The sequence below is a fragment of the Phalangium opilio genome, unplaced genomic scaffold, assembly GCF_054372755.1.
Source record: "Phalangium opilio isolate 3A_F unplaced genomic scaffold, DU_Popi_V2 ptg000087l_1, whole genome shotgun sequence".
NCBI lineage: Eukaryota > Metazoa > Arthropoda > Arachnida > Opiliones > Phalangiidae > Phalangium > Phalangium opilio.
Window position 1 is genome coordinate 2528467 of NW_028324192.1, and position 121896 is coordinate 2650362.

At 45.3% G+C, this 121896-nt stretch overlaps 6 non-coding genes and 45 pseudogenes across 6 annotated transcripts; all 51 read right to left on the bottom strand.

The window, feature by feature from the left end:
* Nucleotides 1–1463: 1463 nt before the first annotated feature.
* TRNAN-AUU (transfer RNA asparagine (anticodon AUU)) lies at nt 1464–1536 on the bottom strand. The gene has a single exon. It is a non-coding gene; the product is annotated as a tRNA-Asn (tRNA).
* An 11232-nt stretch (nt 1537–12768) lies between these two features.
* TRNAN-AUU (transfer RNA asparagine (anticodon AUU)) lies at nt 12769–12841 on the bottom strand. Its single transcript has one exon. It is a non-coding gene; the product is annotated as a tRNA-Asn (tRNA).
* A 62521-nt stretch (nt 12842–75362) lies between these two features.
* LOC149650045 (5S ribosomal RNA) lies at nt 75363–75481 on the bottom strand (annotated as a pseudogene).
* Nucleotides 75482–75603: 122 nt separating this feature from the next.
* Nucleotides 75604–75706, bottom strand: LOC149650046 (5S ribosomal RNA; annotated as a pseudogene).
* A 137-nt stretch (nt 75707–75843) lies between these two features.
* Nucleotides 75844–75962, bottom strand: LOC149650047 (5S ribosomal RNA; annotated as a pseudogene).
* Nucleotides 75963–76323: 361 nt separating this feature from the next.
* On the bottom strand, nt 76324–76442 carry LOC149650048 (5S ribosomal RNA; annotated as a pseudogene).
* Nucleotides 76443–76580: 138 nt separating this feature from the next.
* Nucleotides 76581–76699, bottom strand: LOC149650049 (5S ribosomal RNA; annotated as a pseudogene).
* A 138-nt stretch (nt 76700–76837) lies between these two features.
* LOC149650050 (5S ribosomal RNA) lies at nt 76838–76956 on the bottom strand (annotated as a pseudogene).
* Nucleotides 76957–77317: 361 nt separating this feature from the next.
* LOC149650051 (5S ribosomal RNA) lies at nt 77318–77436 on the bottom strand (annotated as a pseudogene).
* A 360-nt stretch (nt 77437–77796) lies between these two features.
* LOC149650052 (5S ribosomal RNA) lies at nt 77797–77915 on the bottom strand (annotated as a pseudogene).
* A 137-nt stretch (nt 77916–78052) lies between these two features.
* Nucleotides 78053–78171, bottom strand: LOC149650053 (5S ribosomal RNA; annotated as a pseudogene).
* A 362-nt stretch (nt 78172–78533) lies between these two features.
* Nucleotides 78534–78652, bottom strand: LOC149650054 (5S ribosomal RNA; annotated as a pseudogene).
* Nucleotides 78653–78789: 137 nt separating this feature from the next.
* On the bottom strand, nt 78790–78913 carry LOC149650055 (5S ribosomal RNA; annotated as a pseudogene).
* Nucleotides 78914–79275: 362 nt separating this feature from the next.
* On the bottom strand, nt 79276–79394 carry LOC149650056 (5S ribosomal RNA; annotated as a pseudogene).
* A 362-nt stretch (nt 79395–79756) lies between these two features.
* LOC149650057 (5S ribosomal RNA) lies at nt 79757–79875 on the bottom strand (annotated as a pseudogene).
* Nucleotides 79876–80012: 137 nt separating this feature from the next.
* On the bottom strand, nt 80013–80136 carry LOC149650058 (5S ribosomal RNA; annotated as a pseudogene).
* A 600-nt stretch (nt 80137–80736) lies between these two features.
* LOC149650059 (5S ribosomal RNA) lies at nt 80737–80855 on the bottom strand (annotated as a pseudogene).
* A 360-nt stretch (nt 80856–81215) lies between these two features.
* On the bottom strand, nt 81216–81334 carry LOC149650060 (5S ribosomal RNA; annotated as a pseudogene).
* A 137-nt stretch (nt 81335–81471) lies between these two features.
* Nucleotides 81472–81590, bottom strand: LOC149650061 (5S ribosomal RNA; annotated as a pseudogene).
* A 362-nt stretch (nt 81591–81952) lies between these two features.
* On the bottom strand, nt 81953–82071 carry LOC149650062 (5S ribosomal RNA; annotated as a pseudogene).
* Nucleotides 82072–82208: 137 nt separating this feature from the next.
* On the bottom strand, nt 82209–82332 carry LOC149650063 (5S ribosomal RNA; annotated as a pseudogene).
* Nucleotides 82333–82694: 362 nt separating this feature from the next.
* Nucleotides 82695–82813, bottom strand: LOC149650064 (5S ribosomal RNA; annotated as a pseudogene).
* Nucleotides 82814–83400: 587 nt separating this feature from the next.
* On the bottom strand, nt 83401–83519 carry LOC149650065 (5S ribosomal RNA; annotated as a pseudogene).
* Nucleotides 83520–83881: 362 nt separating this feature from the next.
* Nucleotides 83882–84000, bottom strand: LOC149650066 (5S ribosomal RNA; annotated as a pseudogene).
* A 137-nt stretch (nt 84001–84137) lies between these two features.
* On the bottom strand, nt 84138–84261 carry LOC149650067 (5S ribosomal RNA; annotated as a pseudogene).
* Nucleotides 84262–84623: 362 nt separating this feature from the next.
* On the bottom strand, nt 84624–84741 carry LOC149650068 (5S ribosomal RNA; annotated as a pseudogene).
* A 362-nt stretch (nt 84742–85103) lies between these two features.
* On the bottom strand, nt 85104–85227 carry LOC149650069 (5S ribosomal RNA; annotated as a pseudogene).
* Nucleotides 85228–85589: 362 nt separating this feature from the next.
* Nucleotides 85590–85708, bottom strand: LOC149650070 (5S ribosomal RNA; annotated as a pseudogene).
* A 362-nt stretch (nt 85709–86070) lies between these two features.
* Nucleotides 86071–86194, bottom strand: LOC149650071 (5S ribosomal RNA; annotated as a pseudogene).
* Nucleotides 86195–86556: 362 nt separating this feature from the next.
* On the bottom strand, nt 86557–86675 carry LOC149650072 (5S ribosomal RNA; annotated as a pseudogene).
* A 361-nt stretch (nt 86676–87036) lies between these two features.
* On the bottom strand, nt 87037–87155 carry LOC149650073 (5S ribosomal RNA; annotated as a pseudogene).
* A 137-nt stretch (nt 87156–87292) lies between these two features.
* Nucleotides 87293–87416, bottom strand: LOC149650074 (5S ribosomal RNA; annotated as a pseudogene).
* Nucleotides 87417–87778: 362 nt separating this feature from the next.
* LOC149650075 (5S ribosomal RNA) lies at nt 87779–87897 on the bottom strand (annotated as a pseudogene).
* A 361-nt stretch (nt 87898–88258) lies between these two features.
* Nucleotides 88259–88377, bottom strand: LOC149650076 (5S ribosomal RNA; annotated as a pseudogene).
* A 137-nt stretch (nt 88378–88514) lies between these two features.
* On the bottom strand, nt 88515–88633 carry LOC149650077 (5S ribosomal RNA; annotated as a pseudogene).
* A 362-nt stretch (nt 88634–88995) lies between these two features.
* On the bottom strand, nt 88996–89114 carry LOC149650078 (5S ribosomal RNA; annotated as a pseudogene).
* Nucleotides 89115–89476: 362 nt separating this feature from the next.
* On the bottom strand, nt 89477–89600 carry LOC149650079 (5S ribosomal RNA; annotated as a pseudogene).
* A 361-nt stretch (nt 89601–89961) lies between these two features.
* Nucleotides 89962–90085, bottom strand: LOC149650080 (5S ribosomal RNA; annotated as a pseudogene).
* Nucleotides 90086–90447: 362 nt separating this feature from the next.
* On the bottom strand, nt 90448–90566 carry LOC149650081 (5S ribosomal RNA; annotated as a pseudogene).
* A 362-nt stretch (nt 90567–90928) lies between these two features.
* LOC149650082 (5S ribosomal RNA) lies at nt 90929–91052 on the bottom strand (annotated as a pseudogene).
* A 362-nt stretch (nt 91053–91414) lies between these two features.
* LOC149650083 (5S ribosomal RNA) lies at nt 91415–91533 on the bottom strand (annotated as a pseudogene).
* Nucleotides 91534–91895: 362 nt separating this feature from the next.
* On the bottom strand, nt 91896–92014 carry LOC149650084 (5S ribosomal RNA; annotated as a pseudogene).
* A 137-nt stretch (nt 92015–92151) lies between these two features.
* On the bottom strand, nt 92152–92270 carry LOC149650085 (5S ribosomal RNA; annotated as a pseudogene).
* A 362-nt stretch (nt 92271–92632) lies between these two features.
* LOC149650086 (5S ribosomal RNA) lies at nt 92633–92751 on the bottom strand (annotated as a pseudogene).
* A 137-nt stretch (nt 92752–92888) lies between these two features.
* LOC149650087 (5S ribosomal RNA) lies at nt 92889–93012 on the bottom strand (annotated as a pseudogene).
* Nucleotides 93013–93374: 362 nt separating this feature from the next.
* Nucleotides 93375–93493, bottom strand: LOC149650088 (5S ribosomal RNA; annotated as a pseudogene).
* A 122-nt stretch (nt 93494–93615) lies between these two features.
* LOC149650089 (5S ribosomal RNA) lies at nt 93616–93718 on the bottom strand (annotated as a pseudogene).
* Nucleotides 93719–104346: 10628 nt separating this feature from the next.
* TRNAI-GAU (transfer RNA isoleucine (anticodon GAU)) lies at nt 104347–104419 on the bottom strand. Its single transcript has one exon. It is a non-coding gene; the product is annotated as a tRNA-Ile (tRNA).
* Nucleotides 104420–108608: 4189 nt separating this feature from the next.
* Nucleotides 108609–108681, bottom strand: TRNAT-GGU (transfer RNA threonine (anticodon GGU)). The gene has a single exon. It is a non-coding gene; the product is annotated as a tRNA-Thr (tRNA).
* A 1103-nt stretch (nt 108682–109784) lies between these two features.
* On the bottom strand, nt 109785–109857 carry TRNAI-GAU (transfer RNA isoleucine (anticodon GAU)). Its single transcript has one exon. It is a non-coding gene; the product is annotated as a tRNA-Ile (tRNA).
* A 4189-nt stretch (nt 109858–114046) lies between these two features.
* Nucleotides 114047–114119, bottom strand: TRNAT-GGU (transfer RNA threonine (anticodon GGU)). Its single transcript has one exon. It is a non-coding gene; the product is annotated as a tRNA-Thr (tRNA).
* Between the last annotated feature and the right edge of the window lie 7777 nt (nt 114120–121896).

Genomic DNA, 121896 nt, shown 5'->3' on the forward strand with positions numbered 1-121896 from the left:
GGTGCGCTTGAACCACCAGCCTTTCGATTAACAGTTGAACGCGCTAATAATTGCGCCACGGAAGCCCAAAAATTAAATGTTCGTCAGGTATTGTGGAAAAACTCTGACATTTTACGTTACATCTGAGACATCACAACACCGCTCCCGGATGGGCTCGAACCACCAACCTTTCGGTTAACAGCTGAACGCGCTGACCATTGCGCCACGGAAGCCCAAAAATTAAATGGTCGTCAGGTATTGTGGAAAAATTTTGGCTTTCAACGTTACATTTGAGATCCCAAAACACCGCTCCCGGGTGGGCTCGAACCACCAACCTATTTGTTAACAGCCGAATTCGCTAACCATTGAGCCACGGAAGCTCAGAATTTAAATGGTCGTCAGGTGTTGTGGAAAAAACCTTGACTTTTACGTCACATCTGAGACGTCACAACACCGCTCACGGATGGGCTCGAACCACACACCTATTGGTTAAAAGCCGAACGCGCTAACCTTTGAGCCACGGAAGCTCAGAAATTAAATGGTTGTCAGGTATTGTAGATAAGTTAAGACTTTTTACGTTACATCTGAGACCCTACAACACCTCTCCCGGGTGGGCTCGAACCTTCAACCTTTCGATTAACAGCTGAACGCGCTAATCATTGCGCCACGGAAGCCCAAAAATTAAATGTTCGTCAGGTATTGTGGAAAAACTCTGACATTTTACGTTACATCTGAGACCTCACAACACCGCTACCGGATGGGCTCGAACCACCAACCTATTGGTTAACAGCCGAACGCGCTAACCATTGCGCCACGGAAGCCCAAAATTTAAATGGTCGTCAGGTGTTGTGGAAAAAACCTTGACTTTTTACGTCACATCTGAGACGTCACAACACCGCTCCCGGATGGGCTCGAACCACACACCTATTGGTTAACAGCCGAACGCGCTAACCTTTGAGCCACGGAAGCTCAGAAATTAAATGGTTGTCAGGTATTGTAGATAAGTTATGACTTTTCACGTTACATCTGAGACCCTACAACACCTCTTCCGGTTGGGCTCGAACCACCAACCTTTCGGTTAACAGCCGAACGCACTAACAATTGCGCCAAGAAGGCCCAAAAATTTAATGGTCGTCAGGTATTGTGGCAAAACTTTGGCTTTCTACGTTACATATGAGATCCCACACCACCGCTCCCGGGTGGGCTCGAACCACCAACCTATTGGTTAACAGCCGAACGCGCTAACCATTGAGCCACGGAAGCTCAGAAATTAAATGGTTGTCAGGTATTGTGGATAAGTTATGACTTATTACGTTACATCTGAGACCCTACAACACCTCTCCCGGTTGGGCTCGAACCACCAACCTTTCGGTTAACAGCCGAACGCGCTAACCATTGCGCCAAGGAAGCCCGAAAAATAAATGTTCGTCAGGTATTGTGGAAAAACTCTGACATTTTACGTAACATCTGAGACGTCACAACACCGCTCCCGGATGGGCTCGAACCACCAACCTTTCGGTTAATAGCCGAACGCGCTAACCATTGCGCCACGGACGCCCAAAAAAAAAATGGTCGTCAGGTATTGTGGAAAAACTTTGGCTTTTTACGTTACATTAGAGATCCCACAACACCGCTCCCGGGTGGGCTCGAACCACCAATCTTTCGGTTAACAGCTGAACGCGCTAACCATTGCGCAACGGAGGCCAAATATTAAATGGTCGTCAGGTATTGAGGTAAAACTTTGACTTTTTACTTCACATCTGAGACCTCACAACACCGCTCCCGGATGGGCTCGAACCACCAACCTATTGGTTAACAGCCGAACGCGCTAACCATTGAGCCACGGAAGCTCAGAAATTAAATGGTTGTCACGTATTGTGGAAAAGTTTTGACTTTTTACGCTATATCTGAGACCCCACAACACCTCTCCCGGGTGGGCTCGAACCTTCAAAATTTCGATTAACAGCTGAACGCGCTAATCATTGCGCCACGGAAGCCCAAAAATTAAATGTTCGTCAGGTATTGTGGCAAAAGTTTGGCTTTCTACGTTACATTTGAGATCCCACACCACCGCTCCCGGGTGGGCTCGAACCACCAACCTATTGGTTAACAGCCGAACGCGCTAACCATTGAGCCACGGAAGCTCAGAAATTAAATGGTTGTCACGTATTGTGGATAAGTTTTGACTTTTTACGCTACATCTGAGACCCCACAACACCTCTTCCGGGTGCGCTTGAACCACCAGCCTTTCGATTAACAGTTGAACGCGCTAATAATTGCGCCACGGAAGCCCAAAAATTAAATGTTCGTCAGGTATTGTGGAAAAACTCTGACATTTTACGTTACATCTGAGACGTCACAACACCGCTCCCGGATGGGCTCGAACCACCAACCATTCGGTTAACAGCTGAACGCGCTGACCATTGCGCCACGGAAGCCCAAAAATTAAATGGTCGTCAGGTATTGTGGAAAAATTTTGGCTTTCAACGTTACATTTGAGATCCCAAAACACCGCTCCCGGGTGGGTTCGAACCACCAACCTATTTGTTAACAGCCGAATTCGCTAACCATTGAGCCACGGAAGCTCAGAATTTCAATGTTTGTCAGGTGTTGTGGAAAAAACCTTGACTTTTACGTCACATCTGAGACGTCACAACACCGCTCCCGGATGGGCTCGAACCACACACCTATTGGTTAACAGCCGAACGCGCTAACCATTGAGCCACGGAAGCTCAGAAATTAAATGGTTGTCACGTATTGTGGAAAAGTTTTGACTTTTTACGCTACATCTGAGACCCCACAACACCTCTCCCGGGTGGGCTCGAACCTTCAAAATTTCGATTAACAGCTGAACGCGCTAATCATTGAGCCACGGAAGCCCAAAAATTAAATGTTCGTCAGGTATTGTGGCAAAAGTTTGGCTTTCTACGTTACATTTGAGATCCCACACCACCGCTCCCGGGTGGGCTCGAACCACCAACCTATTGGTTAACAGCCGAACGCGCTAACCATTGAGCCACGGAAGCTCAGAAATTAAATGGTTGTCACGTATTGTGGATAAGTTTTGACTTTTTACGCTACATCTGAGACCCCACAACACCTCTTCCGGGTGCGCTTGAACCACCAGCCTTTCGATTAACAGTTGAACGCGCTAATAATTGCGCCACGGAAGCCCAAAAATTAAATGTTCGTCAGGTATTGTGGAAAAACTCTGACATTTTACGTTACATCTGAGACGTCACAACACCGCTCCCGGATGGGCTCGAACCACCAACCTTTCGGTTAACAGCTGAACGCGCTGACCATTGCGCCACGGAAGCCCAAAAATTAAATGGTCGTCAGGTATTGTGGAAAAATTTTGGCTTTCAACGTCACATTTGAGATCCCAAAACACCGCTCCCGGGTGGGTTCGAACCACCAACCTATTTGTTAACAGCCGAATTCGCTAACCATTGAGCCACGGAAGCTCAGAATTTCAATGTTTGTCAGGTGTTGTGGAAAAAACCTTGACTTTTACGTCACATCTGAGACGTCACAACACCGCTCCCGGATGGGCTCGAACCACACACCTATTGGTTAACAGCCGAACGCGCTAACCTTTGAGCCACGGAAGCTCAGAAATTAAATGGTTGTCAGGTATTGTAGATAAGTTAAGACTTTTTACGTTACATCTGAGACCCTACAACACCTCTCCCGGGTGGGCTCGAACCTTCAACCTTTCGATTAACAGCTGAACGCGCTAATCATTGCGCCACGGAAGCCCAAAAATTAAATGTTCGTCAGGTATTGTGGAAAAACTCTGACATTTTACGTTACATCTGAGACCTCACAACACCGCTACCGGATGGGCTCGAACCACCAACCTATTGGTTAACGGCCGAACGCGCTAACCATTGCGCCACGGAAGCCCAAAATTTAAATGGTCGTCAGGTGTTGTGGAAAAAACCTTGACTTTTTACGTCACATCTGAGACGTCACAACACCGCTCCCAGATGGGCTCGAACCACACACCTATTGGTTAACAGCCGAACGCGCTAACCTTTGAGCCACGGAAGCTCAGAAATTAAATGGTTGTCAGGTATTGTAGATAAGTTATGACTTTTTACGTTACATCTGAGACCCTACAACACCTCTTCCGATTGGGCTCGAACCACCAACCTTTCGGTTAACAGCCGAACGCACTAACAATTGCGCCAAGAAGGCCCAAAAATTTAATGGTCGTCAGGTATTGTGGCAAAACTTTGGCTTTCTACGTTACATATGAGATCCCACACCACCGCTCCCGGGTGGGCTCGAACCACCAACCTATTGGTTAACAGCCGAACGCGCTAACCATTGAGCCACGGAAGCCCAAAAATTAAATGCTCGTCAGGTATTGTGTAAAAACCTTGACTTTTTGCGTCATATCTGAGACCTGACAACACCGCTCCCGGGTGGGCTCGAACCACCAACCTTTCGATTAACAGCTGAACGCGCTAACCATTGCGCCAAGGAAGCCCAAAAATTCAATGTTCGTCAGGTATTGTGGAAAAACTCTGACATTTTATGTTACATCTGAGACGTCACAACACCGCTCCCGGGAGGGCTCAAACCACCAGTCTTTTGAACAGCAGCTGAACGCGCTAACCATTGCGCAACGGAAGCCCAAAAATTAAATGGTCGTCCGGTATTGTGGAAAAACTTTGACTTTTTACGTAACATCTGAGACCTCATAGCACCGCTCCCGGGTGTGCTCGAACCACCAACCTTTCTGTTAACAGCCGAACGCGCTAACGATTGCGCCACGGAAGCCCAAAAATTAAATTGTCGTCCGGTATTGTGGAAAAACCTTGACTTTTTACGTCACATCTAAGACGTCACAACACCGCTCCCGGATGGGCTCGAACCACCAACCTATTGGTTAACAGGCGAACGCGCTAACCATTGAGCCACGGAAGCTCAGAATTTAAATGGTTGTCACGTATTGCGGAAAAGTTTTGACTTTTTACGCTACATCTGAGACCCCACAACACCTCTCTCGGGTGGGCTCGAACCTTCAACCTTTCGATTAACAGCTGAACGCGCTAATCATTGCGCCACGGAAGCCCAAAAATTAAATGGTCGTCAGGTGCTGTGGAAAAAACCTTGACTTTTTACGTCACATCTGAGACGTCACAACACCGCTCCCGGATGGGCTCGAACCACACACCTATTCGTTAACAGCCGAACGCGCTAACCTTTGAGCAGAAGCCCAAAAATTTAATGGTCGTCAGGTATTGTGGCAAAACTTTGGCTTTCTACGTTACATTTGAGATCCCACACCACCGGTCCCGGGTGGGCTCAAACCACCAACCTATTGGTTAACAGCCGAACGCGCTAACCATTGAGCCACGGAAGCTCAGAAATTAAATGGTTGTCACGTATTGTGGGTAGGTTTTGACTTTTTACACTACATCTGAGACCCCACAACACCTCTTCCGGGTGGGCTTGAACCGCCAGCCTTTCGATTAACAGCTGAACGCGCTGACCATTGCGCCACGGAAGCCCAAAAAATAAATGGTCGTCAGGTATTGTGGAAAAATTTTGGCTTTCAACGTTACATTTGAGATCCCAAAATACCGCTCCCGGGTGGGCTCGAACCACCAACCTGTTGGTTAACAGCCGAATTCGCTAACCATTGAGCCACGGAAGCTCAGAATTTAAGTGGTTGTCACATATTGTGGAAAAGTTTTAACATTTTACGTTACATTTGAGACGTCACAACACCGCTCCCGGATGGGCTCGAACCACCAACCTTTCGGTTAACAGCTGAACGCGCTAATCATTGCGCCACGGAAGCCCAAAAATTAAATGTTCGTCAGGTATTGTGGAAAAACTCTGACATTTTACGTTACATCTGAGACCTCACAACACCGCTCCCGGATGGGCTCGAACCACCAACCTATTGGTTAACAGCCGAACGCGCTAACCATTGCGCCACGGAAGACCAAAAATTAAATGGTCGTCAGGTGTTGTGGAAAAAACCTTGACTTTTTACGTCACATCTGAGACGTCACAAAACCGCTCCCGGATGGGCTCGAACCACACACCTATTGGTAAACAGCCGAACGCGCTAACCTTTGAGCCACGGAAGCTCAGAAATTAAATGGTTGTCAGGTATTGTGGATAAGTTATGACTTTTTACGTTACATGTGTGACCCTACAACACCTCTTCCGGTTGGGCTCGAACCACCAACCTTTCGGTTAACAGCCGAACGCGCTAACCATTGCGCCAAGGAAGCCCAAAAATTTAATGGTCGTCAGGTATTGTGGCAAAACTTTGGCTTTCTACGTTACATTTGAGATCCCACACCACCGCTCCCGGGTGGGCTCGAACCACCAACCAATTGGTTAACAGCCGAACGCGCTAACCATTGAGCCACGGAAGCTCAGAAATTAAATGGTTGTCACGTATTGTGGATAAGTTTTGACTTTTTACGCTACATCTGAGACCCCACAACACCTCTTCCGGGTGGGCCTGAACCACCAGCCTTTCGATTAACAGTTGAACGCGCTAATAATTGCGCCAGGGAAGCCCAAAAATTAAATGTTCGTCAGGTATTGTGGAAAAACCTTGACTTTTTACGTCACATCTGAGACCTCACAACACCGCTCCCGGATGGGCTCGAACCACCAACCTATTGGTTAACAGCCGAACGCGCTAACCATTGAGCCACGGAAGCTCAGAAATTAAATGGTTGTCACGTATTGTGGATAAGTTTTGACTTTTTACGCTACATCTGAGACCCCACAACACCTCTTCCGGGTGGGCCTGAACCACCAGCCTTTCGATTAACAGTTGAACGCGCTAATAATTGCGCCAGGGAAGCCCAAAAATTAAATGTTCGTCAGGTATTGTGGAAAAACTCTGACATTTTACGTTACATCTGAGACCTCACAACACCGCTCCCGGATGGGCTCTAACCACCAACCTATTGGTTAACAGCCGAACGCGCTAACCATTGAGCCACGGAAGCTCAGAAATTAAATGGTTGTCACGTATTGTGGATAAGTTTTGACTTTTTACGCTACATCTGAGACCCCACAACACCTCTTCCGGGAGGGCCTGAACCACCAGCCTTTCGATTAACAGTTGAACGCGCTAATAATTGCGCCAGGGAAGCCCAAAAATTAAATGTTCGTCAGGTATTGTGGAAAAACTTTGACTTTTTACGCTACGTCTGAGACCCCACAACACCTCTCCTGGTTGGGCTCGAACCACCAACCTTTCGATTAACAGCTGAACGCGCTAACCATTGCGCCACGGAAGCCCAAAAATTCAATGTTCGTCAGGTATTGTGGAAAAACCTTGACTTTTTACGTCACATCTGAGACCTCACAACACCGCTCCCGGATGGGCTCGAACCACACACCTATTGGTAAACAGCCGAACGCGCTAACCTTTGAGCCACGGAAGCTCAGAAATTAAATGGTTGTCAGGTATTGTGGATAAGTTATGACTTTTTACGTTACATGTGTGACCCTACAACACCTCTTCCGGTTGGGCTCGAACCACCAACCTTTCGGTTAACAGCCGAACGCGCTAACCATTGCGCCAAGGAAGCCCAAAAATTTAATGGTCGTCAGGTATTGTGGCAAAACTTTGGCTTTCTACGTTACATTTGAGATCCCACACCACCGCTCCCGGGTGGGCTCGAACCACCAACCAATTGGTTAACAGCCGAACGCGCTAACCATTGAGCCACGGAAGCTCAGAAATTAAATGGTTGTCACGTATTGTGGATAAGTTTTGACTTTTTACGCTACATCTGAGACCCCACAACACCTCTTCCGGGTGGGCCTGAACCACCAGCCTTTCGATTAACAGTTGAACGCGCTAATAATTGCGCCAGGGAAGCCCAAAAATTAAATGTTCGTCAGGTATTGTGGAAAAACCTTGACTTTTTACGTCACATCTGAGACCTCACAACACCGCTCCCGGATGGGCTCGAACCACCAACCTATTGGTTAACAGCCGAACGCGCTAACCATTGAGCCACGGAAGCTCAGAAATTAAATGGTTGTCACGTATTGTGGATAAGTTTTGACTTTTTACGCTACATCTGAGACCCCACAACACCCTTCCGGGTGGGCCTGAACCACCAGCCTTTCGATTAACAGTTGAACGCGCTAATAATTGCGCCAGGGAAGCCCAAAAATTAAATGTTCGTCAGGTATTGTGGAAAAACTCTGACATTTTACGTTACATCTGAGACCTCACAACACCGCTCCCGGATGGGCTCTAACCACCAACCTATTGGTTAACAGCCGAACGCGCTAACCATTCAGCCACGGAAGCTCAGAAATTAAATGGTTGTCACGTATTGTGGAAAAGTTTTGACTTTTTACGCTACGTCTGAGACCCCACAACACCTCTCCTGGTTGGGCTCGAACCACCAACCTTTCGATTAACAGCTGAACGCGCTAACCATTGCGCCACGGAAGCCCAAAAATTCAATGTTCGTCAGGTATTGTGGAAAAACCTTGACTTTTTACGTCACATCTGAGACCTCACAACACCGCTCCCGGATGGGCTCTAACCACCAACCTATTGGTTAACAGCCGAACGCGCTAACCATTGAGCCACGAAGCTCAGAAATTAAATGGTCGTCACGTATTGTGGAAAAACTTTGGCTTTCTACGTTACATTTGAGATCCCACAACACCGCTCCCGGGTGGGCTCGAACCACCAACCTATTGGTTAACAGCCGAACGCGTTAACCATTGCGCCACGGAAGCCCAAACATTAAATGGTCGTCAGGTATTGTGGAAAAACTTTGGCTTTCTACGTTACGTTTGAGATCCCACAACGCCGCTCCCGGGTGGGCTCGAACCACTAAATTATTTGTTAACTGCTGAACGCGCTAACCATTGCGCCACGGAAGCTCAGAAATTAAATGGTTGTCACGTATTGTGGAAAAGTTTTGACTTTTTACGCTACATCTGAGACCCCACAACACCTCTCCCGGGTGGGCTCGAACCTTCAACCTTTCGATTAACAGCTGAACGTGCTAATCATTGCGCCACGGAAGCCCAAAAATTAAATGGTCGTCAGGTATTGTGGAAAAACTTTGGCTTTCCACGTTACGTTTGAGATCCCACAACACCGCACCCGGGTGGGCTCGAACCACCAACCTATTGGTTAACAGCCGAACGCCCTAAGCATTGCGCCACGGAAGCCCAAAAATTAAATGATCGTCAGGTATTGTGGAAAAACTTACGTTACATTTGAGATCCCACAACGCCGCTCCCGGGTGGGCTCGAACCACTAACCTATTAGTTAACAGCCGAACGCGCTAACCATTGAGCCACGGAAGCTCAGAAATTAAATGGTTGTCACGTATTGTGGAAAAGTTTTGACTTTTTACGCTACATCTGAGACCCCACAACACCTCTCCCGGGTGGGCTCGAACCACCAACCTTTCGATTAACAGCTGAACGCGCTAACCATTGCGCCACGGAAGCCCAAATATTAAATGCTCGTCAGGTATTGTGGAAAAACTCTGACATTTTACGTTACATCTGAGACGTCACAACACCGCTCCCGGGAGGGCTCGAACCACCAACCTTTCGGTTAACAGCCGAACGCGCTAACCATTCGCCACGGACGCCCAAAAATTAAATGTTCGTCAGGTATTGTGGAAAAACTCTGACATTTTACGTTATATCTGAGACGACACAACACCGCTCCTGGGAGGGCTCGAACCACCAATCTTTCGGTTAACAGCTGAATGCGCTGACCATTGCGCCACTGAAGCCCTAAAATTAAATTTTCGTCAGGTATTGAGGTAAAACTTTGACTTTTTACTTCACATCCGAGACCTCACAACACCGCTCCCGGATGGGCTCGAACCACCAACCTTTCGATTAACAGCCGAACGCGCTAACCATTGAGCCACGGAAGCTCAGAAAATAAATGGTTGTCACGTATTGTAGAAAAGTTTTGCCTTTTTACGCTACATATGAGACCCAACAACACCTCTCCCGGGTGGGCTCGAACCACCAACCTTTCGATTAACAGCTGACCGCGCTAACCATTGCGCCACGCAAGCCCAACAATTAAATGTTCGTCAGGTATTGCGGAAAAACTCTGACATTTTACGTTACATCTGAGACGTCACAACACTTCTCCCGGATAGGCTCGAACCACCAACCAATTGGTTAACAGCCGAACGCGCTAACCATTGAGCCACAGAAGCTCAGAAATTAAATGGTTGTTAGGTTTTGTGGATAAGTTATGACTTTTTACGTTACATCTGAGACCCTACAACACTTATCCCAGGTGGGCTCGAACCACCAACCTTTCGATTAACAGCTGGACGCGCTAATTATTGCGCCAGGCAAGCCCGAAAAATAAATGTTCGTCAGGTATTGTGGAAAAACTCTGACATTTTACGTAACATCTGAGACGTCACAACACCGCTCCCGGATGGGCTCGAACCACCACCCTTTCGGTTAACAGCCGAACGCGCTAACCATTGCGCAACGGACGCCCAAAAAAAAATGGTCGTCAGGTATTGTGGAAAAACTTTGGCTTTTTACGTTACATTAGAGATCCCACAACACCGCTCCCGGGTGGGCTCGAACCACCAACCTTTCGGTTAACAGCCGAACGCGCTAACCATTGCGCTACGGAGGCCAAATATTAAATGGTCGTCAGGTATTGAGGTAAAACTTTGACTTTTTACTTCACATCTGAGACCTCACAACACCGCTCCCGGATGGGCTCGAACCACCAACCTATTGGTTAACAGCCGAACGCGCTAACCATTGAGCCACGGAAGCTCAGAAATTAAATGGTTGTCACGTATTGTGGAAAAGTTTTGACTTTTTACGCTACATCTGAGACCCCACAACACCTCTCCCGGGTGGGCTCGAACCTTCAAAATTTCGATTAACAGCTGAACGCGCTAATCATTGCGCCACGGAAGCCCAAAAATTAAATGTTCGTCAGGTATTGTGGAAAAACTCTGACATTTTACGTTACATCTGAGACCCTACAACACCTCTTCCGGTTGGGCTCGAACCACCAACCTTTCGGTTAACAGCCGAACGCGCTAACCATTGCGCCAAGGAAGCCCAAAAATTTAATGGTCGTCAGGTATTGTGGCAAAACTTTGGCTTTCTACGTTACATTTGAGATCCCACACCACCGCTCCCGGGTGGGCTCGAACCACCAACCTATTGGTTAACAGCCGAACGCGCTAACCATTGAGCCACGGAAGCTCAGAAATTAAATGGTTGTCACGTATTGTGGATAAGTTTTGACTTTTTACGCTTCATCTGAGACCCCACAACACCTCTTCCGGGTGCGCTTGAACCACCAGCCTTTCGATTAACAGTTGAACGCGCTAATAATTGCGCCACGGAAGCCCAAAAATTAAATGTTCGTCAGGTATTGTGGAAAAACTCTGACATTTTACGTTACATCTGAGACATCACAACACCGCTCCCGGATGGGCTCGAACCACCAACCTTTCGGTTAACAGCTGAACGCGCTGACCATTGCGCCACGGAAGCCCAAAAATTAAATGGTCGTCAGGTATTGTGGAAAAATTTTGGCTTTCAACGTTACATTTGAGATCCCAAAACACCGCTCCCGGGTGGGCTCGAACCACCAACCTATTTGTTAACAGCCGAATTCGCTAACCATTGAGCCACGGAAGCTCAGAATTTAAATGGTCGTCAGGTGTTGTGGAAAAAACCTTGACTTTTACGTCACATCTGAGACGTCACAACACCGCTCACGGATGGGCTCGAACCACACACCTATTGGTTAAAAGCCGAACGCGCTAACCTTTGAGCCACGGAAGCTCAGAAATTAAATGGTTGTCAGGTATTGTAGATAAGTTAAGACTTTTTACGTTACATCTGAGACCCTACAACACCTCTCCCGGGTGGGCTCGAACCTTCAACCTTTCGATTAACAGCTGAACGCGCTAATCATTGCGCCACGGAAGCCCAAAAATTAAATGTTCGTCAGGTATTGTGGAAAAACTCTGACATTTTACGTTACATCTGAGACCTCACAACACCGCTACCGGATGGGCTCGAACCACCAACCTATTGGTTAACAGCCGAACGCGCTAACCATTGCGCCACGGAAGCCCAAAATTTAAATGGTCGTCAGGTGTTGTGGAAAAAACCTTGACTTTTTACGTCACATCTGAGACGTCACAACACCGCTCCCGGATGGGCTCGAACCACACACCTATTGGTTAACAGCCGAACGCGCTAACCTTTGAGCCACGGAAGCTCAGAAATTAAATGGTTGTCAGGTATTGTAGATAAGTTATGACTTTTCACGTTACATCTGAGACCCTACAACACCTCTTCCGGTTGGGCTCGAACCACCAACCTTTCGGTTAACAGCCGAACGCACTAACAATTGCGCCAAGAAGGCCCAAAAATTTAATGGTCGTCAGGTATTGTGGCAAAACTTTGGCTTTCTACGTTACATATGAGATCCCACACCACCGCTCCCGGGTGGGCTCGAACCACCAACCTATTGGTTAACAGCCGAACGCGCTAACCATTGAGCCACGGAAGCTCAGAAATTAAATGGTTGTCAGGTATTGTGGATAAGTTATGACTTATTACGTTACATCTGAGACCCTACAACACCTCTCCCGGTTGGGCTCGAACCACCAACCTTTCGGTTAACAGCCGAACGCGCTAACCATTGCGCCAAGGAAGCCCGAAAAATAAATGTTCGTCAGGTATTGTGGAAAAACTCTGACATTTTACGTAACATCTGAGACGTCACAACACCGCTCCCGGATGGGCTCGAACCACCAACCTTTCGGTTAATAGCCGAACGCGCTAACCATTGCGCCACGGACGCCCAAAAAAAAAATGGTCGTCAGGTATTGTGGAAAAACTTTGGCTTTTTACGTTACATTAGAGATCCCACAACACCGCTCCCGGGTGGGCTCGAACCACCAATCTTTCGGTTAACAGCTGAACGCGCTAACCATTGCGCAACGGAGGCCAAATATTAAATGGTCGTCAGGTATTGAGGTAAAACTTTGACTTTTTACTTCACATCTGAGACCTCACAACACCGCTCCCGGATGGGCTCGAACCACCAACCTATTGGTTAACAGCCGAACGCGCTAACCATTGAGCCACGGAAGCTCAGAAATTAAATGGTTGTCACGTATTGTGGAAAAGTTTTGACTTTTTACGCTATATCTGAGACCCCACAACACCTCTCCCGGGTGGGCTCGAACCTTCAAAATTTCGATTAACAGCTGAACGCGCTAATCATTGCGCCACGGAAGCCCAAAAATTAAATGTTCGTCAGGTATTGTGGCAAAAGTTTGGCTTTCTACGTTACATTTGAGATCCCACACCACCGCTCCCGGGTGGGCTCGAACCACCAACCTATTGGTTAACAGCCGAACGCGCTAACCATTGAGCCACGGAAGCTCAGAAATTAAATGGTTGTCACGTATTGTGGATAAGTTTTGACTTTTTACGCTACATCTGAGACCCCACAACACCTCTTCCGGGTGCGCTTGAACCACCAGCCTTTCGATTAACAGTTGAACGCGCTAATAATTGCGCCACGGAAGCCCAAAAATTAAATGTTCGTCAGGTATTGTGGAAAAACTCTGACATTTTACGTTACATCTGAGACGTCACAACACCGCTCCCGGATGGGCTCGAACCACCAACCATTCGGTTAACAGCTGAACGCGCTGACCATTGCGCCACGGAAGCCCAAAAATTAAATGGTCGTCAGGTATTGTGGAAAAATTTTGGCTTTCAACGTTACATTTGAGATCCCAAAACACCGCTCCCGGGTGGGTTCGAACCACCAACCTATTTGTTAACAGCCGAATTCGCTAACCATTGAGCCACGGAAGCTCAGAATTTCAATGTTTGTCAGGTGTTGTGGAAAAAACCTTGACTTTTACGTCACATCTGAGACGTCACAACACCGCTCCCGGATGGGCTCGAACCACACACCTATTGGTTAACAGCCGAACGCGCTAACCATTGAGCCACGGAAGCTCAGAAATTAAATGGTTGTCACGTATTGTGGAAAAGTTTTGACTTTTTACGCTACATCTGAGACCCCACAACACCTCTCCCGGGTGGGCTCGAACCTTCAAAATTTCGATTAACAGCTGAACGCGCTAATCATTGAGCCACGGAAGCCCAAAAATTAAATGTTCGTCAGGTATTGTGGCAAAAGTTTGGCTTTCTACGTTACATTTGAGATCCCACACCACCGCTCCCGGGTGGGCTCGAACCACCAACCTATTGGTTAACAGCCGAACGCGCTAACCATTGAGCCACGGAAGCTCAGAAATTAAATGGTTGTCACGTATTGTGGATAAGTTTTGACTTTTTACGCTACATCTGAGACCCCACAACACCTCTTCCGGGTGCGCTTGAACCACCAGCCTTTCGATTAACAGTTGAACGCGCTAATAATTGCGCCACGGAAGCCCAAAAATTAAATGTTCGTCAGGTATTGTGGAAAAACTCTGACATTTTACGTTACATCTGAGACGTCACAACACCGCTCCCGGATGGGCTCGAACCACCAACCTTTCGGTTAACAGCTGAACGCGCTGACCATTGCGCCACGGAAGCCCAAAAATTAAATGGTCGTCAGGTATTGTGGAAAAATTTTGGCTTTCAACGTCACATTTGAGATCCCAAAACACCGCTCCCGGGTGGGTTCGAACCACCAACCTATTTGTTAACAGCCGAATTCGCTAACCATTGAGCCACGGAAGCTCAGAATTTCAATGTTTGTCAGGTGTTGTGGAAAAAACCTTGACTTTTACGTCACATCTGAGACGTCACAACACCGCTCCCGGATGGGCTCGAACCACACACCTATTGGTTAACAGCCGAACGCGCTAACCTTTGAGCCACGGAAGCTCAGAAATTAAATGGTTGTCAGGTATTGTAGATAAGTTAAGACTTTTTACGTTACATCTGAGACCCTACAACACCTCTCCCGGGTGGGCTCGAACCTTCAACCTTTCGATTAACAGCTGAACGCGCTAATCATTGCGCCACGGAAGCCCAAAAATTAAATGTTCGTCAGGTATTGTGGAAAAACTCTGACATTTTACGTTACATCTGAGACCTCACAACACCGCTACCGGATGGGCTCGAACCACCAACCTATTGGTTAACGGCCGAACGCGCTAACCATTGCGCCACGGAAGCCCAAAATTTAAATGGTCGTCAGGTGTTGTGGAAAAAACCTTGACTTTTTACGTCACATCTGAGACGTCACAACACCGCTCCCAGATGGGCTCGAACCACACACCTATTGGTTAACAGCCGAACGCGCTAACCTTTGAGCCACGGAAGCTCAGAAATTAAATGGTTGTCAGGTATTGTAGATAAGTTATGACTTTTTACGTTACATCTGAGACCCTACAACACCTCTTCCGATTGGGCTCGAACCACCAACCTTTCGGTTAACAGCCGAACGCACTAACAATTGCGCCAAGAAGGCCCAAAAATTTAATGGTCGTCAGGTATTGTGGCAAAACTTTGGCTTTCTACGTTACATATGAGATCCCACACCACCGCTCCCGGGTGGGCTCGAACCACCAACCTATTGGTTAACAGCCGAACGCGCTAACCATTGAGCCACGGAAGCCCAAAAATTAAATGCTCGTCAGGTATTGTGTAAAAACCTTGACTTTTTGCGTCATATCTGAGACCTGACAACACCGCTCCCGGGTGGGCTCGAACCACCAACCTTTCGATTAACAGCTGAACGCGCTAACCATTGCGCCAAGGAAGCCCAAAAATTCAATGTTCGTCAGGTATTGTGGAAAAACTCTGACATTTTATGTTACATCTGAGACGTCACAACACCGCTCCCGGGAGGGCTCAAACCACCAGTCTTTTGAACAGCAGCTGAACGCGCTAACCATTGCGCAACGGAAGCCCAAAAATTAAATGGTCGTCCGGTATTGTGGAAAAACTTTGACTTTTTACGTAACATCTGAGACCTCATAGCACCGCTCCCGGGTGTGCTCGAACCACCAACCTTTCTGTTAACAGCCGAACGCGCTAACGATTGCGCCACGGAAGCCCAAAAATTAAATGGTCGTCCGGTATTGTGGAAAAACCTTGACTTTTTACGTCACATCTAAGACGTCACAACACCGCTCCCGGATGGGCTCGAACCACCAACCTATTGGTTAACAGGCGAACGCGCTAACCATTGAGCCACGGAAGCTCAGAATTTAAATGGTTGTCACGTATTGCGGAAAAGTTTTGACTTTTTACGCTACATCTGAGACCCCACAACACCTCTCTCGGGTGGGCTCGAACCTTCAACCTTTCGATTAACAGCTGAACGCGCTAATCATTGCGCCACGGAAGCCCAAAAATTAAATGGTCGTCAGGTGCTGTGGAAAAAACCTTGACTTTTTACGTCACATCTGAGACGTCACAACACCGCTCCCGGATGGGCTCGAACCACACACCTATTCGTTAACAGCCGAACGCGCTAACCTTTGAGCAGAAGCCCAAAAATTTAATGGTCGTCAGGTATTGTGGCAAAACTTTGGCTTTCTACGTTACATTTGAGATCCCACACCACCGGTCCCGGGTGGGCTCAAACCACCAACCTATTGGTTAACAGCCGAACGCGCTAACCATTGAGCCACGGAAGCTCAGAAATTAAATGGTTGTCACGTATTGTGGGTAGGTTTTGACTTTTTACACTACATCTGAGACCCCACAACACCTCTTCCGGGTGGGCTTGAACCGCCAGCCTTTCGATTAACAGCTGAACGCGCTGACCATTGCGCCACGGAAGCCCAAAAAATAAATGGTCGTCAGGTATTGTGGAAAAATTTTGGCTTTCAACGTTACATTTGAGATCCCAAAATACCGCTCCCGGGTGGGCTCGAACCACCAACCTGTTGGTTAACAGCCGAATTCGCTAACCATTGAGCCACGGAAGCTCAGAATTTAAGTGGTTGTCACATATTGTGGAAAAGTTTTAACATTTTACGTTACATTTGAGACGTCACAACACCGCTCCCGGATGGGCTCGAACCACCAACCTTTCGGTTAACAGCTGAACGCGCTAATCATTGCGCCACGGAAGCCCAAAAATTAAATGTTCGTCAGGTATTGTGGAAAAACTCTGACATTTTACGTTACATCTGAGACCTCACAACACCGCTCCCGGATGGGCTCGAACCACCAACCTATTGGTTAACAGCCGAACGCGCTAACCATTGCGCCACGGAAGACCAAAAATTAAATGGTCGTCAGGTGTTGTGGAAAAAACCTTGACTTTTTACGTCACATCTGAGACGTCACAAAACCGCTCCCGGATGGGCTCGAACCACACACCTATTGGTAAACAGCCGAACGCGCTAACCTTTGAGCCACGGAAGCTCAGAAATTAAATGGTTGTCAGGTATTGTGGATAAGTTATGACTTTTTACGTTACATGTGTGACCCTACAACACCTCTTCCGGTTGGGCTCGAACCACCAACCTTTCGGTTAACAGCCGAACGCGCTAACCATTGCGCCAAGGAAGCCCAAAAATTTAATGGTCGTCAGGTATTGTGGCAAAACTTTGGCTTTCTACGTTACATTTGAGATCCCACACCACCGCTCCCGGGTGGGCTCGAACCACCAACCAATTGGTTAACAGCCGAACGCGCTAACCATTGAGCCACGGAAGCTCAGAAATTAAATGGTTGTCACGTATTGTGGATAAGTTTTGACTTTTTACGCTACATCTGAGACCCCACAACACCTCTTCCGGGTGGGCCTGAACCACCAGCCTTTCGATTAACAGTTGAACGCGCTAATAATTGCGCCAGGGAAGCCCAAAAATTAAATGTTCGTCAGGTATTGTGGAAAAACCTTGACTTTTTACGTCACATCTGAGACCTCACAACACCGCTCCCGGATGGGCTCGAACCACCAACCTATTGGTTAACAGCCGAACGCGCTAACCATTGAGCCACGGAAGCTCAGAAATTAAATGGTTGTCACGTATTGTGGATAAGTTTTGACTTTTTACGCTACATCTGAGACCCCACAACACCTCTTCCGGGTGGGCCTGAACCACCAGCCTTTCGATTAACAGTTGAACGCGCTAATAATTGCGCCAGGGAAGCCCAAAAATTAAATGTTCGTCAGGTATTGTGGAAAAACTCTGACATTTTACGTTACATCTGAGACCTCACAACACCGCTCCCGGATGGGCTCTAACCACCAACCTATTGGTTAACAGCCGAACGCGCTAACCATTGAGCCACGGAAGCTCAGAAATTAAATGGTTGTCACGTATTGTGGATAAGTTTTGACTTTTTACGCTACATCTGAGACCCCACAACACCTCTTCCGGGAGGGCCTGAACCACCAGCCTTTCGATTAACAGTTGAACGCGCTAATAATTGCGCCAGGGAAGCCCAAAAATTAAATGTTCGTCAGGTATTGTGGAAAAACTTTGACTTTTTACGCTACGTCTGAGACCCCACAACACCTCTCCTGGTTGGGCTCGAACCACCAACCTTTCGATTAACAGCTGAACGCGCTAACCATTGCGCCACGGAAGCCCAAAAATTCAATGTTCGTCAGGTATTGTGGAAAAACCTTGACTTTTTACGTCACATCTGAGACCTCACAACACCGCTCCCGGATGGGCTCGAACCACACACCTATTGGTAAACAGCCGAACGCGCTAACCTTTGAGCCACGGAAGCTCAGAAATTAAATGGTTGTCAGGTATTGTGGATAAGTTATGACTTTTTACGTTACATGTGTGACCCTACAACACCTCTTCCGGTTGGGCTCGAACCACCAACCTTTCGGTTAACAGCCGAACGCGCTAACCATTGCGCCAAGGAAGCCCAAAAATTTAATGGTCGTCAGGTATTGTGGCAAAACTTTGGCTTTCTACGTTACATTTGAGATCCCACACCACCGCTCCCGGGTGGGCTCGAACCACCAACCAATTGGTTAACAGCCGAACGCGCTAACCATTGAGCCACGGAAGCTCAGAAATTAAATGGTTGTCACGTATTGTGGATAAGTTTTGACTTTTTACGCTACATCTGAGACCCCACAACACCTCTTCCGGGTGGGCCTGAACCACCAGCCTTTCGATTAACAGTTGAACGCGCTAATAATTGCGCCAGGGAAGCCCAAAAATTAAATGTTCGTCAGGTATTGTGGAAAAACCTTGACTTTTTACGTCACATCTGAGACCTCACAACACCGCTCCCGGATGGGCTCGAACCACCAACCTATTGGTTAACAGCCGAACGCGCTAACCATTGAGCCACGGAAGCTCAGAAATTAAATGGTTGTCACGTATTGTGGATAAGTTTTGACTTTTTACGCTACATCTGAGACCCCACAACACCCTTCCGGGTGGGCCTGAACCACCAGCCTTTCGATTAACAGTTGAACGCGCTAATAATTGCGCCAGGGAAGCCCAAAAATTAAATGTTCGTCAGGTATTGTGGAAAAACTCTGACATTTTACGTTACATCTGAGACCTCACAACACCGCTCCCGGATGGGCTCTAACCACCAACCTATTGGTTAACAGCCGAACGCGCTAACCATTCAGCCACGGAAGCTCAGAAATTAAATGGTTGTCACGTATTGTGGAAAAGTTTTGACTTTTTACGCTACGTCTGAGACCCCACAACACCTCTCCTGGTTGGGCTCGAACCACCAACCTTTCGATTAACAGCTGAACGCGCTAACCATTGCGCCACGGAAGCCCAAAAATTCAATGTTCGTCAGGTATTGTGGAAAAACCTTGACTTTTTACGTCACATCTGAGACCTCACAACACCGCTCCCGGATGGGCTCTAACCACCAACCTATTGGTTAACAGCCGAACGCGCTAACCATTGAGCCACGAAGCTCAGAAATTAAATGGTCGTCACGTATTGTGGAAAAACTTTGGCTTTCTACGTTACATTTGAGATCCCACAACACCGCTCCCGGGTGGGCTCGAACCACCAACCTATTGGTTAACAGCCGAACGCGTTAACCATTGCGCCACGGAAGCCCAAACATTAAATGGTCGTCAGGTATTGTGGAAAAACTTTGGCTTTCTACGTTACGTTTGAGATCCCACAACGCCGCTCCCGGGTGGGCTCGAACCACTAAATTATTTGTTAACTGCTGAACGCGCTAACCATTGCGCCACGGAAGCTCAGAAATTAAATGGTTGTCACGTATTGTGGAAAAGTTTTGACTTTTTACGCTACATCTGAGACCCCACAACACCTCTCCCGGGTGGGCTCGAACCTTCAACCTTTCGATTAACAGCTGAACGTGCTAATCATTGCGCCACGGAAGCCCAAAAATTAAATGGTCGTCAGGTATTGTGGAAAAACTTTGGCTTTCCACGTTACGTTTGAGATCCCACAACACCGCACCCGGGTGGGCTCGAACCACCAACCTATTGGTTAACAGCCGAACGCCCTAAGCATTGCGCCACGGAAGCCCAAAAATTAAATGATCGTCAGGTATTGTGGAAAAACTTACGTTACATTTGAGATCCCACAACGCCGCTCCCGGGTGGGCTCGAACCACTAACCTATTAGTTAACAGCCGAACGCGCTAACCATTGAGCCACGGAAGCTCAGAAATTAAATGGTTGTCACGTATTGTGGAAAAGTTTTGACTTTTTACGCTACATCTGAGACCCCACAACACCTCTCCCGGGTGGGCTCGAACCACCAACCTTTCGATTAACAGCTGAACGCGCTAACCATTGCGCCACGGAAGCCCAAAATTTCAATGTTCGTCAGCTATTGTGGAAAAACTCTGACATTTTATGTTACATCTGAGACGTCACAACACCGCTCCCGGGAGGGCTCAAACCACCAGTCTTTTGAATAGCAGCTGAACGCGCTAACCATTGCGCCACGGAAGCCCAAAAATTAAATGGTCGTCCGGTATTGTGGAAAAACTTTGACTTTTTACGTAACATCTGAGACCTCATAGCACCGCTCCCGGGTGTGCTCGAACCACCAACCTTTCTGTTAACAGCCGAACGCGCTAACGATTGCGCCACGGAAGCCCAAAATTTAAATGGTCGTCCGGTATTGTGGAAAAACCTTGACTTTTTACGTCACATCTGAGACGTCACAACACCGCTCCCGGATGGGCTCGAACCACCAACCTATTGGTTAACAGCCGAACGCGCTAACCATTGAGCCACGGAAGCTCAGAAATTAAATGGTTGTCACGTATTGTGGAAAAGTTTTGACTTTTTACGCTACATCTGAGACCCCACAACACCTCTCCCGGGTGGGCTCGAACCTTCAACCTTTCGATTAACAGCTGAACGCGCTAGTCATTGCGGCACGGAAGCCCAAAAATTAAATGTTCGTCAGGTATTGTGGAAAAACTCTGACATTTTACGTTACATCTGAGACCTCACTACACCGCTCCCGGATGGGCTCGAACCACCAACCTATTGGTTAAAAGCCGAACGCGCTAACCATTGCGCCACGGAAGCCCAAAAATTAAATGGTCGTCAGGTGTTGTGGAAAAAACCTTGGCTTTTTACGTCACACCTGAGACGTCACAACACCTATTCCGGTTGGGCTCGAACCACCAACCTTTCGGTTAACAGCCGAACACGCTAACCATTGCGCCAAGGAAGCCCAAAAATTAAATGCTCGTCAGGTATTGTGGAAAAACCTTGACTTTTTACGTCACATCTGAGACCTCACAACACCGCTCCCGGATGGGCTCGAACCACCAACCCATTGGTTAACAGCCGAAAGCGCTAACCATTGAGCCACGGAAGCTCAGAAATTAAATGGTTGTCACGTATTGTGGAAAAGTTTTGACTTTTTACGCTACATCTGAGACCCCACAACACCTCTCCCGGGTGGGCTCGAACCTTCAACCTTTCGATTAACAGCTGAACGCGCTAATCATTGCGCCACGGAAGCCCAAAAATTAAATGGTCGTCAGGTATTGTGGAAAAACTTTGGCTTTCTACGTTACATTTGAGATCACACAACACCGCTCCCGGATGGGCTCGAACCACAAACCTATTGGTTAACAGACGAACGCGCTAATCATTGAGCCACGGAAGCCCAGAAATTAAATGGTTGTCACGTATTGTGGAAAGGTTTTGACTTTTTACGCTACATCTGAGACCCCACAACACCTCTCCCGGGTGGGCTCGTACCACCAACCTCTCGATTAACAGCTGAACGCGCTAACCATTGCGCCACGGAAGCCCAAAAATTCAATGTTCGACAGGTATTGTGGAAAAACTCTGACATTTTATGTTACATTTGAGACGTCACAACACCGCTCCCGGGAGAGCTCAAACCACCAGTCTTTTGAATAGCAGCTGAACGCGCTAACCATTGCGCCACGGAAGCCCAAAAGTTAAATGCTCGTCAGGTATTATGTAAAAACCTTGACTTTTTACGTCACATCTGAGACCTCACAACACCGCTTCCGGATGGGGTCGAACCACCAACCTATTGGTTAACAGCTGAACGCGCTAATCATTGCGCCACGGAAGCCCAAAAATTAAATGGTCGTCAGGTATTGTGGAAAAACTTTGGCTTTCTACGTTACATTTGAGATCACACAACACCGCTCCCGGATGGGCTCGAACCACCAACCTATTGGTTAACAGCCGAACGCGCTAACCATTGAGCCACGGAAGCCCAAAAATTAAATGGTCGTCAGGTATTGTGGAAAAACTTTGGCTTTCTACGTCACATCTGAGACCTCACAACACCGCTCCCGGATGAGCTCGAACCACCAACCTATTGGTTAACAGCCGAACGCGCTAACCATTGAGCCACGGAAGCTCAGAAATTAAATGATTGTCACGTATTGTGGATAAGTTTTGACTTTTTACGCTACATATGAGACCCCACAACACCGCTTCCGGATGGGGTCGAACCACCAACCTATTGGTTAACAGCTGAACGCGCTAATCATTGCGCCACGGAAGCCCAAAAATTAAATGGTCGTCAGGTATTTTGGAAAAACCTTGACTTTTAACGTCACATCTGAGACGTCACAATACCGCCCCCGGATGGGCTCGAACCACCAACCTATTGGTTAACAGCCGAACGCGCTAACCATTGAGCCACGGAAGCCCAAAGTTAAATGCTCGTCAGGTATTGTGTAAAAACCTTGACTTTTTACGTCACATCTGAGACCTCACAACACCGCTCCCGGATGGGCTCGAACCACCAACCTATTGGTTAACAGCCGAACGCGCTAACCATTGAGCCACGGAAGCTCAGAAATTAAATGGTCGTCACGTATTGTGGAAAAACTTTGGCTTTCTACGTTACATTTGAGATCCCACAACACCGCTCCCGGGTGGGCTCGAACCACCAACCTATTGGTTAACAGCCGAACGCGTTAACCATTGCGCCACGGAAGCCCAAAAATTAAATGGTCGTCAGGTATTGTGGAAAAACTTTGGCTTTCTACGTTACGTTTGAGATCCCACAACGCCGCTCCCGGGTGGGCTCGAACCACTAACCTATTTGTTAACTGCTGAACGCGCTAACCATTGCGCCACGGAAGCTAAAAATTAAATGCTCGTCAGGTATTGTGTAAAAACCTTGACTTTTTACGTCACTTCTGAGACCTCACAACACCGCTCCCGGATGGGCTCGAACCACCAACCTATTGGTTAACAGCCGAACGCGCTAACCATTGCGCCACGGAAGCCCAAAAATTAAATGTTCGTCAGGTATTGTGGAAAAACTCTGACATTTTACGTTACATCTGAGACCTCACAACACCGCTCCCGGATGGGCTCGAACCACCAACCTATTGGTTAACAGCCGAACGCGCTAACCATTGAGCCACGGAAGCTCAGAGATTAAATGGTTGTCAGGTGTTGTGGATAAGTTATGACTTATTACGTTACATCTGAGACCCTACAACACCTCTCTCGGTTGGTCTCGAACCACCAACCTTTCGGTTAACAGCCGAACGCGCTAACCATTGCGCCAAGGAAGCCCAAAAAATAAATGGTCGTCAGGTATTGTGGAAAAACTTTGTCTTTCTACGTTACATTTGAGATCCCACAACACCGCTCCCGGGTGGGCTCGAACCACCACCCTATTGGTTAAAAGCTGAACGCACTAACCATTCAGCCACGGAAGCTCAGAAATTAAATGGTTGTCACGTATTGTGGAAAAACTTTGGCTTTCTACGTTACATTTGAGATCCCACAACACCGCTCCCGGGTGGGCTCGAACCACCAACCTATTTGTTAACAGCCGAACGCGTTAACCATTGCGCCACGGAAGCCCAAAAATTAAATGGTCGTCAGGTATTGTGGAAAAACTTTGGCTTTCTACGTTACGTTTGAGATCCCACAACGCCGCTCCCGGGTGGGCTCGAACCACTAACCTCTCGATTAACAGCTGAAAGCGCTAACCATTGCGCCACGGAAGCCCAAAAATTCAATGGTCGACCGGTATTGTGGAAAAACCTGGACTTTTTGCGTAACATCTGAGACCTCATAGCACCGCTCCCGGGTGTGCTCGAACCACCAACCTTTCTGTTAACAGCCGAACGCGCTAACGATTGCGCCACGGAAGCCCCAAAATTAAATGGTCGTCCGGTATTGTGGAAAAACCTGGACTTTTTACGTCACATCTGAGACGTCACAACACCGCTCCCGGATGGGCTCGAACCACCAACCTATTGGTTAACAGCCGAACGCGCTAATCATTGAGCCACGGAAGCTCAGAAATTAAATGGTTTTCACGTATTGCGGAAAATTTTTGACTTTTTACGCTACATCTGAGACCCCACAACACCTCTCTCGGGTGGGCACGAACCTTCAACCTTTCGATTAACAGCTGAACGCGCTAATCATTGCGCCACGGAAGCCCAAAAATTAAATGGTCGTCAGGTATTGTGGAAAAACATTGGCTTTCTACGTTACGTTTGAGATCCCACAACACCGCGCCCGGGTGGGCACGAACCACCAACCTAATGGTTAACAGCCGAACGCCCTAACCATTGCGCCACGGAAGCCCAAAAATTAAATGATCGTCAGGTATTGTGGAAAAACTTTGGCTTTCTACGTTACATTTGAGATCCCACAACGCCGCTCCCGGGTGGGCTCGAACCACTAACCTATTGGTTAACAGCCGAACGCGCTAACAATTGAGCCACGGAGGCTCAGAAATTAAATGGTTGTCACGTATTGTGGAAACGTTTTGACTTTTAACGCTACATCTGAGACCCCACAACACCTCTCCCGGGTGGGCTCGAACCACCAACCTTTCGGTTAACAGCCGAACGCGCTAACCATTGCGCCATGGAAGCCCAAAAATTAAATGTTCGTCAGGTATTGTGGAAAAACCTTGACTTTTTACGTCACATCTGAGACCTCACAACACCGCTCCCGGATGGGCTCGAACCACCAACCTATTGGTTAACAGCCGAACGCGCTAACCATTGAGCCACGGAAGCTCAGAAATTAAATGGTCGTCACGTATTGTGGAAAAACTTTGGCTTTCTACGTTACATTTGAGATCCCACAACACCTCTCCCGGGTGGGCTCGAACCACCAACCTTTCGGTTAACAGCCGAACGCGCTAACCATTGCGCCATGGAAGCCCAAAAATTAAATGTTCGTCAGGTATTGTGGAAAAACCTTGACTTTTTACGTCACATCTGAGACCTCACAACACCGCTCCCGGATGGGCTCGAACCACCAACCTATTGGTTAACAGCCGAACGCGCTAACCATTGAGCCACGGAAGCTCAGAAATTAAATGGTCGTCACGTATTGTGGAAAAACTTTGGCTTTCTACGTTACATTTGAGATCCCACAACACCGCTCCCGGGTGGGCACGAACCACCAACCTAATGGTTAACAGCCGAACGCCCTAACCATTGCGCCACGGAAGCCCAAAAATTAAATGATCGTCAGGTATTGTGGAAAAACTTTGGCTTTCTACGTTACATTTGAGATCCCACAACGCCGCTCCCGGGTGGGCTCGAACCACTAACCTATTGGTTAACAGCCGAACGCGCTAACAATTGAGCCACGGAGGCTCAGAAATTAAATGGTTGTCACGTATTGTGGAAACGTTTTGACTTTTAACGCTACATCTGAGACCCCACAACACCTCTCCCGGGTGGGCTCGAACCACCAACCTTTCGGTTAACAGCCGAACGCGCTAACCATTGCGCCATGGAAGCCCAAAAATTAAATGTTCGTCAGGTATTGTGGAAAAACCTTGACTTTTTACGTCACATCTGAGACCTCACAACACCGCTCCCGGATGGGCTCGAACCACCAACCTATTGGTTAACAGCCGAACGCGCTAACCATTGAGCCACGGAAGCTCAGAAATTAAATGGTCGTCACGTATTGTGGAAAAACTTTGGCTTTCTACGTTACATTTGAGATCCCACAACACCGCTCCCGGGTGGGCTCGAACCACCAACCTATTGGTTAACAGCCGAACGCGCCACGGAAGCCCAAAAATTAAATGCTCGTCAGGTATTGTGGAAAAACCTTGACTTTTTACGTCACATCTGAGACCTCACAACACCGCTCCCGGATGGGCTCGAACCACCAACCTATTGGTTAACAGCCGAAAGCGCTAACCATTGAGCCACGGAAGCTCAGAAATTAAATGGTTGTCACGTATTGTGGAAAAGTTTTGACTTTTTACGCTACATCTGAGACCCCACAACACCTCTCCCGGGTGGGCTCGAACCTTCAACCTTTCGATTAACAGCTGAACGCGCTAATCATTGCGCCACGGAAGCCCAAAAATTAAATGGTCGTCAGGTATTGTGGAAAAACTTTGGCTTTCTACGTTACATTTGAGATCACACAACACCGCTCCCGGATGGGCTCGAACCACAAACCTATTGGTTAACAGACGAACGCGCTAATCATTGAGCCACGGAAGCCCAGAAATTAAATGGTTGTCACGTATTGTGGAAAGGTTTTGACTTTTTACGCTACATCTGAGACCCCACAACACCTCTCCCGGGTGGGCTCGTACCACCAACCTCTCGATTAACAGCTGAACGCGCTAACCATTGCGCCACGGAAGCCCAAAAATTCAATGTTCGACAGGTATTGTGGAAAAACTCTGACATTTTATGTTACATTTGAGACGTCACAACACCGCTCCCGGGAGAGCTCAAACCACCAGTCTTTTGAATAGCAGCTGAACGCGCTAACCATTGCGCCACGGAAGCCCAAAAGTTAAATGCTCGTCAGGTATTATGTAAAAACCTTGACTTTTTACGTCACATCTGAGACCTCACAACACCGCTTCCGGATGGGGTCGAACCACCAACCTATTGGTTAACAGCTGAACGCGCTAATCATTGCGCCACGGAAGCCCAAAAATTAAATGGTCGTCAGGTATTGTGGAAAAACTTTGGCTTTCTACGTTACATTTGAGATCACACAACACCGCTCCCGGATGGGCTCGAACCACCAACCTATTGGTTAACAGCCGAACGCGCTAACCATTGAGCCACGGAAGCCCAAAAATTAAATGGTCGTCAGGTATTGTGGAAAAACTTTGGCTTTCTACGTCACATCTGAGACCTCACAACACCGCTCCCGGATGAGCTCGAACCACCAACCTATTGGTTAACAGCCGAACGCGCTAACCATTGAGCCACGGAAGCTCAGAAATTAAATGATTGTCACGTATTGTGGATAAGTTTTGACTTTTTACGCTACATATGAGACCCCACAACACCTCTCCCGGGTGGGCTCGAACCTTCAACCTTTCGATTAACAGCTGAACGCGCTAATCATTGCGCCACGGAAGCCCAAAAATTAAATGTTCGTCAGGTATTGTGAAAAACTCTGACATTTTACGTTACATCTGAGACCTCACAACACCGCATCCCGGATGGGCTCGAACCACAAACCTATTGGTTAACAGCCGAACGCGCTAATCATTGAGCCACGGAAGCCCAGAAATTAAATGGTTGTCACGTATTGTGGAAAGGTTTTGACTTTTTACGCTACATCTGAGACCCCACAACACCTCTCCCGGGTGGGCTCGTACCACCAACCTCTCGATTAACAGCTGAACGCGCTAACCATTGCGCCACGGAAGCCCAAAAATTCAATGTTCGACAGGTATTGTGGAAAAGTTCTGACATTTTATGTTACATTTGAGACGTCACAACACCGCTCCCGGGAGAGCTCAAACCACCAGTCTTTTGAATAGCAGCTGAACGCGCTAACCATTGCGCCACGGAAGCCCAAAAGTTAAATGCTCGTCAGGTATTATGTAAAAACCTTGACTTTTTACGTCACATCTGAGACCTCACAACACCGCTTCCGGATGGGGTCGAACCACCAACCTATTGGTTAACAGCCGAACGCGCTAACCATTGCGCCACGGAAGCCCAAAAATTAAATGGTCGTCATTTATTGTGCAAAAACTTTGGCTTTCTCCGTTACATTTCAGATCCCACAACACCGCTCCCGGGTGGGCTCGAACCACCAACCTATTGGTTAACAGCCGAACGCGCTAACCATTGAGCCACGGAAGCTCAGAAATTAAATGGTTGTCAGGTATTGTGGAAAACCTTGACTTTTTACGTCACATCTGAGACCTCACAACACCGCTCCCGGATGGGCTCGAACCACCAACCTATTGGTTAACAGCCGAACGTGCTAACCATTGCGCCACGGAAGCCCAAAAATTAAATGGTCGTCAGGTATTGTGGAAAAATTTTGGCTTTCTACGTTACATTTGAGATCACACAACACCGCTCCCGGGTGGGCTCGAACCACCAGCCTATTGGTTAACAGCCGAACGCGCTAACCATTGCGCCAAGGAAGCCCAAAATTTAAATGCTCGTCAGTTATTGTGTAAAAACCTTGACTTTTTACCTTACATCTGAGACCTCACAACACCGCTCCCGGATGGGCTCGAACCACCAACCTATTGGTTAACAGCCGAACACGCTAACCATTGCGCCACGGAAGCCCAAAATTTAAATGGTCGTCAGGTGTTGTGGAAAAAACCTTGACTTTTTACATCACATCTGAGACGTCACAACACCGCTCCCGGATGGGCTCGAACCACACACCTATTAGTTAACAGCCGAACGCGCTAACCTTTGAGCCACGGAAGCTCACAAATTAAATGGTTGTCAGGTATTGTAGATAAGTTATGACTTTTTACGTTACATCTGAGACCCTACAACACCTCTTCCGGTTGGGCACGAACCACCAACCTTTCGGTTAACAGCCGAACGCACTAACAATTGCGCCAAGGAAGCCCAAAAATTTAATGGTCGTCAGGTATTGTGGCAAAACTTTGGCTTTCTACGTTACATTTGAGATCCCACACCACCGCTCCCGGGTGGGCTCGAAAGAACCAACCTATTGGTTAACAGCCGAACGCGCTAACCATTGAGCCACGGAATCTCAGAAATTAAATGTTTGTCACGTGTTGTGGATAAGTTTTGACTTTTTACGCTACATCTGAGACCCCACAACACCTCTTCCGGGTGGGCTTGAACCACCAGCCTTTCGATTAACAGTTGAACGCGCTAATAATTGCGCCAAGGAAGCCCAAAAATTAAATGTTCGTCAGGTATTGTGGAAAAACTCTGACATTTTACGTTACATCTGAGACGCCACAACACCGCTCCCGGATGGGCACGAACCACCAACCTTTAGGTTAAGAGCCGAACGCGCTAACCATTGAGCCACGGAAGCCCAAAAATTAAATGCTCGTCAGGTATTGTGTAAAAACCTTGACTTTTTGCGTCACATCTGAGACCTCACAACACCGCTCCCGGATGGGCTCGAACAACCAACCTATTGGTTAACAGCCGAACGCGCTAACCATTGCGCCACGGAAGCCCCAAAGTTAAATGCTCGTCAGGTATTGTGTAAAAACCTTGACTTTTTACGTCACATCTGAGACCTCACAACACCGCTCTCGGATGGGCTCGAACAACCAACCTATTGGTTAACAGCCGAACGCGCTAACCATTGCGCCACGGAAGCCCAAAAATTAAATGTTCGTCAGGTATTGTGGAAAAACTCTGACATTTTACGTTACATCTGAGACCTCACAACACCGCTCCCGGATGGGCTCGAACCACCAACCTATTGGTTAACAGCCGAACGCGCTAACCATTGAGCCAAGGAAGCTCGGAAATTAAATGGTTGTCAGGTATTGTGGATAAGTTATGACTTATTACGTTACATCTGAGACCCTACAACACCTCTCACGGTTGGGCTCGAACCACCAACCTTTCGGTTAACAGCCGAACGCGCTAACCATTGCGCCAAGGAAGCCCAAAAAATAAATGGTCGTCAGGTATTGTGGAAAAACTTTGTCTTTCTACGTTACATTTGAGATCCCACAACACCGCTCCCGGGTGGGCTCGAACCACCACCCTATTGGTTATAAGCTGAACGCGCTAACCATTCAGCCACGGAAGCTCAGAAATTAAATGGTTGTCACGTATTGTGGAAAAGTTTTGACTTTTTACGCTACATCTGAGACCCCACAACACCTCTCCCGGTTGGGCTCGAACCACCAACCTTTCGGTTAACAGCCGAACGCGCTAACCATTGCGCCATGGAAGCCCAGAAATTAAATGTTCGTCAGGTATTGTGGAAAAACCTTGACTTTTTACGTCACTTCTGAGACCTCACAACATTGCTCCCGGATGGGCTCGAACCACCAACCTATTGGTTAACAGCCGAACGCGCTAACCATTGCGCCACGGAAGCCCCAAAGTTAAATGCTCGTCAGGTATTGTGTAAAAACCTTGACTTTTTACGTCACATCTGAGACCTCACAACACCGCTCTCGGATGGGCTCGAGCAACCAACCTATTGGTTAACAGCCGAACGCGCTAATCATTCCGCCACGGAAGCCCAAAAATTAAATGTTCGTCAGGTATTGTGAAAAACTCTGACATTTTACGTTACATCTGAGACCGCACAACACCGCAACCCGGATGGGCTCGAACCACAAACCTATTGGTTAACAGCCGAACGCGATAACCATTGAGCCAAGGAAGCTCGGAAATTAAATGGTTGTCAGGTATTGTGGATAAGTTATGACTTATTACGTTACATCTGATACCCTACAACACCTCTCCCGGTTGGGATCGAACCACCAACCTTTCGGTTAACAGCCGAACGCGCTAACCATTGCCCCAAGGAAGCCCAAAAATTAAATGTTCGTCAGGTATTGTGGAAAAACCTTGAATTTTTACGTTACATTTGAGATCCCACAACACCGCTCCCGGTTGGGCTCGAACCACCAACCTATTGGTTAACAGCCGAACGCGCTAATCATTGAGCCACGGAAGCCCAGAAATTAAATGGTTGTCACGTATTGTGGAAAAGTTTTGACTTTTTACGCTACATCTGAGACCCCACAACACCTCTCCCGGGTGGGCTCGTACCACCAACCTTTCGATTAACAGGTGAACGCGCTAACCATTGCGCCACGGAAGCCCAAAAATTCAATGTTCGACAGGTATTGTGGAAAAACTCTGACATTTTATGTTACATTTGAGACGTCACAACACCGCTCCCGGGAGAGCTCAAACCACCAGTCTTTTGAATAGCAGCCGAACGCGCTAACCATTGAGCCACGGAAGCCCAAAGTTAAATGCTCGTCAGGTATTGTGTAAAAACCTTGACTTTTTACGTCACATCTGAGACCTCACAACACCGCTCCCGGATGGGCTCGAACCACCAACCTATTGGTTAACAGCCAAACGCGCTAACCATTGAGCCACGGAAGCTCAGAAATTAAATGGTTGTCACGTATTGTGGAAATGTTTTGACTTTTTACGCTACATCTGAGACCCCACAACACCTCTCCCGGGTGGGCTCGAACCTTCAACCTTTCGATTAACAGCTGAACGCGCTAATCATTGCGCCACGGAAGCCCAAAAATTAAATGTTCGTCAGGTATTGTGGAAAAACTCTGACATTTTACGTTACATCTGAGACGTCACAACACCGCTCCCGGATGGGCTCGAACCACACACCTATTGGTTAACAGCCGAACGCGCTAACCTTTGAGCCACGGAAGCTCAGAAATTAAATGGTTGTCACGTATTGTGGATAAGTTTTGACTTTTTACGCTACATCTGAGACCCCACAACACCTCTTCCGGGTGCGCTTGAACCACCAGCCTTTCGATTAACAGTTGAACGCGCTAATAATTGCGCCAAGGAAGCCCAAAAATTAAATGTTCGTCAGGTATTGTGGAAAAACTCTGACATTTTACGTTACATCTGAGACGTCACAACACCGCTCCCGGATGGGCTCGAACATTAACCTTTCGGTTAACAGCTGAACGCGCTGACCATTGCGCCACGGAAGCCCAAAAATTAAATGGTCGTCAGGTATTGTGGAAAAATTTTGGCTTTCAACGTTACATTTGAGATCCCAAAACACCGCTCCCGGGTGGGCTCGAACCACCAACCTATTTGTTAACAGCCGAATTCGCTAACCATTGAGCCACGGAAGCTCAGAATTTAAATGGTCGTCAGGTGTTGTGGAAAAACTTTGGCTTTCTACGTTACATTTGAGACCTCACAACACCGCTCCCGGATGGGCTCGAACCACCAACCTATTGGTTAACAGCCGAACGCGCTAACCATTGCGCCACGGAAGCCCAAATGTTAAATACTCGTCAGGTATTGTGTAAAAACCTTGACATCTTACGTCACATCTGAGACCTCACAACACCGCTCCCGGATGGGCTCGAACCACCAACCTATTGGTTAACAGCCGAACGCGCTAACCATTGCGCCACGGAAGCCCTAAAGTTAAATGCTCGTCAGGTATTGTGTAAAAACCTTGACTTTTTACGTCACATCTGAGACCTCACAACACCGCTCCCGGATGGGCTCGAACCACCAACCTATTGGTTAACAGCCGAACGCGCTAAACATTGCGCCACGGAAGCCCAAAAGTTAAATGCTCGTCAGGTATTGTGTAAAAACCTTGACTTTTTACGTCACATCTGAGACCTCACAACACCGCTCCCGGATGGGCTCGAACCACCAACCTATTGGTTAACAGCCGAACGCGCTAACCATTGCGCCACGGAAGCCCAAAAGTTAAATGCTCGTCAGGTATTGTGTAAAAACCTTGATTTTTTACGTCAAATCTGAGACCTCACAACACCGCTCCCGGATGGGGTCGAACCACCAAACTATTGGTTAACAGCCGAACGCGCTAACCATTGCGCCACGGAAGCCCAAAAATTAAATGGTCGTCATTTATTGTGCAAAAACTTTGGCTTTCTACGTTACATTTGAGATCACACAACACCGCTCCCGGATGGGCTCGAACCACCAACCTATTGGTTAACAGCCGAACGCGCTAACCATTGCGCCACGGAAGCCCAAATGTTAAATACTCGTCAGGTATTGTGTAAAAACCTTGACATCTTACGTCACATCTGAGACCTCACAACACCGCTCCCGGATGGGCTCGAACCACCAACCTATTGGTTAACAGCCGAACGCGCTAACCATTGCGCCACGGAAGCCCTAAAGTTAAATGCTCGTCAGGTATTGTGTAAAAACCTTGACTTTTTACGTCACATCTGAGACCTCACAACACCGCTCCCGGATGGGCTCGAACCACCAACCTATTGGTTAACAGCCGAACGCGCTAAACATTGCGCCACGGAAGCCCAAAAGTTAAATGCTCGTCAGGTATTGTGTAAAAACCTTGACTTTTTACGTCACATCTGAGACCTCACAACACCGCTCCCGGATGGGCTCGAACCACCAACCTATTGGTTAACAGCCGAACGCGCTAACCATTGCGCCACGGAAGCCCAAAAGTTAAATGCTCGTCAGGTATTGTGTAAAAACCTTGATTTTTTACGTCAAATCTGAGACCTCACAACACCGCTCCCGGATGGGGTCGAACCACCAAACTATTGGTTAACAGCCGAACGCGCTAACCATTGCGCCACGGAAGCCCAAAAATTAAATGGTCGTCATTTATTGTGCAAAAACTTTGGCTTTCTACGTTACATTTGAGATCACACAACACCGCTCCCGGATGGGCTCGAACCACCAACCTATTGGTTAACAGCCGAACGCGCTAATCATTGAGCCACGGAAGCCCAGAAATTAAATGGTTGTCACGTATTGTGGAAAAGTTTTGACTTTTTACGCTACATCTGAGACCCCACAACACCTCTCCCGGGTGGGCTCGTACCACCAACCTCTCGATTTACAGCTGAACGCGCTAACCATTGCGCCACGGAAGCCCAAAAATTCAATGTTCGACAGGTATTGTGGAAAAACTCTGACATTTTATGTTACATTTGAGACGTCACAACACCGCTCCCGGGAGAGCTCAAACCACCAGTCTTTTGAATAGCAGCTGAACGCGCTAACCATTGCGCCACGGAAGCCCAAAAATTAAATGGTCGTCAGGTATTGTGGAAAAACTTTGGCTTTCTACGTTACATTTGAGATCACACAACACCGCTCCCGGGTGGGCTCGAACAACCAACCTATTGGTTAACAGCCGAACGCGCTAAACATTGCGCCACGGAAGCCCAAAAATTAAATGTTCGTCAGGTATTGTGGAAAAACTCTGACATTTTACGTTACATCTGAGACCTCACAACACCGCTCCCGGATGGGCTCGAACCACCAACCTATTGGTTAACAGCCGAACGCGCTAACCATTGAGCCAAGGAAGCTCGGAAATTAAATGGTTGTCAGGTATTGTGGATAAGTTATGACTTATTACGTTACATCTGAGACCCTACAACACCTCTCACGGTTGGGCTCGAACCACCAACCTTTCGGTTAACAGCCGAACGCGCTAACCATTGCGCCAAGGAAGCCCAAAAAATAAATGGTCGTCAGGTATTGTGGAAAAACTTTGTCTTTCTACGTTACATTTGAGATCCCACAACACCGCTCCCGGGTGGGCTCGAACCACCACCCTATTGGTTATAAGCTGAACGCGCTAACCATTCAGCCACGGAAGCTCAGAAATTAAATGGTTGTCACGTATTGTGGAAAAGTTTTGACTTTTTACGCTACATCTGAGACCCCACAACACCTCTCCCGGTTGGGCTCGAACCACCAACCTTTCGGTTAACAGCCGAACGCGCTAACCATTGCGCCATGGAAGCCCAGAAATTAAATGTTCGTCAGGTATTGTGGAAAAACCTTGACTTTTTACGTCACTTCTGAGACCTCACAACATTGCTCCCGGATGGGCTCGAACCACCAACCTATTGGTTAACAGCCGAACGCGCTAACCATTGCGCCACGGAAGCCCCAAAGTTAAATGCTCGTCAGGTATTGTGTAAAAACCTTGACTTTTTACGTCACATCTGAGACCTCACAACACCGCTCTCGGATGGGCTCGAGCAACCAATCTATTGGTTAACAGCCGAACGCGCTAATCATTCCGCCACGGAAGCCCAAAAATTAAATGTTCGTCAGGTATTGTGAAAAACTCTGACATTTTACGTTACATCTGAGACCTCACAACACCGCATCCCGGATGGGCTCGAACCACAAACCTATTGGTTAACAGCCGAACGCGATAACCATTGAGCCAAGGAAGCTCGGAAATTAAATGGTTGTCAGGTATTGTGGATAAGTTATGACTTATTACGTTACATCTGATACCCTACAACACCTCTCCCGGTTGGGATCGAACCACCAACCTTTCGGTTAACAGCCGAACGCGCTAACCATTGCCCCAAGGAAGCCCAAAAATTAAATGTTCGTCAGGTATTGTGGAAAAACCTTGAATTTTTACGTTACATTTGAGATCCCACAACACCGCTCCCGGTTGGGCTCGAACCACCAACCTATTGGTTAACAGCCGAACGCGCTAATCATTGAGCCACGGAAGCCCAGAAATTAAATGGTTGTCACGTATTGTGGAAAAGTTTTGACTTTTTACGCTACATCTGAGACCCCACAACACCTCTCCCGGGTGGGCTCGTACCACCAACCTTTCGATTAACAGGTGAACGCGCTAACCATTGCGCCACGGAAGCCCAAAAATTCAATGTTCGACAGGTATTGTGGAAAAACTCTGACATTTTATGTTACATTTGAGACGTCACAACACCACTCCCGGGAGAGCTCAAACCACCAGTCTTTTGAATAGCAGCCGAACGCGCTAACCATTGAGCCACGGAAGCCCAAAGTTAAATGCTCGTCAGGTATTGTGTAAAAACCTTGACTTTTTACGTCACATCTGAGACCTCACAACACCGCTCCCGGATGGGCTCGAACCACCAACCTATTGGTTAACAGCCAAACGCGCTAACCATTGAGCCACGGAAGCTCAGAAATTAAATGGTTGTCACGTATTGTGGAAATGTTTTGACTTTTTACGCTACATCTGAGACCCCACAACACCTCTCCCGGGTGGGCTCGAACCTTCAACCTTTCGATTAACAGCTGAACGCGCTAATCATTGCGCCACGGAAGCCCAAAAATTAAATGTTCGTCAGGTATTGTGGAAAAACTCTGACATTTTACGTTACATCTGAGACGTCACAACACCGCTCCCGGATGGGCTCGAACCACACACCTATTGGTTAACAGCCGAACGCGCTAACCTTTGAGCCACGGAAGCTCAGAAATTAAATGGTTGTCACGTATTGTGGATAAGTTTTGACTTTTTACGCTACATCTGAGACCCCACAACACCTCTTCCGGGTGCGCTTGAACCACCAGCCTTTCGATTAACAGTTGAACGCGCTAATAATTGCGCCAAGGAAGCCCAAAAATTAAATGTTCGTCAGGTATTGTGGAAAAACTCTGACATTTTACGTTACATCTGAGACGTCACAACACCGCTCCCGGATGGGCTCGAACATTAACCTTTCGGTTAACAGCTGAACGCGCTGACCATTGCGCCACGGAAGCCCAAAAATTAAATGGTCGTCAGGTATTGTGGAAAAATTTTGGCTTTCAACGTTACATTTGAGATCCCAAAACACCGCTCCCGGGTGGGCTCGAACCACCAACCTATTTGTTAACAGCCGAATTCGCTAACCATTGAGCCACGGAAGCTCAGAATTTAAATGGTCGTCAGGTGTTGTGGAAAAAACCTTGACTTTTTGCTTCACATCTGATACGTCACAACACCGCTCCCGGATGGGCTCGAACCACACACCTATTGGTTAACAGCCGAACGCGCTAACCTTTGAGCCACGGAAGCTCAGAAATTAAATGGTTGTCAGGTGTTGTGGAAAAACTTTGGCTTTCTACGTTACATTTGAGACCTCACAACACCGCTCCCGGATGGGCTCGAACCACCAACCTATTGGTTAACAGCCGAACGCGCTAACCATTGCGCCACGGAAGCCCAAATGTTAAATACTCGTCAGGTATTGTGTAAAAACCTTGACATCTTACGTCACATCTGAGACCTCACAACACCGCTCCCGGATGGGCTCGAACCACCAACCTATTGGTTAACAGCCGAACGCGCTAACCATTGCGCCACGGAAGCCCTAAAGTTAAATGCTCGTCAGGTATTGTGTAAAAACCTTGACTTTTTACGTCACATCTGAGACCTCACAACACCGCTCCCGGATGGGCTCGAACCACCAACCTATTGGTTAACAGCCGAACGCGCTAAACATTGCGCCACGGAAGCCCAAAAGTTAAATGCTCGTCAGGTATTGTGTAAAAACCTTGACTTTTTACGTCACATCTGAGACCTCACAACACCGCTCCCGGATGGGCTCGAACCACCAACCTATTGGTTAACAGCCGAACGCGCTAACCATTGCGCCACGGAAGCCCAAAAGTTAAATGCTCGTCAGGTATTGTGTAAAAACCTTGATTTTTTACGTCAAATCTGAGACCTCACAACACCGCTCCCGGATGGGGTCGAACCACCAAACTATTGGTTAACAGCCGAACGCGCTAACCATTGCGCCACGGAAGCCCAAAAATTAAATGGTCGTCATTTATTGTGCAAAAACTTTGGCTTTCTACGTTACATTTGAGATCACACAACACCGCTCCCGGATGGGCTCGAACCACCAACCTATTGGTTAACAGCCGAACGCGCTAATCATTGAGCCACGGAAGCCCAGAAATTAAATGGTTGTCACGTATTGTGGAAAAGTTTTGACTTTTTACGCTACATCTGAGACCCCACAACACCTCTCCCGGGTGGGCTCGTACCACCAACCTCTCGATTTACAGCTGAACGCGCTAACCATTGCGCCACGGAAGCCCAAAAATTCAATGTTCGACAGGTATTGTGGAAAAACTCTGACATTTTATGTTACATTTGAGACGTCACAACACCGCTCCCGGGAGAGCTCAAACCACCAGTCTTTTGAATAGCAGCTGAACGCGCTAACCATTGCGCCACGGAAGCCCAAAAATTAAATGGTCGTCAGGTATTGTGGAAAAACTTTGGCTTTCTACGTTACATTTGAGATCACACAACACCGCTCCCGGGTGGGCTCGAACCACCAACCTATTGGTTAACAGCCGAACGCGCTAACCATTGCGCCACGGAAGCCCAAAAGTTAAATGCTCGTCAGGTATTATGTAAAAACCTTGACTTTTTACGTCACATCTGAGACCTCACAACACCGCATCCCGGATGGGCTCGAACCACAAACCTATTGGTTAACAGCCGAACGCGATAACCATTGAGCCAAGGAAGCTCGGAAATTAAATGGTTGTCAGGTATTGTGGATAAGTTATGACTTATTACGTTACATCTGATACCCTACAACACCTCTCCCGGTTGGGATCGAACCACCAACCTTTCGGTTAACAGCCGAACGCGCTAACCATTGCCCCAAGGAAGCCCAAAAATTAAATGTTCGTCAGGTATTGTGGAAAAACCTTGAATTTTTACGTTACATTTGAGATCCCACAACACCGCTCCCGGTTGGGCTCGAACCACCAACCTATTGGTTAACAGCCGAACGCGCTAATCATTGAGCCACGGAAGCCCAGAAATTAAATGGTTGTCACGTATTGTGGAAAAGTTTTGACTTTTTACGCTACATCTGAGACCCCACAACACCTCTCCCGGGTGGGCTCGTACCACCAACCTTTCGATTAACAGGTGAACGCGCTAACCATTGCGCCACGGAAGCCCAAAAATTCAATGTTCGACAGGTATTGTGGAAAAACTCTGACATTTTATGTTACATTTGAGACGTCACAACACCGCTCCCGGGAGAGCTCAAACCACCAGTCTTTTGAATAGCAGCCGAACGCGCTAACCATTGAGCCACGGAAGCCCAAAGTTAAATGCTCGTCAGGTATTGTGTAAAAACCTTGACTTTTTACGTCACATCTGAGACCTCACAACACCGCTCCCGGATGGGCTCGAACCACCAACCTATTGGTTAACAGCCAAACGCGCTAACCATTGAGCCACGGAAGCTCAGAAATTAAATGGTTGTCACGTATTGTGGAAATGTTTTGACTTTTTACGCTACATCTGAGACCCCACAACACCTCTCCCGGGTGGGCTCGAACCTTCAACCTTTCGATTAACAGCTGAACGCGCTAATCATTGCGCCACGGAAGCCCAAAAATTAAATGTTCGTCAGGTATTGTGGAAAAACTCTGACATTTTACGTTACATCTGAGACGTCACAACACCGCTCCCGGATGGGCTCGAACCACACACCTATTGGTTAACAGCCGAACGCGCTAACCTTTGAGCCACGGAAGCTCAGAAATTAAATGGTTGTCACGTATTGTGGATAAGTTTTGACTTTTTACGCTACATCTGAGACCCCACAACACCTCTTCCGGGTGCGCTTGAACCACCAGCCTTTCGATTAACAGTTGAACGCGCTAATAATTGCGCCAAGGAAGCCCAAAAATTAAATGTTCGTCAGGTATTGTGGAAAAACTCTGACATTTTACGTTACATCTGAGACGTCACAACACCGCTCCCGGATGGGCTCGAACATTAACCTTTCGGTTAACAGCTGAACGCGCTGACCATTGCGCCACGGAAGCCCAAAAATTAAATGGTCGTCAGGTATTGTGGAAAAATTTTGGCTTTCAACGTTACATTTGAGATCCCAAAACACCGCTCCCGGGTGGGCTCGAACCACCAACCTATTTGTTAACAGCCGAATTCGCTAACCATTGAGCCACGGAAGCTCAGAATTTAAATGGTCGTCAGGTGTTGTGGAAAAAACCTTGACTTTTTGCTTCACATCTGATACGTCACAACACCGCTCCCGGATGGGCTCGAACCACACACCTATTGGTTAACAGCCGAACGCGCTAACCTTTGAGCCACGGAAGCTCAGAAATTAAATGGTTGTCAGGTGTTGTGGAAAAACTTTGGCTTTCTACGTTACATTTGAGACCTCACAACACCGCTCCCGGATGGGCTCGAACCACCAACCTATTGGTTAACAGCCGAACGCGCTAACCATTGCGCCACGGAAGCCCAAATGTTAAATACTCGTCAGGTATTGTGTAAAAACCTTGACATCTTACGTCACATCTGAGACCTCACAACACCGCTCCCGGATGGGCTCGAACCACCAACCTATTGGTTAACAGCCGAACGCGCTAACCATTGCGCCACGGAAGCCCTAAAGTTAAATGCTCGTCAGGTATTGTGTAAAAACCTTGACTTTTTACGTCACATCTGAGACCTCACAACACCGCTCCCGGATGGGCTCGAACCACCAACCTATTGGTTAACAGCCGAACGCGCTAAACATTGCGCCACGGAAGCCCAAAAGTTAAATGCTCGTCAGGTATTGTGTAAAAACCTTGACTTTTTACGTCACATCTGAGACCTCACAACACCGCTCCCGGATGGGCTCGAACCACCAACCTATTGGTTAACAGCCGAACGCGCTAACCATTGCGCCACGGAAGCCCAAAAGTTAAATGCTCGTCAGGTATTGTGTAAAAACCTTGATTTTTTACGTCAAATCTGAGACCTCACAACACCGCTCCCGGATGGGGTCGAACCACCAACCTATTGGTTAACAGCCAAACGCGCTAACCATTGAGCCACGGAAGCTCAGAAATTAAATGGTTGTCACGTATTGTGGAAATGTTTTGACTTTTTACGCTACATCTGAGACCCCACAACACCGCTCCCGGATGGGCTCGAACCACCAACCTATTGGTTAACAGCCGAACGCGCTAATCATTGAGCCACGGAAGCCCAGAAATTAAATGGTTGTCACGTATTGTGGAAAAGTTTTGACTTTTTACGCTACATCTGAGACCCCACAACACCTCTCCCGGGTGGGCTCGTACCACCAACCTCTCGATTTACAGCTGAACGCGCTAACCATTGCGCCACGGAAGCCCAAAAATTCAATGTTCGACAGGTATTGTGGAAAAACTCTGACATTTTATGTTACATTTGAGACGTCACAACACCGCTCCCGGGAGAGCTCAAACCACCAGTCTTTTGAATAGCAGCCGAACGCGCTAACCATTGAGCCACGGAAGCCCAAAGTTAAATGCTCGTCAGGTATTGTGTAAAAACCTTGACTTTTTACGTCACATCTGCGACCTCACAACACCGCTCCCGGATGGGCTCGAACCACCAACCTATTGGTTAACAGCCAAACGCGCTAACCATTGAGCCACGGAAGCTCAGAAATTAAATGGTTGTCACGTATTGTGGAAATGTTTTGACTTTTTACGCTACATCTGAGACCCCACAACACCTCTCCCGGGTGGGCTCGAACCTTCAACCTTTCGATTAACAGCTGAACGCGCTAATCATTGCGCCACGGAAGCCCAAAAATTAAATGTTCGTCAGGTATTGTGGAAAAACTCTGACATTTTACGTTACATCTGAGACGTCACAACACCGCTCCCGGATGGGCTCGAACCACACACCTATTGGTTAACAGCCGAACGCGCTAACCTTTGAGCCACGGAAGCTCAGAAATTAAATGGTTGTCACGTATTGTGGATAAGTTTTGACTTTTTACGCTACATCTGAGACCCCACAACACCTCTTCCGGGTGCGCTTGAACCACCAGCCTTTCGATTAACAGTTGAACGCGCTAATAATTGCGCCAAGGAAGCCCAAAAATTAAATGTTCGTCAGGTATTGTGGAAAAACTCTGACATTTTACGTTACATCTGAGACGTCACAACACCGCTCCCGGATGGGCTCGAACATTAACCTTTCGGTTAACAGCTGAACGCGCTGACCATTGCGCCACGGAAGCCCAAAAATTAAATGGTCGTCAGGTATTGTGGAAAAATTTTGGCTTTCAACGTTACATTTGAGATCCCAAAACACCGCTCCCGGGTGGGCTCGAACCACCAACCTATTTGTTAACAGCCGAATTCGCTAACCATTGAGCCACGGAAGCTCAGAATTTAAATGGTCGTCAGGTGTTGTGGAAAAAACCTTGACTTTTTGCTTCACATCTGATACGTCACAACACCGCTCCCGGATGGGCTCGAACCACACACCTATTGGTTAACAGCCGAACGCGCTAACCTTTGAGCCACGGAAGCTCAGAAATTAAATGGTTGTCAGGTGTTGTGGAAAAACTTTGGCTTTCTACGTTACATTTGAGACCTCACAACACCGCTCCCGGATGGGCTCGAACCACCAACCTATTGGTTAACAGCCGAACGCGCTAACCATTGCGCCACGGAAGCCCAAATGTTAAATACTCGTCAGGTATTGTGTAAAAACCTTGACATCTTACGTCACATCTGAGACCTCACAACACCGCTCCCGGATGGGCTCGAACCACCAACCTATTGGTTAACAGCCGAACGCGCTAACCATTGCGCCACGGAAGCCCTAAAGTTAAATGCTCGTCAGGTATTGTGTAAAAACCTTGACTTTTTACGTCACATCTGAGACCTCACAACACCGCTCCCGGATGGGCTCGAACCACCAACCTATTGGTTAACAGCCGAACGCGCTAAACATTGCGCCACGGAAGCCCAAAAGTTAAATGCTCGTCAGGTATTGTGTAAAAACCTTGACTTTTTACGTCACATCTGAGACCTCACAACACCGCTCCCGGATGGGCTCGAACCACCAACCTATTGGTTAACAGCCGAACGCGCTAACCATTGCGCCACGGAAGCCCAAAAGTTAAATGCTCGTCAGGTATTGTGTAAAAACCTTGATTTTTTACGTCAAATCTGAGACCTCACAACACCGCTCCCGGATGGGGTCGAACCACCAACCTATTGGTTAACAGCCAAACGCGCTAACCATTGAGCCACGGAAGCTCAGAAATTAAATGGTTGTCACGTATTGTGGAAATGTTTTGACTTTTTACGCTACATCTGAGACCCCACAACACCGCTCCCGGATGGGCTCGAACCACCAACCTATTGGTTAACAGCCGAACGCGCTAATCATTGAGCCACGGAAGCCCAGAAATTAAATGGTTGTCACGTATTGTGGAAAAGTTTTGACTTTTTACGCTACATCTGAGACCCCACAACACCTCTCCCGGGTGGGCTCGTACCACCAACCTCTCGATTTACAGCTGAACGCGCTAACCATTGCGCCACGGAAGCCCAAAAATTCAATGTTCGACAGGTATTGTGGAAAAACTCTGACATTTTATGTTACATTTGAGACGTCACAACACCGCTCCCGGGAGAGCTCAAACCACCAGTCTTTTGAATAGCAGCTGAACTCGCTAACCATTGCGCCACGGAAGCCCAAAAATTAAATGGTCGTCAGGTATTGTGGAAAAACTTTGGCTTTCTACGTTACATTTGAGATCACACAACACCGCTCCCGGGTGGGCTCGAACCACCAACCTATTGGTTAACAGCCGAACGCGCTAACCATTGCGCCACGGAAGCCCAAAAGTTAAATGCTCGTCAGGTATTATGTAAAAACCTTGACTTTTTACGTCACATCTGAGACCTCACAACACCGCTCCCGGATGGGGTCGAACCACCAACCTATTGGTTAACAGCCGAACGCGCTAACCATTGCGCCACGGAAGCCCAAAAATTAAATGGTCGTCATTTATTGTGCAAAAACTTTGGCTTTCTACGTTACATTTCAGATCCCACAACACCGCTCCCGGGTGGGCTCGAACCACCAACCTATTGGTTAACAGCCGAACGCGCTAACCATTGAGCCACGGAAGCTCAGAAATTAAATGGTTGTCAGGTATTGTGGAAATATTTTGGCTTTCTACGTTACATTTGAGATCACACAACACCGCTCCCGGGTGGGCTCGAACCACCAACCTATTGGTTAACAGCCGAACGCGCTAACCATTGCGCCACGGAAGCCCAAAAGTTAAATACTCGTCAGGTATTGTGCAAAAAACTTGACTTTTTACGTCACATCTGAGACCTCACAACACCGCTCCCGGATGGGCTCGAACCACCAACCTATTGGTTAACAGCCGAACGCGCTAACCATTGCGCCACGGAAGCCCAAAAGTTAAATACTCGTCAGGTATTGTGTAAAAACCTTGACTTTTTACGTCACATCTGAGACCTCACAACACCGCTCCCGGATGGGCTCGAACCACCAACCTATTGCTTAACAGCCGAACGTGCTAACCAGTGCGCCACGGAAGCCCAAAAATTAAATGGTCGTCAGGTATTGTGGAAAAATTTTGGCTTTCTACGTTACATTTGAGATCACACAACACCGCTCCCGGGTGGGCTCGAACCACCAACCTATTGGTTAACAGCCGAACGCGCTAACCATTGCGCCACGGAAGCCCAAAACCTAAATGCTCGTCAGGTATTGTGCAAAAAACTTGACTTTTTACGTCACATCTGAGACCTCACAACACCGCTCCCGGATGGGCTCGAACCACCAACCTATTGGTTAACAGCCGAACGCGCTAACCATTGCGCCACGGAAGCCCAAAAGTTAAATACTCGTCAGGTATTGTGTAAAAACCTTGACTTTTTACGTCACATCTGAGACCTCACAACACCGCTCCCGGATGGGCTCGAACCACCAACCTATTGCTTAACAGCCGAACGCGCTAACCATTGCGCCACGGAAGCCCAAAACCTAAATGCTCGTCAGGTATTGTGCAAAAAACTTGACTTTTTACGTCACATCTGAGACCTCACAACACCGCTCCCGGATGGGCTCGAACCACCAACCTATTGGTTAACAGCCGAACGCGCTAACCATTGCGCCACGGAAGCCCAAAAGTTAAATGGTTGTCAGGTGTTGTGGAAAAACTTTGGCTTTCTACGTTACATTTGAGACCCCACAACACCTCTCCCGGGTGGGCTCGAACCACCAACCTTTCGATTAACAGCTGAACGCGCTAACCATTGCGCCACGGAATCCCAAAAATTAAATGCTCGTCAGGTATTGTGTAAAAACCTTGACTTTTTACGTCACATCTGAGACCTCACAACACCGCTCCCGGACGGGCTCGAACCACCAACCTATTGGTTAACAGCCGAACGCGCTAACCATTGCGCCACGGATGCCCAAATGTTAAATACTCGTCAGGTATTGTGTAAAAACCTTGACATCTTACGTCACATCTGAGACCTCACAACACCGCTCCCGGATGGGCTCGAACCACCAACCTATTGGTTAACAGCCGAACGCGCTAACCATTGCGCCACGGAAGCCCTAAAGTTTAATGCTCGTCAGGTATTGTGTAAAAACCTTGACTTTTTACGTCACATCTGAGACCTCACAACACCGCTCCCGGATGGGCTCGAACCACCAACCTATTGGTTAACAGCCGAACGCGCTAAACATTGCGCCACGGAAGCCCAAAAGTTAAATGCTCGTCAGGTATTGTGTAAAAACCTTGACTTTTTACGTCACATCTGAGACCTCACAACACCGCTCCCGGATGGGCTCGAACCACCAACCTATTGGTTAACAGCCGAACGCGCTAACCATTGCGCCACGGAAGCCCAAAAGTTAAATGCTCGTCAGGTATTGTGTAAAAACCTTGATTTTTTACGTCAAATCTGAGACCTCACAACACCGCTCCCGGATGGGGTCGAACCACCAAACTATTGGTTAACAGCCGAACGCGCTAACCATTGCGCCACGGAAGCCCAAAAATTAAATGGTCGTCATTTATTGTGCAAAAACTTTGGCTTTCTACGTTACATTTGAGATCACACAACACCGCTCCCGGATGGGCTCGAACCACCAACCTATTGGTTAACAGCCGAACGCGCTAATCATTGAGCCACGGAAGCCCAGAAATTAAATGGTTGTCACGTATTGTGGAAAAGTTTTGACTTTTTACGCTACATCTGAGACCCCACAACACCTCTCCCGGGTGGGCTCGTACCACCAACCTCTCGATTTACAGCTGAACGCGCTAACCATTGCGCCACGGAAGCCCAAAAATTCAATGTTCGACAGGTATTGTGGAAAAACTCTGACATTTTATGTTACATTTGAGACGTCACAACACCGCTCCCGGGAGAGCTCAAACCACCAGTCTTTTGAATAGCAGCTGAACTCGCTAACCATTGCGCCACGGAAGCCCAAAAATTAAATGGTCGTCAGGTATTGTGGAAAAACTTTGGCTTTCTACGTTACATTTGAGATCACACAACACCGCTCCCGGGTGGGCTCGAACCACCAACCTATTGGTTAACAGCCGAACGCGCTAACCATTGCGCCACGGAAGCCCAAAAGTTAAATGCTCGTCAGGTATTATGTAAAAACCTTGACTTTTTACGTCACATCTGAGACCTCACAACACCGCTCCCGGATGGGGTCGAACCACCAACCTATTGGTTAACAGCCGAACGCGCTAACCATTGCGCCACGGAAGCCCAAAAATTAAATGGTCGTCATTTATTGTGCAAAAACTTTGGCTTTCTACGTTACATTTCAGATCCCACAACACCGCTCCCGGGTGGGCTCGAACCACCAACCTATTGGTTAACAGCCGAACGCGCTAACCATTGAGCCACGGAAGCTCAGAAATTAAATGGTTGTCAGGTATTGTGGAAATATTTTGGCTTTCTACGTTACATTTGAGATCACACAACACCGCTCCCGGGTGGGCTCGAACCACCAACCTATTGGTTAACAGCCGAACGCGCTAACCATTGCGCCACGGAAGCCCAAAACCTAAATGCTCGTCAGGTATTGTGCAAAAAACTTGACTTTTTACGTCACATCTGAGACCTCACAACACCGCTCCCGGATGGGCTCGAACCACCAACCTATTGGTTAACAGCCGAACGCGCTAACCATTGCGCCACGGAAGCCCAAAAGTTAAATACTCGTCAGGTATTGTGTAAAAACCTTGACTTTTTACGTCACATCTGAGACCTCACAACACCGCTCCCGGATGGGCTCGAACCACCAACCTATTGCTTAACAGCCGAACGCGCTAACCATTGCGCCACGGAAGCCCAAAACCTAAATGCTCGTCAGGTATTGTGCAAAAAACTTGACTTTTTACGTCACATCTGAGACCTCACAACACCGCTCCCGGATGGGCTCGAACCACCAACCTATTGGTTAACAGCCGAACGCGCTAACCATTGCGCCACGGAAGCCCAAAAGTTAAATGGTTGTCAGGTGTTGTGGAAAAACTTTGGCTTTCTACGTTACATTTGAGACCCCACAACACCTCTCCCGGGTGGGCTCGAACCACCAACCTTTCGATTAACAGCTGAACGCGCTAACCATTGCGCCACGGAATCCCAAAAATTAAATGCTCGTCAGGTATTGTGTAAAAACCTTGACTTTTTACGTCACATCTGAGACCTCACAACACCGCTCCCGGACGGGCTCGAACCACCAACCTATTGGTTAACAGCCGAACGCGCTAACCATTGCGCCACGGATGCCCAAATGTTAAATACTCGTCAGGTATTGTGTAAAAACCTTGACATCTTACGTCACATCTGAGACCTCACAACACCGCTCCCGGATGGGCTCGAACCACCAACCTATTGGTTAACAGCCGAACGCGCTAACCATTGCGCCACGGAAGCCCTAAAGTTTAATGCTCGTCAGGTATTGTGTAAAAACCTTGACTTTTTACGTCACATCTGAGACCTCACAACACCGCTCCCGGATGGGCTCGAACCACCAACCTATTGGTTAACAGCCGAACGCGCTAAACATTGCGCCACGGAAGCCCAAAAGTTAAATGCTCGTCAGGTATTGTGTAAAAACCTTGACTTTTTACGTCACATCTGAGACCTCACAACACCGCTCCCGGATGGGCTCGAACCACCAACCTATTGGTTAACAGCCGAACGCGCTAACCATTGCGCCACGGAAGCCCAAAAGTTAAATGCTCGTCAGGTATTGTGTAAAAACCTTGATTTTTTACGTCAAATCTGAGACCTCACAACACCGCTCCCGGATGGGGTCGAACCACCAAACTATTGGTTAACAGCCGAACGCGCTAACCATTGCGCCACGGAAGCCCAAAAATTAAATGGTCGTCATTTATTGTGCAAAAACTTTGGCTTTCTACGTTACATTTGAGATCACACAACACCGCTCCCGGATGGGCTCGAACCACCAACCTATTGGTTAACAGCCGAACGCGCTAATCATTGAGCCACGGAAGCCCAAAAATTAAATGGTCGTCATTTATTGTGCAAAAACTTTGGCTTTCTACGTTACATTTCAGATCCCACAACACCGCTCCCGGGTGGGCTCGAACCACCAACCTATTGGTTAACAGCCGAACGCGCTAACCATTGAGCCACGGAAGCTCAGAAATTAAATGGTTGTCAGGTATTGTGGAAAAATTTTGGCTTTCTACGTTACATTTGAGATCACACAACACCGCTCCCGGGTGGGCTCGAACCACCAACCTATTGGTTAACAGCCGAACGCGCTAACCATTGCGCCACGGAAGCCCAAAACCTAAATGCTCGTCAGGTATTGTGCAAAAAACTTGACTTTTTACGTCACATCTGAGACCTCACAACACCGCTCCCGGATGGGCTCGAACCACCAACCTATTGGTTAACAGCCGAACGTGCTAACCAGTGCGCCACGGAAGCCCAAAAATTAAATGGTCGTCAGGTATTGTGGAAAAATTTTGGCTTTCTACGTTACATTTGAGATCACACAACACCGCTCCCGGGTGGGCTCGAACCACCAACCTATTGGTTAACAGCCGAACGCGCTAACCATTGCGCCACGGAAGCCCAAAACCTAAATGCTCGTCAGGTATTGTGCAAAAAACTTGACTTTTTACGTCACATCTGAGACCTCACAACACCGCTCCCGGATGGTAAGTAAAATGTCAGAGTTTTTCCACAATACCTGACGAAAATTTAATTTTTGGGCTACAGTGGCGCAATGGTCAGCGCGTTCAGCTGTTAACCGAAAGGTTGGTGGTTCGAGCCCTCCCGGGAGCGGTGTTGTGACGTCTCAGATGTAACGTAAAATGTCAGAGTTTTTCCAAAACACCTGACGAACATTTAACTTTTGGGCTTCCGTGGCGCAATGGTTAGCGCGTTCAGCTGTTAATCGAAAGGTTGGTGGTTCGAGCCCGCCCGGAAGAGGTATTGTGTGGTCTCAGATGTAGCGTGAAAAGTCAAACTTTTTCCATAATACGTGATAACCATTTATTTTCTGATCTTTCGTGGCTCAATGGTTAGCGCGTTCGGCTGTTAACCCATAGCTTGGTGGTTCGAGCCCACCCGGGAGCGGTGTTTTTGGATCTCAAATGTAACGTAAATAAACAAAGTTTTTCCGCAATACCTGACGACCATTTTTTTTTGGGCGTCCGTGGCGCAATGGTTAGCGCGTTCGGCTGTTAACCGAAAGGCTGGTGGTTCGAGCCCATCCGGGAGCGGTGTTGTGAGGCCTCAGATGTGAAGTAAAAAGTCAAAGTTTTACCTCAATACCTGACGAAAATTTAATATTTGGGCTTCAGTGGCGCAATGGTTAGGGCGTTCGGCTATTAACCAATAGGTTGGTGGTTCGAGCCCATTCGGGAGAAGTGTTGTGACGTCTCAGATGTTACGTAAAATGTCAGAGTTTTTCCACAATACCTGACGAACATTTAATTTTTGGGCTTCCGTGGCGCAGTAATTAGCGCGTCCAGCTCTTAATCGAAAGGTTGGTGGTTCGAGCCCACCCGGAAGAGGTGTTGTGGGGTCTCAGATGTAGCGTTAAAAGTCAAAACTTTTCCACAATACGTGACAACCATTTAATTTCTGATCTTCCGTGGCTCAATGGTTAGCGCGTTCGGCTGTTAACCAATAGGTTGGTGGTTCGAGCCCACCCGGGAGCGGTGTTTTTGGATCTCAAATGTAACGTAAATAGCCAAAGTTTTTCCACAATACCTGACGACCATTTAATTTTTGGGCCTCAGTGGCGCAATGGCTAGCGCGTTTGGCTGTTAACCGAAAGGTTGGTGGTTCGAGCCCATCCGGGAGCGGTGTTGTGACGTCTCAGATGTTACGTAAAATGTCAGAGTTTTTCCACAATACCTGACGAACATTTAATTTTTGGGCTTCCGTGGCGCAGTAATTAGCGCGTCCAGCTCTTAATCGAAAGGTTGGTGGTTTGAGCCCACCCGGAAGAGGTGTTGTGGGGTCTCAGATGTAGCGTTAACAGTCAAAACTTTTCCACAATACGTGACAACCATTTAATTTCTGATCTTCCGTGGCTCAATGGTTAGCGCGTTCGGCTGTTAACCAATAGGTTGGTGGTTCGAGCCCACCCGGGAGCGGTGTTTTTGGATCTCAAATGTAACGTAAATAGCCAAAGTTTTTCCACAATACCTGACGACCATTTAATTTTTGGGCGTCCGTGGCGAATGGTTAGCGCGTTCGGCTGTTAACCGAAAGGTTGGTGGTTCGAGCCCATCCGGGAGCGGTGTTGTGAGGTCTCAGATGAGAAGTAAAAAGTCAAGGTTTTACCTCAATACCTGACGAAAATTTAATTTTTGGGCTTCAGTGGCGCAATGGTCAGCGCGTTCAGCTGTTAACCGAAAGGTTGGTGGTTCGAGCCCTCCCGGGAGCGGTGTTGTGACGTCTCAGATGTAATGTAAAATGTCAGAGTTTTTCCACAACACCAGACGAACATTTAACTTTTGGGCTTCCGTGGCGCAATGGTTAGCGCGTTCGGCTGTTAACCAATAGGTTGGTGGTTCGAGCCCATCCGGGAGCGGTGTTGTGAGGTCTCAGATGTGAGTTAAAAAGTCAAGGTTTTTACACAATACCTGACGAGCATTTAATTTTTGGGATTCCTTGGCGCAATTTTTAGCGCGTTCAGCTGTTAATCGAAAGGTTGGTGGTTCGAGCCCACCCGGGAGAGGTGTTGTGGGGTCTCAAATGTAACGTAGAAAGCCAAAGTTTTTCCACAACACCTGACAACCATTTCATTTCTGAGCTACCGTGGCTCAATGGTTAGCGCGTTCGGCTGTTAACCAATAGGTTGGTGGTTTGAGCCCATCCGGGAGCGGTGTTGTGAGGTCTCAGATGTGACGTAAATAGTCAAGGTTTTTACACAATACCTGACGAGTATTTAACTTTTGGGCTTCCGTGGCGCAATGGTTAGCGCGTTCGGCTGTTAACCAATAGGTTGGTGGTTCGAGCCCATCCGGGAGCGGTGTTGTGAGGTCTCAGATGTGACGTAAAAAGTCAAGTTTTTTGCACAATACCTGACGAGCATTTAGGTTTTGGGCTTCCGTGGCGCAATGGTTAGCGCGTTCGGCTGTTAACCAATAGGTTGGTGGTTCGAGCCCACCCGGGAGCGGTGTTGTGTGATCTCAAATGTAACGTAGAAAGCCAAAATTTTTCCACAATACCTGACGACCATTTAATTTTTGGGCTTCCGTGGCGCACTGGTTAGCACGTTCGGCTGTTAACCAATAGGTTGGTGGTTCGAGCCCATCCGGGAGCGGTGTTGTGAGGTCTCAGATGTGACGTAAAAAGTCAAGTTTTTTGCACAATACCTGACGAGCATTTAGGTTTTGGGCTTCCGTGGCGCAATGGTTAGCGCGTTCGGCTGTTAACCAATAGGTTGGTGGTTCGAGCCCACCCGGGAGCGGTGTTGTGTGATCTCAAATGTAACGTAGAAAGCCAAAATTTTTCCACAATACCTGACAACCATTTAATTTCTGAGCTTCCGTGGCTCAATGGTTAGCGCGTTCGGCTGTTAACCAATAGGTTGGTGGTTCGAGCCCACCCGGGAGCGGTGTTGTGGGATCTGAAATGTAACGTAGAAAGCCAAAGTTTTTGCACAATAAATGACGACCATTTAATTTTTGGGCTTCCGTGGTGCAATGGTTAGCGCGTTCGGCTGTTAACCAATAGGTTGGTGGTTCGACCCCGTCCGGGAGCGGTGTTGTGAGGTCTCAGATGTGACGTAAAAAGTCAAGGTTTTTACATAATACCTGACGAGCATTTAACTTTTGGGCTTCCGTGGCGCAATGGTTAGCGCGTTCGGCTGTTAACCAATAGGTTGGTGGTTCGAGCCCACCCGGGAGCGGTGTTGTGTGATCTCAAATGTAACGTAGAAAGCCAAAGTTTTTCCACAATACCTGACGACCATTTAATTTTTGGGCTTCCGTGGCGCAATGGTTAGCGCGTTCAGCTGCTATTCAAAAGACTGGTGGTTTGAGCTCTCCCGGGAGCGGTGTTGTGACGTCTCAAATGTAACATAAAATGTCAGAGTTTTTCCACAATACCTGTCGAACATTGAATTTTTGGGCTTCCGTGGCGCAATGGTTAGCGCGTTCAGCTGTAAATCGAGAGGTTGGTGGTACGAGCCCACCCGGGAGAGGTGTTGTGGGGTCTCAGATGTTGCGTAAAAAGTCAAAACTTTTCCACAATACGTGACAACCATTTAATTTCTGGGCTTCCGTGGCTCAATGATTAGCGCGTTCGGCTGTTAACCAATAGGTTGGTGGTTCGAGCCCATCCGGGAGCGGTGTTGTGTGATCTCAAATGTTACGTAGAAAGCCAAAGTTTTTGCACAATAAATGACGACCATTTAATTTTTGGGCTTCCGTGGCGCAATGGTTAGCGCGTTCGGCTGTTAACCAATAGTTTGGTGGTTCGACCCCATCCGGGAGCGGTGTTGTGAGGTCTCAGATTTGACGTAAAAAATCAAGGTTTTTACACAATACCTGACGAGCATTTAACTTTTGGGCTTCCGTGGCGCAATGGTTAGCGCGTTCGGCTGTTAACCAATAGGTTGGTGGTTCGAGCCCATCCGGGAGCGGTGTTGTGAGGTCTCAGATGTGACGTAAAAAGTCAAGGTTTTTACACAATACCTGACGAGCATTTAACTTTTGGGCTTCCGTGGCGCAATGTTTAGCGCGTTCGGCTGTTAACCAATAGGTTGGTGGTTCGAGCCCATCCGGGAGCGGTGTTGTGAGGTCTCAGATGTGACGTAAAAAGTCAAGGTTTTTACACAATACCTGACGAGCATTAAACTTTAGGGCTTCCGTGGCGCAATGGTTAGCGCGTTCGGCTGTTAACCAATAGGTTGGTGGTTCGAGCCCATCCGGGAGCGGTGTTGTGAGGTCTCAGATGTGACGTAAGATGTCAAGGTTTTTACACAATACCTGACGAGTATTTAACATTTGGGCATCCGTGGCGCAATGGTTAGCGCGTTCGGCTGTTAACCAATAGGTTGGTGGTTCGAGCCCGTCCGGGAGCGGTGTTGTGAGGTCTCAGATGTGACGTAAAAAGTCAAGGTTTTTACACAATACCTGACGAGCATTTAATTTTTGGGATTCCGTGGCGCAATGGTTAGCGCGTTCAGCTGTTAATCGAAAGGTTGGTGGTTCGAGCCCACCCGGGAGAGGTGTTGTGGGGTCTCAAATGTAACGTAGAAAGCCAAAGTTTTTCCACAACACCTGACAACCATTTAATTTCTGAGCTTCCGTGGCTCAATGGTTAGCGCGTTCGGCTGTTAACCAATAGGTTGGTGGTTCGAGCCCATCCGGGAGCGGTGTTGTGAGGTCTCAGATGTGACGTAAAACGTCAAGGTTTTTACACAATACCTGACGAGCATTTAACTTTTGGGCTTCCGTGGCGCAATGGTTAGCGCGTTCGGCTGTTAACCAATAGGTTGGTGGTTCGAGCCCATCCGGGAGCGGTGTTGTGAGGTCTCAGATGTGACGTAAAAAGTCAAGTTTTTTGCACAATACCTGACGAGCATTTAGGTTTTGGGCTTCCGTGGCGCAATGGTTAGCGCGTTCGGCTGTTAAGCAATAGGTTGGTGGTTCGAGCCCATCCGGGAGCGGTGTTGTGAGGTCTCAGATGTGACGTAAAAAGTCAAGGTTTTTACACAATACCTGACGAGTATTTAACTTTTGGGCTTCCGTGGCGCAATGGTTAGCGCGTTCGGCTGTTAACCAATAGGTTGGTGGTTCGAGCCCATCCGGGAGCGGTGTTGTGAGGTCTCAGATGTGACGTAAAAAGTCAAGTTTTTTGCACAATACCTGACGAGCATTTAGGTTTTGGGCTTCCGTGGCGCAATGGTTAGCGCGTTCGGCTGTTAACCAATAGGTTGGTGGTTCGAGCCCACCCGGGAGCGGTGTTGTGTGATCTCAAATGTAACGTAGAAAGCCAAAATTTTTCCACAATACCTGACGACCATTTAATTTTTGGGCTTCCGTGGCGCACTGGTTAGCACGTTCGGCTGTTAAGCAATAGGTTGGTGGTTCGAGCCCATCCGGGAGCGGTGTTGTGAGGTCTCAGATGTGACGTAAAAAGTCAAGGTTTTTACACAATACCTGACGAGTATTTAACTTTTGGGCTTCCGTGGCGCAATGGTTAGCGCGTTCGGCTGTTAACCAATAGGTTGGTGGTTCGAGCCCATCCGGGAGCGGTGTTGTGAGGTCTCAGATGTGACGTAAAAAGTCAAGTTTTTTGCACAATACCTGACGAGCATTTAGGTTTTGGGCTTCCGTGGCGCAATGGTTAGCGCGTTCGGCTGTTAACCAATAGGTTGGTGGTTCGAGCCCACCCGGGAGCGGTGTTGTGTGATCTCAAATGTAACGTAGAAAGCCAAAATTTTTCCACAATACCTGACAACCATTTAATTTCTGAGCTTCCGTGGCTCAATGGTTAGCGCGTTCGGCTGTTAACCAATAGGTTGGTGGTTCGAGCCCACCCGGGAGCGGTGTTGTGGGATCTGAAATGTAACGTAGAAAGCCAAAGTTTTTGCACAATAAATGACGACCATTTAATTTTTGGGCTTCCGTGGCGCAATGGTTAGCGCGTTCGGCTGTTAACCAATAGGTTGGTGGTTCGACCCCATCCGGGAGCGGTGTTGTGAGGTCTCAGATGTGACGTAAAAAGTCAAGGTTTTTACATAATACCTGACGAGCATTTAACTTTTGGGCTTCCGTGGCGCAATGGTTAGCGCGTTCGGCTGTTAACCAATAGGTTGGTGGTTCGAGCCCACCCGGGAGCGGTGTTGTGTGATCTCAAATGTAACGTAGAAAGCCAAAGTTTTTCCACAATACCTGACGACCATTTAATTTTTGGGCTTCCGTGGCGCAATGGTTAGCGCGTTCAGCTGCTATTCAAAAGACTGGTGGTTTGAGCTCTCCCGGGAGCGGTGTTGTGACGTCTCAAATGTAACATAAAATGTCAGAGTTTTTCCACAATACCTGTCGAACATTGAATTTTTGGGCTTCCGTGGCGCAATGGTTAGCGCGTTCAGCTGTAAATCGAGAGGTTGGTGGTACGAGCCCACCCGGGAGAGGTGTTGTGGGGTCTCAGATGTAGCGTAAAAAGTCAAAACTTTTCCACAATACGTGACAACCATTTAATTTCTGGGCTTCCGTGGCTCAATGATTAGCGCGTTCGGCTGTTAACCAATAGGTTGGTGGTTCGAGCCCATCCGGGAGCGGTGTTGTGTGATCTCAAATGTAACGTAGAAAGCCAAAGTTTTTGCACAATAAATGACGACCATTTAATTTTTGGGCTTCCGTGGCGCAATGGTTAGCGCGTTCGGCTGTTAACCAATAGTTTGGTGGTTCGACCCCATCCGGGAGCGGTGTTGTGAGGTCTCAGATTTGACGTAAAAAATCAAGGTTTTTACACAATACCTGACGAGCATTTAACTTTTGGGCTTCCGTGGCGCAATGGTTAGCGCGTTCGGCTGTTAACCAATAGGTTGGTGGTTCGAGCCCATCCGGGAGCGGTGTTGTGAGGTCTCAGATGTGACGTAAAAAGTCAAGGTTTTTACACAATACCTGACGAGCATTTAACTTTTGGGCTTCCGTGGCGCAATGTTTAGCGCGTTCGGCTGTTAACCAATAGGTTGGTGGTTCGAGCCCATCCGGGAGCGGTGTTGTGAGGTCTCAGATGTGACGTAAAAAGTCAAGGTTTTTACACAATACCTGACGAGCATTTAACTTTAGGGCTTCCGTGGCGCAATGGTTAGCGCGTTCGGCTGTTAACCAATAGGTTGGTGGTTCGAGCCCATCCGGGAGCGGTGTTGTGAGGTCTCAGATGTGACGTAAGATGTCAAGGTTTTTACACAATACCTGACGAGTATTTAACATTTGGGCTTCCGTGGCGCAATGGTTAGCGCGTTCGGCTGTTAACCAATAGGTTGGTGGTTCGAGCCCATCCGGGAGCGGTGTTGTGAGGTCTCAAATGTAACGTAGAAAGCCAAAGTTTTTCCACAACACCTGACAACCATTTAATTTCTGAGCTTCCGTGGCTCAAAGGTTAGCGCGTTCGGCTGTTAACCAATAGGTGTGTGGTTCGAGCCCATCCGGGAGCGGTGTTGTGACGTATCAGATGTGAAGCAAAAAGTCAAGGTTTTTTCCACAACACCTGACGACCATTTAAATTCTGAGCTTCCGTGGCTCAATGGTTAGCGAATTCGGCTGTTAACAAATAGGTTGGTGGTTCGAGCCCACCCGGGAGCGGTGTTTTGGGATCTCAAATGTAACGTTGAAAGCCAAAATTTTTCCACAATACCTGACGACCATTTAATTTTTGGGCTTCCGTGGCGCAATGGTCAGCGCGTTCAGCTGTTAACCGAAAGGTTAATGTTCGAGCCCATCCGGGAGCGGTGTTGTGACGTCTCAGATGTAACGTAAAATGTCAGAGTTTTTCCACAATACCTGACGAACATTTAATTTTTGGGCTTCCTTGGCGCAATTATTAGCGCGTTCAACTGTTAATCGAAAGGCTGGTGGTTCAAGCGCACCCGGAAGAGGTGTTGTGGGGTCTCAGATGTAGCGTAAAAAGTCAAAACTTATCCACAATACGTGACAACCATTTAATTTCTGAGCTTCCGTGGCTCAAAGGTTAGCGCGTTCGGCTGTTAACCAATAGGTGTGTGGTTCGAGCCCATCCGGGAGCGGTGTTGTGACGTCTCAGATGTAACGTAAAATGTCAGAGTTTTTCCACAATACCTGACGAACATTTAATTTTTGGGCTTCCGTGGCGCAATGATTAGCGCGTTCAGCTGTTAATCGAAAGGTTGAAGGTTCGAGCCCACCCGGGAGAGGTGTTGTGGGGTCTCAGATGTAGCGTAAAAAGTCAAAACATTTCCACAATACGTGACAACCATTTAATTTCTGAGCTTCCGTGGCTCAATGGTTAGCGCGTTTGGCTGTTAACCAATAGGTTGGTGGTTCGAGCCCATCCGGGAGCGGTGTTGTGAGGTCTCAGATGTGACGTAAAAAGTCAAGGTTTTTACACAATACCTGACGAGCATTTAACTTTGGGCTTCCGTGGCTCAATGGTTAGCGCGTTCGGCTGCTATTCAAAAGACTGGTGGTTTGAGCTCTCCCGGGAGCGGTGTTGTGACGTCTCAAATGTAACATAAAATGTCAGAGTTTTTCCACAATACCTGTCGAACATTGAATTTTTGGGCTTCCGTGGCGCAATGGTTAGCGCGTTCACCTGTTAATCGAAAGGTTGGTGGTACGAGCCCACCCGGGAGAGGTGTTGTGGGGTCTCAGATGTAGCGTAAAAAGTCAAAACTTTTCCACAATACGTGACAACCATTTAATTTCTGGGCTTCCGTGGCTCAATGATTAGCGCGTTCGGCTGTTAACCAATAGGTTGGTGGTTCGAGCCCAACCGGGAGCGGTGTTGTGGGATCTCAAATGTAACGTAAAAATTCAAGGTTTTTCCACAATACCTGACGAACATTTAATTTTTGGGCTTCCTTGGGGCAATGGTTAGCGCGTTCGGCTGTTAACCGAAAGGTTGGTGGTTCGATCCCAACCGGGAGAGGTGTTGTAGGGTATCAGATGTAACGTAATAAGTCATAACTTATCCACAATACCTGACAACCATTTAATTTCCGAGCTTCCTTGGCTCAATGGTTATCGCGTTCGGCTGTTAACCAATAGGTTTGTGGTTCGAGCCCATCCGGGATGCGGTGTTGTGAGGTCTCAGATGTAACGTAAAATGTCAGAGTTTTTCACAATACCTGACGAACATTTAATTTTTGGGCTTCCGTGGCGGAATGATTAGCGCGTTCGGCTGTTAACCAATAGGTTGGTTGCTCGAGCCCATCCGAGAGCGGTGTTGTGAGGTCTCAGATGTGACGTAAAAAGTCAAGGTTTTTACACAATACCTGACGAGCATTTAACTTTGGGGCTTCCGTGGCGCAATGGTTAGCGCGTTCGGCTGTTAACCAATAGGTTGGTGGTTCGAGCCCATCCGGGAGGAATGTTGTGAGGTCTCAGAAGTGACGTAAAAAGTCAAGGTTTTTCCACAATACCTGACGAACATTTAATTTCTGGGCTTCCATGGCGCAATGGTTAGCGCGTTCGGCTGTTAACCGAAAGGTTGGTGGTTCGAGCCCAACCGGGAGAGGTGTTGTGGGGTCTCAGATGTAGCGTAAAAAGTCAAAACTTTTCCACAATACGTGACAACCATTTAATTTCTGAGCTTCCGTGGCTGAATGGTTAGCGCTTTCAGCTTATAACCAATAGGGTGGTGGTTCGAGCCCACCCGGGAGCGGTGTTGTGGGATCTCAAATGTAACGTAGAAAGACAAAGTTTTTCCACAATACCTGACGACCATTTATTTTTTGGGCTTCCTTGGCGCAATGGTTAGCGCGTTCGGCTGTTAACCGAAAGGTTGGTGGTTCGAGCCCAACCGTGAGAGGTGTTGTAGGGTCTCAGATGTAACGTAATAAGTCATAACTTATCCACAATACCTGACAACCATTTAATTTCCGAGCTTCCTTGGCTCAATGGTTAGCGCGTTCGGCTGTTAACCAATAGGTTGGTGGTTCGAGCCCATCCGGGAGCGGTGTTGTGAGGTCTCAGATGTAACGTAAAATGTCAGAGTTTTTCCACAATACCTGACGAACATTTAATTTTTGGGCTTCCGTGGCGCAATGGTTAGCGCGTTCGGCTGTTAACCAATAGGTTGGTTGTTCGAGCCCACCCGGGAGCGGTGTTGTGTGATCTCAAATGTAACGTAGAAAGCCAAAGTTTTTCCACAATACCTGACGACCATTTAATTTTTGGGCTTCCGTGGCGCAATGGTTAGCGCGTTCAGCTGCTATTCAAAAGACTGGTGGTTTGAGCTCTCCCGGGAGCGGTGTTGTGACGTCTCAAATGTAACATAAAATGTCAGAGTTTTTCCACAATACCTGTCGAACATTGAATTTTTGGGCTTCCGTGGCGCAATGGTTAGCGCGTTCAGCTGTAAATCGAGAGGTTGGTGGTACGAGCCCACCCGGGAGAGGTGTTGTGGGGTCTCAGATGTAGCGTAAAAAGTCAAAACTTTTCCACAATACGTGACAACCATTTAATTTCTGGGCTTCCGTGGCTCAATGATTAGCGCGTTCGGCTGTTAACCAATAGGTTGGTGGTTCGAGCCCATCCGGGAGCGGTGTTGTGTGATCTCAAATGTAACGTAGAAAGCCAAAGTTTTTGCACAATAAATGACGACCATTTAATTTTTGGGCTTCCGTGGCGCAATGGTTAGCGCGTTCGGCTGTTAACCAATAGTTTGGTGGTTCGACCCCATCCGGGAGCGGTGTTGTGAGGTCTCAGATTTGACGTAAAAAATCAAGGTTTTTACACAATACCTGACGAGCATTTAACTTTTGGGCTTCCGTGGCGCAATGGTTAGCGCGTTCGGCTGTTAACCAATAGGTTGGTGGTTCGAGCCCATCCGGGAGCGGTGTTGTGAGGTCTCAGATGTGACGTAAAAAGTCAAGGTTTTTACACAATACCTGACGAGCATTTAACTTTTGGGCTTCCGTGGCGCAATGTTTAGCGCGTTCGGCTGTTAACCAATAGGTTGGTGGTTCGAGCCCATCCGGGAGCGGTGTTGTGAGGTCTCAGATGTGACGTAAAAAGTCAAGGTTTTTACACAATACCTGACGAGCATTTAACTTTAGGGCTTCCGTGGCGCAATGGTTAGCGCGTTCGGCTGTTAACCAATAGGTTGGTGGTTCGAGCCCATCCGGGAGCGGTGTTGTGAGGTCTCAGATGTGACGTAAGATGTCAAGGTTTTTACACAATACCTGACGAGTATTTAACATTTGGGCTTCCGTGGCGCAATGGTTAGCGCGTTCGGCTGTTAACCAATAGGTTGGTGGTTCGAGCCCATCCGGGAGCGGTGTTGTGAGGTCTCAAATGTAACGTAGAAAGCCAAAGTTTTTCCACAACACCTGACAACCATTTAATTTCTGAGCTTCCGTGGCTCAAAGGTTAGCGCGTTCGGCTGTTAACCAATAGGTGTGTGGTTCGAGCCCATCCGGGAGCGGTGTTGTGACGTATCAGATGTGAAGCAAAAAGTCAAGGTTTTTTCCACAACACCTGACGACCATTTAAATTCTGAGCTTCCGTGGCTCAATGGTTAGCGAATTCGGCTGTTAACAAATAGGTTGGTGGTTCGAGCCCACCCGGGAGCGGTGTTTTGGGATCTCAAATGTAACGTTGAAAGCCAAAATTTTTCCACAATACCTGACGACCATTTAATTTTTGGGCTTCCGTGGCGCAATGGTCAGCGCGTTCAGCTGTTAACCGAAAGGTTAATGTTCGAGCCCATCCGGGAGCGGTGTTGTGACGTCTCAGATGTAACGTAAAATGTCAGAGTTTTTCCACAATACCTGACGAACATTTAATTTTTGGGCTTCCTTGGCGCAATTATTAGCGCGTTCAACTGTTAATCGAAAGGCTGGTGGTTCAAGCGCACCCGGAAGAGGTGTTGTGAGGTCTCAGATGTGACGTAAAAAGTCAAGGTTTTTACACAATACCTGACGAGTATTTAACTTTTGGGCTTCCGTGGCGCAATGGTTAGCGCGTTCGGCTGTTAACCAATAGGTTGGTGGTTCGAGCCCATCCGGGAGCGGTGTTGTGAGGTCTCAGATGTGACGTAAAAAGTCAAGTTTTTTGCACAATACCTGACGAGCATTTAGGTTTTGGGCTTCCGTGGCGCAATGGTTAGCGCGTTCGGCTGTTAACCAATAGGTTGGTGGTTCGAGCCCACCCGGGAGCGGTGTTGTGTGATCTCAAATGTAACGTAGAAAGCCAAAATTTTTCCACAATACCTGACAACCATTTAATTTCTGAGCTTCCGTGGCTCAATGGTTAGCGCGTTCGGCTGTTAACCAATAGGTTGGTGGTTCGAGCCCACCCGGGAGCGGTGTTGTGGGATCTGAAATGTAACGTAGAAAGCCAAAGTTTTTGCACAATAAATGACGACCATTTAATTTTTGGGCTTCCGTGGCGCAATGGTTAGCGCGTTCGGCTGTTAACCAATAGGTTGGTGGTTCGACCCCATCCGGGAGCGGTGTTGTGAGGTCTCAGATGTGACGTAAAAAGTCAAGGTTTTTACATAATACCTGACGAGCATTTAACTTTTGGGCTTCCGTGGCGCAATGGTTAGCGCGTTCGGCTGTTAACCAATAGGTTGGTGGTTCGAGCCCACCCGGGAGCGGTGTTGTGTGATCTCAAATGTAACGTAGAAAGCCAAAGTTTTTCCACAATACCTGACGACCATTTAATTTTTGGGCTTCCGTGGCGCAATGGTTAGCGCGTTCAGCTGCTATTCAAAAGACTGGTGGTTTGAGCTCTCCCGGGAGCGGTGTTGTGACGTCTCAAATGTAACATAAAATGTCAGAGTTTTTCCACAATACCTGTCGAACATTGAATTTTTGGGCTTCCGTGGCGCAATGGTTAGCGCGTTCAGCTGTAAATCGAGAGGTTGGTGGTACGAGCCCACCCGGGAGAGGTGTTGTGGGGTCTCAGATGTAGCGTAAAAAGTCAAAACTTTTCCACAATACGTGACAACCATTTAATTTCTGGGCTTCCGTGGCTCAATGATTAGCGCGTTCGGCTGTTAACCAATAGGTTGGTGGTTCGAGCCCATCCGGGAGCGGTGTTGTGTGATCTCAAATGTAACGTAGAAAGCCAAAGTTTTTGCACAATAAATGACGACCATTTAATTTTTGGGCTTCCGTGGCGCAATGGTTAGCGCGTTCGGCTGTTAACCAATAGTTTGGTGGTTCGACCCCATCCGGGAGCGGTGTTGTGAGGTCTCAGATTTGACGTAAAAAATCAAGGTTTTTACACAATACCTGACAAGCATTTAACTTTTGGGCTTCCGTGGCGCAATGGTTAGCGCGTTCGGCTGTTAACCAATAGGTTGGTGGTTCGAGCCCATCCGGGAGCGGTGTTGTGAGGTCTCAGATGTGACGTAAAAAGTCAAGGTTTTTACACAATACCTGACGAGCATTTAACTTTTGGGCTTCCGTGGCGCAATGTTTAGCGCGTTCGGCTGTTAACCAATAGGTTGGTGGTTCGAGCCCATCCGGGAGCGGTGTTGTGAGGTCTCAGATGTGACGTAAAAAGTCAAGGTTTTTACACAATACCTGACGAGCATTTAACTTTAGGGCTTCCGTGGCGCAATGGTTAGCGCGTTCGGCTGTTAACCAATAGGTTGGTGGTTCGAGCCCATCCGGGAGCGGTGTTGTGAGGTCTCAGATGTGACGTAAGATGTCAAGGTTTTTACACAATACCTGACGAGTATTTAACATTTGGGCTTCCGTGGCGCAATGGTTAGCGCGTTCGGCTGTTAACCAATAGGTTGGTGGTTCGAGCCCATCCGGGAGCGGTGTTGTGAGGTCTCAAATGTAACGTAGAAAGCCAAAGTTTTTCCACAACACCTGACAACCATTTAATTTCTGAGCTTCCGTGGCTCAAAGGTTAGCGCGTTCGGCTGTTAACCAATAGGTGTGTGGTTCGAGCCCATCCGGGAGCGGTGTTGTGACGTATCAGATGTGAAGCAAAAAGTCAAGGTTTTTTCCACAACACCTGACGACCATTTAAATTCTGAGCTTCCGTGGCTCAATGGTTAGCGAATTCGGCTGTTAACAAATAGGTTGGTGGTTCGAGCCCACCCGGGAGCGGTGTTTTGGGATCTCAAATGTAACGTTGAAAGCCAAAATTTTTCCACAATACCTGACGACCATTTAATTTTTGGGCTTCCGTGGCGCAATGGTCAGCGCGTTCAGCTGTTAACCGAAAGGTTAATGTTCGAGCCCATCCGGGAGCGGTGTTGTGACGTCTCAGATGTAACGTAAAATGTCAGAGTTTTTCCACAATACCTGACGAACATTTAATTTTTGGGCTTCCTTGGCGCAATTATTAGCGCGTTCAACTGTTAATCGAAAGGCTGGTGGTTCAAGCGCACCCGGAAGAGGTGTTGTGGGGTCTCAGATGTAGCGTAAAAAGTCAAAACTTATCCACAATACGTGACAACCATTTAATTTCTGAGCTTCCGTGGCTCAAAGGTTAGCGCGTTCGGCTGTTAACCAATAGGTGTGTGGTTCGAGCCCATCCGGGAGCGGTGTTGTGACGTCTCAGATGTAACGTAAAATGTCAGAGTTTTTCCACAATACCTGACGAACATTTAATTTTTGGGCTTCCGTGGCGCAATGATTAGCGCGTTCAGCTGTTAATCGAAAGGTTGAAGGTTCGAGCCCACCCGGGAGAGGTGTTGTGGGGTCTCAGATGTAGCGTAAAAAGTCAAAACATTTCCACAATACGTGACAACCATTTAATTTCTGAGCTTCCGTGGCTCAATGGTTAGCGCGTTTGGCTGTTAACCAATAGGTTGGTGGTTCGAGCCCATCCGGGAGCGGTGTTGTGAGGTCTCAGATGTGACGTAAAAAGTCAAGGTTTTTACACAATACCTGACGAGCATTTAACTTTGGGCTTCCGTGGCTCAATGGTTAGCGCGTTCGGCTGCTATTCAAAAGACTGGTGGTTTGAGCTCTCCCGGGAGCGGTGTTGTGACGTCTCAAATGTAACATAAAATGTCAGAGTTTTTCCACAATACCTGTCGAACATTGAATTTTTGGGCTTCCGTGGCGCAATGGTTAGCGCGTTCACCTGTTAATCGAAAGGTTGGTGGTACGAGCCCACCCGGGAGAGGTGTTGTGGGGTGTCAGATGTAGCGTAAAAAGTCAAAACTTTTCCACAATACGTGACAACCATTTAATTTCTGGGCTTCCGTGGCTCAATGATTAGCGCGTTCGGCTGTTAACCAATAGGTTGGTGGTTCGAGCCCAACCGGGAGCGGTGTTGTGGGATCTCAAATGTAACGTAAAAATTCAAGGTTTTTCCACAATACCTGACGAACATTTAATTTTTGGGCTTCCTTGGGGCAATGGTTAGCGCGTTCGGCTGTTAACCGAAAGGTTGGTGGTTCGATCCCAACCGGGAGAGGTGTTGTAGGGTATCAGATGTAACGTAATAAGTCATAACTTATCCACAATACCTGACAACCATTTAATTTCCGAGCTTCCTTGGCTCAATGGTTATCGCGTTCGGCTGTTAACCAATAGGTTTGTGGTTCGAGCCCATCCGGGATGCGGTGTTGTGAGGTCTCAGATGTAACGTAAAATGTCAGAGTTTTTCACAATACCTGACGAACATTTAATTTTTGGGCTTCCGTGGCGGAATGATTAGCGCGTTCGGCTGTTAACCAATAGGTTGGTTGCTCGAGCCCATCCGAGAGCGGTGTTGTGAGGTCTCAGATGTGACGTAAAAAGTCAAGGTTTTTACACAATACCTGACGAGCATTTAACTTTGGGGCTTCCGTGGCGCAATGGTTAGCGCGTTCGGCTGTTAACCAATAGGTTGGTGGTTCGAGCCCATCCGGGAGCAATGTTGTGAGGTCTCAGAAGTGACGTAAAAAGTCAAGGTTTTTCCACAATACCTGACGAACATTTAATTTCTGGGCTTCCATGGCGCAATGGTTAGCGCGTTCGGCTGTTAACCGAAAGGTTGGTGGTTCGAGCCCAACCGGGAGAGGTGTTGTGGGGTCTCAGATGTAGCGTAAAAAGTCAAAACTTTTCCACAATACGTGACAACCATTTAATTTCTGAGCTTCCGTGGCTGAATGGTTAGCGCGTTCAGCTTATAACCAATAGGGTGGTGGTTCGAGCCCACCCGGGAGCGGTGTTGTGGGATCTCAAATGTAACGTAGAAAGACAAAGTTTTTCCACAATACCTGACGACCATTTATTTTTTGGGCTTCCTTGGCGCAATGGTTAGCGCGTTCGGCTGTTAACCGAAAGGTTGGTGGTTCGAGCCCAACCGTGAGAGGTGTTGTAGGGTCTCAGATGTAACGTAATAAGTCATAACTTATCCACAATACCTGACAACCATTTAATTTCCGAGCTTCCTTGGCTCAATGGTTAGCGCGTTCGGCTGTTAACCAATAGGTTGGTGGTTCGAGCCCATCCGGGAGCGGTGTTGTGAGGTCTCAGATGTAACGTAAAATGTCAGAGTTTTTCCACAATACCTGACGAACATTTAATTTTTGGGCTTCCGTGGCGCAATGGTTAGCGCGTTCGGCTGTTAACCAATAGGTTGGTTGTTCGAGCCCACCCGGGAGCGGTGTTGTGTGATCTCAAATGTAACGTAGAAAGCCAAAGTTTTTCCACAATACCTGACGACCATTTAATTTTTGGGCTTCCGTGGCGCAATGGTTAGCGCGTTCAGCTGCTATTCAAAAGACTGGTGGTTTGAGCTCTCCCGGGAGCGGTGTTGTGACGTCTCAAATGTAACATAAAATGTCAGAGTTTTTCCACAATACCTGTCGAACATTGAATTTTTGGGCTTCCGTGGCGCAATGGTTAGCGCGTTCAGCTGTAAATCGAGAGGTTGGTGGTACGAGCCCACCCGGGAGAGGTGTTGTGGGGTCTCAGATGTAGCGTAAAAAGTCAAAACTTTTCCACAATACGTGACAACCATTTAATTTCTGGGCTTCCGTGGCTCAATGATTAGCGCGTTCGGCTGTTAACCAATAGGTTGGTGGTTCGAGCCCATCCGGGAGCGGTGTTGTGTGATCTCAAATGTAACGTAGAAAGCCAAAGTTTTTGCACAATAAATGACGACCATTTAATTTTTGGGCTTCCGTGGCGCAATGGTTAGCGCGTTCGGCTGTTAACCAATAGTTTGGTGGTTCGACCCCATCCGGGAGCGGTGTTGTGAGGTCTCAGATTTGACGTAAAAAATCAAGGTTTTTACACAATACCTGACGAGCATTTAACTTTTGGGCTTCCGTGGCGCAATGGTTAGCGCGTTCGGCTGTTAACCAATAGGTTGGTGGTTCGAGCCCATCCGGGAGCGGTGTTGTGAGGTCTCAGATGTGACGTAAAAAGTCAAGGTTTTTACACAATACCTGACGAGCATTTAACTTTTGGGCTTCCGTGGCGCAATGTTTAGCGCGTTCGGCTGTTAACCAATAGGTTGGTGGTTCGAGCCCATCCGGGAGCGGTGTTGTGAGGTCTCAGATGTGACGTAAAAAGTCAAGGTTTTTACACAATACCTGACGAGCATTTAACTTTAGGGCTTCCGTGGCGCAATGGTTAGCGCGTTCGGCTGTTAACCAATAGGTTGGTGGTTCGAGCCCATCCGGGAGCGGTGTTGTGAGGTCTCAGATGTGACGTAAGATGTCAAGGTTTTTACACAATACCTGACGAGTATTTAACATTTGGGCTTCCGTGGCGCAATGGTTAGCGCGTTCGGCTGTTAACCAATAGGTTGGTGGTTCGAGCCCATCCGGGAGCGGTGTTGTGAGGTCTCAAATGTAACGTAGAAAGCCAAAGTTTTTCCACAACACCTGACAACCATTTAATTTCTGAGCTTCCGTGGCTCAAAGGTTAGCGCGTTCGGCTGTTAACCAATAGGTGTGTGGTTCGAGCCCATCCGGGAGCGGTGTTGTGACGTATCAGATGTGAAGCAAAAAGTCAAGGTTTTTTCCACAACACCTGACGACCATTTAAATTCTGAGCTTCCGTGGCTCAATGGTTAGCGAATTCGGCTGTTAACAAATAGGTTGGTGGTTCGAGCCCACCCGGGAGCGGTGTTTTGGGATCTCAAATGTAACGTTGAAAGCCAAAATTTTTCCACAATACCTGACGACCATTTAATTTTTGGGCTTCCGTGGCGCAATGGTCAGCGCGTTCAGCTGTTAACCGAAAGGTTAATGTTCGAGCCCATCCGGGAGCGGTGTTGTGACGTCTCAGATGTAACGTAAAATGTCAGAGTTTTTCCACAATACCTGACGAACATTTAATTTTTGGGCTTCCTTGGCGCAATTATTAGCGCGTTCAACTGTTAATCGAAAGGCTGGTGGTTCAAGCGCACCCGGAAGAGGTGTTGTGGGGTCTCAGATGTAGCGTAAAAAGTCAAAACTTATCCACAATACGTGACAACCATTTAATTTCTGAGCTTCCGTGGCTCAAAGGTTAGCGCGTTCGGCTGTTAACCAATAGGTGTGTGGTTCGAGCCCATCCGGGAGCGGTGTTGTGACGTCTCAGATGTAACGTAAAATGTCAGAGTTTTTCCACAATACCTGACGAACATTTAATTTTTGGGCTTCCGTGGCGCAATGATTAGCGCGTTCAGCTGTTAATCGAAAGGTTGAAGGTTCGAGCCCACCCGGGAGAGGTGTTGTGGGGTCTCAGATGTAGCGTAAAAAGTCAAAACATTTCCACAATACGTGACAACCATTTAATTTCTGAGCTTCCGTGGCTCAATGGTTAGCGCGTTTGGCTGTTAACCAATAGGTTGGTGGTTCGAGCCCATCCGGGAGCGGTGTTGTGAGGTCTCAGATGTGACGTAAAAAGTCAAGGTTTTTACACAATACCTGACGAGCATTTAACTTTGGGCTTCCGTGGCTCAATGGTTAGCGCGTTCGGCTGCTATTCAAAAGACTGGTGGTTTGAGCTCTCCCGGGAGCGGTGTTGTGACGTCTCAAATGTAACATAAAATGTCAGAGTTTTTCCACAATACCTGTCGAACATTGAATTTTTGGGCTTCCGTGGCGCAATGGTTAGCGCGTTCACCTGTTAATCGAAAGGTTGGTGGTACGAGCCCACCCGGGAGAGGTGTTGTGAGGTCTCAGATGTAGCGTAAAAAGTCAAAACTTTTCCACAATACGTGACAACCATTTAATTTCTGGGCTTCCGTGGCTCAATGATTAGCGCGTTCGGCTGTTAACCAATAGGTTGGTGGTTCGAGCCCAACCGGGAGCGGTGTTGTGGGATCTCAAATGTAACGTAAAAATTCAAGGTTTTTCCACAATACCTGACGAACATTTAATTTTTGGGCTTCCTTGGGGCAATGGTTAGCGCGTTCGGCTGTTAACCGAAAGGTTGGTGGTTCGATCCCAACCGGGAGAGGTGTTGTAGGGTATCAGATGTAACGTAATAAGTCATAACTTATCCACAATACCTGACAACCATTTAATTTCCGAGCTTCCTTGGCTCAATGGTTATCGCGTTCGGCTGTTAACCAATAGGTTTGTGGTTCGAGCCCATCCGGGATGCGGTGTTGTGAGGTCTCAGATGTAACGTAAAATGTCAGAGTTTTTCACAATACCTGACGAACATTTAATTTTTGGGCTTCCGTGGCGGAATGATTAGCGCGTTCGGCTGTTAACCAATAGGTTGGTTGCTCGAGCCCATCCGAGAGCGGTGTTGTGAGGTCTCAGATGTGACGTAAAAAGTCAAGGTTTTTACACAATACCTGACGAGCATTTAACTTTGGGGCTTCCGTGGCGCAATGGTTAGCGCGTTCGGCTGTTAACCAATAGGTTGGTGGTTCGAGCCCATCCGGGAGCAATGTTGTGAGGTCTCAGAAGTGACGTAAAAAGTCAAGGTTTTTCCACAATACCTGACGAACATTTAATTTCTGGGCTTCCATGGCGCAATGGTTAGCGCGTTCGGCTGTTAACCGAAAGGTTGGTGGTTCGAGCCCAACCGGGAGAGGTGTTGTGGGGTCTCAGATGTAGCGTAAAAAGTCAAAACTTTTCCACAATACGTGACAACCATTTAATTTCTGAGCTTCCGTGGCTGAATGGTTAGCGCGTTCAGCTTATAACCAATAGGGTGGTGGTTCGAGCCCACCCGGGAGCGGTGTTGTGGGATCTCAAATGTAACGTAGAAAGACAAAGTTTTTCCACAATACCTGACGACCATTTATTTTTTGGGCTTCCTTGGCGCAATGGTTAGCGCGTTCGGCTGTTAACCGAAAGGTTGGTGGTTCGAGCCCAACCGTGAGAGGTGTTGTAGGGTCTCAGATGTAACGTAATAAGTCATAACTTATCCACAATACCTGACAACCATTTAATTTCCGAGCTTCCTTGGCTCAATGGTTAGCGCGTTCGGCTGTTAACCAATAGGTTGGTTTTTTCGAGCCCATCCGGGAGCGGTGTTGTGAGGTCTCAGATGTAACGTAAAATGTCAGAGTTTTTCCACAATACCTGACGAACATTTAATTTTTGGGCTTCCGTGGCGCAATGGTTAGCGCGTTCGGCTGTTAACCAATAGGTTGGTTGTTCGAGCCCATCCGAGAGCGGTGTTGTGAGGTCTCAGATGTGACGTAAAAAGTCAAGGTTTTTACACAATACCTGACGAGCATTTAACTTTGGGGCTTCCGTGGCGCAATGGTTAGCGCGTTCGGCTGTTAACCAATAGGTTGGTTGTTCGAGCCCATCCGGGAGCGGTGTTGTGAGGTCTCAGATGTGACGCAAAAAGTCAAGGTTTTTACACAATACCTGACGAGCATTTAATTTTTGGGCTTCCGTGGCTCAATGGTTAGCGCGTTCGGCTCTTAACCTAAAGGTTGGTGGTTCGTGCCCATCCGGGAGCGGTGTTGTGGCGTCTCAGATGTAACGTAAAATGTCAGAGTTTTTCCACAATACCTGACGAACATTTAATTTTTGGGCTTCCTTGGCGCAATTATTAGCGCGTTCAACTGTTAATCGAAAGGCTGGTGGTTCAAGCCCACCCGGAAGAGGTGTTGTGGGGTCTCAGATGTAGCGTAAAAAGTCAAAACTTATCCACAACACGTGACAACCATTTAATTTCTGAGATTCCGTGGCTCAATGGTTAGCGCGTTCGGCTGTTAACCAATAGGTTGGTTCTTTCGAGCCCACCCGGGAGCGGTGGTGTGGGATCTCAAATGTAACGTAGAAAGCCAAAGTTTTGCCACAATACCTGACGACCATTAAATTTTTGGGCTTCCTTGGCGCAATTGTTAGTGCGTTCGGCTGTTAACCGAAAGGTTGGTGGTTCGTGCCCAACCGGAAGAGGTGTTGTAGGGTCTCAGATGTAACGTAAAAAGTCATAACTTATCTACAATACCTGACAACCATTTAATTTGTGAGCTTCCGTGGCTCAAAGGTTAGCGCGTTCGGCTGTTAACTAATAGGTGTGTGGTTCGAGCCCATCCGGGAGCGGTGTTGTGACGTCTCAGATGTGATGTAAAAAGTCAAGGTTTTTTCCACAACACCTGACGACCATTTAAATTTTGGGCTTCCGTGGCGCAATGGTTAGCGCGTTCGGCTGTTAACCAATAGGTTGGTGGTTCGAGCCCATCCGGGAGCGGTGTTGTGAGGTCTCAGATGTAAGGTAAAAAGTCAAGGTTTTTACACAATAACTGACGAGCATTTAAATTTTGGGCTTCCTTGGCGCAATGGTTAGCGCGTTCGGCTGTTAACCAATAGGCTGGTGGTTCGAGCCCACCCGGGAGCGGTGTTGTGTGATCTCAAATGTAACGTAGAAAGCCAAAATTTTTCCACAATACCTGACGACCATTTAATTTTTGGGCTTCCGTGGCGCAATGGTTAGCACGTTCGGCTGTTAACCAATAGGTTGGTGGTTCGAGCCCATCCGGGAGCGGTGTTGTGAGGTCTCAGATGTGACGTAAAAAGTCAAGGTTTTCCACAATACCTGACAACCATTTAATTTCTGAGCTTCCGTGGCTCAATGGTTAGCGCGTTCGGCTGTTAACCAATAGGTTGGTGGTTCGAGCCCACCCGGGAGCGGTGTTGTGGGATCTGAAATGTAACGTAGAAAGCCAAAGTTTTTGCACAATAAATGACGACCATTTAATTTTTGGGCTTCCGTGGCGCAATGGTTAGCGCGTTCGGCTGTTAACCAATAGGTTGGTGGTTCGACCCCATCCGGAAGCGGTGTTGTGAGGTCTCAGATGTGACGTAAAAAGTCAAGGTTTTTACATAATACCTGACGAGCATTTAACTTTTGGGCTTCCGTGGCGCAATGGTTAGCGCGTTCAGCTGCTATTCAAAAGACTGGTGGTTTGAGCTCTCCCGGGAGCGGTGTTGTGACGTCTCAAATGTAACATAAAATGTCAGAACTTTTCCACAATACCTGTCGAACATTGAATTTTTGGGCTTCCGTGGCGCAATGGTTAGCGCGTTCAGCTGTTAATCGAGAGGTTGGTGGTACGAGCCCACCCGGGAGAGGTGTTGTGGGGTCTCAGATGTAGCGTAAAAAGTCAAAACCTTTCCACAATACGTGACAACCATTTAATTTCTGGGCTTCCGTGGCTCAATGATTAGCGCGTTCGGCTGTTAACCAATAGGTTTGTGGTTCGAGCCCATCCGGGATGCGGTGTTGTGAGGTCTCAGATGTAACGTAAAATGTCAGAGTTTTTCACAATACCTGACGAACATTTAATTTTTGGGCTTCCGTGGCGCAATGATTAGCGCGTTCAGCTGTTAATCGAAAGGTTGAAGGTTCGAGCCCACCCGGGAGAGGTGTTGTGGGGTCTCATATGTAGCGTAAAAAGTCAAAACTTATCCACAATACGTGACAATCATTTAACTTCTGAGCTTCCGTGGCTCAATGGTTAGCGCGTTCGGCTGTTAACCAATAGGTTGGTGGTTCGAGCTCATCCGGGAGCGGTGTTGTGAGGTCTCAGATGTGACGTAGAAAGCCAAAGTTTTTCCACAATACCTGACGACCATTTAATTTTTGGGCTTCCGTGGCTCAATGGTTAGCGCGTTAGGCTGTTAACCAATAGCTTGGTGGTTCGAGCCCATCCGGGAGCGGTGTTGTGACGTCTCAGATGTAACGTAAAATGTCAGAGTTTTTCCACAATACCTGACGAAAATTTAATTTTTGGGCTTCAGTGGCGCAATGGTCAGCGCGTTCAGCTGTTAACCGAAAGGTTGGTGGTTCGAGCCCTCCCGGGAGCGGTGTTGTGACGTCTCAGATGTAACGTAAAATGTCAGAGTTTTTCCACAATACCTGACGAGCATTTAATTTTTGGGCTTCCGTGGCGCAATGGTTAGCGCGTTCAGCTGTTAATCGAAAGGTTGGTGGTTCGAGCCCAACGAGAGAGGATTTGTGGGGTCTCAGATGTAGCGTGAAAAGTCGTAACTTTTCAACAATACCTGACAACCATTTAATTTTTGGGCGTCCGTGGCGCAATGGCTAGCGCGTTCGGCTGTTAACCGAAAGGTTGGTGGTTCGAGCCCATCCGGGAGCGGTGTTGTGACGTCTCAGATGTTACGTAAAATGTCAGAGTTTTTCCACAATACCTGACGAACATTTAATTTTTGGGCTTCCGTGGCGCAGTAATTAGCGCGTCCAGCTCTTAATCGAAAGGTTGGTGGTTCGAGCCCACCCGGAAGAGGTGTTGTGGGGTCTCAGATGTAGCGTTAAAAGTCAAAACTTTTCCACAATACGTGACAACCATTTAATTTTTGGGCTTCCTTGGCGCAATGGTTAGCGCGTTCGGCTGTTAACCGAAAGGATGGTGGTTCGAGCCCACCTGGGAGAGGTGTTGTAGGGTCTCAGATGTAACGTAAAAAGTCATAACTTATCCACAAAACCTAACAACCATTTAATTTCTGAGCTTCTGTGACTCAATGGTTAGCGCGTTCGGCTGTTAACCAATTAGTTGGTGGTTCGAGCCTATCTGGGAGAAGTGTTGTGACGTCTCAGATGTAACGTAAAATGTCAGAGTTTTTCCACAATACCTGACGAACATTTAATTTTTGGGCTTGCGTGGCGCAATGGTTAGCGCGTTCAGCTGTTAATCGAAAGGTTGTAGGTTCGAGCCCACCCGGGAGAGGTGTTGTTGGGTCTCATATGTAGCGTAAAAAGTCAAAACTTTTCCACAATACGTGACAACCATTTATTTTCTGAGCTTTCGTGGCTCAATGGTTAGCGCGTTCGGCTGTTAACCAATAGGTTGGTGGTTCGAGCCCACCCGGGAGCGGTGTTTTTGGATCTCAAATGTAACGTAAATAGCCAAAGTTTTTCTACAATACCTGACGACCATTTAATTTTTGGGCTTCCGTGGCGCAATGGTTAGTGCGTTCAGCTGTTAACCGAAAGGTTGGTGGTTCGAGCCCAAACGAGAGAGGATTTGTGGGGTCTCAGATGTAGCGTGAAAAGTCGTAACTTTTCAACAATACCTGACAACCATTTAATTTTTGGGCGTCCGTGGCGCAATGGCTAGCGCGTTCGGCTGTTAACCGAAGGGTTGGTGGTTCGAGCCCATCCGGGAGCGGTGTTGTGACGTCTCAGATGTTACGTAAAATGTCAGAGTTTTTCCACAATACCTGACGAACATTTAATTTTTGGGCTTCCGTGGCGCAGTAATTAGCGCGTCCAGCTCTTAATCGAAAGGTTGGTGGTTCGAGCCCACCCGGAAGAGGTGTTGTGGGGTCTCAGATGTAGCGTTAAAAGTCAAAACTTTTCCACAATACGTGACAACCATTTAATTTTTGGGCTTCCTTGGCGCAATGGTTAGCGCGTTCGGCTGTTAACCGAAAGGATGGTGGTTCGAGCCCACCTGGGAGAGGTGTTGTAGGGTCTCAGATGTAACGTAAAAAGTCATAACTTATCCACAAAACCTAACAACCATTTAATTTCTGAGCTTCTGTGGCTCAATGGTTAGCGCGTTCGGCTGTTAACCAATTGGTTGGTGGTTCGAGCCTATCTGGGAGAAGTGTTGTGACGTCTCAGATGTTACGTAAAATGTCAGAGTTTTTCCACAATACCTGACGAACATTTAATTTTTGGGCTTCCGTGGCGCAGTAATTAGCGCGTCCAGCTCTTAATCGAAAGGTTGGTGGTTCGGGCCCACCCGGAAGAGGTGTTGTGGGGTCTCAGATGTAGCGTTAAAAGTCAAAACTTTTCCACAATACGTGACAACCATTTAATTTTTGGGCTTCCTTGGCGCAATGGTTAGCGCGTTCGGCTGTTAACCGAAAGGATGGTGGTTCGAGCCCACCTGGGAGAGGTGTTGTAGGGTCTCAGATGTAACGTAAAAAGTCATAACTTATCCACAAAACCTAACAACCATTTAATTTCTGAGCTTCTGTGGCTCAATGGTTAGCGCGTTCGGCTGTTAACCAATTGGTTGGTGGTTCGAGCCTATCTGGGAGAAGTGTTGTGACGTCTCAGATGTTACGTAAAATGTCAGAGTTTTTCCACAATACCTGACGAACATTTAATTTTTGGGCTTCCGTGGCGCAGTAATTAGCGCGTCCAGCTCTTAATCGAAAGGTTGGTGGTTCGAGCCCACCCGGAAGAGGTGTTGTGGGGTCTCAGATGTAGCGTTAAAAGTCAAAACTTTTCCACAATTCGTGACAACCATTTAATTTTTGGGCTTCCTTGGCGCAATGGTTAGCGCGTTCGGCTGTTAACCGAAAGGATGGTGGTTCGAGCCCACCTGGGAGAGGTGTTGTAGGGTCTCAGATGTAACGTAAAAAGTCATAACTTATCCACAAAACCTAACAACCATTTAATTTCTGAGCTTCTGTGGCTCAATGGTTAGCGCGTTCGGCTGTTAACCAATTGGTTGGTGGTTCGAGCCTATCTGGGAGAAGTGTTGTGACGTCTCAGATGTAACGTAAAATGTCAGAGTTTTTCCACAATACCTGACAACCATTTATTTTCTGAGCTTTCGTGGCTCAATGGTTAGCGCGTTCGGCTGTTAACCAATAGGTTGGTGGTTCGAGCCCACCCGGGAGCGGTGTTTTTGGATCTCAAATGTAACGTAAATAGCCAAAGTTTTTCTACAATACCTGACGACCATTTAATTTTTGGGCTTCCGTGGCGCAATGGTTAGTGCGTTCAGCTGTTAACCGAAAGGTTGGTGGTTCGAGCCCAAACGAGAGAGGATTTGTGAAAAAGCCAACGGCACGCAGTGTTCCTAAGTGGTCTCCCTCCCAAGTAGTGACTGCGCTCGACGCTGCTTAACTTCGGTTATCGAACGAGAAACGGTGTATTCAGCGTGATATGGCCGTTGCCGAGAGTGCTAGTTAATAATTTGAATTTAATTAACTTTCATCACTATAAAACAATAACAAAAAAGAAGATATGTTTGCTTTTTTCATATCTGGTGGAATTTGAAAGAGGAAACAAAAGTGAAAAGCCAACGGCACGCAGTATTCCCAAGTACTGTATGCGCTCGACGCTGCTTAACTTCGGTGATCGGACGTGAACAGGTGTTTTCAGCGTGATATGGCCGTTGCCGAGAGTGCTAGTTAATAATTCGGATTTAAATTAAGTGAGACAAATTAACCTTCATCATTTTAAAACAATAACAAAAAGAAAACCTGTTTGCTTTTTACATATCTATTAAAATTTAAAAGAGGAAAAAAAAGTGAAAAAGCCATCGGCACGCAGTGTTCCTAAGTGGTCTCCCTCCCAAGTAATGACCGCGCTCGACGCTGCTTAACTTCGGTTATCGGACGAGAATCGGTGTATTCAGCGTGATATGGCCGTTGCCGAGAGTGCTAGTTAATAATTTGAATTTAATTAACTTTCATCTTTATAAAACAATAACAAAAAGAAGATATGTTTGCTTTTTTCATATCTGGTGGAATTTGAAAGAGGAAACAAAAGTGAAAAAGCAAACGGCACGCAGTATTCCCAAGTACTGACTGCGCTCGACGCTGCTAACGTCGGCGATCGGACGAGAACCGGTGTTCTCAGCGTGATATGGCCGTTGCCGAGAGTGATATTTAATAATTCGGATTTAAATTAAGTGAGACAAATTAACCTTCATCATTTAAAAACAATAACAAAAAGAAAACCCGTTTGCTTTTTACATATCTATTAAAATTTAAAAGAGGAAAAAAAAGTGAAAAAGCCAACGGCACGCAGTGTTCCTAAGTGGTCTCCCTTCCAAGTAATGACTGCGCTCGACGTTGCTTAACTTCGGTTATCGGACGAGAACCGGTGTATTCAGCGTGATATGGCCGTTGCCGAGAGTGCTAGATAATAATTCGAATTTAAATTAAGTGAGACAAATTAACCTTCATCTTTTTCAAACAATAACAAAAAAGAAAATATATTTGCTTTTTTCATATCTATTAAAATTTAAAAGAGGAAAAAAAAGTGAAAAAGCCAACGGCACGCAGTGTTCCTAAGTGGTCTCCCTCCCAAGTAATGACTGCGCTCGACGCTGCTTAACTTCGGTTATCGGACGAGAACCGGTGTATTCAGCGTGATATGGCCGTTGCCGAGAGTGCTAGATAATAATTCGAATTTAAATTAAGTGAGACAAATTTACCTTCATCTTTTTCAAACAATAACAAAAAAGAAAATATGTTTGCTTTTTTCATATCTATTGGAATTTAAAAGAGGAAAAAAAAGTGAAAAAGTTAACGGCACGCAGTGTTCCTAAGTGGTCGCCCTCCCAAGTACTGACTGCGCTCGACGCTGCTTAACTTCGGTTATCGGACGAGAACCGGTGTATTCAGCGTGATATGGCCGTTGCCGAGAGAGCTAGTTAATAATTTGAATTTAATTAACCTTCATCTTTATAAAACAATAACAAAAAGAAGATATGTTTGCTTTTTTCATATCTGGTGGAATTTAAAAGAGGAAACAAAAGTGAAAAAGCAAACGGCACGCAGTATTCCCAAGTACTGTATGCGCTCGACGCTGCTTTACTTCGGTGATCGGACGTGAACCGGTGTTTTCAGCGTGATTTGGCCGTTGCCGAGAGTGCTAGTTAATAATTCGAATTTAAATTAAGTGAGACAAATTAACCTTCATCATTTTAAAACAATAACAAAAAGAAAACGTGTTTGCTTTTTTCATATCTATTTAAATTTAAAAGAGGAAAAAAAGTGAAAAAGCCAACGGCACGCAGTGTTCCTAAGTGGTCTCCCTCCCAAGTAATGACTGCGCTCGACGCTGCTTAACTTCGGTTATCGGACGAGAATCGGTGTATTCAGCGTGATATGGCCGTTGCCGAGAGTGCTAGTTAATAATTGAATTTAATTAACTTTCATCTTTATAAAACAATAACAAAAAGAAGATATGTTTGCTTTTTTCATATCTGGTGGAATTTGAAAGAGGAAACAAAAGTGAAAAAGCAAACGGCACGCAGTATTCCCAAGTACTGACTGCGCTCGACGCTGCTAACGTCGGCGATCGGACGAGAACCGGTGTTCTCAGCGTGATATGGCCGTTGCCGAGAGTGCTAGATAATAATTCGAATTTAAATTAAGTGAGACAAATTAACCTTCATCTTTTTCAAACAATAACAAAAAGAAAATATGTTTGCTTTTTTCATATCTATTGGAATTTAAAAGAGAAAAAAAAAGTGAAAAAGCTAACGGCACGCAGTGTTCCTAAGTGGTCGCCCTCCCAAGTACTGACTGCGCTCGACGCTGCTTAACTTCGGTTATCGGACGAGAACCGGTGTATTCAGCGTGATTTGGCCGTTGCCGAGAGTGCTAGTTAATAATTCGAATTTAAATTAAGTGAGACAAATTAACCTTCATCATTTTAAAACAATAACAAAAAGAAAACATGTTTGCTTTTTTCATATCTATTAAAATTTAAAAGAGGAAAAAAAAGTGAAAAAGCCAACGGCACGCAGTGTTCCTAAGTGGTCTCCCTCCCAAGTAGTGACTGCGCTCGACGCTGCTTAACTTCGGTTATCTGACGAGAACCGGTGTATTCAGCGTGATATGGCCGTTGCCGAGAGTGCTAGTTAATAATTTGAACTTAATTAACTTTCATCTTTATAAAACAATAACTAAAAGAAGATTTGTTTGCTTTTTTCATATCTGGTGGAATTTGAAAGAGGAAACAAAAGTGAAAAAAGCAAACGGCACGCAGTATTCCCAAGTACTGACTGCGCTCGACGCTGCTAACGTCGGCGATCGGACGAGATCCGGTGTTCTCAGCGTGATATGGCCGTTGCCGAGAGTGCTAGATAATAATTCGAATTTAAATTAAGTGAGACAAATTAACCTTCATCTTTTTCAAACAATAACAAAAAGAAAATATGTTTGCTTTTTTCATATCTATTGGAATTTAAAAGAGGAAAAAAAAGTGAAAAAGCTAACGGCAAGCAGTGTTCCTAAGTGGTCGCCCTCCCAAGTACTGACTGCGCTCGACGCTGCTTAACTTCGGTGATCGGACGTGAACCGGTGTATTCAGCGTGATATGGCCGTTGCCGAGAGTGCTAGTTAATAATTCGAATTTAAATTAAGTGAGACAAATTAACCTTCATCATTTTAAAACAATAACAAAAAGAAAACATGTTTGCTTTTTTCATATCTATTAAAATTTAAAAGAGGAAAAAAAAGTGAAAAAGTCAACGGCACGCAGTGTTCCTATCCTAAGTGGTCTCCCTCCCAAGTAGTGACTGCGCTCGACGCTGCTTAACTTCGGTTATCGGACGAGAACCGGTGTATTCAGCGTGATATGGCCGTTGCCGAGAGTGCTAGTTAATAATTTGAATTTAATTAACTTTCATCTTTATAAAACAATAACAAAAAGTAGATATGTTTGCTTTTTTCATATCTGGTGGAATTTGAAAGAGCAAACAAAAGTGAAAAAACAAACGGCACGCAGTATTCCCAAGTACTGTATGCGCTCGACGCTACTTAACTTCGGTGATCGGACGTGAACCGGTGTTTTCAGCGTGATATGGCCGTTGCCGAGAGTGCTAGTTAATAATTCGAATTTAAATTAAGTGAGACAAATTAACCTTCATCATTTTAAAACTATAACAAAAAGAAAACATGTTTGCTTTTTTCATATCTATTAAAATTTAAAAGAGGAAAAAAAAGTGAAAAAGCCAACGGCACGCAGTGTTCCTAAGTGGTCTCTCTCCCAAGTAGTGACTGCGCTCGACGCTGCTTAACTTCGGTTATCGGACGGGAATCGGTGTATTCAGCGTGATATGGCCGTTGCCGAGAGTGCTAGTTAATAATTTGAATTTAATTAACTTTCATCTTTATAAAACAATAACAAAAAGAAGATATGTTTGCTTTTTTCATATCTGGTGGAATTTGAAAGAGGAAACAAAAGTGAAAAAAGCAAACGGCACGCAGTATTCCCAAGTACTGACTGCGCTCGACGCTGCTAACGTCGGCGATCGGACGAGATCCGGTGTTCTCAGCGTGATATGGCCGTTGCCGAGAGTGCTAGATAATAATTCGAATTTAAATTAAGTGAGACAAATTAACCTTCATCTTTTTCAAACAATAACAAAAAGAAAATATGTTTGCTTTTTTCATATCTATTGGAATTTAAAAGAGGAAAAAAAAGTGAAAAAGCTAACGGCAAGCAGTGTTCCTAAGTGGTCGCCCTCCCAAGTACTGACTGCGCTCGACGCTGCTTAACTTCGGTGATCGGACGTGAACCGGTGTATTCAGCGTGATATGGCCGTTGCCGAGAGTGCTAGTTAATAATTCGAATTTAAATTAAGTGAGACAAATTAACCTTCATCATTTTAAAACAATAACAAAAAGAAAACATGTTTGCTTTTTTCATATCTATTAAAATTTAAAAGAGGAAAAAAAAGTGAAAAAGTCAACGGCACGCAGTGTTCCTATCCTAAGTGGTCTCCCTCCCAAGTAGTGACTGCGCTCGACGCTGCTTAACTTCGGTTATCGGACGAGAACCGGTGTATTCAGCGTGATATGGCCGTTGCCGAGAGTGCTAGTTAATAATTTGAATTTAATTAACTTTCATCTTTATAAAACAATAACAAAAAGTAGATATGTTTGCTTTTTTCATATCTGGTGGAATTTGAAAGAGCAAACAAAAGTGAAAAAACAAACGGCACGCAGTATTCCCAAGTACTGTATGCGCTCGACGCTACTTAACTTCGGTGATCGGACGTGAACCGGTGTTTTCAGCGTGATATGGCCGTTGCCGAGAGTGCTAGTTAATAATTCGAATTTAAATTAAGTGAGACAAATTAACCTTCATCTTTTTCAAACAATAACAAAAAGAAAATATGTTTGCTTTTTTCATATCTATTGGATTTTAAAAGAGGAAAAAAAGTGAAAAAGCAAACGGCACGCAGTATTCCCAAGTACTGTATGCGCTCGACGCTGCTTTACTTCGGTGATCGGACGTGAACCGGTGTTTTCAGCGTGATTTGGCCGTTGCCGAGAGTGCTAGTTAATAATTCGAATTTAAATTAAGTGAGACAAATTAACCTTCATCATTTTAAAACAATAACAAAAAGAAAACGTGTTTGCTTTTTTCATATCTATTTAAATTTAAAAGAGGAAAAAAAGTGAAAAAGCCAACGGCACGCAGTGTTCCTAAGTGGTCTCCCTCCCAAGTAATGACTGCGCTCGACGCTGCTTAACTTCGGTTATCGGACGAGAATCGGTGTATTCAGCGTGATATGGCCGTTGCCGAGAGTGCTAGTTAATAATTGAATTTAATTAACTTTCATCTTTATAAAACAATAACAAAAAGAAGATATGTTTGCTTTTTTCATATCTGGTGGAATTTGAAAGAGGAAACAAAAGTGAAAAAGCAAACGGCACGCAGTATTCCCAAGTACTGACTGCGCTCGACGCTGCTAACGTCGGCGATCGGACGAGAACCGGTGTTCTCAGCGTGATATGGCCGTTGCCGAGAGTGCTAGATAATAATTCGAATTTAAATTAAGTGAGACAAATTAACCTTCATCTTTTTCAAACAATAACAAAAAGAAAATATGTTTGCTTTTTTCATATCTATTGGAATTTAAAAGAGAAAAAAAAAGTGAAAAAGCTAACGGCACGCAGTGTTCCTAAGTGGTCGCCCTCCCAAGTACTGACTGCGCTCGACGCTGCTTAACTTCGGTTATCGGACGAGAACCGGTGTATTCAGCGTGATATGGCCGTTGCCGAGAGTGCTAGTTAATAATTCGAATTTAAATTAAGTGAGACAAATTAACCTTCATCATTTTAAAACAATAACAAAAAGAAAACATGTTTGCTTTTTTCATATCTATTAAAATTTAAAAGAGGAAAAAAAAGTGAAAAAGCCAACGGCACGCAGTGTTCCTAAGTGGTCTCCCTCCCAAGTAGTGACTGCGCTCGACGCTGCTTAACTTCGGTTATCTGACGAGAACCGGTGTATTCAGCGTGATATGGCCGTTGCCGAGAGTGCTAGTTAATAATTTGAACTTAATTAACTTTCATCTTTATAAAACAATAACTAAAAGAAGATTTGTTTGCTTTTTTCATATCTGGTGGAATTTGAAAGAGGAAACAAAAGTGAAAAAAGCAAACGGCACGCAGTATTCCCAAGTACTGACTGCGCTCGACGCTGCTAACGTCGGCGATCGGACGAGATCCGGTGTTCTCAGCGTGATATGGCCGTTGCCGAGAGTGCTAGATAATAATTCGAATTTAAATTAAGTGAGACAAATTAACCTTCATCTTTTTCAAACAATAACAAAAAGAAAATATGTTTGCTTTTTTCATATCTATTGGAATTTAAAAGAGGAAAAAAAAGTGAAAAAGCTAACGGCAAGCAGTGTTCCTAAGTGGTCGCCCTCCCAAGTACTGACTGCGCTCGACGCTGCTTAACTTCGGTGATCGGACGTGAACCGGTGTATTCAGCGTGATATGGCCGTTGCCGAGAGTGCTAGTTAATAATTCGAATTTAAATTAAGTGAGACAAATTAACCTTCATCATTTTAAAACAATAACAAAAAGAAAACATGTTTGCTTTTTTCATATCTATTAAAATTTAAAAGAGGAAAAAAAAGTGAAAAAGTCAACGGCACGCAGTGTTCCTATCCTAAGTGGTCTCCCTCCCAAGTAGTGACTGCGCTCGACGCTGCTTAACTTCGGTTATCGGAGGAGAACCGGTGTATTCAGCGTGATATGGCCGTTGCCGAGAGTGCTAGTTAATAATTTGAATTTAATTAACTTTCATCTTTATAAAACAATAACAAAAAGTAGATATGTTTGCTTTTTTCATATCTGGTGGAATTTGAAAGAGCAAACAAAAGTGAAAAAACAAACGGCACGCAGTATTCCCAAGTACTGTATGCGCTCGACGCTACTTAACTTCGGTGATCGGACGTGAACCGGTGTTTTCAGCGTGATATGGCCGTTGCCGAGAGTGCTAGTTAATAATTCGAATTTAAATTAAGTGAGACAAATTAACCTTCATCATTTTAAAACTATAACAAAAAGAAAACTTGTTTGCTTTTTTCATATCTATTAAAATTTAAAAGAGGAAAAAAAAGTGAAAAAGCCAACGGCACGCAGTGTTCCTAAGTGGTCTCTCTCCCAAGTAGTGACTGCGCTCGACGCTGCTTAACTTCGGTTATCGGACGGGAATCGGTGTATTCAGCGTGATATGGCCGTTGCCGAGAGTGCTAGTTAATAATTTGAATTTAATTAACTTTCATCTTTATAAAACAATAACAAAAAGAAGATATGTTTGCTTTTTTCATATCTGGTGGAATTTGAAAGAGGAAACAAAAGTGAAAAAAGCAAACGGCACGCAGTATTCCCAAGTACTGACTGCGCTCGACGCTGCTAACGTCGGCGATCGGACGAGATCCGGTGTTTTCAGCGTGATATGGCCGTTGCCGAGAGTGCTAGTTAATAATTTGAATTTAATTAACTTTCATCTTTATAAAACAATAACAAAAAGTAGATATGTTTGCTTTTTTCATATCTGGTGGAATTTGAAAGAGCAAACAAAAGTGAAAAAACAAACGGCACGCAGTATTCCCAAGTACTGTATGCGCTCGACGCTACTTAACTTCGGTGATCGGACGTGAACCGGTGTTTTCAGCGTGATATGGCCGTTGCCGAGAGTGCTAGTTAATAATTCGAATTTAAATTAAGTGAGACAAATTAACCTTCATCATTTTAAAACTATAACAAAAAGAAAACTTGTTTGCTTTTTTCATATCTATTAAAATTTAAAAGAGGAAAAAAAAGTGAAAAAGCCAACGGCACGCAGTGTTCCTAAGTGGTCTCTCTCCCAAGTAGTGACTGCGCTCGACGCTGCTTAACTTCGGTTATCGGACGGGAATCGGTGTATTCAGCGTGATATGGCCGTTGCCGAGAGTGCTAGTTAATAATTTGAATTTAATTAACTTTCATCTTTATAAAACAATAACAAAAAGAAGATATGTTTGCTTTTTTCATATCTGGTGGAATTTGAAAGAGGAAACAAAAGTGAAAAAAGCAAACGGCACGCAGTATTCCCAAGTACTGACTGCGCTCGACGCTGCTAACGTCGGCGATCGGACGAGATCCGGTGTTCTCAGCGTGATATGGCCGTTGCCGAGAGTGCTAGATAATAATTCGAATTTAAATTAAGTGAGACAAATTAACCTTCATCTTTTTCAAACAATAACAAAAAGAAAATATGTTTGCTTTTTTCATATCTATTGGAATTTAAAAGAGGAAAAAAAAGTGAAAAAGCTAACGGCAAGCAGTGTTCCTAAGTGGTCGCCCTCCCAAGTACTGACTGCGCTCGACGCTGCTTAACTTCGGTGATCGGACGTGAACCGGTGTATTCAGCGTGATATGGCCGTTGCCGAGAGTGCTAGTTAATAATTCGAATTTAAATTAAGTGAGACAAATTAACCTTCATCATTTTAAAACAATAACAAAAAGAAAACATGTTTGCTTTTTTCATATCTATTAAAATTTAAAAGAGGAAAAAAAAGTGAAAAAGTCAACGGCACGCAGTGTTCCTATCCTAAGTGGTCTCCCTCCCAAGTAGTGACTGCGCTCGACGCTGCTTAACTTCGGTTATCGGACGAGAACCGGTGTATTCAGCGTGATATGGCCGTTGCCGAGAATGCTAGTTAATAATTTGAATTTAATTAACTTTCATCTTTATAAAACAATAACAAAAAGTAGATATGTTTGCTTTTGTCATATCTGGTGGAATTTGAAAGAGCAAACAAAAGTGAAAAAACAAACGGCACGCAGTATTCCCAAGTACTGTATGCGCTCGACGCTACTTAACTTCGGTGATCGGACGTGAACCGGTGTTTTCAGCGTGATATGGCCGTTGCCGAGAGTGCTAGTTAATAATTCGAATTTAAATTAAGTGAGACAAATTAACCTTCATCATTTTAAAACTATAACAAAAAGAAAACATGTTTGCTTTTTTCATATCTATTAAAATTTAAAAGAGGAAAAAAAAGTGAAAAAGCCAACGGCACGCAGTGTTCCTAAGTGGTCTCTCTCCCAATAGTGACTGCGCTCGACGCTGCTTAACTTCGGTTATCGGACGGGAATCGGTGTATTCAGCGTGATATGGCCGTTGCCGAGAGTGCTAGTTAATAATTTGAATTTAATTAACTTTCATCTTTATAAAACAATAACAAAAAGAAGATATGTTTGCTTTTTTCATATCTGGTGGAATTTGAAAGAGGAAACAAAAGTGAAAAAAGCAAACGGCACGCAGTATTCCCAAGTACTGACTGCGCTCGACGCTGCTAACGTCGGCGATCGGACGTGAACCGGTGTATTCAGCGTGATATGGCCGTTGCCGAGAGTGCTAGTTAATAATTCGAATTTAAATTAAGTGAGACAAATTAACCTTCATCATTTTAAAACAATAACAAAAAGAAAACATGTTTGCTTTTTTCATATCTATTAAAATTTAAAAGAGGAAAAAAAAGTGAAAAAGTTAACGGCACGCAGTGTTCCTATCCTAAGTGGTCTCCCTCCCAAGTAGTGACTGCGCTCGACGCTGCTTAACTTCGGTTATCGGACGAGAACCGGTGTATTCAGCGTGATATGGCCGTTGCCGAGAGTGCTAGTTAATAATTTGAATTTAATTAACTTTCATCTTTATAAAACAATAACAAAAAGTAGATATGTTTGCTTTTTTCATATCTGGTGGAATTTGAAAGAGCAAACAAAAGTGAAAAAACAAACGGCACGCAGTATTCCCAAGTACTGTATGCGCTCGACGCTACTTAACTTCGGTGATCGGACGTGAACCGGTGTTTTCAGCGTGATATGGCCGTTGCCGAGAGTGCTAGTTAATAATTCGAATTTAAATTAAGTGAGACAAATTAACCTTCATCATTTTAAAACTATAACAAAAAGAAAACATGTTTGCTTTTTTCATATCTATTAAAATTTAAAAGAGGAAAAAAAAGTGAAAAAGCCAACGGCACGCAGTGTTCCTAAGTGGTCTCTCTCCCAAGTAGTGACTGCGCTCGACGCTGCTTAACTTCGGTTATCGGACGGGAATCGGTGTATTCAGCGTGATATGGCCGTTGCCGAGAGTGCTAGTTAATAATTTGAATTTAATTAACTTTCATCTTTATAAAACAATAACAAAAAGAAGATATGTTTGCTTTTTTCATATCTGGTGGAATTTGAAAGAGCAAACAAAAGTGAAAAAACAAACGGCACGCAGTATTCCCAAGTACTGTATGCGCTCGACGCTACTTAACTTCGGTGATCGGACGTGAACCGGTGTTTTCAGCGTGATATGGCCGTTGCCGAGAGTGCTAGTTAATAATTCGAATTTAAATTAAGTGAGACAAATTAACCTTCATCATTTTAAAACTATAACAAAAAGAAAACATGTTTGCTTTTTTCATATCTATTAAAATTTAAAAGAGGAAAAAAAAGTGAAAAAGTCAACGGCACGCAGTGTTCCTATCCTAAGTGGTCTCCCTCCCAAGTAGTGACTGCGCTCGACGCTGCTTAACTTCGGTTATCGGACGAGAACCGGTGTATTCAGCGTGATATGGCCGTTGCCGAGAGTGCTAGTTAATAATTTGAATTTAATTAACTTTCATCTTTATAAAACAATAACAAAAAGTAGATATGTTTGCTTTTTTCATATCTGGTGGAATTTGAAAGAGCAAACAAAAGTGAAAAAACAAACGGCACGCAGTATTCCCAAGTACTGTATGCGCTCGACGCTACTTAACTTCGGTGATCGGACGTGAACCGGTGTTTTCAGCGTGATATGGCCGTTGCCGAGAGTGCTAGTTAATAATTCGAATTTAAATTAAGTGAGACAAATTAACCTTCATCATTTTAAAACTATAACAAAAAGAAAACATGTTTGCTTTTTTCATATCTATTAAAATTTAAAAGAGGAAAAAAAAGTGAAAAAGCCAACGGCACGCAGTGTTCCTAAGTGGTCTCTCTCCCAAGTAGTGACTGCGCTCGACGCTGCTTAACTTCGGTTATCGGACGGGAATCGGTGTATTCAGCGTGATATGGCCGTTGCCGAGAGTGCTAGTTAATAATTTGAATTTAATTAACTTTCATCTTTATAAAACAATAACAAAAAGAAGATATGTTTGCTTTTTTCATATCTGGTGGAATTTGAAAGAGGAAACAAAAGTGAAAAAAGCAAACGGCACGCAGTATTCCCAAGTACTGACTGCGCTCGACGCTGCAAACGTCGGCGATCGGACGAGATCCGGTGTTCTCAGCGTGATATGGCCGTTGCCGAGAGTGCTAGATAATAATTCGAATTTAAATTAAGCGAGACAAATTAACCTTCATCTTTTTCAAACAATAACAAAAAGAAAATATGTTTGCTTTTTTCATATCTATTGGAATTTAAAAGAGAAAAAAAAGTGAAAAAGCTAACGGCACGCAGTGTTCCTAAGTGGTCGCCCTCCCAAGTACTGACTGCGCTCGACGCTGCTTAACTTCGGTTATCGGACGAGAACCGGTGTATTCAGCGTGATATGACCGTTGCCGAGAGTGCTAGTTAATAATTCGAATTTAAATTAAGTGAGACAAATTAACCTTCATCATTTTAAAACAATAACAAAAAGAAAACATGTTTGCTTTTTTCATATCTATTAAAATTTAAAAGAGGAAAAAAAAGTGAAAAAGCCAACGGCACGCAGTGTTCCTATCCTAAGTGGTCTCCCTCCCAAGTAGTGACTGCGCTCGACGCTGCTTAACTTCGGTTATCGGACGAGAACCGGTGTATTCAGCGTGATATGGCCGTTGCCGAGAGTGCTAGTTAATAATTTGAATTTAATTAACTTTCATCTTTATAAAACAATAACAAAAAGTAGATATGTTTGCTTTTTTCATATCTGGTGGAATTTGAAAGAGCAAACAAAAGTGAAAAAACAAACGGCACGCAGTATTCCCAAGTACTGTATGCGCTCGACGCTACTTAACTTCGGTGATCGGACGTGAACCGGTGTTTTCAGCGTGATATGGCCGTTGCCGAGAGTGCTAGTTAATAATTCGAATTTAAATTAAGTGAGACAAATTAACCTTCATCATTTTAAAACTATAACAAAAAGAAAACATGTTTGCTTTTTTCATATCTATTAAAATTTAAAAGAGGAAAAAAAAGTGAAAAAGCCAACGGCACGCAGTGTTCCTAAGTGGTCTCTCTCCCAAGTAGTGACTGCGCTCGACGCTGCTTAACTTCGGTTATCGGACGGGAATCGGTGTATTCAGCGTGATATGGCCGTTGCCGAGAGTGCTAGTTAATAATTTGAATTTAATTAACTTTCATCTTTATAAAACAATAACAAAAAGAAGATATGTTTGCTTTTTTCATATCTGGTGGAATTTGAAAGAGGAAACAAAAGTGAAAAAAGCAAACGGCACGCAGTATTCCCAAGTACTGACTGCGCTCGACGCTGCAAACGTCGGCGATCGGACGAGATCCGGTGTTCTCAGCGTGATATGGCCGTTGCCGAGAGTGCTAGATAATAATTCGAATTTAAATTAAGCGAGACAAATTAACCTTCATCTTTTTCAAACAATAACAAAAAGAAAATATGTTTGCTTTTTTCATATCTATTGGAATTTAAAAGAGAAAAAAAAGTGAAAAAGCTAACGGCACGCAGTGTTCCTAAGTGGTCGCCCTCCCAAGTACTGACTGCGCTCGACGCTGCTTAACTTCGGTTATCGGACGAGAACCGGTGTATTCAGCGTGATATGACCGTTGCCGAGAGTGCTAGTTAATAATTCGAATTTAAATTAAGTGAGACAAATTAACCTTCATCATTTTAAAACAATAACAAAAAGAAAACATGTTTGCTTTTTTCATATCTATTAAAATTTAAAAGAGGAAAAAAAAGTGAAAAAGCCAACGGCACGCAGTGTTCCTAAGTGGTCTCCCTCCCAAGTAGTGACTGCGCTCGACGCTGCTTAACTTCGGTTATCTGACGAGAACCGGTGTATTCAGCGTGATATGGCCGTTGCCGAGAGTGCTAGTTAATAATTTGAACTTAATTAACTTTCATCTTTATAAAACAATAACTAAAAGAAGATTTGTTTGCTTTTTTCATATCTGGTGGAATTTGAAAGAGGAAACAAAAGTGAAAAAAGCAAACGGCACGCAGTATTCCCAAGTACTGACTGCGCTCGACGCTACTAACGTCGGCGATCGGACGAGATCCGGTGTTCTCAGCGTGATATGGCCGTTGCCGAGAGTGCTAGATAATAATTCGAATTTAAATTAAGTGAGACAAATTAACCTTCATCATTTTAAAACTATAACAAAAAGAAAACATGTTTGCTTTTTTCATATCTATTAAAATTTAAAAGAGGAAAAAAAAGTGAAAAAGCCAACGGCACGCAGTGTTCCTAAGAGGTCTCTCTCCCAAGTAGTGACTGCGCTCGACGCTGCTTAACTTCGGTTATCGGACGGGAATCGGTGTATTCAGCGTGATATGGCCGTTGCCGAGAGTGCTAGTTAATAATTTGAATTTAATTAACTTTCATCTTTATAAAACAATAACAAAAAGAAGATATGTTTGCTTTTTTCATATCTGGTGGAATTTGAAAGAGGAAACAAAAGTGAAAAAAGCAAACGGCACGCAGTATTCCCAAGTACTGACTGCGCTCGACGCTGCTAACGTCGGCGATCGGACGTGAACCGGTGTATTCAGCGTGATATGGCCGTTGCCGAGAGTGCTAGTTAATAATTCGAATTTAAATTAAGTGAGACAAATTAACCTTCATCATTTTAAAACAATAACAAAAAGAAAACATGTTTGCTTTTTTCATATCTATTAAAATTTAAAAGAGGAAAAAAAAGTGAAAAAGTCAACGGCACGCAGTGTTCCTATCCTAAGTGGTCTCCCTCCCAAGTAGTGACTGCGCTCGACGCTGCTTAACTTCGGTTATCGGACGGGAATCGGTGTATTCAGCGTGATATGGCCGTTGCCGAGAGTGCTAGTTAATAATTTGAATTTAATTAACTTTCATCTTTATAAAACAATAACAAAAAGAAGATATGTTTGCTTTTTTCATATCTGGTGGAATTTGAAAGAGCAAACAAAAGTGAAAAAACAAACGGCACGTAGTATTCCCAAGTACTGTATGCGCTCGACGCTACTTAACTTCGGTGATCGGACGTGAACCGGTGTTTTCAGCGTGATATGGCCGTTGCCGAGAGTGCTAGTTAATAATTCGAATTTAAATTAAGTGAGACAAATTAACCTTCATCATTTTAAAACTATAACAAAAAGAAAACATGTTTGCTTTTTTCATATCTATTAAAATTTAAAAGAGGAAAAAAAGTGAAAAAGTCAACGGCACGCAGTGTTCCTATCCTAAGTGGTCTCCCTCCCAAGTAGTGACTGCGCTCGACGCTGCTTAACTTCGGTTATCGGACGAGAACCGGTGTATTCAGCGTGATATGGCCGTTGCCGAGAGTGCTAGTTAATAATTTGAATTTAATTAACTTTCATCTTTATAAAACAATAACAAAAAGTAGATATGTTTGCTTTTTTCATATCTGGTGGAATTTGAAAGAGCAAACAAAAGTGAAAAAACAAACGGCACGCAGTATTCCCAAGTACTGTATGCGCTCGACGCTACTTAACTTCGGTGATCGGACGTGAACCGGTGTTTTCAGCGTGATATGGCCGTTGCCGAGAGTGCTAGTTAATAATTCGAATTTAAATTAAGTGAGACAAATTAACCTTCATCATTTTAAAACTATAACAAAAAGAAAACATGTTTGCTTTTTTCATATCTATTAAAATTTAAAAGAGGAAAAAAAAGTGAAAAAGCCAACGGCACGCAGTGTTCCTAAGTGGTCTCTCTCCCAAGTAGTGACTGCGCTCGACGCTGCTTAACTTCGGTTATCGGACGGGAATCGGTGTATTCAGCGTGATATGGCCGTTGCCGAGAGTGCTAGTTAATAATTTGAATTTAATTAACTTTCATCTTTATAAAACAATAACAAAAAGAAGATATGTTTGCTTTTTTCATATCTGGTGGAATTTGAAAGAGCAAACAAAAGTGAAAAAACAAACGGCACGTAGTATTCCCAAGTACTGTATGCGCTCGACGCTACTTAACTTCGGTGATCGGACGTGAACCGGTGTTTTCAGCGTGATATGGCCGTTGCCGAGAGTGCTAGTTAATAATTCGAATTTAAATTAAGTGAGACAAATTAACCTTCATCATTTTAAAACTATAACAAAAAGAAAACATGTTTGCTTTTTTCATATCTATTAAAATTTAAAAGAGGAAAAAAAAGTGAAAAAGTCAACGGCACGCAGTGTTCCTATCCTAAGTGGTCTCCCTCCCAAGTAGTGACTGCGCTCGACGCTGCTTAACTTCGGTTATCGGACGAGAACCGGTGTATTCAGCGTGATATGGCCGTTGCCGAGAGTGCTAGTTAATAATTTGAATTTAATTAACTTTCATCTTTATAAAACAATAACAAAAAGTAGATATGTTTGCTTTTTTCATATCTGGTGGAATTTGAAAGAGCAAACAAAAGTGAAAAAACAAACGGCACGCAGTATTCCCAAGTACTGTATGCGCTCGACGCTACTTAACTTCGGTGATCGGACGTGAACCGGTGTTTTCAGCGTGATATGGCCGTTGCCGAGAGTGCTAGTTAATAATTCGAATTTAAATTAAGTGAGACAAATTAACCTTCATCATTTTAAAACTATAACAAAAAGAAAACATGTTTGCTTTTTTCATATCTATTAAAATTTAAAAGAGGAAAAAAAAGTGAAAAAGCCAACGGCACGCAGTGTTCCTAAGTGGTCTCTCTCCCAAGTAGTGACTGCGCTCGACGCTGCTTAACTTCGGTTATCGGACGGGAATCGGTGTATTCAGCGTGATATGGCCGTTGCCGAGAGTGCTAGTTAATAATTTGAATTTAATTAACTTTCATCTTTATAAAACAATAACAAAAAGAAGATATGTTTGCTTTTTTCATATCTGGTGGAATTTGAAAGAGGAAACAAAAGTGAAAAAAGCAAACGGCACGCAGTATTCCCAAGTACTGACTGCGCTCGACGCTGCAAACGTCGGCGATCGGACGAGATCCGGTGTTCTCAGCGTGATATGGCCGTTGCCGAGAGTGCTAGATAATAATTCGAATTTAAATTAAGTGAGACAAATTAACCTTCATCTTTTTCAAACAATAACAAAAAGAAAAAATGTTTGCTTTTTTCATATCTATTGGAATTTAAAAGAGAAAAAAAAAGTGAAAAAGCTAACGGCACGCAGTGTTCCTAAGTGGTCGCCCTCCCAAGTACTGACTGCGCTCGACGCTGCTTAACTTCGGTTATCGGACGAGAACCGGTGTATTCAGCGTGATATGACCGTTGCCGAGAGTGCTAGTTAATAATTCGAATTTAAATTAAGTGAGACAAATTAACCTTCATCATTTTAAAACAATAACAAAAAGAAAACATGTTTGCTTTTTTCATATCTATTAAAATTTAAAAGAGGAAAAAAAAGTGAAAAAGCCAACGGCACGCAGTGTTCCTAAGTGGTCTCCCTCCCAAGTAGTGACTGCGCTCGACGCTGCTTAACTTCGGTTATCTGACGAGAACCGGTGTATTCAGCGTGATATGGCCGTTGCCGAGAGTGCTAGTTAATAATTTGAACTTAATTAACTTTCATCTTTATAAAACAATAACTAAAAGAAGATTTGTTTGCTTTTTTCATATCTGGTGGAATTTGAAGGAGGAAACAAAAGTGAAAAAAGCAAACGGCACGCAGTATTCCCAAGTACTGACTGCGCTCGACGCTGCTAACGTCGGCGATCGGACGAGATCCGGTGTTCTCAGCGTGATATGGCCGTTGCCGAGAGTGCTAGATAATAATTCGAATTTAAATTAAGTGAGACAAATTAACCTTCATCTTTTTCAAACAATAACAAAAAGAAAATATGTTTGCTTTTTTCATATCTATTGGAATTTAAAAGAGGAAAAAAAAGTGAAAAAGCTAACGGCAAGCAGTGTTCCTAAGTGGTCGCCCTCCCAAGTACTGACTGCGCTCGACGCTGCTTAACTTCGGTGATCGGACGTGAACCGGTGTATTCAGCGTGATATGGCCGCTGCCGAGAGTGCTAGTTAATAATTCGAATTTAAATTAAGTGAGACAAATTAACCTTCATCATTTTAAAACAATAACAAAAAGAAAACATGTTTGCTTTTTTCATATCTATTAAAATTTAAAAGAGGAAAAAAAAGTGAAAAAGTCAACGGCACGCAGTGTTCCTATCCTAAGTGGTCTCCCTCCCAAGAAGTGACTGCGCTCGACGCTGCTTAACTTCGGTTATCGGACGAGAACCGGTGTATTCAGCGTGATATGGCCGTTGCCGAGAGTGCTAGTTAATAATTTGAATTTAATTAACTTTCATCTTTATAAAACAATAACAAAAAGTAGATATGTTTGCTTTTTTCATATCTGGTGGAATTTGAAAGAGCAAACAAAAGTGAAAAAACAAACGGCACGCAGTATTCCCAAGTACTGTATGCGCTCGACGCTACTTAACTTCGGTGATCGGACGTGAACCGGTGTTTTCAGCGTGATATGGCCGATGCCGAGAGTGCTAGTTAATAATTCGAATTTAAATTAAGTGAGACAAATTAACCTTCATCACTTTAAAACAATAACAAAAAGAAAACATGTTTGCTTTTTTCATATCTATTAAAATTTAAAAGAGGAAAAATAAGTGAAAAAGCCAACGGCACGCAGTGTTCCTAAGTGGTCTCCCTCCCAAGTAGTGACTGCGCTCGACGCTGCTTAACTTCGGTTATCGAACGAGAAACGGTGTATTCAGCGTGATATGGCCGTTGCCGAGAGTGCTAGTTAATAATTTGAATTTAATTAACTTTCATCACTATAAAACAATAACAAAAAAGAAGATATGTTTGCTTTTTTCATATCTGGTGGAATTTGAAAGAGGAAACAAAAGTGAAAAGCCAACGGCACGCAGTATTCCCAAGTACTGTATGCGCTCGTCGCTGCTTAACTTCGGTGATCGGACGTGAACAGGTGTTTTCAGCGTGATATGGCCGTTGCCGAGAGTGCTAGTTAGTAATTCGGATTTAAATTAAGTGAGACAAATTAACCTTCATCATTTTAAAACAATAACAAAAAGAAAACCTGTTTGCTTTTTACATATCTATTAAAATTTAAAAGAGGAAAAAAAAGTGAAAAAGCCATCGGCACGCAGTGTTCCTAAGTGTCTCCCTCCCAAGTAATGACCGCGCTCGACGCTGCTTAACTTCGGTTATCGGACGAGAATCGGTGTATTCAGCGTGATATGGCCGTTGCCGAGAGTGCTAGTTAATAATTTGAATTTAATTAACTTTCATCTTTATAAAACAATAACAAAAAGAAGATATGTTTGCTTTTTTCATATCTGGTGGAATTTGAAAGAGGAAACAAAAGTGAAAAAGCAAACGGCACGCAGTATTCCCAAGTACTGTATGCGCTCGACGCTGCTAACGTCGGCGATCGGACGAGAACCGGTGTTCTCAGCGTGATATGGCCGTTGCCGAGAGTGCTATTTAATAATTCGGATTTAAATTAAGTGAAACAAATTAACCTTCATCTTTTTCAAACAATAACAAAAAGAAAATATGTTTGCTTTTTTCTTATCTATTAAAATTTAAAAGAGGAAAAAAAAGTGAAAAAGCCAACCTCACAACACCGCTCCCGGATGGGGTCGAACCACCAACCTATTGGTTAACAGCCGAACGCGCTAACCATTGCGCCACGGAAGCCCAAAAATTAAATGGTCGTCATTTATTGTGCAAAAACTTTGGCTCTCTACGTTACATTTCAGATCCCACAACACCGCTCCCGGGTGGGCTCGAACCACCAACCTATTGGTTAACAGCCGAACGCGCTAACCATTGAGCCACGGAAGCTCAGAAATTAAATGGTTGTCAGGTATTGTGGAAAACCTTGACTTTTAACGTCACATCTGAGACCTCACAACACCGCTCCCGGATGGGCTCGAACCACCAACCTATTGGTTAACAGCCGAACGTGCTAACCATTGCGCCACGGAAGCCCAAAAATTAAATGGTCGTCAGGTATTGTGGAAAAATTTTGGCTTTCTACGTTACATTTGAGATCACACAACACCGCTCCCGGGTGGGCTCGAACCACCAACCTATTGGTTAACAGCCGAACGCGCTAACCATTGCGCCAAGGAAGCCCAAAATTTAAATGCTCGTCAGGTATTGTGTAAAAACCTTGACTTTTTACGTCACATCTGAGACCTCACAACACCTCTCCCGGGTGGGCTCGAACCTTCAACCTTTCGATTAACAGCTGAACGCGCTAATCATTGCGCCACGGAAGCCCAAAAATTAAACGGTCGTCAGGTATTGTGGAAAAATTTTGGCTTTCTACGTTACGTTTGAGATCCCACAACACCGCGCCCGGGAGGGCTCGAACCACCAACCCATTGGTTAACAGCCGAACGCCCTAACCATTGCGCCACGGAAGCCCAAAAATTAAATCGTCAGGTATTGTGGAAAAACTTTGGCTTTCTACGTTACATTTGAGATCCCACAACGCCGCTCCCGGCTGGGCTCGAACCACTAACCTATTGGTTAACAGCCGAACGCGCTAACCATTGAGCCACGGAGTCTCAGAAATTAAATGGTTGTCACGTATTGTGGAAAAACTTTGGCTTTCTACGTTCCCTATAAAACACTCTTTGAAAGTGATTTCATCTTGATTGAACAATAATTAAAAATTTACCTCGATTTTTAATAACATTTTCAAAATCGACGTTTCACGGCCAAAGAAGCTTACTTTGAGTATTTCTTCACTATTTTCAAATATGTTCACTGAAACCATTATTTTTATACTTTTTGCTTTAATTCAAGCAAATGTAACGATATTCATTCAAAAAACTGTTAAAATTCAATTTTTCAATAAGAAATCGTTGTCACGGATTTTGTATCTTGAAGAAGAAAAACATGCGATTTTTTTCGGTACTTTTTTGAATGCATTTTTTTCAGGAGAAATTTTTGACCGAATTCAGCTTAATTCCCTATAAAACACTCATTGAAAGTGATTTCATCTCGATTGAACAATAATTAAAAATTTACCTCGATTTTTAATAACATTTTCAAAATCGACGTTTCACGGCCAAAGAAGCATATTTTGAGTATTTCTTCACTATTTTCAAATATAACCTCTGAAACCATTATTTTTATACTTTTTGCTTTAATTCAAGCAATGTAACGATATTCATTCAAAAAACTGTTAAAATTAAATTTTTCAATAAGAAATCGTTGTCATGGATTTTGTATCTTGAAGAAGAAAAACATGCGATTTTTTCGGTACTTTTTTGAATGCATTTTTTTCTGGAGAAATTTTTGACCGAATTCAGCTTAATTCCCTATAAAACACTCATTAAAAGTGATTTCATCTCGATTGAACAATAAATAAAAATGTACCTCGATTTTTAATAACATTTTCAAAATCGACGTAACTCGGCCTAAGAAAAACATTTTGAGTATTTGTTCACTGTTTTCAAATATAACCACTGAAACCATTATTTTTGTAATTTTTGCGTTAATTCAAGCAAATGTAACGATATTCATTCAACAAACTGTTAAAATTCAATTTTCAATAAGAAATCGTTGTCACGGATTTTGTATCTTGAAGAAAAAAAACATGCGATTTTTTCGGTACACTTTTGAATGCATTTTTTTCTGGAGAAATGTTTGACCGAATTCAGCTTAATTCCCTATAAAACACTCATTGAAAGTGATTTCATCTCGATTGAACAATAATTAAAAATTTACCTCGATTTTTAATAACATTTTCAAAATCGACGTTTCACGGCCAAAGAAGCTTACTTTGAGTATTTCTTCACTATTTTCAAATATGTTCACTGAAACCATTATTTTTATACTTTTTGCTTTAATTCAAGCAAATGTAACGATATTCAATCAAAAAACTGTTAAAATTAAATTTTTCAATAAGAAATCGTTGTCACGGATTTTGTATCTTGAAGAAGAAAAACATGCGATTTTTTCGGTACTTTTTTGAATGCATTTTTTTCAGGAGAAATTTTTGACCGAATTCAGCTTAATTCCCTATAAAACACTCATTAAAAGTGATTTCATCTCGATTGAACAATAAATAAAAATGCACCTCGATTTTTAATAACATTTTCAAAATCGACGTAACTCGGCCTTAGAAAAACATTTTGAGTATTTGTTCAGTGTTTTCAAATATAACCAATGAAACCATTATTTTTGTAATTTTTGCGTTAATTCAAGCAAATGTAACGATATTCATTCAACAAACTGTTAAAATTCAATTTTAAATAAGAAATCGTTGTCACGGATATTGTATCTTGAAGAAAAAAAACATGCGATTTTTTCGGTACACTTTTGAATGCATTTTTTTTTGGAGAAATGTTTGACCGAATTCAGCTTAATTCCCTATAAAACACTCATTGAAAGTGATTTCATCTCGATTGAACAATAATTAAAAATTTACCTCGATTTTTAATAACATTTTCAAAATCGACGTTTCACGGCCAAAGAAGCTTACTTTGAGTATTTCTTCACTATTTTCAAATATGTTCACTGAAACCATTATTTTTATACTTTTTGCTTTAATTCAAGCAAATGTAACGATATTCAATCAAAAAACTGTTAAAATTAAATTTTTCAATAAGAAATCGTTGTCACGGATTTTGTATCTTGAAGAAGAAAAACATGCGATTTTTTCGGTACTTTTTTGAATGCATTTTTTTCAGGAGAAATTTTGGACCGAATTCAGCTTAATTCCCTATAAAACACTCATTAAAAGTGATTTCATCTCGATTGAACAATAAATAAAAATGTACCTCGATTTTTAATAACATTTTCAAAATCGACGTTTCACGGCCAAAGAAGCATACTTTGAGTATTTCTTCACTATTTTCAAATATGTTCACTGAAAGCACTATTTTTATACTTTTTGCTTTAATTCAAGCAAATGTAACGATATTCAATCAAAAAACTGTTAAAATTAAATTTTTCAATAAGAAATCGTTGTCACGGATTTTGTATCTTGAAGAAGAAAAACATGCGATTTTTTCGGTACTTTTTTGAATGCATTTTTTTCAGGAGAAATTTTTGACCGAATTCAGCTTAATTCCCTATAAAACACTCATTAAAAGTGATTTCATCTCGATTGAACAATAAATAAAAATGCACCTCGATTTTTAATAACATTTTCAAAATCGACGTAACTCGGCCTAAGAAAAACATTTTGAGTATTTGTTCACTGTTTTCAAATATAACCAATGAAACCATTATTTTTGTAATTTTTGCGTTAATTCAAGCAAATGTAACGATATTCATTCAACAAACTGTTAAAATTCAATTTTAAATAAGAAATCGTTGTCACGGATATTGTATCTTGAAGAAAAAAAACATGCGATTTTTTCGGTACACTTTTGAATGCATTTTTTTTTGGAGAAATGTTTGACCGAATTCAGCTTAATTCCCTATAAAACACTCTTTGAAAGTGATTTCATCTCGATTGAACAATAATTAAAAATTTACCTCGATTTTTAATAACATTTTCAAAATCGACGTTTCACGGCCAAAGAAGCATACTTTGAGTATTTCTTCACTATTTTCAAATATGTTCACTGAAACCATTATTTTTATACTTTTTGCTTTAATTCAAGCAATGTAACGATATTCATTCAAAAAACTGTTAAAATTCAATTTTCAGTAAGAAATCGTATTCACGGATTTTGTGTCTTGAAGAAGAAAAACCTGCGATTTTTTCGGTACTTTTTTGAATGAATTTTTTTCTGGAGAAATTTTTGACCGAATTCAGCTTAATTCCCCATAAAACACTCATTAAAAGTGATTTCATCTCGATTGAACAATAAATAAAAATGTACCTCGATTTTTAATAACATTTTCAAAATCGACGTTTCACGGCCAAAGAAGCATATTTTGAGTATTTCTTCACTATTTTCAAAAATAACCACTGAAACCATTATTTTTATACTTTTTGCTTTAATTCAAGCAAATGTAACGATATTCATTCAAAAACTGTTAAAATTCAATTTTAAAAAAGAAATCGTTGTCACGGATTTTGTATCTTGAAGAAAAAAAACATGCGATTTTTTCGGTACACTTTTGAATGCATTTTTTTCTGGAGAAATTTTTGACCGAATTCAGCCTTACTCCCTATAAAACACTCATTAAAAGTGATTTCATCTCGACTGAACAATATATAAAAGTGTACCTCGATTTTTAATAACATTTTCAAAATCGACGTAACTCGGCCTAAGAAAAACATTTTGAGTATTTGTTCACTATTTTCTAATATAACCACTGAAACCATTATTTTTGTAATTTTTGCGTTAATTCAAGCAAATGTAACGATATTCATTCAACAAACTGTTAAAATTCAATTTTAAATAAGAAATCGTTGTCACGGATTTTGTATCTTGAAAAAAAAAACATGCGATTTTTTCGGTACACTTTTAAATGCATTTTTTTCTGGAGAAATGTTTGACCGAATTCAGCTTAATTCCCTATAAAACACTCATTAAAAGTGATTTCATCTCGATTGAACAATAATTAAAAATTTACCTCGATTTTTAATAACATTTTAAAAATCGACGTTTCACCGCCAACGAAGCATATTTTGAGTATTTCTTCACTATTTACAAATATATTCACTGAAACCATTATTTTTATACTTTTTGCTTTAGTTCAAGCAAATGTAACGATATTCAATCAAAAAACTGTTAAAATTAAATTTTTCAATAAGAAATCGTTGTCACGGATTTTGTTTCTTGAAGAAGAAAAACATGCGATTTTTTCGGTACTTGTTTGAATGCATTTTTTTCTGGAGAAATTTTTGACCGAATTCAGCTTAATTCCCTATAAAACACTCATTAAAAGTGATTTCATCTCGATTGAACAATAAATAAAAATGTACCTCGATTTTTAATAACATTTTCAAAATCGACGTTTCACGGCCAAAGAAGCATATTTTGAGTATCTCTTCACTATTTTCAAATATAACCACTGAAACCATTATTTTTATACTTTTTGCTTTAATTCAAGCAAATGTAACGATATTCATTCAAAAAACTGTTAAAATTCAATTTTTCAATAAGAAATCGTTGTCACGGATTTTGTTTCTTGAAGAAGAAAAACATGCGATTTTTTCGGTACTTTTTTGAATGCATTTTTTTCTGGAGAAATTTTTGACCGAATTCAGCTTAATTCCCTATAAAACACTCATTAAAAGTGATTTCATCTCGATTGAACAATAAATAAAAATGTACCTCGATTTTTAATAACATTTTCAAAATCGACGTTTCACGGCCAAAGAAGCATATTTTGAGTATCTCTTCACTATTTTCAAATATAACCACTGAAACCATTATTTTTATACTTTTTGCTTTAATTCAAGCAAATGTAACGATATTCATTCAAAAAACTGTTAAAATTCAATTTTTCAATAAGAAATCGTTGTCACGGATTTTGTATCTTGAAGAAGAAAAACATGCGATTTTTTCGGTACACTTTTGAATGCATTTTTTTCTGGAGAAATTTTTGACCGAATTCAGCTTAATTCCCTATAAAACACTCATTGAAAGTGATTTCATCTCGATTTAACAATAATTAAAAATTTACCTCGATTTTTAATAACATTTTCAAAATCGACGTTTCACGGCCAAAGAAGCATACTTTGAGTATTTCTTCACTATTTTCAAATATGTTCACTGAAACCATTATTTTTATACTTTTTGCTTTAATTCAAGCAAATGTAACGATATTCAATCAAAAAACTGTTAAAATTAAATTTTTCAATAAGAAATCGTTGTCACGGATTTTGTATCTTGAAGAAGAAAAACATGCGATTTTTTCGGTACTTTTTTCAATGCATTTTTTTCAGGAGAAATTTTTGACCGAATTCAGCTTAATTTCCTATAAAACACTCAATAAAAGTGATTTCATCTCGATTGAACAATAAATAAAAATGTACCTCGATTTTTAATAACATTTTCAAAATCGACGTTTCACGGCCAAAGAAGCATATTTTGAGTATTTCTTCACTATTTTCAAATATAACCACTGAAACCATTATTTTTATACTTTTTGCTTTAATTCAAGCAATGTAACGATATTCATGCAAAAAACTGTTAAAATTCAATTTTCAATAAGAAATCGTATTCACGGATTTTGTGTCTTGAAGAAGAAAAACCTGCGATTTTTTCGGTACTTTTTTGAATGCTTTTTTTTCTGGAGAAATTTTTTTTTCTGGAGATGAAATCACTTTTAATTAGTGTTTTATAGGGAATTAAGCTGAATTCGGTCAAAAATTTCTCCAGAAAAAAATGCATTCAAAAAAGTACCGAAAAAATCGCAGGTTTTTCTTCTTCAAGACACAAAATCCGTGACAACGATTTCTTATTGAAAATTGAATTTTAAAAGTTTTTTGAATGAATATCGTTACATTGCTTGAATTAAAGCAAAAAGTATAAAAATAATGGTTTCAGTGGTTATATTTGAAAATAGTGAAGAAATACTCAAAATATGCTTCTTTGGCCGTGAAACGTCGATTTTGAAAATGTTATTAAAAATCGAGGTACATTTTTATTTATTGTCCTGACGAACATTTAATTTTTGGGCTTCCGTGGCTCAATGTTAGCGCGTTCGGCTGTTAATCAAAAGGTTGGTGGTTCGAGCCCATCCGGGAGCGGTGTTGTGAGGTCTCAGATGTAGCGTGAAAAGTCAAACTTTTTCCATAATACGTGATAACCATTTATTTTCTGAGCTTCCGTGGCTCAATGGTTAGCGCGTTCGGCTTTTAAGCAATAGGTTGGTGGTTTGAGCCCACCCGGGAGCGGTGTTTTGGGATCTCAAATGTAACGTAAATAGCCAAAGTTTTTCCACAATACCTGACGACCATTTAATTTTTGGGCCTCAGTGGCGAATGGTTAGCGCGTTCGGCTGTTAACCGAAAGGTTGGTGGTTCGAGCCCATCCGGGAGCGGTGTTGTGAGGTCTCAGATGGTAAGTAAAAAGTCAAGGTTTTACCTCAATACCTGACGAAAATTTAATTTTTGGGCTACAGTGGCGCAATGGTCAGCGCGTTCAGCTGTTAACCGAAAGGTTGGTGGTTGAGCCCTCCCGGGAGCGGTGTTGTAACGTCTCAGATGTAACGTAAAATGTCAGAGTTTTTCCAAAACACCTGACGAACATTTAACTTTTGGGCTTCCGTGGCGCAATGGTTAGCGCGTTCAGCTGTTAATCGAAAGGTTGGTGGTTCGAGCCCGCCCGGAAGAGGTATTGTGAGGTCTCATATGTAGCGTGAAAAGTCAAACTTTTTCCATAATACGTGATAACCATTTATTTTCTGAGCTTCCGTGGCTCAATGGTTAGCGCTTTCGGCTGTTAACCAATAGGTTGGTGGTTCGAGCCCACCCGGGAGCGGTGTTTTGGGATCTCAAATGTAACGTAAATAGCCAAAGTTTTTCCACAATACCTGACGACCATTTAATTTTTGGGCCTCAGTGGCGCAATGGTTAGCGCGTTTAGCTGTTAACCGAAAGGTTGGTGGTTCGAGCCCATCCGGGAGCGTTGTTGTGAGGTCTTAGATGTGACGTAAAAAGTCAAGGTTTTTACACAATATCTGACGAGCATCTAATTTTTGGGCTTCCGTGGCGCAATGTTTAGCGCGTTCAGCTGTTAATCGAAAGGTTGGTGGTTCGAGCCCACCCGGGAGAGGTGTTGTGTGGTCTCAAATGTAACGTAGAAAGCCAAAGTTTTTCCACAATACCTGACAACCGTTTACTTTCTGAGCTTCCGTGGCTCAGTGGTTAGCGCGTTCAGCTGTTAACCAATAGGTTGGTGGTTCGAGCCCACCCGGGAGCGGTGTTGTGTGATCTCAAATGTAACGTAGAAAGCCAAAGTTTTTCCACAATACCTGACGACCATTGAGCCACGGAAGCTCAGAAATTAAATGGTTGTCACGTATTGTGGATAAGTTTTGACTTTTTACGCTACATCTGAGACCCCACAACACCTCTTCCGGGTGCGCTTGAACCACCAGCCTTTCGATTAACAGTTGAACGCGCTAATAATTGCGCCACGGAAGCCCAAAAATTAAATGTTCGTCAAGTATTGTGGAAAAACTCTGACATTTTACGTTACATCTGAGACGTCACAACACCGCTCCCGGATGGGCTCGAACCACCAACCTTTCGGTTAACAGCTGAACGCGCTGACCATTGCGCCACGGAAGCCCAAAAACTAAATGGTCGTCAGGTATTGTGGAAAAATTTTGGCTTTCAACGTTACATTCGAGATCCCAAAACACCGCTCCCGGGTGGGCTCGAACCACCAACCTATTTGTTAACAGCCGAATTCGCTAACCATTGAGCCACGGAAGCTCAGAATTTAAATGGTCGTCAGGTGTTGTGGAAAAAACCTTGACTTTTACGTCACATCTGAGACGTCACAACACCGCTCCCGGATGGGCTCGAACCACACACCTATTGGTTAACAGCCGAACGCGCTAACCTTTGAGCCACGGAAGCTCAGAAATTAAATGGTTGTCAGGTATTGTAGATAAGTTATGACTTTTTAGGTTACATCTGAGACCCTACAACACCTCTTCCGGTTGGGCTCGAACCACCAACCTTTCGGTTAACAGCCGAACGCACTAACAATTGCGCCAAGAAGGCCCAAAAATTTAATGGTCGTCAGGTATTGTGGCAAAACTTTGGCTTTCTACGTTACATATGAGATCCCACACCACCGCTCCCGGGTGGGCTCGAACCACCAACCTATTGGTTAACAGCCGAACGCGCTAACCATTGAGCCACGGAAGCCCAAAAATTAAATGCTCGTCAGGTATTGTGTAAAAACCTTGACTTTTTGCGTCACATCTGAGACCTGACAACACCGCTCCCGGATGGGCTCGAACAACCCACCTATTGGTTAACAGCAGAACGCGCTAACCATTGCGCCACGGAAAACCCAAAAATTAAATGTTCGTCAGGTATTGTGGAAAAACTCTGACATTTTACGTTACATCTGAGACCTCACAACACCACTCCCGGATGGGCTCGAACCACCAACCTATTGGTTAACAGCCGAACGCGCTAACCATTGAGCCACGGAAGCTCAGAAATTAAATGGTTGTCAGGTATTGTGGATAAGTTATGACTTATTACGTTACATCTGAGACCCTACAACACCTCTCCCGGTTGGGCTCGAACCACCAACCTTTCGGTTAACAGCCGAACGCGCTAACCGTTGCGCCAAGGAAGCCCAAGAATTAAATGTTCGTCAGGTATTGTGGAAAAACCTTGACTTTTTACGTCACTTCTGAGACCTCACAACACCGCTCCCGGATGGGCTCGAACCACCAACCTATTGGTTAACAGCCGAACGCGCTATCCATTGAGCCACGGAAGCTCAGAAATTAAATGGTTGTCACGTATTGTGGATAAGTTTTGACTTTTTACGCTACATCTGAGACCCCACAACACCTCTTCCGGGTGGGCCTGAACCACCAGCCTTTCGATTAACAGTTGAACGCGCTAATAATTGCGCCAGGGAAGCCCAAAAATTAAATGTTCGTCAGGTATTGTGGAAAAACTCTGACATTTTACGTTACATCTGAGACCTCACAACACCGCTCCCGGATGGGCTCGAACCACCAACCTATAGGTTATCAGCCGAACGCGTTAACCATTGCGCCACGGAAGCCCAAACATTAAATGGTCGTCAGGTATTGTGGAAAAACTTTGGCTTTCTACGTTACGTTTGAGATCCCACAACGCCGCTCCCGGGTGGGCTCGAACCACTAAATTATTTGTTAACTGCTGAACGTGCTAACCATTGCGCCACGGAAGCTCAGAAATTAAATGGTTGTCACGTATTGTGGAAAAGATTTGACTTTTTACGCTACATCTGAGACCCCACAACACCTCTCCCGGGTGGGCTCGAACCTTCAACCTTTCGATTAACAGCTGAACGTGCTAATCATTGAGCCACGGAAGCCCAAAAATTAAATGGTCGTCAGGTATTGTGGAAAAACTTTGGCTTTCCACGTTACGTTTGAGATCCCACAACACCGCGCCCGGGTGGGCTCGAACCACCAACCTATTGGTTAACAGCCGAACGCCCTAACCATTGCGCCACGGAAGCCCAAAAATTAAATGATCGTCAGGTATTGTGGAAAATTTTTGGCTTTCTACGTTACATTTGAGATCCCACAACGCCGCTCCCGGGTGGGCTCGAACCACTAACCTATTAGTTAACAGCCGAACGCGCTAACCATTGAGCCACGGAAGCTCAGAAATTAAATGGTTGTCACGAATTGTGGAAAAGTTTTGACTTTTTACGCTACATCTGAGACCCCACAACACCTCTCCCGGGTGGGCTCGAACCACCAACCTTTCGATTAACAGCTGAACGCGCTAACCATTGCGCCACGGAAGCCCAAAATTTCAATGTTCGTCAGGTATTGTGGAAAAACTCTGACATTTTATGTTACATCTGAGACGTCACAACACCGCTCCCGGGAGGGCTCAAACCACCAGTCTTTTGAATAGCAGCTGAACGCGCTAACCATTGCGCCACGGAAGCCCAAAAATTAAATGGTCGTCCGGTATTGTGGAAAAACTTTGACTTTTTACGTAACATCTGAGACCTCATAGCACCGCTCCCGGGTGTGCTCGAACCACCAACCTTTCTGTTAACAGCCGAACGCGCTAACGATTGCGCCACGGAAGCCCAAAAATTTAATGGTCGTCAGGTATTGTGGCAAAACTTTGGCTTTCTACGTTACATTTGAGATCCCACACCACCGCTCCAGGGTGGGCTCGAACCACCAACCTATTGGTTAACAGCCGAACGCGCTAACCATTGAGCCACGGAAGCTCAGAAATTAAATGGTTGTCACGTATTGTGGATAAGTTATGACTTATTACGTTACATCTGAGACCCTACAACACCTCTCTCGGTTGGGCTCGAACCACCAACCTTTCGGTTAACAGCCGAACGCGCTAACCATTGCGCCAAGGAAGCCCAAAAAATAAATGTTCGTCAGGTATTGTGGAAAAACTTTGGCTTTCTACGTTACATTTGAGATCCCACAACACCGCTCCCGGGTGGGCTCGAACCACCAACCTATTGGCTAACAGCCGAAGGCGCTAAGCATTGAGCCACGGAAGCTCAGAAATTAAAAGGTTGTTACGTATTGTGGAAAAGTTTTGACATTTTACGCTACATCTGAGACCCCACAAAACCTCTCCCGGGTGGGCTCGAACCACCAACCTTTCGATTAACAGCTGAACGCGCTAACCATTGCGCCACGGAAGCCCAAAATTTCAATGTTCGTCAGGTATTGTGGAAAAACTCTGACATTTTATGTTACATCTGAGACGTCACAACACCGCTCCCGGGAGGGCTCAAACCACCAGTCTTTTGAATAGCAGCTGAACGCGCTAACCATTGCGCCACGGAAGCCCAAAAATTAAATGGTCGTCCGGTATTGTGGAAAAACTTTGACTTTTTACGTAACATCTGAGACCTCATAGCACCGCTCCCGGGTGTGCTCGAACCACCAACCTTTCTGTTAACAGCCGAACGCGCTAACGATTGCGCCACGGAAGCCCAAAAATTTAATGGTCGTCAGGTATTGTGGCAAAACTTTGGCTTTCTACGTTACATTTGAGATCCCACACCACCGCTCCAGGGTGGGCTCGAACCACCAACCTATTGGTTAACAGCCGAACGCGCTAACCATTGAGCCACGGAAGCTCAGAAATTAAATGGTTGTCACGTATTGTGGATAAGTTATGACTTATTACGTTACATCTGAGACCCTACAACACCTCTCTCGGTTGGGCTCGAACCACCAACCTTTCGGTTAACAGCCGAACGCGCTAACCATTGCGCCAAGGAAGCCCAAAAAATAAATGGTCGTCAGGTATTGTGGAAAAACTTTGGCTTTCTACGTTACATTTGAGATCCCACAACACCGCTCCCGGGTGGGCTCGAACCACCAACCTATTGGCTAACAGCCGAAGGCGCTAAGCATTGAGCCACGGAAGCTCAGAAATTAAAAGGTTGTTACGTATTGTGGAAAAGTTTTGACATTTTACGCTACATCTGAGACCCCACAAAACCTCTCCCGGGTGGGCTCGAACCACCAACCTTTCGATTAACAGCTGAACGCGCTAATTATTGCGCCACGGAAGCCCAAAAATTAAATGTTCGTCAGGTATTGTGGAAAAACTCTGACTTTTTACGTTACATTCGAGACGTCACAACACCGCTCCCGGGAGGGCTCAAACCACCAGTCTTTTGAATAGCAGCTGAACGCGCTAACCATTGCGCCACGGAAGCCTAAATATTAAATGGTCGTCATGTATTGTGGAAAAACTCTGACTTTTTACGTTACATCTGAGACCTCACAAAACGCTCCCGGATGGGCTCGAAAAACCAAAATTTCGGTTAAAAGCCGAAAGCGCTAGCCATTGAGCCACGGAAGCTCTGAAATTAAATGGTCGTCCGGTATTGTGGAAAAACTTTGACTTTTTACGTAACATCTGAGACCTCATAGCACCGCTCCCGGGTGTGCTCGAACCACCAAACTTTCTGTTAACAGCCAAACGCGCTAACCATTGCGCCAAGGAAGCCCAAATATTAAATATTCGTCAGGTATTGTGGAAAAACTCTGACATTTTACGTCACATCTGAGAACTCACAACACCGCTCCCGGGTGGGCCCGAACCACCAACCTATTGGTTAACAGCCGAACACGCTAAACATTGAGCCACGGAAGCTCAGAAATTAAATCGTTGTCACGTATTGTGGAAAAGTTTTGACTTTTTACGCTACATCTGAGACCCCACAACACCTCTCCCGGGTGGGCTCGAACCACCAACCTTTCGATTAACAGAAGAACGCGCTAACCATTGCGCCACGGAAGCTCAAAAATTAAATGGTCGTCAGGTATTGTGGAAAAACCTTGACTTTTTACGTCACATCTGAGACCTCACAACACCGCTCCCGGATGGGCTCGAACTACCAAACTATTGGTTAACAGCCGAACGCGCTAACCATTGAGCCACGGAAGCTCAGAAATTAAATGGTCGTCAGGTATTGTGGAAAAACTTTGGCTTTCTACGTTACATTTGAGATCCCACAACACCGCTCCCGGGTGGGCTCGAACCACCAACCTATTGGCTAACAGCCGAACGCGCTAAACATTGAGCCACGGAAGCTCAGAAATTAAATCGTTGTCACGTATTGTGGAAACGTTTTGACTTTTTACGCTACATCTGAGACCCCACAACACCTCTCCCGGGTGGGCTCGAACCACCAACCTTTCGATTAACAGAAGAACGCGCTAACCATTGCGCCACGGAAGCTCAAAAATTAAATGGTCGTCAGGTATTGTGGAAAAACCTTGACTTTTTACGTCACATCTGAGACCTCACAACACCGCTCCCGAAAGGGCTCAAACCACCAGTCTTTTGAATAACAGCTGAACGTGCTAACCATTGCGCCCCGGAAGCCCAAAAATTAAATGGTCGTCAGGTATTGTGGAAAAACTTTGGCTTTCTATGTTACATTTGAGATCCCACAACACCGCTCCCAGGTGGGCTCGAACCACCAACCTATTGGCTAACAGCCGAACGCGCTAACCATTGAGCCACGAAAGCTCAGAAATTAAATGGTTGTCACGTATTGTGGAAAAGTTTTGACTTTTTACGCTACATCTGAGACCCCACAACACCTCTCTCGGGTGGGCTCGAACCACCAACCTTTCGATTAACAGCTGAACGCGCTAACTATTGCGCCACGGAAGCCCAAAAATTAAATGGTCGTCAGGTATTCTGGAAAAACTTTGGCTTTCTACGTTACATTCGTGATCCCACAACACCGCTCCCGGGTGGGCTTGAACCACCAACCTTTCGGTTACCAGCCGAACGCGCTAACCATTGCGCCACGGAAGCCCAAAAATTAAATGGTCGTCAGGTATTGTGGAAAAACTTTGGCTTTCTACGTTACATGTGAGATCCCACAACACCGCTCCCGGGTGGGCTCGAACCACCAACCTATTGGTTAACAGCCGAACGCGCTAATCATTGAGCCACGGAAGCCCAGAAATTAAATGGTTTTCACGTATTGTGGAAAAGTTTTGACTTTTTACACTACATCTGAGACCCCACAACACCTCTCCCGGGTGGGCTCGTACCACCAACCTTTCGATTAACAGCTGAACGCGCTAACCATTGCGCCACGGAAGCTCAGAGACTAAATGGTTGTCAGGTATTGTGGATAAGTTATGACTTATTACGTTACATCTGAGACCCTACAACACCTCTCACGGTTGGGCTCGAACCACCAACCTTTCGGTTAACAGCCGAACGCGCTAACCATTGCGCCAAGGAAGCCCAAAAAATAAATGGTCGTCAGGTATTGTGGAAAAACTTTGTCTTTCTACGTTACATTTGAGATCCCACAACACCGCTCCCGGGTGGGCTCGAACCACCACCCTATTGGTTAAAAGCTGAACGCGCTAACCATTCAGCCGCGGAAGCTCAGAAATTAAATGGTCGTCACGTATTGTGGAAAAGTTTTGACTTTTTACGCTACATCTGAGACCCCACAACACCTCTCCCGGTTGGGCTCGAACCACCAACCTTTCGGTTAACAGCCGAACGCGCTAACCGTTGCGCCAAGGAAGCCCAAGAATTAAATGTTCGTCAGGTATTGTGGAAAAACCTTGACTTTTTACGTCACTTCTGAGACCTCACAACACCGCTCCCGGATGGGCTCGAACCACCAACCTATTGGTTAACAGCCGAACGCGCTATCCATTGAGCCACGGAAGCTCAGAAATTAAATGGTTGTCACGTATTGTGGATAAGTTTTGACTTTTTACGCTACATCTGAGACCCCACAACACCTCTTCCGGGTGGGCCTGAACCACCAGCCTTTCGATTAACAGTTGAACGCGCTAATAATTGCGCCAGGGAAGCCCAAAAATTAAATGTTCGTCAGGTATTGTGGAAAAACTCTGACATTTTACGTTACATCTGAGACCTCACAACACCGCTCCCGGATGGGCTCGAACCACCAACCTATAGGTTATCAGCCGAACGCGTTAACCATTGCGCCACGGAAGCCCAAACATTAAATGGTCGTCAGGTATTGTGGAAAAACTTTGGCTTTCTACGTTACGTTTGAGATCCCACAACGCCGCTCCCGGGTGGGCTCGAACCACTAAATTATTTGTTAACTGCTGAACGTGCTAACCATTGCGCCACGGAAGCTCAGAAATTAAATGGTTGTCACGTATTGTGGAAAAGATTTGACTTTTTACGCTACATCTGAGACCCCACAACACCTCTCCCGGGTGGGCTCGAACCTTCAACCTTTCGATTAACAGCTGAACGTGCTAATCATTGAGCCACGGAAGCCCAAAAATTAAATGGTCGTCAGGTATTGTGGAAAAACTTTGGCTTTCCACGTTACGTTTGAGATCCCACAACACCGCGCCCGGGTGGGCTCGAACCACCAACCTATTGGTTAACAGCCGAACGCCCTAACCATTGCGCCACGGAAGCCCAAAAATTAAATGATCGTCAGGTATTGTGGAAAATTTTTGGCTTTCTACGTTACATTTGAGATCCCACAACGCCGCTCCCGGGTGGGCTCGAACCACTAACCTATTAGTTAACAGCCGAACGCGCTAACCATTGAGCCACGGAAGCTCAGAAATTAAATGGTTGTCACGAATTGTGGAAAAGTTTTGACTTTTTACGCTACATCTGAGACCCCACAACACCTCTCCCGGGTGGGCTCGAACCACCAACCTTTCGATTAACAGCTGAACGCGCTAACCATTGCGCCACGGAAGCCCAAAATTTCAATGTTCGTCAGGTATTGTGGAAAAACTCTGACATTTTATGTTACATCTGAGACGTCACAACACCGCTCCCGGGAGGGCTCAAACCACCAGTCTTTTGAATAGCAGCTGAACGCGCTAACCATTGCGCCACGGAAGCCCAAAAATTAAATGGTCGTCCGGTATTGTGGAAAAACTTTGACTTTTTACGTAACATCTGAGACCTCATAGCACCGCTCCCGGGTGTGCTCGAACCACCAACCTTTCTGTTAACAGCCGAACGCGCTAACGATTGCGCCACGGAAGCCCAAAAATTTAATGGTCGTCAGGTATTGTGGCAAAACTTTGGCTTTCTACGTTACATTTGAGATCCCACACCACCGCTCCAGGGTGGGCTCGAACCACCAACCTATTGGTTAACAGCCGAACGCGCTAACCATTGAGCCACGGAAGCTCAGAAATTAAATGGTTGTCACGTATTGTGGATAAGTTATGACTTATTACGTTACATCTGAGACCCTACAACACCTCTCTCGGTTGGGCTCGAACCACCAACCTTTCGGTTAACAGCCGAACGCGCTAACCATTGCGCCAAGGAAGCCCAAAAAATAAATGTTCGTCAGGTATTGTGGAAAAACTTTGGCTTTCTACGTTACATTTGAGATCCCACAACACCGCTCCCGGGTGGGCTCGAACCACCAACCTATTGGCTAACAGCCGAAGGCGCTAAGCATTGAGCCACGGAAGCTCAGAAATTAAAAGGTTGTTACGTATTGTGGAAAAGTTTTGACATTTTACGCTACATCTGAGACCCCACAAAACCTCTCCCGGGTGGGCTCGAACCACCAACCTTTCGATTAACAGCTGAACGCGCTAACCATTGCGCCACGGAAGCCCAAAATTTCAATGTTCGTCAGGTATTGTGGAAAAACTCTGACATTTTATGTTACATCTGAGACGTCACAACACCGCTCCCGGGAGGGCTCAAACCACCAGTCTTTTGAATAGCAGCTGAACGCGCTAACCATTGCGCCACGGAAGCCCAAAAATTAAATGGTCGTCCGGTATTGTGGAAAAACTTTGACTTTTTACGTAACATCTGAGACCTCATAGCACCGCTCCCGGGTGTGCTCGAACCACCAACCTTTCTGTTAACAGCCGAACGCGCTAACGATTGCGCCACGGAAGCCCAAAAATTTAATGGTCGTCAGGTATTGTGGCAAAACTTTGGCTTTCTACGTTACATTTGAGATCCCACACCACCGCTCCAGGGTGGGCTCGAACCACCAACCTATTGGTTAACAGCCGAACGCGCTAACCATTGAGCCACGGAAGCTCAGAAATTAAATGGTTGTCACGTATTGTGGATAAGTTATGACTTATTACGTTACATCTGAGACCCTACAACACCTCTCTCGGTTGGGCTCGAACCACCAACCTTTCGGTTAACAGCCGAACGCGCTAACCATTGCGCCAAGGAAGCCCAAAAAATAAATGGTCGTCAGGTATTGTGGAAAAACTTTGGCTTTCTACGTTACATTTGAGATCCCACAACACCGCTCCCGGGTGGGCTCGAACCACCAACCTATTGGCTAACAGCCGAAGGCGCTAAGCATTGAGCCACGGAAGCTCAGAAATTAAAAGGTTGTTACGTATTGTGGAAAAGTTTTGACATTTTACGCTACATCTGAGACCCCACAAAACCTCTCCCGGGTGGGCTCGAACCACCAACCTTTCGATTAACAGCTGAACGCGCTAATTATTGCGCCACGGAAGCCCAAAAATTAAATGTTCGTCAGGTATTGTGGAAAAACTCTGACTTTTTACGTTACATTCGAGACGTCACAACACCGCTCCCGGGAGGGCTCAAACCACCAGTCTTTTGAATAGCAGCTGAACGCGCTAACCATTGCGCCACGGAAGCCTAAATATTAAATGGTCGTCATGTATTGTGGAAAAACTCTGACTTTTTACGTTACATCTGAGACCTCACAAAACGCTCCCGGATGGGCTCGAAAAACCAAAATTTCGGTTAAAAGCCGAAAGCGCTAGCCATTGAGCCACGGAAGCTCTGAAATTAAATGGTCGTCCGGTATTGTGGAAAAACTTTGACTTTTTACGTAACATCTGAGACCTCATAGCACCGCTCCCGGGTGTGCTCGAACCACCAAACTTTCTGTTAACAGCCAAACGCGCTAACCATTGCGCCAAGGAAGCCCAAATATTAAATATTCGTCAGGTATTGTGGAAAAACTCTGACATTTTACGTCACATCTGAGAACTCACAACACCGCTCCCGGGTGGGCCCGAACCACCAACCTATTGGTTAACAGCCGAACACGCTAAACATTGAGCCACGGAAGCTCAGAAATTAAATCGTTGTCACGTATTGTGGAAAAGTTTTGACTTTTTACGCTACATCTGAGACCCCACAACACCTCTCCCGGGTGGGCTCGAACCACCAACCTTTCGATTAACAGAAGAACGCGCTAACCATTGCGCCACGGAAGCTCAAAAATTAAATGGTCGTCAGGTATTGTGGAAAAACCTTGACTTTTTACGTCACATCTGAGACCTCACAACACCGCTCCCGGATGGGCTCGAACTACCAAACTATTGGTTAACAGCCGAACGCGCTAACCATTGAGCCACGGAAGCTCAGAAATTAAATGGTCGTCAGGTATTGTGGAAAAACTTTGGCTTTCTACGTTACATTTGAGATCCCACAACACCGCTCCCGGGTGGGCTCGAACCACCAACCTATTGGCTAACAGCCGAACGCGCTAAACATTGAGCCACGGAAGCTCAGAAATTAAATCGTTGTCACGTATTGTGGAAACGTTTTGACTTTTTACGCTACATCTGAGACCCCACAACACCTCTCCCGGGTGGGCTCGAACCACCAACCTTTCGATTAACAGAAGAACGCGCTAACCATTGCGCCACGGAAGCTCAAAAATTAAATGGTCGTCAGGTATTGTGGAAAAACCTTGACTTTTTACGTCACATCTGAGACCTCACAACACCGCTCCCGAAAGGGCTCAAACCACCAGTCTTTTGAATAACAGCTGAACGTGCTAACCATTGCGCCCCGGAAGCCCAAAAATTAAATGGTCGTCAGGTATTGTGGAAAAACTTTGGCTTTCTATGTTACATTTGAGATCCCACAACACCGCTCCCAGGTGGGCTCGAACCACCAACCTATTGGCTAACAGCCGAACGCGCTAACCATTGAGCCACGAAAGCTCAGAAATTAAATGGTTGTCACGTATTGTGGAAAAGTTTTGACTTTTTACGCTACATCTGAGACCCCACAACACCTCTCTCGGGTGGGCTCGAACCACCAACCTTTCGATTAACAGCTGAACGCGCTAACTATTGCGCCACGGAAGCCCAAAAATTAAATGGTCGTCAGGTATTCTGGAAAAACTTTGGCTTTCTACGTTACATTCGTGATCCCACAACACCGCTCCCGGGTGGGCTTGAACCACCAACCTTTCGGTTACCAGCCGAACGCGCTAACCATTGCGCCACGGAAGCCCAAAAATTAAATGGTCGTCAGGTATTGTGGAAAAACTTTGGCTTTCTACGTTACATGTGAGATCCCACAACACCGCTCCCGGGTGGGCTCGAACCACCAACCTATTGGTTAACAGCCGAACGCGCTAATCATTGAGCCACGGAAGCCCAGAAATTAAATGGTTTTCACGTATTGTGGAAAAGTTTTGACTTTTTACACTACATCTGAGACCCCACAACACCTCTCCCGGGTGGGCTCGTACCACCAACCTTTCGATTAACAGCTGAACGCGCTAACCATTGCGCCACGGAAGCTCAGAGACTAAATGGTTGTCAGGTATTGTGGATAAGTTATGACTTATTACGTTACATCTGAGACCCTACAACACCTCTCACGGTTGGGCTCGAACCACCAACCTTTCGGTTAACAGCCGAACGCGCTAACCATTGCGCCAAGGAAGCCCAAAAAATAAATGGTCGTCAGGTATTGTGGAAAAACTTTGTCTTTCTACGTTACATTTGAGATCCCACAACACCGCTCCCGGGTGGGCTCGAACCACCACCCTATTGGTTAAAAGCTGAACGCGCTAACCATTCAGCCGCGGAAGCTCAGAAATTAAATGGTCGTCACGTATTGTGGAAAAGTTTTGACTTTTTACGCTACATCTGAGACCCCACAACACCTCTCCCGGTTGGGCTCGAACCACCAACCTTTCGGTTAACAGCCGAACGCGCTAACCATTGCGCCATGGAAGCCCAAAAATTAAATGTTCGTCAGGTATTGTGGAAAAACCTTGACTTTTTACGTCACTTCTGAGACCTCACAACACCGCTCCCGGATGGGCTCGAACCACCAACCTATTGGTTAACAGCCGAACGCGCTAACCATTGAGCCACGGAAGCTCAGAAATTAAATGATCGTCACGTATTGTGGAAAAACTTTGGCTTTCTACGTTACATTTGAGATCCCACAACACCGCTCCCGGGTGGGCTCGAACCACCAACCTATTGGTTAACAGCCGAACGCGTTAACCATTGCGCCACGGAAGCCCAAAAATTAAATGGTCGTCAGGTATTGTGGAAAAACTTTGGCTTTCTACGTTACGTTTGAGATCCCACAACGCCGCTCCCGGGTGGGCTCGAACCACTAACCTATTTGTTAACTGCTGAACGCGCTAACCATTGCGCCACGGAAGCTAAAAATTAAATGCTCGTCAGGTATTGTGTAAAAACCTTGACTTTTTACGTCACATCTGAGACCTCACAACACCGCTCCCGGATGGGCTCGAACCACCAACCTATTGGTTAACAGCCGAACGCGCTAACCATTGCGCCACGGAAGCCCAAAAATTAAATGTTCGTCAGGTATTGTGGAAAAACTCTGACATTTTACGTTACATCTGAGACCTCACAACACCGCTCCCGGATGGGCTCGAACCACCAACCTATTGGTTAACAGCCGAACGCGCTAACCATTGAGCCACGGAAGCTCAGAGATTAAATGGTTGTCAGGTGTTGTGGATAAGTTATGACTTATTACGTTACATCTGAGACCCTACAACACCTCTCTCGGTTGGTCTCGAACCACCAACCTTTCGGTTAACAGCCGAACGCGCTAACCATTGCGCCAAGGAAGCCCAAAAAATAAATGGTCGTCAGGTATTGTGGAAAAACTTTGTCTATCTACGTTACATTTGAGATCCCACAACACCGCTCCCGGGTGGGCTCGAACCACCACCCTATTGGTTAAAAGCTGAACGCGCTAACCATTCAGCCACGGAAGCTCAGAAATTAAATGGTTGTCACGTATTGTGGAAAAACTTTGGCTTTCTACGTTACATTTGAGATCCCACAACACCGCTCCCGGGTGGGCTCGAACCACCAACCTATTTGTTAACAGCCGAACGCGTTAACCATTGCGCCACGGAAGCCCAAAAATTAAATGGTCGTCAGGTATTGTGGAAAAACTTTGGCTTTCTACGTTACGTTTGAGATCCCACAACGCCGCTCCCGGGTGGGCTCGAACCACTAACCTCTCGATTAACAGCTGAACGCGCTAACCATTGCGCCACGGAAGCCCAAAAATTCAATGGTCGTCCGGTATTGTGGAAAAACCTGGACTTTTTACGTAACATCTGAGACCTCATAGCACCGCTCCCGGGTGTGCTCGAACCACCAACCTTTCTGTTAACAGCCGAACGCGCTAACGATTGCGCCACGGAAGCCCCAAAATTAAATGGTCGTCCGGTATTGTGGAAAAACCTGGACTTTTTACGTCACATCTGAGACGTCACAACACCGCTCCCGGATGGGCTCGAACCACCAACCTATTGGTTAACAGCCGAACGCGCTAATCATTGAGCCACGGAAGCTCAGAAATTAAATGGTTTTCCCGTATTGCGGAAAATTTTTGACTTTTTACGCTACATCTGAGACCCCACAACAACTCTCTCGGGTGGGCACGAACCTTCAACCTTTCGATTAACAGCTGAACGCGCTAATCATTGCGCCACGGAAGCCCAAAAATTAAATGGTCGTCAGGTATTGTGGAAAAACTTTGGCTTTCTACGTTACATGTGAGATCCCACAACACCGCTCCCGGGTGGGCTCGAACCACCAACCTATTGGTTAACAGCCGAACGCGCTAATCATTGAGCCACGGAAGCCCAGAAATTAAATGGTTTTCACGTATTGTGGAAAAGTTTTGACTTTTTACACTACATCTGAGACCCCACAACACCTCTCCCGGGTGGGCTCGTACCACCAACCTTTCGATTAACAGCTGAACGCGCTAACCATTGCGCCACGGAAGCTCAGAGACTAAATGGTTGTCAGGTATTGTGGATAAGTTATGACTTATTACGTTACATCTGAGACCCTACAACACCTCTCACGGTTGGGCTCGAACCACCAACCTTTCGGTTAACAGCCGAACGCGCTAACCATTGCGCCAAGGAAGCCCAAAAAATAAATGGTCGTCAGGTATTGTGGAAAAACTTTGTCTTTCTACGTTACATTTGAGATCCCACAACACCGCTCCCGGGTGGGCTCGAACCACCACCCTATTGGTTAAAAGCTGAACGCGCTAACCATTCAGCCGCGGAAGCTCAGAAATTAAATGGTCGTCACGTATTGTGGAAAAGTTTTGACTTTTTACGCTACATCTGAGACCCCACAACACCTCTCCCGGTTGGGCTCGAACCACCAACCTTTCGGTTAACAGCCGAACGCGCTAACCATTGCGCCATGGAAGCCCAAAAATTAAATGTTCGTCAGGTATTGTGGAAAAACCTTGACTTTTTACGTCACTTCTGAGACCTCACAACACCGCTCCCGGATGGGCTCGAACCACCAACCTATTGGTTAACAGCCGAACGCGCTAACCATTGAGCCACGGAAGCTCAGAAATTAAATGATCGTCACGTATTGTGGAAAAACTTTGGCTTTCTACGTTACATTTGAGATCCCACAACACCGCTCCCGGGTGGGCTCGAACCACCAACCTATTGGTTAACAGCCGAACGCGTTAACCATTGCGCCACGGAAGCCCAAAAATTAAATGGTCGTCAGGTATTGTGGAAAAACTTTGGCTTTCTACGTTACGTTTGAGATCCCACAACGCCGCTCCCGGGTGGGCTCGAACCACTAACCTATTTGTTAACTGCTGAACGCGCTAACCATTGCGCCACGGAAGCTAAAAATTAAATGCTCGTCAGGTATTGTGTAAAAACCTTGACTTTTTACGTCACATCTGAGACCTCACAACACCGCTCCCGGATGGGCTCGAACCACCAACCTATTGGTTAACAGCCGAACGCGCTAACCATTGCGCCACGGAAGCCCAAAAATTAAATGTTCGTCAGGTATTGTGGAAAAACTCTGACATTTTACGTTACATCTGAGACCTCACAACACCGCTCCCGGATGGGCTCGAACCACCAACCTATTGGTTAACAGCCGAACGCGCTAACCATTGAGCCACGGAAGCTCAGAGATTAAATGGTTGTCAGGTGTTGTGGATAAGTTATGACTTATTACGTTACATCTGAGACCCTACAACACCTCTCTCGGTTGGTCTCGAACCACCAACCTTTCGGTTAACAGCCGAACGCGCTAACCATTGCGCCAAGGAAGCCCAAAAAATAAATGGTCGTCAGGTATTGTGGAAAAACTTTGTCTATCTACGTTACATTTGAGATCCCACAACACCGCTCCCGGGTGGGCTCGAACCACCACCCTATTGGTTAAAAGCTGAACGCGCTAACCATTCAGCCACGGAAGCTCAGAAATTAAATGGTTGTCACGTATTGTGGAAAAACTTTGGCTTTCTACGTTACATTTGAGATCCCACAACACCGCTCCCGGGTGGGCTCGAACCACCAACCTATTTGTTAACAGCCGAACGCGTTAACCATTGCGCCACGGAAGCCCAAAAATTAAATGGTCGTCAGGTATTGTGGAAAAACTTTGGCTTTCTACGTTACGTTTGAGATCCCACAACGCCGCTCCCGGGTGGGCTCGAACCACTAACCTCTCGATTAACAGCTGAACGCGCTAACCATTGCGCCACGGAAGCCCAAAAATTCAATGGTCGTCCGGTATTGTGGAAAAACCTGGACTTTTTACGTAACATCTGAGACCTCATAGCACCGCTCCCGGGTGTGCTCGAACCACCAACCTTTCTGTTAACAGCCGAACGCGCTAACGATTGCGCCACGGAAGCCCCAAAATTAAATGGTCGTCCGGTATTGTGGAAAAACCTGGACTTTTTACGTCACATCTGAGACGTCACAACACCGCTCCCGGATGGGCTCGAACCACCAACCTATTGGTTAACAGCCGAACGCGCTAATCATTGAGCCACGGAAGCTCAGAAATTAAATGGTTTTCCCGTATTGCGGAAAATTTTTGACTTTTTACGCTACATCTGAGACCCCACAACAACTCTCTCGGGTGGGCACGAACCTTCAACCTTTCGATTAACAGCTGAACGCGCTAATCATTGCGCCACGGAAGCCCAAAAATTAAATGGTCGTCAGGTATTGTGGAAAAACATTGGCTTTCTACGTTACGTTTGAGATCCCACAACACCGCGCCCGGGTGGGCTCGAACCACCAACCTAATGGTTAACAGCCGAACGCCCTAACCATTGCGCCACGGAAGCCCAAAAATTAAATGATCGTCAGGTATTGTGGAAAAACTTTGGCTTTCTACGTTACATTTGAGATCCCACAACGCCGCTCCCGGGTGGGCTCGAACCACCAACCTTTCGGTTAACAGCCGAACGCGCTAACCATTGCGCCATGGAAGCCCAAAAATTAAATGTTCGTCAGGTATTGTGGAAAAACCTTGACTTTTTACGTCACATCTGAGACCTCACAACACCGCTCCCGGATGGGCTCGAACCACCAACCTATTGGTTAACAGCCGAACGCGCTAACCATTGAGCCACGGAAGCTCAGAAATTAAATGGTCGTCACGTATTGTGGAAAAACTTTGGCTTTCTACGTTACATTTGAGATCCCACAACACCGCTCCCGGGTGGGCTCGAACCACCAACCTATTGGTTAACAGCCGAACGCGCCACGGAAGCCCAAAAATTAAATGCTTGTCAGGTATTGTGGAAAAACCTTGACTTTTTACGTCACATCTGAGACCTCACAACACCGCTCCCGGATGGGCTCGAACCACCAACCTATTGGTTAACAGCCGAAAGCGCTAACCATTGAGCCACGGAAGCTCAGAAATTAAATGGTTGTCACGTATTGTGGAAAAGTTTTGGCTTTCTACGTTACATTTGAGATCACACAACACCGCTCCCGGATGGGCTCGAACCACCAACCTATTGGTTAACAGCCGAACGCGCTAACCATTGAGCCACGGAAGCTCAGAAATTAAATGATTGTCACGTATTGTGGATAAGTTTTGACTTTTTACGCTACATATGAGACCCCACAACACCTCTCCCGGGTGGGCTCGAACCTTCAACCTTTCGATTAACAGCTGAACGCGCTAATCATTGCGCCACGGAAGCCCAAAAATTAAATGTTCGTCAGGTATTGTGAAAAACTCTGACATTTTACAATACATCTGAGACCTCTCAACACCGCATCCCGGATGGGCTCGAACCACAAACCTATTGGTTAACAGCCGAACGCGCTAATCATTGAGCCACGGAAGCCCAGAAATTAAATGGTTGTCACGTATTGTGGAAAGGTTTTGACTTTTTACGCTACATCTGAGACCCCACAACACCTCTCCCGGGTGGGCTCGTACCACCAACCTCTCGATTAACAGCTGAACGCGCTAACCATTGCGCCACGGAAGCCCAAAAACTCAATGTTCGACAGGTATTGTGGAAAAACTCTGACATTGTATGTTACATTTGAGACGTCACAACACCGCTCCCGGGAGAGCTCAAACCACCAGTCTTTTGAATAGCAGCTGAACGCGCTAACCATTGCGCCACGGAAGCCCAAAAGTTAAATGCTCGTCAGGTATTATGTAAAAACCTTGACTTTTTACGTCACATCTGAGACCTCACAACACCGCTTCCGGATGGGGTCGAACCACCAACCTATTGGTTAACAGCCGAACGCGCTAACCATTGCGCCACGGAAGCCCAAAAATTAAATGGTCGTCATTTATTGTGCAAAAACTTTGGCTTTCTACGTTACATTTCAGATCCCACAACATCGCTCCCGGGTGGGCTCGAACCACCAACCTATTCGTTAACAGCCGAACGCGCTAACTATTGAGCCACGGAAGCTCAGAAATTAAATGGTTGTCAGGTATTGTGGAAAACCTTGACTTTTTACGTCACATCTGAGACCTCACAACACCGCTCCCGGATGGGCTCGAACCACCAACCTATTGGTTAACAGCCGAACGTGCTAACCATTGCGCCACGGAAGCCCAAAAATTAAATGGTCGTCAGGTATTGTGGAAAAATTTTGGCTTTCTACGTTACATTTGAGATCACACAACACCGCTCCCGGGTGGGCTCGAACCACCAACCTATTGGTTAACAGCCGAACGCGCTAACCATTGCGCCAAGGAAGCCCAAAATTTAAATGCCCGTCAGGTATTGTGTAAAAACCTTGACTTTTTACGCTACATCTGAGACCCCACAACACCTCTCTCGGGTGGGCACGAACCTTCAACCTTTCGATTAACAGCTGAACGCGCTAATCATTGCGCCACGGAAGCCCAAAAATTAAATGGTCGTCAGGTATTGTGGAAAAACATTGGCTTTCTACGTTACGTTTGAGATCCCACAACACCGCGCCCGGGTGGGCTCGAACCACCAACCTAATGGTTAACAGCCGAACGCCCTAACCATTGCGCCACGGAAGCCCAAAAATTAAATGATCGTCAGGTATTGTGGAAAAACTTTGGCTTTCTACGTTACATTTGAGATCCCACAACGCCGCTCCCGGGTGGGCTCGAACCACCAACCTTTCGGTTAACAGCCGAACGCGCTAACCATTGCGCCATGGTAGCCCAAAAATTAAATGTTCGTCAGGTATTGTGGAAAAACCTTGACTTTTTACGTCACATCTGAGACCTCACAACACCGCTCCCGGATGGGCTCGAACCACCAACCTATTGGTTAACAGCTGAACGCGCTAACCATTGAGCCACGGAAGCTCAGAAATTAAATGGTCGTCACGTATTGTGGAAAAACTTTGGCTTTCTACGTTACATTTGAGATCACACAACACCGCTCCCGGATGGGCTCGAACCACCAACCTATTGGTTAACAGCCGAACGCGCTAACCATTGAGCCACGGAAGCC